We start from the raw sequence: 144179 nt of genomic DNA on the forward strand, positions 1-144179 counted from the left end.
TGAATTCCATTTATCAAATGCCTGGTGGAGGAGGTGACGTCTGTAATGGATGTCTGGGTCATCCTGCTTTGCATTCAGCTGTGATATTATTGGTACATAATATTCTGAAGACTTATTTTCTCAGTCAGTTTAATAATTGTTTATCACTTGGGCTGTCTTCATAAAATTGTCCACCATGCTTTCAGCACCAGCTACAGAGATTAGATGTGCTCCCTGCAGAAATTACTTTGCTTTTTTATTTCATATTTTGATGTGAGACCCTCTGCTGCCGTCTACTGTTTAACAGGTAAAACAGATCTTTAACAGATACTACAGTCTGACATGGACCTGTGATTTTACTTTGTCATAACAGTTTCTTGTCCTTTTGACAGATCCAGTTCTGTACATTTAGATTGTGGGCTAACACAAATGACAGTTTCCAGTAGAACTATAAAATCACTTTGGAAGTTACAACCTCTGGGGCAGCATTTCTTTAACAAAGCCATATGCTGGATCCACTTCAAGAGATATACACTTTTAATAACACCAAAGCTCCTCCAATGCAGGCTCCATTATTGTGAAATAAAAGCACAAATTATAAATTTCACTGCAGAGTGCAACAGGCCTGAGCAGGCAAGAAAATAGGAGAACCTCAGTGATGACTGCAATTATAGACGGATACACTTCAAAAAATAATGTAAAACAGATCTTGATAAATACAAATTCTGCATTTCACTTCATTTCATTTAAGTGTTTTTACATTACCTCTCAAAGTGGGCTGAGGTGGCAGTACAAACTACAAAAATCAGGAGTGGTCTCCCCTGGACTTTCTTGTATACTTAGATATGGGGATGGATATTTGAGGAGTAAGCCGCAAGGAAATTTTTTTTGTTCTTTATTTCACCTTACACAATTTCTTGTATTAGGAATTTGTTAGTTTTTGCATACCCCTTGGGGTCAGAGCACAGGGTCGGCCATTGTACAGCACCCCTGGAGTAATCGAAGGTTTAGGGCCTTGCTCAAGGGCCCAGCAGAGTGGGATCTCTTTTGGCAGTTAATTAATGTTGACTTATGTTTATTTTTTATTGTGTCTTCTATTTTTCTATTCATTTTGTAAAGCACTTTGAGCTACATTTTTTTTTGTATGAATATGTGCTATATAAATAAATATTGATTGATTGGCAGTGATGGGGATTCGAACCGGTAACCTTTGAGATACCAGCGCAGATCCTTAGCCTCAGAGCCACCACTCCTCCCCAGTAATGTACAATATTATGTACATTAAAGAACCATCAACAACAAATCAAATTAAAGTAATAATATATTAAACAATCATTATAAAAGTAAAGTTGAATAAATTGGATTCTGCAGCTGCATGAATTTCCGGTTAACATAAATAGCCCAAAAGTTGACAGAATTCTGTCTTGTACCTAATACTTGTATGCAAAATTTGGTTGTTCTAAGTGAAAGCAAACTCAAGTTATCGTGTTTACATACTGTATACTGTATACATATCGTATACTGTGTATACGATAAAATAAAAAGGTGATCGATATCATCATGGGGCAGTGAGCAGAAACTGGTCATTTTTGGGTTTGAAATGGGACCCATCAAGCGCCTCAACTTCAGCAAATAAACACCCTGAGGTAAAGTTAGCTTGACGGTCAACATGTGTTTGACATTGAGACTATGAGGCTTAAGGTTGTTTTTGTTATAATAACTATATATAGTCGTATTTGTGTTTTGTACAGTAAATAGTGGTAAGATCCTGCAGAGAATTGCTTCAGAAGATAATGGCTGGGCAGCTGCACGTGGAGGGTAGTGCAGGTCCAGTGTACAGAGCCACATAAGATCCGACTATAAATGTGCCAATATCAGCTTTGTTGTTGCAGGATGTGGAAGAATAATTTTAGGGTAACATAGCATTCATCTTAAATAAATAGCATAAAGGGCTAATAAATGTCAGAACTCTTTTCAGGCATATCAAGAAACCAGATAAAGGTCAAGTGAACAACAAAATGTACCAAAAGATAACTAAGAGATGACTTAGAAGTCAGCAGATGTCCTGTAAACAACCAGAATGGACAGTTGTTATATGCACAGAAATGTCAAGGGTGGTGGCTCAACTCATACGTATATAAAAAAAAAAAAACAACAAAAAAAGAATATAATATAATAGACTTTTATTTTATACAAATCATTTGGGTGTAAACCAACGAACCAACCAGAGTAAAATGTATGCATTAATTGACAATGTATGTTAATTCAATAGTTTATGAAATGAACTTCTATTCTTTGTTTCTCTGATTATTTCCAAAATGCTGCAACACACTGCTTTTGAAGAATGCTCCCTCCAAGGCATTTTGTTGAGGAGTAATTAAAAGATACCAGGAGATTTTCTCCTTCTTGACTACCGATTTGTCCTGTAGGAGGATAAGTCACTTTTTTAATTAAGATGTTAATTTCTACCACAAGACTAGAAGGACATCTGCTTAGTTATCAGCAAGGAGAGAGCGCATAGGCAGGCTATCAGATCCAGGTCAAGGAGGCCATTTAGCTGAGCTTAGCCAATTCCCCAAATATCATGTCAAGGACCCACAATTGACACCATTGGGCTGGAGTGAAGCGACAAGGCAATCACACCTTGGTAAAGGCGGCATTGCCATGTAACATTTTTTTTTAATATTCCGAAATAATAAAACACAAAAGTCAAGCGTAAACCCTAAGAATTACATACCCACCAAGCGTCTTATTTATTGATCTTTTAAAAATTGTGAGAAATACTGGAGCAGTTCCAGAGAAAAGTCAGAATGGTGACATGCAACTCTAATGAATGTGAAATGTACAACCATAAGTCATTGATGGTAGTAAATAACAGAGAATGTGATTTGTAGAGTTTCAACGCAAGGTTTAATGTAAGACCATTTGAAAGATGATTACACTTGAAACTAAATCTTTAGCAATATATTCATATTCTACTGTTGTATTCCTGTTGATGTGTTGTTTAATTTGACTTCGCCATGTCTGTGTAGTATTATTATTGTTATTGTTGTTGTTGCTGGTGTCATAAGAATGAGTCATAGACATCATAAAGGTTTGGGACAGCCACCCGTATATTGTTTCCTGGCTAGAAAAAGTTAATTTGAAATAAGCATGATGTGCATAGAACAGAGTCCAAAACAGAACTGACTGGCCTTGAGACAAAATGGCCGCTTTAAGCAAGAGTAGGAGAAATTACATCACAGGTGCCGGAACCCGGAAGTAATGTCATCATGACCGGATGTGACATCATCGTTATTGCCAGAACTGGAAATGATGTCATCAGTGATGTCAGAATCAAGCAGGATTTACCGGGGCTGGTCTGCAAGAGACTGAGAGAGAGAATCAGCACACTCTGCCACCACCTGGTCTGGCGTAGAATTACTATTATTTAGGCCCTTTAGCTGTTTCCCATGTGCATGTGTGTGACACTGGATTATTATCTATTGTGTAACCTGTAATTTCTAGTAGTAGACAACCCCCACCCCAAGAGAGAGAGCATGGCCATCGGAGTAAAAGTTAAAGCTTGTAAACATACATCTACTTCCTCAGTACTTTAAGAGCTGATTCTAAAATACTATTGATTAGATCCTGCCAGGTTTTGAAAAAGTTCTGCACAGATACTTTAACTGAGAATTAGATTTTTTCCAATTTCAAATAGTATAAAACATCAGTTACCCACTGACTTAAAAGGGGAGAGTTAGGATTCTTCCAGTTCATCAAAATAAGTCTACGTGCCAATAGTGTAGTGAAGGCAATCACAGTTTGTTTGTCCTTCTCCGCTTTAAATCCATCTGGAAGAACACCAAACACAGCTGTTGATGGGTTAGGAGGGATTGTGACCCCAAGGTTGTCTGAAAGGCACTTAAAATTTTTCGTCCAGAATGATGTTAATTTAGTGCAGGCCCAAAACATGTGACCCAGTGAGGCTGGGAATTGATTGCAACGTTCGCAGGTTGAATCTTGACCTGGAAACATTTTGGAGAGTTTTAGTCGAGACAGATGTGCTTGATATATAATTTTAAGTTGAATAATTGTATGCTTTGCACATATGGAGCGCGAGTGAATTCTCTGCATTGCTACTTTTCACTCCTTTTCTGATATGTTGAGTGAGAGATCTGTTTCCCATTTTCCTCTTGGATCTTTAAAAGGGATGGACTGTAAAATAATTTAATATATTGCAGAAATGCTGTCTGAGTCCTCCAAATTGAGCAGTATTTTTTCCAGCATGGAGGAAGGTGTGAGATGAGGAAAATCGGGCAGGTTCTGTTTGACAAAGTTTCTAGTAGATAGATAGATAGATAGATAGATAGATAGATAGATAGATAGATAGATAGATAGATAGATAGACTATAGTCTGAACACACACCAGAATGACAAAAAGGAAGTCAATTTAAAAGGAAAGAAAACTTATTTCCTTGGCAGTCCGACTTGGCAGTTGGAGTGAGACACAGTGAGGCATTACGCAATCATTATGCTTTTGGTATAAAGGAGGCCCCATAGCTTTACTTGACACAATTTTGCTAAAATATCTATTGGCTGAAAGTAGTCAGTGTTAGTGTGTCAGAAAGTGGATGTACAGCATTTGTCGAGACAGGTCAGTTTTTTCTTAAAATAACCTAATGAAAAGCATTGGCAAATTTGCAAATTCATTTAACTTAAAACTGACAATAATTCTGTGCAGCTACAACTCCGAATTATTTCACTTTTTCAATTTTACTTTGAGAGAGGTTACACCAGCTTGTATATTTTCCTTTTTTTCACCTAGACAGTACTAACTGTAAACAGGTCTCTAACACAAGTTAATGAAAAAGCTGCAGATTGTGTGCACAGGTAAAAAGCTATGTGTTAATTTGTGAAAGTGATTTTTTTTTCTTTTTTGCACCAGTACCCTGAACCATCACTGCTGAAGATGAGATAAAGCAGGCATTAAAGAAATGGTGATCAGGTTTATGAGTGAGCAAACACACAAGTGTCCTGGCTTGGAACTTTGAACGTCTGGTGCATCCAGCAAAGGGTGCATGCTCCATGGGAATATGTTTGATAGAGAGTTCAGCTGTAACTAAACATATATATATATACAGCGCATCTGGAAAGTATTCACAGCGCATCACTTTTTTCACATTTTGTTATGTTACAGCCTTATTCCAAAATGGATTAAATTCATTTTTTTCCTCAGAATTCTACATACAACACCACATAATGACAACGTGAAAAAAGTTTACTTGAGAGTTTTGCAAATTTATTTAAAATAAAAAAATTGAGAAAGCACATGTACATAAGTACTCACAGCCTTTGCTCAATATTTCCACTGTCCATGATTCCCTGCTGGCATTCGGGGCACTTCTATGCTGCAAGGAGGGCTCCATCTGGCGGCCTGGAGGTATTGGCCAGGATGAATGGCCGGCCATATCTCACAATATATATATATATATATATATATATATATATATATATATATATATATATATATATATATATATATATATATGTACACTCACCTAAAGGATTATTAGGAACACCATACAAATAAGGTGTTTGACCCCCTTTCGCCTTCAGAACTGCCTTAATTCTACGTGGCATTGATTCAACAAGGTGCTGAAAGCATTCTTTAGAAATGTTGGCCCATATTGATAGGATAGCATCTTGCAGTTGATGGAGATTTGTGGGATGCACATCCAGGGCATGAAGCTCTCGTTCCACCACATCCCAAAGATGCTCTATTGGGTTGAGATCTGGTGACTGTGGGGGCCATTTTAGTACAGTGAACTCATTGTCATGTTCAAGAAACCAATTTGAAATGATTTGAGCTTTGTGACATGGTGCATTATCCTGCTGGAAGTAGCCATCAGAGGATGGGTACATGGTGGTCATGAAGGGATGGACATGGTCAGAAACAATGCTCAGGTAGCCTGTGGCATTTAAACGATGCCCAATTGGCACTAAGGGGCCTAAAGTGTGCCAAGAAAACATCCCCCACACCATTACACCACCATCACCAGCCTGCACAGTGGTAACAAGGCATGATGAATCCATGTTCTCATTCTGTTTATGCCAAATTCTGACTCTACCATTTGAATGTCTCAACAGAAATTGAGACTCATCAGACCAGGCAACATTTTTCCAGTCTTCAACTGTCCAATTTTGGTGAACTCGTGCAAATTGTAGCCTCTTTTTCCTATTTGTAGTGGAGATGAGTGGTACCCGGTGGGGTCTTCTGCTGTTGTAGCCCATCCGCCTCAAGGTTGTGCGTGTTGTGGCTTCACAAATGCTTTGCTGCATACCTCGGTTGTAACGAGTGGTTATTTCAGTCAAAGTTGCCATGTGATTGGTTGATTAGATAATTGCATTAATGAGAAATTGAACAGGTGTTCCTAATAATCCTTTAGGTGAGTGTATATTTATATATATATATTTCCAGGGTGAGCCAAAAAGAAGTAGCACATTTCAAATGTTTATTCTAAGAAAACGCTACTAGATAAAATAAATTTCATTACGACGCAAGAAAGGGTATATAAAACAGATTTTTTCACTGTGTTTAAAAAATGATGTCTTCAAGGTGGTGGCCATCATTAGCGATACACTCTTCAAGACCATTTTTGAATGCTTGCATGACCCGTTTTGCTATTTCAAGGGGAATAGTGGTGATTTTGTGGCGAATAGCGTCCTTGAGGTTGGTGTGTGTATACCTTTGACCATAAGAAGAAATCACATGGAGCAAGATCAGGCAAACCTGAAGGCCACCAATTAAGGTCCAAAAACAAAATCCTCCTCAAAAACGGGTTGGAAAAGCATAAGGCAGAAGCATGTTTGTGTGCTGAATGTCAAGGAGACTAAAATTGATGCCCATACAGCTTGGATGTTCTCAGATGTTCTTACAGTCAGAGGATGGTCTGGAGATTTTCTATTCAATGTTGCACCAGTCTGTCTAATTTTAACCACCCACTGAAGAATTGTTGAAGGAAGGAATGTCGAAGTGCGTTCCGAAGGTACATTGCGTAATGATGATGAATTTGCTATTTTTGAAGAACACTTTGACAGCGAAAGCACAGTGCGCACCAGACCAAGGCATGTTGCTGACTGAAAATGGCAAGGGATCACCAATCAAAGGACCCCCCACCCCAGCCCATTTGGCTGCCTCTACCTCACGCAGTGACCTTGACAAATGTGGTACTTTATTTTGGTGTGTGTGCGTTTGTCTGTATATATACTGTATATCTATCTATATATATATCTATATTATAAAATATGTCCTTCTAAAGTTGTACAGTGGTGATTCTAAGATGAAGAAAGAAAAAATAGCACAAAAGAAAAAATACACTTAGCTTCTTTTCAGAATAATTACATTTTCCAAGGACAGCTAATGGTAAAAGCGTGATGCAGTTATGGGGTTCCTGTGGTCAGCCCAGGCCTGCTTCCAGAGTGTGGGAGGCATATTTCCTAGGTATGGGCAGGAATGATGTCTTCCATCTATCCATAGGTGAGCTCTAATGTTCAGTGCAGTTGCCAGAGCTTTAGATTTTTGTCAGGTTCCAGAATAAGAACATGTATTCATTCACAGGGATGCTCTAAATAGCAGACCATAGCCCCTTGGCCATATATTGATCATCACCAAACAGGGAGCACATCAGCACTTTGTAACATGTTCCTGTCAGATGGCTTGCGTGGCTTCATCAATTACCCATTTTAAATAAAATAATGTGTATAATATAAACCTCACAGACCACAGTGGCACACTTTAAACTTTTGGGTATATCTGGCCACCCTATATAAGAGGGGTACCCAATTCCAGTCCTGGAGGACCACAGTGGCTGCAGGGTTTCATTCCAACCCTTTTCTTAATTAGTGACCTGTTTTTGCTAATTAACTTCTATTGAATTAATTTTAATTGACTTGTTCTTTAAGACTCAGACCCGTTAAGTGTTTCTTTTTCCATAATTAGCAGCCAAATGGTAATGAGATACAAAATGAGGCAAAAAATCTGTGTCCATCAGATCTCAGGAATGTTGGTCTGCTCAGGTTCCCAAAACATTTTAACAGTGCTCTTAGAAAAGAGAAAATCAACAATTTCAGAAATGTCTGCTATTGCACAATGAGAGCAGCAACAAGCCATGGAATTAAAGAACGGGTTTAATTAACAACAAGAATCGATGCCTGATAAAGCAACTGGTTGGAGTGAAATTGCTTGGAGTTTGAGGCCCTGACTTAGTTGGGCTTCTGTTGGCTCATTCACTTCACATTTCACTTCTGTTTGGGTGCCATTTAAGGAAATAAACGAAGCAATTCAAGGGAACAAATCTTAAAAAAACAAGTCAACTAAAATTAATTCAAAAAAAGTTAATTAACAACAAAAACAGGTCACTAATTAAGCAAAGGGTTAGAATGAAAACCTGCAGCAACTGTGGCCCTCCAAGAGTGGAGTTGGAGACCACTGCTATTTAACATGAGAGTGCCACATTCACCTGATAATGGCCTCCCTTTCACTTTCCCTAACACTGGTAATTTCACAAGTCCCAATTCATGAAAATTACTCCAGCCATACATTCTCAAGCAAGTAGTCCTCAACTAAGTCATGATTTCATCAGCATGCTTCATGAAATATTCCCCAGGCTCATTTCCAGCCTTTTGCCCAATCCTTGTAAGGTAGCCGTTGGCCCCTGTAACCATGAAATGGACTGACAACACCTTCAAATTGTTAATCTTTGGTTTTGACTTTGGTTTTTGATGTAAGTTTTGGCTTGGAGTCCACAATCTTTTGATCACTACCTGTTTTTGGACAGTCCTTTTAGTGCAGTCCAGTGATGTCTGAGGATTGATCCAAATGTTAATGTGCCAACTTCTACAAAAAATTAACTAATCTTCAGAAAGGCCCTTAAAGAAAAATGTGTAAGCGTCTGTTACGTTTTCAATTCATTGAGTCAGGTATGACTTATAAAGTCCTCACTGGTCAAAAGCACTTTGACTTCATACGTTAGCCTCTGTGCAAGGTTGTCAGATAGACACAGACTGTTCTCAATCTTTAAAACTTTGTTTGCCTGCAGTGTCATTGATTTCTTGGCTGTTAGTTTAGTCCAGAAGTCAGTTATGAGTGGCAGCCCATAGGTCAGGGTCAGATGAGTTTTCTGCTCTTGCGTCTCATTGAGAAAATGTTTTTCTAGACAGACGATAGCAATGCCTTTAGGTGGAATGTGGTGCCCTGGTTAAAGAGATGTCTGACTGGTTACGTGTCTTGTTCTACTTTGCACACTCACTGTATGATTTCCTCTGCCAGACAGTCAATAGGTTTTCCCTTTTGCTTCAGGCAACTACTGTCTAGCTTGATCCTACGTAAAAGTAAAACTTATTTAATTGTCCTAAAATATACTTTAATATCAGAAAGTACATTTCTAGAACCGAATTGTATTTGTGTGCTAAAATTAAGTGCAAATTAACAGTACATTTCCACCTCAGTAGTATTTCAGTGAACGTAATCTAAATACACTAATTTGCACTAATACTTAAATTGATATTAAGTGTACTCAGACAAAGTATACTACGCCTATAATATATAGAAATGTGGTATTAGTGCTGGGCGGCATGGTGGTGCAGTGGTAGTGCTGCTGCCTCGCAGTTAGGAGACCCGGGTTCGCTTCCGGGGTCCTCCCTGCGTGGAGTTTGCATGTTCTCCCCGTGTCTGCGTGGGTTTCCTCCCACAATCCAAAGACATGCAGGTTAGGTGGATTGGCGATTCTAAATTGGCCTGTTTGTGTGTGTCCTGTGGTGGGTTGGCATCCTGCCCAGGATTGGTTCCTGCCTTGTGCCCTGTGTTGGCTGGGATTGGCTTCAGCAGACCCCTGTATTTGGATTCAAGGGGTTAGAAAATGGATGGATGGATGGTATTAGTGCATGACTGCGCTATGTAAGCTTTAAATATAAGTTCAATTTTGGTGTACTTTCATACACTATTATCAAGTTCATTTTTAGTGGATTGTCATGAAAATGCACTAGAAATGGACTAATTACAAATATATGAGGGACGTTCAAAACGTTTTGCATTTTTTAAACTAATTTCAAAAGCAAATGACATCACTTTTCTACATCGTTGCCTTCGTTTGCGATGTCATTTTCTCAGCGTCATACCAACTTTTTAATGCCCAATTACTACTCCTCCCGCCTTCACCGTTTCCAACGAAAATACAAAAGTGCTGAAACTTTTTAAATGTCCCTCGTATTTTTACCTGAGCAGTACTTTAGTTTACTTAAAGTAAGTGCACTAATACTGAAGTTGGTATTTATTGCATTCTGATATACCACCCAGAATATAAGCTATAAGCAGAAGTGTATTTGTATTAGTGTTACTTAATAGTGTGCTTCAAAAGCTTTAAATTGAAGTTCAATTTTAGTGTCTTTTCATATACTACTATCAACCATTGTTTGTTATTTTTTTAGTATTCAAAATGTAGCAATTACAAGTATATTTCCATCCATCCATCCATTATCCAACCCGCTATATCCTAACTGCAGGATCACGAGGGTCTGCTGGAGCCAATCCCAGCCAACACAGAGCGCAAGGCAGGAAACAAACCCCGGCAGGGCGCCAGCCCACCGCAGTTCAAGTATATTTCTACCTCCATAATACTTCAGTGTACTTAATATAAGCACACAAGGACTTTGGACACAAGTGTCAGTCGTAGTCTCTTTGAATGCATGAAATGTAATTCAAATCCCACAAAAGTGTTATGACAGAGCGACTCTTTTGATTGTTATTTGGCCCTTATGTACCCAGCATTAAATGCAGAGCACTTTGCTGCACGCACTTACACTTATTTGCAGAACCCTGGGAAAAAAGTACACTGAAGTACACTTAATTTAAATACACTTTAGTGTGAAATTTATGAGTCGTAAATACATTTGAAATAGATCACAGATATGTCATTGAAGTATAAATCTATTTCATATATAAATGTATTAATAAGTATCTAAAAGGTGGATTCAGATACTCCAAGTGGAAACAAAGTACATTTATGAAAGTACAGAAATTATAAAAAAAAAAAGTGTACTTAAACATATTTAAGCACATCTTAATGGTGTCTCAAAATAGCACATTCAAGTACACTTAGTTGTATTTAATCATACGTATATTTAGTTACACTAATGATATAACATTAACACACTAAGTACAAAATTAGTGCTTGAAAATAGCACACTTGTAATACAAGTGCACTTAGAATTAAGTGTATTTTAGTGGATTTGTTACCAATTTGTTCTTTGTACCTGGTAATACACCGTAGATGTGCTGATTTGGGATTTTACTGCAGCATTACACTATTTGCAGCAAACTTGGTCACTCCTTCCACTCAAAATGCTCCTCTACTGCCAACATTTAGCACATTTCACTTTTGCCAATGGCTTCGATTCTGCCTCTGCATGTAAAAATGATGTGATGAGTAGCGTCAACACTGCCCTTGTGCTTCTTCTAAATGAACAGCATGTCTCAAAGTAAATGAAACTGGTATTGCCATGCAAGAAGGCAATTTAATTCCCAAACGGCAATTTAGATTGGTATTGGTAAGATTGCTCTGCTTCAGCTCCTAACACTTGAACAGCAATGAAATGTTAACGTCTCTACTTGAAATACTTTGCGAGTGCTGATTTGTTTCTTCTTTTCTATTTTTCTTTTACTACTGTAATCAAATCTTTAAGACGTAAACAGTTTCTATTGCATTTGTTCTGACTAAAGTAGGTCTAAACAGACAGGGATTCTTTAGAGTTATTTTAGCGATAATCAAAAGGTTAATACATACAGTAGAAGTTCAGAGTGTCTGTATCAAAAACCATCATGAAAAACTAAAAGTCAAAGTCAATTAAATAGGGTTTGTCAATTCAGAAATACCTAAATAATTATTGGTATTCATTTTTTTGCTACAGTATAATGTTAGAACATTACGTGTCATTCTGAGCGTGCAGTCATTTTTTTATAACACCGGCATGATACTGCAATGTGCTGCACTGCTGTCAGCTCAAGTGACTATCTTGCAAGGCAGTGTCCATGAAAACAATGCATAAAAATGTTGTATGCACTGAAAAACTTTGCACAAAACAATGTCAAAAGATAACAATGCTAATATCAAAAACATAATCCTGGAAATTAAATTCAATTTTACAGGACAAAATACCATCAAGATTCTGAAAGTCTGTAAGTCATCCAAGATGGTGCTTACTCTAAAATGAGCCACGTTTGGTGGGAATTTTATAATAATCAAAGTTCAGATTGTTCAAATAAGCAACCTCTCATCTACTTTTCTTTTCACTACAACAGAATTATACTTTGTAATCTAAACATAAGCAGAAACACAAATTTTACTGTGTAGCAAAGTTGATATTTATGGAAAATGCTTAATGAAGTGCGATAAGCAAAAAGGAGCCGTTGGAGTTCTGCATACCCCAAACACTAGGGATGCTCCTATCGATCAGCTGGCGATTGAAATCGGACAATTTTCTCTAAAAGAAAGACTCAATCGGTGATCGATAAAATGACCGATCACAAAAACAATCTTTTCAGCTCCTGCTTTTCTAAGCTTTACGGTAATAAACCCAACCACAGGGGATGCACAAATCAGTGTTTCTTCATGCTGGTCCCAAGCCCGGATAAATGGGGAGGGTTAGGTCAGGAAGGGCATCCGGTGTAAAATTCTAATCAATATGTGGACAACAATACAAATTTCCATACGAGATCGGTTGAGCCCCGAGTTAACGACGACTGCCACCAGTACTGTTAGTTAACAGGGTGCTGGCGGAAATTGGGCTACTGTTGGCTGAAGAAGAAGGAGAAGAAGAAGAAGAGTGGGGAGACGTGTCCGGAGGCAGGAGGAGAGGAGGAAGGTAAAGAGAGTGGAACTGAGGGTAGGAACTTTCAATTTTGGCAGTATGACTGGTAAGGGGAGAGAGTTAGCAGATATGATGGAGAGAAGGAAGGTTGATATATTGTGCGTGCAAGAGGCTAAATGCAAGTGGAGTAAGGCCAGGTGGATCAGAGGTGGATTCAAATTGTTCTATCATGGTGTGGATAGGAGGAGAAATGGAGTAGGAGTTATTCTGAAGGAACAGTATGTCAAGAGCTGAAAAGAGTGTCAGACGGAGTGATGATTATGAAGCTGGAGAGGCTTATGACTGAAGAGAACGAGAGAGAGAAGAGGTTGGATGATGTGGAGATTGTGAATCAGGAAGTGCAATGGATTAGCAAGGACAGCTATGAAGAGGATGAAGAATGGAAAAGCCATTGGTCCAGATGACATACCTGTGGAAGCATGGAGGTGTTTAGGAGAGATGGCAGTGGAGTTTTTAACCGGATTGTTTAATGGAATCTTGGAAAGTGAGAAGATGCCTGAGGAGTGAAGAAGAAGTGTACTGGTGCTGATATTTAACAATAAGGGGGGGATGTGCAGGACTGTAGTAACTACAGGGGGATAAAATTGATGAGCCACAGCATGAAGTTATGGGAAAGAGTAGTGGAAGCTAGGTTAAGAAGTGAGGTGATGATTAGTGAGCAGCAGTATGGTTTCCTGCAAAGAAAGTGCACCACAGATGCAATGTTTGCTCTTTGGGTGTTGATGGAGAAGTTTAGAGAAGGCCAGAAGGAGTTGCATTGCATCTTTGTGGACCTGGAGAAAACATATGACAGGGTGCCTCAAGAGGAGCTGTGGTATTGTATGAGTAAGTCGGGAGAGACAGAGAAGTATGTAAGAGTTGTACAGGATATGTACGAGGGAAGTGTGACAGTGGTGAGGTCTGCGGTAGGAGTGACGGATGCATTCAAGTTGGAGGTGGGATTACATCAGGGATCGGCTCTGAGCCCTTTCTTATTTGCAATGGTGATGGATAGGATGACAGACGACCCCGTGGATTATGATGTTTGCTGCCAGGAAAGAGAAAAAGAGGAAGGCCTAAGAAAAGGTTTATGGATGTGGTGAGAGGGGACATGCAGGTGATGGGTGGAACAGAACAAGATGCAGAGGACAGAAAGATATGGAAGACTATGATCTGCTGTGGCAACTTCTAACAGGAGCAGCCGAAAGAAGAAGCAGCTTTTTTACGCAAGGCATTACAGATGTTGAGCCGGCACATGTCTTTTTGTTTTCTCTTTTGCAGCAAACTTCCTGCAATCTAAACAAAGAGCAGCAAGTGAAAGCTTGTTTGAACAGTGAACAAGAGGCGATTGATATATTAGCCTTTACATTAAAGGAAGTAGAGTAACAGACTGAAAAAAAAGTAATCAGAGAAGTAGTCTTGTGCAACTAGATAAATGGCAAGAAATGCTACTTTAAGAAATTGAGACCTTTATTTTGCCCTTTAAATTAAAATGGACAGCAAACTTGTTTTGAGTGCAGCAGCTTACACTTTTAATTGGAAAATGAAAAGATAAAGGTGAATTGAAATTGATTAGTAAAGAATATGCTTTTATAAAGATTTGTACTGCATTTATTATTTGTTGCTGTGTGTCATACAGCATATTGTTATGAAATAAGTATTGCATAATTAAAATGGTAATTCGTATTTTATAATTACACCTCAACAATTACAAATTTCTAGTTCATACACTAAAGGAAAAAAAAAAAGTAAAACTCTTGTATACATATGGTAAATGTGTATTTTAAGAGCAAAAAGCTGTAGTACAATTAATAATTTAAAATGATTAAAACATATAAGTGGATTTATATTTACATTTAATTAGTGTTTATTTGACAATATCGATTAATTGATTGTGTCAGAATATATATATATATATACACACTCACCTAAAGGATTATTAAGAACACCTGTTCAATTTCTCATTAATGCAATTATCTAATCAACCAATCACATGGCAGTTGCTTCAATGCATTTAGGGGTGTGGTCCTGGTCAAGACAATCTCCTGAACTCCAAACTGAATGTCAGAATGGGAAAGAAAGGTGATTTAAGCAATTTTGAGCGTGGCATGGTTGTTGGTGCCAGACGGGCCGGTCTGAGTATTTCACAATCTGCTCAGTTACTGGGATTTTCACGCACAACCATTTCTAGGGTTTACAAAGAATGGTATGAAAAGGGAAAAACATCCAGTATGCGGCAGTCCTGTGGGCGAAAATGCCTTGTTGATGCTAGAGGTGAGATGAGAATGGGCCGACTGATTCAAGCTGATAGAAGAGCAACTTTGACTGAAATAACCACTCGTTACAACCGAGGTATGCAGCAAAGCATTTGTGAAGCCACAACACGCACAACCTTGAGGCGGATGGGCTACAACAGCAGAAGACCCCACCGGGTACCACTCATCTCCACTACAAATAGGAAAAAGAGGCAACAATTTGCACGAGCTCACCAAAATTGGACAGTCGAAGACTGGAAAAATGTTGCCTGGTCTGAGGAGTCTCGATTTCTGTTGAGACATTCAAATGGTAGAGTCAGAATTTGGCGTAAACAGAATGAGAACATGGATCCATCATGCCTTGTTACGACTGTGCAGGCTGGTGGTGGTGGTGTAATGGTGCGGGGGATGTTTTGTTGGCACACTTTAGGCCCCTTAGTGCCAATTGGGCATCGTTTAAATGCCACGGGCTACCTGACCACTGTTTCTGACCATGTCCATCCCTTCATGACCACCATGTACCCATCCTCTGATGGCTACTTCCAGCAGGATAATGCACCATGTCACAAAGCTCGAATCATTTCAAATTGGTTTCTTGAACATGACAATGAGTTCACTGTACTAAAATGGCCCCCACAGTCACCAGATCTCAACCCAATAGAGCATCTTTGGGATGTGGTGGAACGGGAGCTTCATGCCCTGGATGTGCATCACACAAATCTCCATCAACTGCAAGATGCTATCCTATCAATATGGGCCAACATTTCTAAAGAATGCTTTCAGCACCTTGTTGAATCAATGCCACTTAGAATTAAGGCAGTTCTGAAGGCGAAAGGGGGTCAAACACCGTATTAGTATGGTGTTCCTAATAATCCTTTAGGTGAGTGTATATATTGTCAGAGAAATGATGAAAACTATTTTAAATTAAGCCTTGTTACAGAAAAAATGAAAACAATATGAGAACTTATAATTATGAGAAGCATTTCATTTTCTTTTATGTCATATGCGTTATGGATAAATGTTTTGCACATACAGTCATATGAAAGCCTGTATAATTATTTACTCTACTTTCAACAAAAAAAAAGATAACAGTGGTATGTCTTTCATTTCCTAGGAACACCAGAGTACTGGGGTGTTTTCCGAACAAAGATTTTTAGTGAAGCAGTATTTAGTTGTATGAAATGAAATCAAATGTGAAAAATTGGTTGTGCAAAAATTTGGGTACCTTTGTAACTTTGCTGATTTGAATGCATGTAACTGCTCAATACTGATTACTTGCAACACCAAATTGGTTGGATTAGCTCGTTAAGCCTTGATCTTCATAGACAGGTGTGTCCAATCATGAGAAAAGGTATTTAAGGTGGTCAATTGGAAGTTGTGCTTCCCTTTGACTCTCCTGTGAAGAGTGACAGCATGGGATCCTCAAAGCACCTCTCAAAAGATCTGAAAACAAAGATTGTTCAGTATCATGGTTTAGGGGAAGGCTACAAAAAGCTATCTCAGAGGTTTAAACTGTCAGTTTCAACTGTAAGGAATGTAATCAGGAAATGGAAGGCCACAGGCACAGTTGCTGTTAAACCCAGCAGGTCTGGCAAGCCAAGAAAAATACAGGAGCGGCATATGTACAGGATTGTGAGAATGGTTACAGACAACTCACAGATCACCTCCAAAGACCTGCAAGAACATCTTGCTGCAGATGGTGTATCTGTACATCGTTCTACAATTCAGCACAATTTGCACAAAGAACATCTGTATGGCAGAGTGATGAGAAAGAAGCCCTTTCTGCACTCACACCACATACAGAGTCCCTTGTTGTATGCAAATGCTCATTTAGACAAGCCAGATTTATTTTGGAACAAAGAGCTTTGGACTGATGAGACAAAAATGGAGTTATTTGGTCATAACAAAAAGCACTTTGCAAGAAAAACACCTGCTACCTACTGTCAAATTTAGTGGAGGTTCCATCATGCTGTGGGGCTGCTTGACTAGTTCAGGGACTGGGAGCCCTTGTTAAAGTCAAGGGTTGGATGAATTCAACCCAATATCAACAAATTCTTCAGGATAATGTTCAAGCATCAGTCACAAAGTTGAAGTTACGCAGGGTTGGATATTCCAACAAGACAATGACCCAAAACACAGTTCGAAATGCAGAGGGAGAAGTACAATGTTCTGGATGGTCGTCACAGTCCCCTGACTTGAATATCATCAAAAATCTATGGGATGATCTGAAGCAGGCTGTCCATGCTCAGCATCCATCAAATTTAACTGAACTGGAGAGATTTTGTACGGAAGAATGGTCAAAAATACCTCCATCCACAATCCAGACACTCATCAAAGGCTATAGGAGGCATTTAGAGGCTGTTATATTTGTAAAAGGAGACTCGACTAAGTATTGATGTAATATCTCTGTTGGGGTGCTCAAATTTATACACCTGTCTAATTTTGTGATGATGCAAATTGCATATTTTCTGTTAATCCAGTAAACTTAATTTCACTGCTGAAATACTACTGTTTCCATAAGGTACTGTATGTCATATATTAAAAGGAAGTTGCTACTTTGAAAGCTCAGCCAATGGTAAACAAAACGCCAAAGAATTAAGAGGGGCTCCCAAACGTTTTCATATGACTGGATTTTATTAAAGTATGTATTTTGAGGAAATTTTATTTATTTTAGCATTTTATGATCATTGAACAATAAGCCAACAGAATTTCATTTTGTTAATATAAAATGTTGAATTCACATCTGTGGTCTATAATTTAATTATTAAAATATACTTTAATATAGAACATAAAAGTTCTATTTGTCTGGTTATGCATGAAATTAGTGTAACAAGTTTTTTAAAGGAATAAAGAAACTGGAATTGGTTAGCAGAATTAGCCAATCAAGTAACATGAAATCATTGATCGCTATTGGCCTTAGGAAACTTGACCAGAGCATCCCTACCAAACACCTGGGGAATACGCTACAAGAGGCAGAAAGGTAAGTCTTTGCTGATTTTTCTTTCCATCTTCTGCAGTATATACTGAAAATGTATTTATCATTCATCAGACAAATTAACACAAAAGTTTTTCTCTGAAGTGTAAACGCATAATGATTTATTGAATTAAACAGATTTTAAATTAAAAAGATTTAAATGAACATTACCTTTTAAAAATGTAACAAAACATGTTTTCATGTTTTATACAAGTGTTCTTCTGTATTATAAATAAATATATCTTCTGCAGCATTTGCACAACCAAAAATTTTCTGTTATATTTAACCAACACTTAATTTCCACGCCTCCATTAGCGCTACATCCGGAAGGCAGAAATAGGCTCAAGTCACATTAAACTTCCCTTTGAGTGGAAATCTGCAGCTCAGATTGAGCTAAACAGAGACCTCCTGCTTGACTGAGCCTATTTACTTTAGGAATAATCTGACGAGATAAAGCATTAAATATATGGACAATCTGGGGGTAGACTATGTGCGATTAAGAGTCTGGAAGATCCTAGATATCTGCAACATTACAGGCCCCGTCTCAGGATCATTCATCCACTGCGTGCTGTTTAATGGATTCTCCAGCATGTCTTCAAATGCTACAAAGAAAACAAAATACATAAACAATACATAACATGGAATTAGAAAAGGTAATGTATTTAGAAAGTCTAAAACCAACATTTGAACAACTGTCAATATTGTTAAGAATTTACATTACATTACTAACTTTCCAAACTTTGTTAGTTTGTTTCTGTAAAATAAAACATTTAAAGCAGCAAAACCTTCTTTGATTTAGAAACACATGCAGTATTGAAAAAAAGAAACTAAAACATCCTGATAACTTAAATATCAACCCGCCTTACAGCTTAGTTTAAGCATTGTCTATGTAAAGCAGTCATTGCAGCTTTGTGTTTTTTTGGTTAAGGGTGAATGACATTTGCACATCTAGATTTCAAAACTTTTGTTCCCTCTTTCTTAGATGTTTGCTCAAGCCCTGTCAAATGAGACGTAGCACTCTGGATTTGGAAATGATTCACACCCAATGGGCGATTTGCAATCTCCAAGTCCTTCCAGTGTAATTCAACAGATGCTGAATCTTTGCCCATTTAGTGCTATTTTTCTTTTTCTTTTACTGGGTTCCACCAAATTACAAATGGCCACTTTGGAAATATTTGGGTATATGAAGAAGGGAATTTACTATATTTTTTCCCACCTTACACAGCTGAATTTTCACTGTTAGGATGGCAGACCCTGGGACAATTTTCCAAGCACACCTGGCTGAAGCTTACAGAACAGACTGGGGCTGGATACTGGCGACATACAATTACAATCACTCAGTCATTCTGATAGCCGATGCTGAGTTTATGAGCTATGGTTCGGTCAACTTGTCATGCCTTACTCACATGTCTTCTTCCATTATTGGGAGAATTAGGACTCTAACAAATATCATGAAATAGTCAGAAAAGTCCAAGAAAGATCATATAGCCTTTCCTCGGAGAGGTAAATCATACATAAAGAGTTTTTTAAACAGTATTTAATAAATGGAAAGTGTCTTACTAAAGATTATTTTGATCACTGAAGTTATTATTAAATTAATTCTATTAATTTCTGTGCATTCTTGGGCTATTTGAACAAAAATTGGGTTTGTGTTTAGGGTCAGGGAATACCGTTTACAGTGATCTCTCGCTATATCGCACTTCGAGTTTCGCGGCTTCACTCCATTGCAGATTTTAAATGTAAGCATATCTAAATATATATCACGGATTTTTGCTGGTTTGCAGATTTCTGCGAACAATGGGTCTTTTAATTTAGGTTACATGCTTCCTCAGTTTGTTTGCCCAGTTGATTTCATACAAGGGACGCTATTGGCAGGTTGGCTGAGAAGCTACCGAATCAGAGCATGTATTACATATTAAATTAAACTCGTCAATGATATACGATATGCTTCCCGCGCGGTGCTTCGCACACTTCAAAGCTCTAACAGCCCGTATTGATTTTTGATTGTTTGCTTTTCTCTGCCTCTCTCACTCTCTCTGACATTCTCTGCTCCTGACGGAAGGGGTGTGAGCAGAGGGGCTGTTTGCTTAGAAGATACGGAGGCTCCTCTAAAAAATGCTGAAAGACTAACTTCACATTGCTCCCTTCATTGCGGCCGTTTTATCGCGGGTGCTTCCACTTAAAAGCCCAACAGCCCTATTGATTTTTGATTGTTTACTTTTCTCTCTCTCTCTGACATTCTCTGCTCCTGACGCGCACAATTGTGAGAAAGAACTGTCATCTCTGTCTTGTCATGGAGCACAGTTTAAACTTTTGACTAAATGGTGTTATTTCATGTCTAGAGGGCTCTAATAATGTTAAAAAACATATTTAGAAGGTCATAAACAGGTTTTCTATGCTCTAACTGCGAAAATATTAGATTTATAAATAAAGAATCCTACTTCGTGGAAATTCATTTATCTGTCTGGAGCGGATTAACCGCTATAAACAAGGGTTTACTGTATAACTGTGTGGAGAATATTTATAAACAGTGTGGGAGAGTTTCTAAGGACTTAAAATATATAAAAATAACCATACAAACATATGGTTTCTACTTCGCGGATTTTATGAAGTTGTTTTTAGGAACTAGTTAGCTTTGCTAAGTAGCTTAGCCTGCATTTGGTTTCTTTCATTTCCCTCTATCATGAATCATTTCACACACCACACTATTAAAAAGTATCCCACATGATGCCACCAAATTCATATTAAAGACATCTGACAAGCTATGACAGTTCTACTCAAGCGCCGTGATTTTGAATTCAGCTTTTTTTTTTTACATGAGAACACAGAATATTTAATCACACTGCATGACAGTCTGATTTCAAGACAGGCTTTCATGTGGTCTTTTGTCAAGAATAAATTTCATATGGAAACTCTCTCATCTGGGAACTGCTCATGGGTGCCAACTCCTCAAACATTTTAGGGAAAAACAATTACAGAGGTCTGCAAAATTAAACTCATAAAATTGACTTAAATGTGAATAGTTGTTTTAACTTGTATACATAAACATAATAAAAATATAATATGAACATTTTATATCACATTTAAACACAAAATTGTAAAGAGATTTAATGAAAATTGAATAAATTGCACAATTTCCTCATATATACAATACTGTTGTAAATCAATTTAACATGAAAACTTCTGGCTTTGTAATATTTTAAATCATATATGGAAAGGAAGCAACAATACACATTCATTGAATTACATAAAACTTCTCTAGTTTTTGTCATTGCTTAGTTTTTTTGTTTCAAGTTTTGTTTCGTGGCCCATTGTTTGCACACTTTTTCAGGCATCCCATCATCCCAAGTACCTTCTTTCAACGTCCTTGATATCCTAATAAAATCTTTCACCGCTCCAACATTATCAAGGAAAAAATCCAAATGTAAATCCAAAAAAAGTTAACTTAGAGACTGTTGCAACCCAATTTCCTTAAACTTTAGTATTAATTTTTTCACAATCTGTAGATACAAAATTTAAAAAGTCCGGCATCTCTGCCTGGACGTAATGTCATCTGGCGTCTACAAAAGGGTGGCAATGTCCAATGAAAAAGGCAACAGAAAGCACAAAGAAAGAGGGATATATGGGGCAGAATAGGATGGACTTACCATTTAACTAAACTGGCATTTGTCTGTGCTAGTTTCTTTATAATTTGGATCTTTGCTCCCTAAAAACTCAGAAATGATGTCTTTGAATGATACCCAAGTATCTCATTCAAGGTTGTTCATCATGCCATTAGATTCTGTATCAAAAAACAGCTTTCTCATATGAGGTTCAGCAAAAATGCCCTCTTTCAGTTCAGCCTCAGACAAACCCAGACACCTCTGGCTCAAATACAGAGTGGTCCAGGTTTAATTTATGCAACTTATAATGCAATGCAGGAAAACAATATAAGACAAAAGAATTGTTCGAAATATCTTGTAATAAACGAAAATGGACTTACGTACATTGAATTAATTCTCTGATTTCGCTGCCATCTATCGGCAACAAAAATAATTTTTTGTGAATTCCCTATGTAATAAACTTAAGTTATACCATAATGAAAATTGTATACTTAGATCTGGACCACCCTATACATAAAACAGGCTCCATCTTTTGATAGGACTTTGACAAACTGCTTCATTATATAAAGCTTAATATGAAGCCATGGTAGAGGTGGGTCTGAAGATGTTTTTGGTACCAAGCTGTAGTTTTTTTTTTTTCTAGTTGGCCATTTCTTCTGAACCCAATGTACGTTTGTGGCTCTGCTCTCCCACTCACAGAGATAACATGAAAATTCTGCATACCTAACTGCTGACCACACAGCACTTTCAGGTTCCCAAGAGCCAACAGTGCTCAATGTATTAAATTTTCTCAGAAGATTTTCAAAGTTTTAAACAGATTTTAACATTAGAAAATATTAAATTCAAACAAACAGCCATTAAAATAAAATGCAGATATTTAATTGAAAACAGTGCAAAAACAATAATAAACCTCTAATTCGCAGCTAAAAAAGTGTTTAGTTTTTATATTTGAATTCAGCACTCAAAAATATATAAAAATCACATGACATAATCAAAACATTTGTACAATGTATACCTGTGTTATAGGAGACAACAAAAAATTAACAAAAACAACAAACTACTGTATAATGATAAAAAGAATACTTATTGTTTTTGTAATACTCAAATTGGTGTAGCCCAGAAAGTATTGCATTGCTAAAGGAGTAAACACCTCTCTCAAATGGGCAGGTTATCATTGACAGTCTTTTTTTTTCCTCCAATCGCATCTATGAATTTTTCAGGCTCTACCAATTCAAGCCAGGTATTGCTTATCATTGTAATACCTACCAGTTGCGTGATATTTAAAGAAAAACGGAATGTGCCCCCACAGATATAGATATAAAAATTCTAGGCAGGAACAGATAGATAAATGAGCATGTTCAGACATTTGTTGCACAGTTTTGAGTAGCATGGCATCTGCAAGAAAATAAAAGCCCATATTTTCTCATGGTGATAAAAACCAAGATAACATGCTTTTTGTTATATAGTGTAGGTGAGTTCTTTGCCAATGGGCACTGTGCTATGGCACAGTAGAATATACTTTTTCATATCGTGTAGGCGAGTTCTTTGTATATTCATCATCCTTTCTTCCATTGTGGTCTCCTGCCATGGAGCTTGTAGGAGTTGTAAAACTGATAAGCTTGCTAGCTGTGTTTCTTCTTGATAAATATCAGATGAACATTTGACATATTTTGGATTTTCTTAAAGAGCTGTACTGCATTTATTTTTTGTGCTTACCATACAAGTTTTGGTAAAAAAAAAAAAACAAAAAAACCCAAGTATTGCATTATTAAAATGGTAATTCATATTTATAATTACACATCAAGAATTCCACTGAAGAATAAAAAAAAAACACCTGAATAATTATAGTAAATACATATTTTAACAAAAAAAAAGTAGTGCAATTAATGATTAAAAATTATTAAAAACGTGTATATTAATGCAGTGTACCAAATACCAAATATTTAAATTTAAATTTATGCAGTGTTTAATTGCCAATATCAATTAATTGATTGTGTGGTTGTGTGCAAATCTATCTGTCTGTCTTTTATTTATTTTAGTATTTATTTGGTCGCTGAACAATAAGCCTACAGGAATTCATTTTGTTAATAAAAAAATGAATGGTATACACCTATGGTCTAGAGTTTAATTACAAAAATACAAAAGTAAACACTTTAATATTTGACATTGTAACCTTAGATCTTCAAATGAGTGTCTTCTTATAATTCCAAAAGCTAAACTTAAAAGAAGTGGTGAGGCGGGCGGCCTTCTGCTGTTATGCACCTAAAATCTGGAATAGCCTGCCAATAGGAATTTGCCAGGCAAATACAGTAGAGCACTTTAAAACACTGCTGAAAACACATTACTTTAACATGGCCTTCTCATAACTTCACTTTAACTTAATACTGATACTCTGTATGTTCAATTCTTCATAATAACTATTCATGGTGGCTCTAAAATCCGTACTGACCCCTACTCTCTCTTCTGTTTCTTTTTCCGGTTTCATTGTGGTGGCGGCCTGCGCCACCACCACCTACTCAAAGCATCATGATGCACCAACATTGATGGACTGAAAGCCAGAAGTCTACGTGACCATCATCATCAGGTCCTTCCATGAAAACGCTAAATACAAAGAGGACTGTTTGATTTATGTTAGGTAGACTGCCCAGAGGGGACTGGGCGGTCTCTTGGTCTGGAACCCCTACAGATTTTATTTTTTTCTCCAGCCTTTGGAGTTTTTTTTTTGTTTTTTCTCTCCACCCTGGCCATCGGACCTTACTTATTCTATGTTAATTAATGTTGACTTATGTTTATTTTTTATTGTGTCTTCTATTTTTCTATTCATTTTGTAAAGCACTTTGAGCTACATTTTTTGTATGAATATGTGCTATATAAATAAATGTTGATTGATTGATTGATAAGGCTTCTATGTGTCTGTACAAAGATTTTTAAAGGGATAAAGAAAAGATAAACATTAAAATCGGTGATTGGTATTGGCTTTAAAAAACCTTTAACACTATTTTTTTTTATTTTTCAACTAATCCACCATTTAATAATTTCACATTAAAATTTTTTTCAGTGTTTCCTACCAAAAATGAGGGTTCTACTGTACAATATGTATACAGAATATCATATATGCATTTGGTACGATAAAATTCATATTTCATTGTAATGCTTGTAATTGAAATTAATAATTGCAATTATAATATCAAAGGCAATAATTGTTAATTACAATTTTTGTTAAAATCATGCACCTCTACTTATTTGTTGACCATTTTTTAATAAAACATATACATGCTAGACTCGAACCCCAGCTTCCAGAGTACAAGGTAATCAGTTAAGCCATTATGCTATTTAAGCATTGTAGTGCAAAACGTTTTGTGAGAAGTAGCTATTGAATGAGTCAGATTCACAGTGATGTTTGTAAAACCTGTACTACAGTAATACTTTTAGTAGCAATGCTGTATACACATACACAATATTTATATACTTATACATATTAATTTTATGAGACTGGTCATTCCATGTTATAATTCCTATTAAGGGGTTTCAAGAAAAAGTGTTCACAGAATGTACAAAACATAACTTTTTATAAACTGTATAAACTCAATACTCAACATTTTTCAAAACAACTACATTAGATGATCTTGTAGTTGTAAAATTCCCTATTAAGTGGATTTAAACACATGCAGTGAGAGATTAAAAGAAGTGATCATGTCACAAATAAATGATGCATCATGAGCACTAGTTTGGTTATTTTTGCTAGCTAAACACATAACACAGTGAAATACTGCGATCATAGGCCGTACTGTGTACATTTTTCGTCGCTGCATCTGTACAAAAAGGGAACAAAAGCAATAACAAAAAAGTCTAGGAAGTCAAGTATATAAAGATATCAGTTTACACAGTATTAATACAGGAGAACGTAGGGTGAAATGACACCTTTTATTGACTAACTAAATAGATTACAAATGCAAGATTTCAAGGCAGCTAAGGCCCCTTCATCAGGCAAGGTGTAACCCTATTAATAACAGTATTAATAAACATTAAGGCTACACCCTAAATTTTAAATATACCCATTGTTTTAATTTTAAGATTTTTTTTTTTAGAAATAAGTATTTAAAAATGTTCTTACCTAAAAGTATTTTAGGATTAGTAAGGCCTAGCTGTACAACTGGATTTTCTAAAATGGCCTGAAAGAGGGGACTGTTGGGATCAATTCCAGTATCCAAATCTTCAGGAGAGGGTTTCCTGTCTCCAAGTAACCAATCGCACTAAACAAAAACAAAAAATATCATCTTATTTAGGGAATATATGGCAGAAATTGAAAGCAACAGACCAATACATTAAATCTAATATACATAGTCATTTTGTAAATCTCAATAACTTTTTATAAGAGATACATGGTCAAAATAAAATGCATAAGTTGAGAAAATTTGGTAAGAAACTTTCCAAGGTTATTATCTGTAAATTGAAAAAGGCATTGTGCTTAGTCATTCAGTGCTTAATTACTTTAAACATTAATGTACAATAATTGCAGTTTTTAAATTTATATAGTATAAAACACATCAAATAAAAATTTTAAACTAACAAACTTAGTTCCAACCTTACATATATGTTTTTGGAACATAAGTCTTGAAACTACTCTCTCTAACAGTGCTGACTACTTTTCTACATCAAAGAATCTTCCAAAGATTAGCACAAAGGACTTTATTTTTAAAATGTACTGCTATCTTGTATCCTTAAAGGATATCCTGAAATTCCACTTCATATCATTGATAGCCAAAAAGATTGCACACACATTTGATAGTTTATGTACAGTACAGAGTGAGTGTGTGATTGCATGCCCAACAATATACTTGTGCCCAATTTGTGGTTAAGACAGGTTTCCCATAACTCCAATCTGGATAGACAAATTAGAAATAGCTAAATGAAAGACTGATTGTATAAAAAGCTGTTGCATACTGTATCCTCTTTAATAAAACCCCTGTGTGCGTCCAGGTGTCCATGTGTGTGTGTCTTTTGGTGAAGTGCACATGCGGGAGGCTCGGTGCGACACACACGACCGGCATCGTGGACGCACACACACTGGAAGCTGAGCATACAGTGAATGGCGTAGTCGCGCATGATAAGCAAATAAAGGACAGCATTGCTGGGGAGACCGTGGACGCACACACACTGGAGGCTGGGCACACAGTGAATGGCGTAGCCGCGCATGATAAGCAAATAAAGGACAGCATTGCTGGGGAGAGTGCTGATTGGGTAGTCGTGGCTGCGCACATAAAATCCATTGCTTGGGAGACGCCACACATACTGCCCCGTGCATGTTTACTAACAACATGCCACCCAAAAACAAGGACACGTCAAGTAGGACAAAAGACACAGACACTCAAATTGTATATAAGCAACATCTCCTGGAAGAACGGTCAGCTCAGCAAGTAAACATCAACAAAAGAAACGCTGAAAGACAAAGAAAAAAACGAGCAAATAGATCGATTGTAAAAAAGAAAATGAGCGTCAGAATATTCCCCGTATTGATTTGGCTCTATCCTCTACTAATTTACCCTTTACCATAAGAAGGTGACAATTTCCAGTTACATTAGCCTTTGCCATAACAATTAATAAAGCTCAAGGGCAAACCTTAGAAAAAGTTGCCATTTACTTGCCAGAACCAGTATTCAGCCAGGATCAGTTATATGTTGCATTATCAAGAGTTAGAAGTTTTACAGATGTTGTTGTCAACGTTGTAGATGGTCCTGAACAAGAGTGTTGACAAAAATGTCTATAATGAAATTTTATTGAAACATTTCCTGAGGTAAAAAAATAAAAACGTTTTCCTAAATATCTTCTTCAGATATTGTGTATTACAGATTGTTATAAAGTTTTACACTAAGGCAATATTAATTATACTTACTGTATTGTCATATACGTTTCTATTTTATTTTTAATATTATTTTACTTTAGGCTTCTTGCAAAAATATTTTTAACAAAAAAATTAAGACAACAAACAGAATGAGGTCAAGATCCCTTGCCATTTAATATAGACTGTTCCTAATAATGTTTATGCAATACTGTTCTAGCGCCCGTTATTGTAACAGGCTTAATGTCGAGTAATCAAATAAAGCAGTTTTGTAAAGTGACATATACCATAAACTGCACAAAATGCTGCTGCTACTATCTATCATCTGATCGGGTTCATGTCATAGTATAAATGTGTCTAATGTCTGCAATTGACTGTCAGTTTCATTCACAATGCACTCTCCTATCTTGAGTTCTAGCAGCCCATGATGAGATGTGCAGACTATAATCTCTAAAAGTCAAACACATTTTAGTGAAAACTTGATCCAGGGCTACAACACTGGCTCCTAATAGGAATCCAAACACATCCTAAAACACAATCTAGAAACTGGAGTCCAAAAACAGAAGCTAAAACCCTCAAAAACCAATACCAAAAAAAAAAGCAAATACTTAAGAAGTCTAAGCAACACTCAATGACATCCTGAAGGAAACTGTCTTGTGCACCAGAATATAAAGGCGGAGGGCAGACCCTCAGATGTCATGTCATCGTGGACCCATGTCTTGTGGTTCCGTCCATAGAATATACAGAATGGTGGAACACTTAAGGCCACAGTACACGAATAACAAATAATAAGTAAACCTAGCAGAAATTACTTAAAGGCATGAAAAACAATAATCCCAAAATAACAAATGAATAAAATGGAAAATATATACAAGCCAGGATAAAACTTCCGGTTGCTGTCTCTATGAAGCTGAAATGTACCACCTATGATTACATGAGATTTGTTCCAAGTACTCTGGTGGTTTAAGATGCACCAATTGTGGGATGCTGCTGACATTATGAGTAACTAATTTGTTTCAAGTATCTACTATCACAGATGAGCCTAGGTGTACACAAAACCGTCTGGTTCTTGTAAAGATTGCTCACCATTGCCTTTAATTCCATATACATCTGAGGAAAGCTCAAGTATCTGTTCTCGTTAATTTCAACAAGTGCACAGAAGCACCCAGAAAATCAATAATCTCTCCATTTTTCAAGCGCAGTTATTCAAATAATATAAAAACTTAAATCAGCTCATTATTTTCACAGACCTCTACCATGTGGCAATTACTGCTACATTGCAACAAATGAATACTGGTTAACTGAAACTTGACCAAAGCTCAGTTTCAAGCAGACAGTATTTCATTAGCCATCCACTTTACCCATGTGAATGCTTCAGTGTATAGAAATATATTTGCATAAGTTGTGCAGTTCTACTCTGAAGTCATCACATTATTGCACTAGGAGACAACGGTTTCCACTTTTTAACTTTTATTCTAGTGACAGGATGAGAAAAATGAAAGCTTTCTCTCACATAAAACTTTGTGTGCCTGGTTGTAGTGACAGATCCACTTATACTGAAAATGTCAAGTACTTAAAAGAGAGAAATGGCACTGTAAAATTCAATAACATAAAGCTGATGGAGAAAATATTCTTGCAGCTGTCACTGACAGATAGACAGACAGACACTTTATTAATCCCAAGGGGAAATTCACATACTCCAGCAGGAGCATACTGAAAAAAAACAATATTAAATTAAAGAGTGATAAAAATGCAGGTAAAACCGACAATAACTTTGTATAATGTTAATGTTTACTAGGTGGAATTAAAGAGTCGCATAGTGTGGGGGAGGAACGATCTCAGTCTGTCATTGAAGCTGCTCCTCTGTCTGGAGATGATACTGTTCAGTGGATGCATTGGATTCTCCATGATTGACAGGAGCCCTGCTCAGCGCCCGTTGCTCTGCCACGGATGTCAAACTGTCCAGCTCCATGCCTACAATAGAGCCTGCCTTCCTCGCCAGTTTGTCCAGGCATGAGGTGTCCCTCTTCTTTATGCTGCCTCCCCAGCACACCACCGCGTAGAAGAGGGCACTCGCCACAACCGTCTGATAGAACATCTGCAGCATCTTATTGCAAATGTTGAAGGACGCCAGCCTTCTAAGGAAGTATAATCGGCTCTGTCCTCTCTTGCACAGAGCATCAGTACTGGCAATATTTGGTGATGGCTAAAGGCCTGAATCATGACTATTGGGGAAAATGCACTTGAAGCCCCTGCAGAGTCATCTTTATCAATGCTGTACTGACATACTGGGGAATTTACATAGTTTAGGGGTATGCAAAAGTACTGCTGAAATAAATAATGTAACATATGATTATTAAATTAATTAAAATTAATAGTGTCTTTCCAAGCAGTGAATATCTTGGGGTAACTGATAGAAATCATGACTGCCTGTCATGTAGGGCTGCAACTAATGATTATTTTGGATTTATTTTTCGAATAGTCCCGATTATTTAATGCCTGACTATTTTGATGCCTGCGACCTGTGGTTGCACATCCTGTTCTGGGCTCCAGTGCATGTCTTACCTCATCCGCTCACATCTGTCAACCCTGATGTCTCTGCATTAATACGATTAAAATTAATAATAATCAAATTAAAATAACAACCAGTGAAACATATAAACTTGAAAATAATCAGATGTTTTAATATTAGTGTGACCATTACAATAAAAAAGAAATGCATTACACAATACAAACTAAATTGCACGTGGTCTTTAAACAAAAAAGTGCATTTAACTTAACCAAAAAATACATCAGTAAAACTGAAACTTTTTCATATTTTAGTAATAAATGACAAAATTTAGACATAAACTATATAATGTGTAAAGCCTGAAGTGCAAAGATCAAATAAACACTTTCACGAAAGGTTCCAGAACGATACGATAGCTTCTGTGGTGCAGCGGTAGGAATTGCTGACTTATAATTAAGAGTCCCCCGGTTTGATCCTGACTGCCTTGTATATTTACCGTTTTGAGTAGTGAGTTACTCTTATTGTTAATATTATACAATAAACATATACATTTGATTTGCATCTGTAACAGCCAATGTAAATGTATAGTACTTGTAAAAGTTTTTTTTTTCCACTTTTATTCTCTCAGTCACGATCACGATACATACTACCCCCTCCCCCCAGGGATTTGATGCCATTACTTTTTATCTGAAACTGGGAATAACTGTAGATGTGAGTGGTGTTTTGAGACAGTTGAACTAGAAATTCTCTGATCTGGATGGATAAAAGCTGACACACAAACGATGGCGAATCTGCCTTATTCACATGTCTTTCTCACTTTTTTTTATTCAATTTTATTGAGTGTTCCTGCTTACACTGAATTAGTATGTGCCTTATGGTCCGTGATTTCACACACACTGACAAAAAAAAGAGACATAGGTATATATAATATTTGGGATTATTAATTTTATGACCTTATAGTACATTTCGGAAAACATTGTGGCACGGATGCAACATTATTCATATTCATTCGCGTACCTTCTTGCGATTGTAATCAGTTACCGCGTTTTTTTTCCTCCCTATCTTACCCAGTCTGCACAGGACACCAGGACATGCAGAGGAAAGAATGTTCGTCTGCAACATGAGCCATGAACGCTCTTCTATTCTCAGTGGACCCCTACATGCCTTGCACATTACATGTGCTTTGATCGCCGCCAGGTCAAGCTTATTATAGCACAAGCAACCGGCCACCTCCGTGCTCCTGCTAGCACTGAATAAGCTCACGCCTTCTGGTGTCAGCGCACAGCACCGGGGAAAAAAAAAAGGAAAGAGACAAATATATGTGAAATTTTGAAGAAATCATTGTATGACCTGAATAGTACCAATCAGAAAACACCGCATTAATGTAATATTATTTGAAAACGAACAGATCGGGTGTAAATTTGTTACCTGTAAAAGTTAGCTTTTTTTCACTTTTATTTTCTCAGTCTCGTTCACGCACTCCCTCCCCTCCTGATCTGACCCTAACTAACTAACAGCGCCAGCATAAATTCTCAAGAGGCGGCGGCATCACAGCTCCAGGATGCTTGCGTTTCAGATGCTCTTGCATTGTGGTGGTGCTACCGTGAAAAGAAAGCTCCGCTTTGCATAATCTGCCTTCAACTTTTTTTTCTTTTTCGGTGAAGTGCTCCCACATTTTTGAAAGATTCTGTCTCAATTTTTACTTCTCCCTCCTCTATCTGACTCGCCATTGCAACCATGTTTATTTTCTTCTACATTCTTCTTCTCCCCAGATGTTCTTCTTTGTTGGTAGGATTGTGTGCAGTCTTGACAATCAATAATAAACAATACTGCCCCCAGACATTCATGTAGTGCATTGCAGTTACAAAAAGCAATGTGGCTCTTTGTGACTGGAGTCGCTATTGAAGGTTCTATTTATGACACCTCGACAATAAAAAATCCGTGTCGACAATTTTTTGTAGTCGACTTCGTCGATTACGGCGACTAATCGTTGCAGCCCTACTGTCATGACTACGACACATCAGCAGATGCTAACACACTAAAACATTTACAGGAGATATATGGAGATGGAGCATTCAACCACCAGAATAAGCTTTGAATCTGAAAGTTAGAGCCCACATTTTTTAAAGTATAGCCAAAGAGACTGCCATAATATCACTTTGCTGTACGCAATCCTTAGACACACACAGTCCTACATCGGTTGGGCAGACTTTACTACATATTATCCTAGAGGGACGTTTTTTGAAAAAGAAGAGTATTAAAAACATTAAAGGCACTTTTAGGGTTTAATACTTCACGTGACGCAACATGTCTGCTTGTGGATGCTACTGCTTTATACTTGCGTTCATAATTTATGTAAATCTGGAGGATTCCACCAGGTGGCAGTACTAGATATCATTATGGGGAGAAAACAACATTCAGGTACACTGTGCTGTGAATTGCCCAAAACATTCAATAAATTCCCAGGACACCTTGGCACAATATTTCTGAAAAGGATGGATGTTAAATATTTATATTCATCAATCCTGGAATGCACCCATTCTAGCTAGCATCGAATGTAAAGGCAGAAACAACCCCTGGATGGGGCATGAACTCATAGCAAGGTGAATACAAGCACATACATATCCTAGCGTCATTTTAGCATCATCAAATCTCCAAACCTGCATGTCCTTGGTAGGAAACCAGAGCACACTGTGGAAACCCACCAGGAAAACATGCAAACTCTAGGCAGGGAACACCAGGGACATGACTCCCTGGAAAGCAGCAGCACTACTGCTCCACATTCGTGCTGGCCCCACATGTGTAAACAGTGTTCATTATTTAAATGAAGTTAACAATTTATCTGTAAAATGTACACACTTCACCATGAAATTGAAATCAAGTATAAATCTAAGGATTCTAAATATGCAGAGAACTGGAATACCACAAATTTAATGTGTTCTGATGACATTTATGACGTTCTACTTTAATGACAAAATAAACTATAAGATTAAAGTTGAAATTTCCACTTTAATCACAAAATAGTCCTTTTTTCTTCACTGTGTCCTTAATTTTTTTTCTGTGGCTCAAGTATGCTTCTGTACATTCTGATGCTCTAGCGAAGGTGCTTAAAAAAAAAAAAAGATGGCACAGAAGATGGTATGTGAGAACTTTAAAATGTATTGTGTCATTACGATGACTATTTTGCACCGCTTGTATTGTGAGAAATAGATAAAAAAAAAGTACCACAAATACATTTGTATGTCAGCACTTAAGTTTGATGATTTTTGCTTCACCATATCGAACCATTCATCAATCATCGAAGCACACACATTGATCCTGTAGGATTTGCAAAGAGGCTTGCTGACACATGTTGATAGTAAACAAAGACTATGAAGTCACGTTCCAACTTGAACACGATGTGCCCTCCGCTTTTTTGCTGGTACTGCAACTTGCGCATGTGTCGCATTCATTTCTGAGGACGTGCTCAGAGGACGCATCAAATCAACACTGGAAACGCATAGCAGCCATGATACGTGTGCATACATATTCTGAGCGTGAAATGTCAACAGGCCCTTACACAGATATAAGCCAAGTCATCATATCTGACAACCAGTGATATCATCAGCACAAACACACAATACTTTGACAAATAAGAGTAATTACCTTTAACAGTACACAATAGTAAGAAGTCAGAATTCAGCAGGATTCCTACAACTGACAGAATTCAAAATGCTTATAGCTCTTGGAAAAAAGTCCTTAAATCTGTTGATTTTTAGCCTTGGAAATCAAGCAGCCTGATGGCAGCAACTGAAATTTAGAAGAAACAAAAGAAAAAAAAGAAAAAGAGGATGGCTACTATCTGACAAAATCAAGCTGACCTTCATTCTATCTTGCTTGTAATACAGCTAAATGTCAACAGTCAGTTGCAAACCAATGTTACTGCTAATTTTTATAATGTTTTTTGGATAATTTACATTTTTAATGCTAAGGTTGCCAAACCAACATAAAAATGTGATAATAGATTCAATAAAAGGCTAATTAAAAAGTGGCATTATAGTTCTGCCCACTTGAAAACGTGTTCTAAGAAAGAATAATAATTTCTAACCCCCCTTTGCAAATTTTTTTTGTTAAGATCAAAGGTTAGCCCATTATTAATGATTGTCCCTAGATTTAAGTACTGTATGTATTGCTCCATAATGTTCAAAGTCTCCTCTTTTATTATTGCTGATAGAGTGGTAGGAGGGTAACACCTAAACTCTACAGCAATTTCCTTGGTCTCAGAATTATTTAGCTGTAAAACAGAATGTATCAATCAGTTTGCAAACTAAAACATGAGCCTGGATTGTATTTAAAGCAGACGAATAATCAATAAAGAATAGTTTTGCATGGGGTTCTGGTTCTTCCAAGTGCTCATACATAAGTGTTGCTGTGGTATCCTCCACTCCCCTTTTTGCTCTGGATGCAAACTGGTATAGGTCCAGAGATAGATACAGGTTTTGTTTTAGTAGCATTCTCTTAATCAACTTCTCAAAGGATTCCATGATATAAGAAGTTGAGGCCCCTGGTTGAAATCATTTAATACTTTTGGGGATGTACTTTTTGCTATTTGAGTAACATTTGCTGGTTTCCAGAGTCAAGTCACTTGCTGCAAATCCAGAGACATCTCGGGTATAGAGTGGAATATTGGAGAGTGCTGCTCTGCACAAGAGTGAAGCAGTCATCCATTGATGCTGTCTGGGCCAGAGCTTCTTTTGATCTTAGTTGCTGAAGGAATTTTCTTACATCGCTCTGGTCCTAAGTTTGGTGTTTTGGTGAATAATGTTAAACTGTCACACCTGGCACACTCTTACCTTCTAGTATGGATGTCATTCACACAATTCAATTCCTCCTACACCCATTTCTGTTTCAGCTAATCAGTTTGGTTCAATCAACATCTTATGCCATGGTCATTAGCACCTGTTTGTTGTCCATGCTTAATCAAGTTTTTATTTGAAAAATGGTCTTTACTGAAATACTATTTCTCTGAAACATTTAATTTTTTTTGCAAATTTAAAAATGCACAAGCATACACAAAATATCACATTTCCTTCCAACAGAAATGCACATGTGCAAGCTGTAGCAACAGCAGACTTAAAAACACAGAAGGAAAGAACAACCATCTGCTTTGCACCTACATGTAGATCTGTGCATGTTTCATGTTCAATGAAGTATGTGGGAGGCTTAAAATAAACCTCAGACCTAAAAATAAAACAACTACAGTGGAGAAGAAAGAAATGCTCCTAAGACATTTCTGGGACTGGAGTATGATTTGGAGTGTGTGGGCATTTCAAGCTGCCAACATATTCCTTGAAGCAAAAAGCTATTAAGTGTTTTCAAGAACAAGCTCTTAGTGGGGACACCTAACTAACATAACTAACACAACTAACAGTCAACACCAGAAATATTGGCATCCCTCAAAAAATAGAACAAAAACATTAACATAGATAATACATACAATGATTCTAATATTCCTGAAATGTTTGGAGAAATTGTTGACAATTGTTTTTATAAAAACAATTCCAGCAAAAGTGTTGTTTTATCTTCTAAATAATTTATCTTGTTAAAAATGTATGTTAGCACCCTTGAAGAATACTATAAATAAGACCAAATAAATTTGTATCTTTTGAGAAAAAATGTTTCTTGATGTTGTCTATTAACTGTTAATGGTTATCTCCTGTTTTAATGGGGTATAGATATGAGGTAACACACAGGTATAATCCTTTTGTCATTCAGCAACATTAATAAAACTGCATAAATTGGGGAATGGCTACATAAAAGTAGGAATTCAACTGAAATTATCAGTAAGCACAATCGAAGCCATTATAAATAAGTTTGAAAAGTATGGACCTATAGAAAATTTGCCAGGATGGGGACGTATCTGCATATTACTCGCACAAACAGTGAGAAGGATGCAAAGTTTAGTTGAATCTTGGTGACTGTCTGTTTCAAAGCCAACTGTAAGACAACTCCTCCATGACCAGAAGCTTTATGAACGAGTGGCATGAAAGAGGACTCTCCTGAGTCCAAGAAAAAATCCCAGCATGTCAACTTTGCCAAGCAACATTGGAGATACAACTGGAATCATATGCTGTGGTCAAATGAGACTAACATTGAGCTTTTTGACCACGACACCATCACGCTGTTTGGCGAAAAAAAGGAACTGCATACAAAGCAGGGCATCTCATACCCACAGTAATATATAGTGGTGGCTCTTTGATGCTTTGAGGCTGTTTTGCGGTCTGTAGTACAGGGCCTCTTAATAAGGTCAGAGGCATAATGAATTCCATTTAATACTAGAATATTTTAGCCGAAGATCTGGTTGCTTCTGCAAGAAGGCTGAAACTGGCTGGGTATTCCAACAAGATAATGATCCGAACCACACATCAAAATAAACAAAGAACTGGTTGTAGAAACACAGGATCAAGGTTTTGTAATGGCCCTCGCAGTCTCCAGATTGAACCCAATTGAAAATCTGTCATCTCAATTGAAGAAAGCAGTTCACAAAAGAAAACGCAAGAATCTCCATAAGTTGGAAATGTTTGGCATGGAAGAGTGGTCTAAGATCCCTCTACAAGTGTTCTCCAGCGTTGTTAAAACACTACAGAAAAAGGCTGAGGGCCGTCATTCTCACCAGGGGAGGCTCCACCAAATACTGATACCTGGGGGTGCCAATATTTTTGGAATCTGCCTTAGTATGAAAATTTATGTTACTAAAGAAAAACTTTATTTTGCTCTAAAAGTCTGACAATAAAAGCTAGAGGCTTACCCAGTTCTTTAAGCACAAAATCTCACTCACTGCATTGTTCCTTTTATATATTTATTTTTGTAATTTTTCATGAAGGGTGCCAATATTTCTGGAGTTGACTGCAGTGATAGTTAATGAATCACCATTAAACAGTATGAGGAGGAGGATCTGCGTTTATAAAACAGTGAAACATATAAACTCCCTTTGAAAATCCTTCTTATCCACCTTTACAGGTGACTAGAGATGAAGTTGTACTGAGGATGATTGTGGGATGTAGAGACCCATCTAAAGTTTGCCAGTAAACATCTGGGCCTGTACATGTGACTTCTTGAGCAGGGGAACCTTGTGGGCACTGCAAAATTTCAATCCATTACAGCATAGTGTTTTACCAATGCTGATCTTGGTGACAGTGGTTCCAACTGCCTTAAGATCATTAACATGTTCCTCCTGTGTAGTTTTGGGCTGATCCCTCACCTTTCTCACGATCATCCTCACCCCATGAGGCAAGATTTTTCATGGAGCTCCAGACCGAAGGTGATAGATGGTCATTTTATATTTCTTCCATTTCCGAATAATTGCACCAACAGTTTTCACCTTCTCACCAAGCTTCTTGCTGATGGTCTTGTAGTCCATTCTGGCCTTGTGCAGGTCTATAATCTTGTCCCTGACGTCCTCTGATAGTTTTTTGGTCTTGTCCATGGTGGTGGAGAGGTTGGAATGGAAGAAACTGATTCTGTGGACAGGTGTGCTTTATACACATGAGTTGAGATCAGGAGTACATGTAATTGATTGACTGATTGATTCATTGTAATCGCCAATCTGTGAGAACCAGAATTCTGGCTGGGTTGTAAGGGATCAAATACTTATTTCACTCAGTGATATGCAACTCAATTTATAACTTTTATGTAATGTGTTTTTTCTGTATTTTTGGTTGATATTCTGTCTCTCTTCATTAAAATAATAGCACCATAAAAATGAAAGACTTTTAATTTCTTTGTAAGTGAGCAAGCTTACAAATTCAGCAGGGGATCAAATACTTATTTCCCCCACTGTAAACCTTTACTACCATTTTTTTTTTAATATTGCTATTACTAACACTCAATACTCTAAAGCAGAAATAATCATAGAACGGCCAAGGTTTTGTATATTCCTGAAAATATTCCCACATCAAAATACAAAGAAACTCATCCTCATCGATTAATTGTCCAAAAACATTAAAAAGAGGGTTAAGAATAAAGAAAACTGAATAAAGCACAAATACAAACACCTACTGTGTATAGTATTTACAGTGAGTGGAGAATATCTGAAGTGTAAAAAAGTCAAAAGTTGGCAGAAAGATGGTTTAATTGAACTGGCAGTAAAAAGGTAAAATTATGCCAAATCAGGCTAAAGTGAGAAGGAATTAAAACCCTACTCCAATCCTAAGCCAGAGAACAACACTGCATGAATATTTATTATCATTTTTACATCTAAACACTGCTACATGACATCTATGTCTGGATGTGCACAACTATGCTGTAGACTTATTAAATAAGTACCAAGGAAACAAACGCAGCTCTACCAAATAAATCAACACTAGATCCTTGAGTGATCAGTAATGAAAAGACAAAGGCACAACACAATAAAAAAATTTAAAAAAATCACCAAGCAGGCCCTACCCTCCTAAAGGGATACATACCACCAACAGAGACACCAAACAAGGGCTATGTAAGAAAAATGGTTAAAAACTGCTGGGTTTATAAAAGAACAGCTTTATTCCAAGCAGTATTGCCTAACCAAACAAAATGGTAATACACAAACCAAATACTGACTTACTGCTGCGTCCTGCTGATTGTTATTAACACGTAAGGCATCAATCACTTCTTTTTCATCAAACCCCATCTCCATGAGTGCAATCACTGCCTAAAAAGATAAAGGATACAAGAAAAATGCATATTTCAAAAGCACAAGATAAAAATAGGATTTCATATAAACAGTTGGTTTCCAATTTTGAACTAAGAATAAACGTTTATAAGAATGATTTTCTTAATCAAGCTACATAGAAAGGCCAACCAGCTTTGTCCAATTCGAACAGTCTATTTCATGATAAACATCAAACCACAATCCACTCAATAAGTGGTAACAAATATTTTACATAAGTAAAGTGACACTGTAAACTAAGTTAAAAATGCTTCTGGATTTTGTAAAAAAAGTACTTAAAATCCCTGCATTTTACTTCTTACACTGTTTGCACTTAACATAAAACCTTTTCCTTACACATTAATTAAACAAACTCAAAAACTTTGCTGCATTACACCAGTATGTACTTAGCATGCTGTAATATAGTGGATAGTTTTGCTCACAGCCAAGCAACAACTGACCTGTATGTGGAAATCTGAACAAGACCTGTCCCCTCCTTCAGTGTAGCCTTGAAAAGGATCTCCTAACACAGCAAAGATGTCTTTTTGATTTAGAGGAGAAAAAAACAGCATTCCACTGGCATCTCAAACTCCTTAACAAACGGGGTTTTTCATCCTCCTAGAACCCCAGCCCTTTACAATTTTTAATCTTTTTTTTATTTATAATCTGTTGTAAGTAAACAATATTTAAGACACTGTAATAGTGTACTTCTAACACACACGTTAAACATATAAAACGTTCTGTACGATAAATAGTTTGCAGGACCTTAAATAATGATAAGGCTCAATTCAGATGAGTTAACGTATGTCCATTAAAGACCTACTCTGGAATCAGGCCTGAATTCACGTTTCCTCCGTATCCTTTTGAAGATATCTGTGAGCTCATCTTGCTTGGAGTCTTCTGCATTAGTGTCAGCATTTGCCCTTGAGGAGGATACTGTTGAAGATGATGGTGCTGCAGCTGCTGTTCCTCCAGCTGCACCCTGACCTGGAAGAGGTGTATCTGCTGTTGGATCCTCAGCATGTTCTATAAGCCACTCCATAGCCTGTGTTACTGACATTCTGTAACAAAACAAAAACATGGAATTGAGTTATAAGAAGTAGGATGTCTGACCATACTTTTCATCAGACCATAACAACATGAACTAAATACTCAACAATAAATATAAATATTTTCTGTAGCAGACAAAATCCACTGGTCACTAGTATTTCATTGCATTTGCATCATATATATGTTAAAAGTGTCATTGCAAACACAACTGATATAGACATTAGTGAGTTTTAAAACTTACCATGCCTATCTAAATCCAGCTGTTCATCTTTCCATAACTATGTTTCCATCAAATGAATGTGCATTATTAATGCATTAAAATAAAAACACATTAAATCAAATTATTAAACATGGCAGAAGAAAACAACTGCATACTGCAACTCTCAGCCACACTTTTAGCCACATAACACCAAAGTTATTCGTAAATGCATTATTTTTTCTGTTAAAACATTTCCACTACAGCTTTCACAAAATTGCAAGTATCAACAAACAACTGATAAGTGCTAAAACATAACTAAAAATGTATTGATTTTTGTAAATTTTAAAACATTATACATTTCAAAGCATTAAAACATTTTTACATAAAATCTTTTAGATGAAAATATGACCGTTTACACAGCTCCTCCCTTGGATTTTATGCTTCTCAATACTTTTTTTAAGTGAACTCTGGTATTGCAAATGCATGTGTGCTCCCTTTTGAGACTTTTTTCCTGCAGTAAAAAGCAATTTATGATCCAAATACTGTAATCAAATAAAATATTTTTATATTGTGCCTTTTCCAACATACACTATTCCCAAGTGTTTCAGTAAGAAAATAAAACAAATGTAATACAATGTAGTACAAGCAGAAAGCTAGTGAATTCATCACCCTTAATAAAATTACAAGCGTCTGTGTATCTGTGTGTCAGTCCTGTTGCTATGGTTAAAACAAGAAAAAAAAAAACCAGGAAAAGCATGTAGAAGGGGAGTCAAAAAATCAAAAATGATAATGAAAATACCAAAAAATGGTCTAAATTTTTTTAAAAAAACTGTTCTAATTGGCCTATTCTGTCGCCTGACATTATAGCCAAATCCTGGTACTGACTTTCTTGTAACCATTGGGCCATGTGAACAAGGTTTATAGCTGTAATGCTAATGACTAATAACTTTATGTGTTGGGCAATGGACAATTGAAAATAATGTTGTATCGCTGCATGCGCCAGGAAATCAAAGCCCTGACATAAACAAGCCAGAATCACTAAGACAGGCCAATGCATTAGGGAACACTGCCACATTTTATATGCAAAACACTTCGACTATAACAGTTGTCAGTTTGATGATCAGTGTCAACATGAAGCAGAAAACTTCTCTGTCCAAACAAAAAAAGGTCAATGCAGGGGAAAGAGATTTAGTGTTTTCACACACGTGCACATGGGAAGCAGCTAAAGGGCCTGAATGAGAGTAATTCCATGCCAGACCAGGGGGTGGCAGAGTGTACCAATGTTTTCTCTCACTTCTCTGCAGACTAGTTACAGGAAACCCTGCCTGGACCCCAATGACATCACTTCCGGTTCCAACATCAATGGCGCCATTTCCAGTCCCGGGTCCAATGATGCTACTTCCGGCTCTGGTACCACTGATGACGTCACTTCCTCTGCTCTCCTTTAAAGCCGGCATCTTTGTGCTATCGAGTCAGTTCTGTTTTGGAATCCAGGCTGTTCACAACTGTACATTATTAATATACATTTTTGCAGCCAGGAACAATATACGGGTGGCTGCCCCAAACCTTTTTGTGGCTCTTTTTGTCTTGTTTATGACAGCGTGCATTATTATACCAGACCAAATGGACAATCCATGACCCATGTATCAAATAAAAACATGAGGTCTATGTTAATTTTACTTAGATTTCAACCTATCTTGGACAGGTAGCACAGCTTATATCTATATCTATATCTACTGACTGACTCACTGACTGACTCATCACTAATTCTCCAAGTTCCCGTGTGGGTAAAAGGCTAAAAATTGGCAGGCTCATTCCTTACAGCTTACTTACAAAAGTTGGGCAGGTTTCATTTCGAAATTCTACGCGTAATGGTCATAACTGGAAGATATTTTTCTCCATTTACTGTAATGGAGTTGAGCTCGAAAGCCGTGGGGGGCGGAGTTTCGTGTGACATCATCACGCCTCCCACGTAATCACGTGAACTGACTGTCAACGCATGTAACGCATGTGCGTAGAAAACCAGGAAGACCTCCAAAAAGCGCTGAAGAAAACATGCATTATATAATTGAGAATGCAGCGAAACAATAAGAAGCAAGCGAGTGACATATACTACCATATTCATGAGTGCTGCTACTTCGGAAAGAAAGCAAGGTGTAAACCTAAACTTTAAATTAAGTTCATAGACAGTCTGTTGCTGGCGTTTCTCATGCCCACGGGTAATACAGGATACAAGTTTAATGAGAGGATGCAGGATATAAACGAGAGTTTTGATCACTTTGTAACTAAGTTAAAATTGTAGGTGAAGGGGTGTGCTTATGCAAATTCCGAGACTGTGTTTGTGGGGGATTGACAGTTAAGGCGGGTGGGGGAGTCACGTCATCATCTCCCCTCCCATTCATCCCATTTCACTCTGAGCTGAGCTCTGCAGCTAACGCCGTCTTTCGAAGCAACTTCGTCAGACTGCCACCAAATACTCACAGAAAAATCCACATGTTAATACACACACTGTCTCTAGAGTTTCTCCACACTGAATCCCTCAGGCACTACTTACAAAAGGTTACATTGACAATCGTGTTACGTTATTTTTAAAATCTTGCCTTTTCTTAGCACAAGTGAGAAGCTTCGATGCATGTGCTCCATAACGCGTTAAAAAATAATGCATTTAATCACACTTTACATTACAAGCAAAGGGGAACTTTTGTCAATGCATGATTTCCTGGTACACTGATTACTTTGATCAGCACATCCCTATTCATTTTACCCTCGCACCACCTTGGTTTGAGAAGAAGTATGAAAAAATATGAGGTTAACACAGAAAAACAGATCACCAATTCAAGCTTTATGAATAATCGATTCGCCATCAATAATTGTTTTGGTAAAGCCATACTCAGTGTAATCCTCCTTCCATTTAATAATTTTTACGCCACTAGCCATGATTAAATGAAGGGTAAAAAAGTAAGAGCAAGAGGGTGACTTATTTAGGCAGGCATATATATGACAGCAACACTCATGACAATGTCAATCATGTTACATTATTATTAAAATGTTTCCTTATCCTTTTCATTACTTCTTTAACACACTACTTCTCCGCGTATTTTGCTATATATATATATATATATATATATATATATATATATATATGAATGAATGACCTCCAAAGAGCGCTGAGACTTTTGATATCGTGAATGTGTCTGCAAAAACTGGGGTCTCCTGCCCAGCAAAAGTCGAGCAGCTGTGCCGGGATTTGAGACGCTGACTGCGCTTCTGCCTTAAGTCAAAGTGAGCACTTTTAATTTTTTTCCTCCTCCCCCTGAGCTATAGCCCAGACAAGTGCAAACGCAGGACCCCTTTTCTACACCGCGGCAAACTAATATTAAGGCGATTCACACTTTCTTTTGCACGTATATACGATTATGAGGTCGTCAGCTCGGATTATGAAGACACGCACACGAGTGGAGGACTGACAGTGCCATCACAGCCGATTAATGGCAGGGACGTCTCACCAGTCTACACAAGACCCATCGCGACTGTCCCCAAAAGGCGATCATAAGGTCAGCGAACACATCTCTTTATACTATATAAAAGAAAAAGGCAACTTTCCTTTCTTTACACCTTTTTTCCTTTTATCCCAAACCAAAGCCTTTCTCTCTTAACACTGCAGAGGACACAAAACAAATTTTTTTTAATTGCTGGTAATGCCGGGAAGGCACATTACCAGAGGCAGAAATTTGAACGTTCACATAGAAAATGTAATTTCTATACCAAAGCCGTTGTGTAGCGCCTTTCAAAAGGGATCTACTACCGAGAGATGATCCATATACATTTTAGCTGCTGTTAGTACTACTTACCTGTTGTGTTACACAGTCTTTAAAATGTAGTTTACATGCAACCACTCCAGTAGGGCTCAATGTACCTGTACTTCTTAAACAGTAAAACATTAACATTTTAATAACTTAGACTATATTTTATTATTTTACCTTGCACTCAGTGACCAAAGCTATACACACACATATAGACACATAGATATATATACACATATATATACCTGTGTGTATGTTTGTATGTATGTGTATATATATATATATATATATATATATATATATATATATATATATATATATATATATATATATATATATATATATATTGTGTCCCCGGCGGCCTTAGGAGGACGAGAGGAGGGCTTGTGCCTCCTCCACACCGCGAGGCGTCCGTCCCTGGTTTTGTTGGGAGCCACGGGTCGAGGGCATGGAAGCCCTACCCTGTAGGGGCCCGTGCTTACCGCCAGGCGGCGCCCCGATGCCGGTTTATCCCATGCAGTCGCCGGCCAGAGCTGGAGCCCGGCCGGGACGCCTTGGAGGACGTGAGGAGGGCTTGTGCCTCCTCCACACCGCGGGCGTCCGTCCCTGGTTCTGTTGGGGACCACGGGTCAAGGGCATGGAAGCCCAGCCCTGTAGGGGCCCGTGGTCACCGCCAGGCGGCGCTCCGATGCCGGTTTACCCGTGCGGTCCGTGGCTGGGGCTGGAGCCCGGCCGGGACGCCTTGGAGGACAAGAGGAGGGCAAGTGCCTCCTCCAGACGGAGTGGGGGCGTCCGTCCTGGTTAGGCAGGAGGCCTCGGGTACAGGGCATGGAAGCCCAGCCCTGCAGGGACCCGTGGCCACCGCCAGGCGGCGCCCCAGTGCCTAATTATCCCGGGAGCCCGGCACTTCCTGGGAAGACTTTATGTGGCGCCCGGAGAGCTGCCAGGAAGGCAGCCGACACTTCCGCCACGCTGGGGCGTGGCCAAGGAACAGATGGCGGAAGCACCTGGGGCTCATCCGGGGCATTATTTAAGGGGCCGCCTCCCTCCAGTCAGATGGTGGAAGTCGGGAGGAAGTGGACTGAGCGGAAGGAAGGACTGGAGGCGGCCAGGAAGGCACAAAGGACTGTGGGCCTGGACTTTGGGGAATTCGGTGCGAGAAGGCACTGGGGGTGCACGTGAGCACGAACTGTAAATACTGTATATAATAAATAGTGTGTGGTTTGAAAAATGATGTCCGTCTGTCTGTGCTGGGGGCAGCGTTTACAATATATATATATATATATATTATATATATACATACACACACACACATACATACACACACACATATATATAATTTATATATTATATTATATATATTATATTATATATTATTTAATAGATAGATAGATAGATAGATAGATAGATAGATAGATAGATAGATAGATAGATAGATAGAATATATATATATATATATATATATCTATATATATCTCCCAGGAAATTGTTGCAATTACAAATGTTTTGGTATACACATGTTTATTTCCTTTATGTGCATTGGAACAACACAAAAAAACAGAAAAAAAACCCAAATCTGACATCATTTCACACAAAACTCAAAAACCAGGCTGGACAAAATTATTGGTACCCTCAACATAATATTTGGTTGCACACCCTTTGGAAAAAATAACTGAAATCAAGCGCTTCCTATAACCGTCAACAAGCTTGTTACACCTCTCAACTGGAATTTCCGACCACTCTTCTTTTGCAAACTGCTCAAGGTCTCTCAGATTTGAAGGGCGCCTTCTCCCAACAGCAATTTTGAGATCTCTCCATAAGTGTTTAATCAGATTTAGATCCGGACTCATTGCTGGCCACTTCAGAACTCTCCAGCGCTTTGTCTTCAACCATTTGAAGAGGTATGTTTGGGGTCATTGTCCTGCTGGAACACCCATGACCTCTGACGCAGACCCAGATTTCTGACACTGGGCCCTACATTGTGCCCCAATATCTTCAGATTTCATGATGCCTTGCACACAGTCAAGGCATCCAGTGCCAGAGGCAGCAAAACATCCCCAAAACATCTTAGAACCTCCTCCATGTTTGACTGTAGGTACTGTGTTCTTTTCTTTATAGGCCTCATTCCATTTTCTATAAACAGTAGAATGATGAGCTTTGCCAAAAAGCTCTACCTTGGTCTCATCTGTCCACAAGAAATTTGCCCAGAAGGATTTTGGCTTCCTCAAGTACATTTTGTCAAACTCCAGTCTGGCTTTTTTTATATTTCTGTGTCAGCAGTGGGGTCCTCCTGGCTCTACTGCCATAACGTTTCATTTAGCTCAGATGTCGACGGATAGTTCGAACAGACACTGCTGCACCCTGAGTCTGCAGAACAGCTTGAATATGTTTTGAAGTTGTTTGGGGCCGTTTATCCACCATTCGGACTATCCTTCATTGCAGTCTTTTATAAATTTTTCTCTTCCGTCCATGTCCAGGGAGATTAGCTACAGTGCAATGTGTTGTAAACTTCTTGATTATGTTGCGCACAGTGGACAAAGGGACATAAAGATCTCTGGAGATGAACCTGTAGCCTTGAGATTGTTGATATTTTTCCACAATTTTTGTTCTCAAGTCCTCAGACAATTCTGTGCTCTTCTTTCTGTTCTCCATGCTTAGTGTGGCATACTCAAGACACATAAAAAGGTTGAGTCAACTTTTCTCCATTTTAACTGGCTTCAGGTATGATTGCTATATTGCCAGCACCTGTTTCTTGCCACAGGTGAGTTCAAACGAGCATCATATGCTTGAAATAAAACGATTTACCCACAGTTTTGAAAAGATGCCAATAATTTTGTCCAGCCCATTTTTGGAGTTCCAGCACCTACTTATTATTGTACTACAACAGCCGTGCAGTACATTGTGAACTGTGCACAATGGAACAACTCTCCTTTGCACTAGCGCGTAGTGTTTTTCCCAGCACCACAGTATCAGTTATATACCTTCAGTTTTAATAGCATTTTGTAGATTTTCTCCTTTGTTATAATTACTCTACTGTACATTTTTAGGGCTGATAAACATATACATGTGGTCTTGGAATTGTCACAAAAAATTTAAATTATTAAACAATTACGAAACGGCGAAAGTGCTTCAAGTATCGATTCAATTTACGGAGTAGGAAGAATAATAGTGAACGATATAAAGTGTGATAATGACAAAATTGAAAAATGTATCGAAAATGGAAACCACCAATGGTAATGTTCTTCTGCATTGTAATTTTCTTTTTAAATTTGGTTATATTAAGTTTTGTTAATATACTGTGATGTGCAGGCAGCTTGTGATGCACTATGCGGAGCAGAAAAGGTGGAATGAATGCTGTAAATGATGGAAATGGGTGAAGGGCTTCAGTTCTTTAAGGGTCTAACACGCCTCTTAGGAGAAGAGTGACAGGAGAAGTGGTGCGGTGGAAGAAAGTTTTAAGAAGGGAGTCAGGAGACAATAAGCAGCAGTGTTTGTGGTATACAGAAAAAAAGAATATATGTGGCAGGAGATGAGCCCATACATATCACCTTGTATACATACTGATTATGACACTTTGTAAAATTTTGTTAATTTGCAGAATCTCTTTAAGATGTCAGTCACAATGTCTACTAAAGTCTCTTAAGTTTGCACCATGTGTGTTTAAAATGGGCAGGCAAGCACTTTTTTTAGTTAGCAGGACATTTTTGAAACTGCCAAATATATTTAAAAACGCGTGTAGGATGAATGATACCTCTGAGATGTGTTTGTGCTAAGTTTCATATAACACATTCATATTATTTTAAAGCCTATTATGTATTTTAATGGTTTACAGATAATCAAAATAGATTTATTATTTTTTTGTCTGATATGCAGGGGGTTTATAGGATTAGAAATGAGATTGGGAGATAAAATCAGAGAGGTGAGGTTGCATTGGTTTGCACATATGCAGAGTGATGCTGGATACATTGGAAAAAGGATGCTAATGATGGAGCTACCAGGTAAGAAGAAAAGAGGAAGGCCTAACAGGAGGCATGTGGATGTGGTGAGAGAAGACATGCAGGTGGTGGGTGTAACAGAGCAAGATGCCAAGGACAAGATGATATAGCAAAAGATTATCCACTGTGACAACCCCTAATGGGAGCAGCTGAAATAAGAAGAAGAAGAAAGAAGAAGCAGCCTATCCAGAGGAGGTTAAACAGAATAATAAGGTAGAGGAGAAAAAGGATAAAGAGTAAGGCATAAAGAGATAATGGCATGCACCTACCTATTTAAGCGAAGAGCTTTTACTGCTCTGCTTTCAGGGAAGCCCATCTCTGTTAACTGATGTAAGGCCACATCATCCACTCTGTCCTCATCATCGTCATCTAGCATTGCTTAAAATATAAGAATACAAAATAATGTTTAATTCTTGCTGTGCTACAGTATTCTCAACAGTACAATTGCAGACTGCTATGCACATGTAAGCATTGTATATGATCACAGTGATTATTTTTATAGTAAGAAACTACACTAGTATAACTGTTAAAACACAGCCAACTAAAGAAACAATATACCATCTATGGCAAATGAATTTTCAGTGAATTCCTATTTTTACTCTCACCATTGGCTTTTTTAAACAATTCAACAGCATCTGGATTCAGTGCCAGGAGCTTCTGTGCCACTTCAATAAGAGACACCAGGATTTTCCTGAGTTCTGTCTGAAACTAAAAAATGAAAAACATGTTTACATGTCTGAAATACAGCCTTTAAGTACATTCACAATGGCGCTTTACTACAACAACAAATTATCTGTCAAATAAACAGTTAACTGATGTAAAATGAAATAATACAAAATGCGGCATATATATTTATAAAAATGTATTATCTTGGTAAAAATTTACAGCTAAAAAAGGGTAAAATAAATTAGCAAGGAAAAATACATTTATTTTTAAAAATTACATATCGCACCTATTTCACTCTTTACACAAATGTTATTTTTGGGAAAAGGGCATTACTAATTTCTAAGAGAATACTCTATCTTCTTCTTTCGGCTACTCTCATTAGGGGTAGCCACAGCAGATCATCTTCTTCCATATCTTTCTGTCCTCTGCATCTTGTTCTGTTACACCCATCACCTGCATGTCCTTTCTCACCACATTCATAAACCTTCTCTTTGGCCTTCCTTTTTCTCTTGCCTGGCAGCTCTATCCTTAGCATCATTCTCCCAATATACTCAGCATCTCTCCTCGGCACATGTCCAAACCAACACAATCTCGCCTCTCTGACTTTGTCTCCCAACCGTCCAACTTGAGCTGACCCTATAATGTACTCATTTCTAATCCTATCCATCCTTGTCACACCGATGCAAATCTTAGCATCTTTAACTCTGCCACCTCCAGCTCCGTCTCCTGCTTTCTGTTCAGCGCCACCGTCTCCAACTCATATAACATAGCTTGTCTCACTACCGTCCTGTAGACCTTCCCTTTCACTCTTGCTGATACCCGTCTGTCACAAATTACTCCTGACACTCTTCTCCACCCATTCCACCCTGCCTGCATTCTCTTTTTCACCTCTCTTCCACAATCCCCATTACTCTGTACTGTTGATCCCAAGTATTTAAACTCATCCACCTTCGCCAACTCTACTCCTTGCATCCTCGCCATTCCACTGACCTCCCTCTCATTTACACACATGTATTCTGTCTTGTTCCTACTGACCTACATTCCTCTCCTCTCTAGAGTATATCTCCACCTCTCCAGGGTCTCTACAACCTGCTCCCTACTATCGCTAAAGATCACAATGTCATCAGCAAACATCATAGTCCACAGGGACTCCTGTCTAATCTCTATACTATTGCAAAAAGTAAACTCCAACTACAATTTACCATGTGTGTGTAAATGGTATCTTAATTTGTTTTTGTATAGACTTTTTCACACAAGCACCACATTCAAATTTGTAATACAATTCATTTAAGCCCAATTTAGTACGATGCATTGTTTTTTATTTAATTACATATTTTATACTTGATGAGATTTTTTGAGTAAAGTACCTGCTGCTACTACTACACCTGTATCCTTACATTTCTCCATAGATGAAAGTATCAACCTTTAGAGTTATCAGTGGAATTCTACAAAACTGTTTACTGGTGTGAGATGATACTAAATATAAGATGGATGGACTATTTAAATTGATATACTGTCAGACAAAGGGTATGACTTTTAGTTATGTGTACAAGCTTTAGGTTCAGACAGAACTCAGCAAATTACTGATCAACACGACTCTATTTGCTGCTTTTACTGTAATACTCATATACAGGACAAGATATCTTACAATCGACAGGGAAAAAATGGTCTAATCAATTTAAATATTAACAGTTTTAACAAATTTAAGGGTTTTCACTACAAAAGTAGTGGTTATTGTCAGGATCTGGTAGTATTTCATTCTAATTCCATGCTATCTGTGCAATTTTTTACAATACATATTGTTAGGTCCTTACATATTTGTTGATATTTTGCATTTTGACTGATTCCACCTGAAGATAACACTGCATAAACCTGGCAATCTATACAGAGTAATATGTGTGCCAACATGCAGTATCACAGTGATGACTTTACAAGAAAGCACATACATCATAAGGCCTTCATATGAATATGGTAGGCAAGGTAAAACTCCTAGCAATTTAGTATGACTGTTACTTAAAGAAAAATGTATATTTTGACCATTATAAATGTATTGCCAAGACTTTGTCTGACCTTTTTGTTGTTACTTTTTACCTGGTGATGACTACTTTGATATAGACCCTTGCCGTTTTAAACAAAAATAAGACCTATAATCTTATTTACAGACACAGGTATCTGACATGAACCAATACAGTAGTTGTGCTGGCTATTCCACCAGTTAATTTCTATTAGCTTATTTTTTAAATAAGGTGGTGAAATGATACTAAGCTTTGTTCAGATCTATCATCTGATGGTCTAGAAGTGGTAATTTGTAAGCTCCCATACTTCTAATTTTAACAGGAAAAGAAACACAAAACATACTGTCTGTTTTATTACGTGTTTCATTTATCAAAACGAGTCCATTTTATTCCAAAATTATCAAGATAAATACATTAAATCCCTGGCAACTACTATGTGACACACACACGGATATAGGTATGCCACCACAAAGAATAACATAGAGATGAGAATAAAAAATGAAATGTGTGTGAAGATCTAACTCCATTTGTATTAAAAAAAAAAAGTACTGAGATAAAAATCTGTAAGGACTATACATTAAAATACTGGAGGATTCAAACAAGAATTTAACACTCTCATAAATAAATTACTCAATTACTGAGTATCATATTAACATACATCATTATTTTGATGCTTGAGGAAATGAAGCAACGCATAGTTGCAACCATGTCACCAACAGATGGTGATAGGGCTGGGCGATATATCAAAAATTTATCGTTACCGAAATTTATGACTCTCATCGACGTCATTTTGCCCATGTCGGTAAATTCGGTATTTTAAAAAAAGAAAAGGCATGTGCAGGTTGGCGATGTTCATGTCCCTTTAAGACGCTGTGCTACGTTACAGACTTGACGGGGTGGAGTCACATGACTCTACTACCTGTAACAAGACGAGACACGGGTGAACAAATGGAGGACGATTTAAATGTTGAAGCAGCAGCGACGAAGGTAGAGCTGGTGGAGGAGGAGGAAGAGGAGACGCTTGTTAACAAAAAAAATGCATCATCAATCGTTTGGCAACATTTTGGATTCAACAAGCATGATATTGATCAAAAAATTGTTAAATGTAAACTCTGCAAAAAGACTGTTGCGTCAAGTCAAGGTAACACAACCAACCTCTTCCACCACCTGCAGCACAACCATGTGATTCAATTCGAAGACATAAAAAAAGCTCAAAGCGAGAAGAGATTAGGAGGACCAGCAAAACGCGTCTTCCTCCACCAGGCAGCGTCAATAACCGAAGCATTTGCTAGTACTCAACTATATGAGCGAACTTCAAAAAGATGGCAAGAAATCACAAATGCTATAGGCTACCACATAGCAAAAGACATGGCTCCTATTGCTACAGTGGAACGCAACGGGTTCAGACACTTCATGAAAATAATTGACAAGAGATACGAACTCCCATCACGAAAATATTTTTCAAAACTATCATTCCCAGCATGTACAGCACAGAGAGGAAAAAGGTTGCTGCTGAATTGAGATACGTTAAACGCGTTGCAGCCACATCCGATCTCTAGTCCAGCCGCACAATGGAGCCGTATATTAGTCTCACAGTTCATTACATCGACAACAAATGGGAGCTGCGTCCAGAGTGCTCGAGGCGGCCTATTTTCCATCTGATCACACGGGGAGATGGTTGGACAGGGTTGAGAGCGATGCTGTCTGCATGGGACATCAGTGAAGAGGACCTTGTTGCTATAACAACTGACAACGGCCCAAATATTGTGAAAGCTGTCAAGCTCAATAAATGGACACGGGTGCAATGTTTTGGGCACAGGCTGCACCTGGCAGCCGGTAAGTGTGTACATCTTAATATATTTGGGTGGTGACATCTGGTGTGTTTTAAAGTGACTTTAATTCTGTGTGTCATATTCAAAATTGAAAGTATTAATGTTTAAATAATGTTTATATAGGCATAAAAATACTTAAGACTGCTGAGCAGCAGTATATCCAGAAAGTTTTTACAGAAGACTTATTGTGAGCCAGTGTTGATCATGTTGTGCTGTGAAATGTAGCAAAATACATGATTTTTAAAATGTTTTATTACTGTGCCAACCCTTTTTAATTTTGTAAATATGGTCTGAGAGGTCTTATTTAATTCTTACTTTATTTTGCTTGCTTTATTTGAGAATTAGACCATGAATTGGGGTGATGTTGGGTGTGAAGATTTGGATAGATATGCTACCTCAAGGCCTTAGCAGAGATAGGCCTTTGTCCATGATGGCATTACATTTGCACAATCATTGTTTACTTTGTGAATAGCCAATGTGAAACATATTTATTATTAAACTATTTTGTTTACAAGGGATACACATTTTTTAGAGAGCATGGTTACATATTGTATCCTACACTTTTTATTTTGTTCAGTTAATAAATCTTAACCACTAAAAGTACTACTATTGTCTTCATTTATTTTCAGTGACATTTTACAGTCCTTTAAAGTGGTAATAATATAATTGCAATGAATAGGTCTAGGGGGAATAATATTATCAAAATAACTGGAGGAACTATGCTGCCTGCCACAGCCCCATCAAATGAAAAAAAAAAAGTTTGTTTTTTTGGCACTTGGGGTGGTTATCGTCCATTTATCGTTATCGAGGTTAACTGCTCAATTTATCGTGATATTGATTTTAGGCCATATCGCCCATGTTTAGATGGTGACATGGTAAAAAGAGTCTGGGGTATATCAGACTATAAGATACAGTGATCCCTCGCTATATCGCGCTTTGACTTTCGCGGCTTCACTGGTTCGCGGATTTCTGCGGACAATGGGTCTTTTAATTTATGGTACATGCTTCCTCAGTTTGTTTGCCCAGTTGATTTCATACAAGGGACGCTATTGGCCGATGGCTGAGAAGCTACCCAATCAGAGCATGTGTTACGTATTAAATAAAACTCCTCAATGATATACGATATGCTTCCCGCACGTTGCTTCGCACACTTAAAAGCTCTAACAGCCCGTATTGATTTTTGATTGTTTGCTTTTCTCTGTCTCTCTCACTCTCTCTGACATTATCTGCTCCTGACGGAAGGGGTGTGAGCAGAGGGGCTGTTTGCTTAGAAGATACGGATGCTCCTCTAAAAAATGCTGAAAAGACTACCTTCACATTGAACACTTCATTGCGGCCGCTTTATCGCGGTGCTTCGCATACATAAAAGCCCAACAGCCCTATTGTTTTTTGATTGTTTACTTTTCTCTCTCTCTCTGACATTCTCTGCTCCTGACGCACACTCCTTTGAAGAGGAAGGTAAGTTTGCATTCTTTTAATTGTGAGAAAGAACTGTCATCTCTGTCTTGTCATGGAGCACAGTTTAAACTTTTGACTAAAAGGTGTTATTCATGTCTACAGGGCTCTAATAATGTTAAAAAACGTATTTAGAAGGCCGTAAACAGGTTTTCAATGCTCTAACTGCGAAAATATTAGATTTATAAATAAAGAATCTTACTTCGTGGAAATTCATTTATCTGTCTGGAGCGGATTAACCGCGATAAACAAGGGTTTACTGTATAACTGTGCGGAGAATATTTATAAACAGTGTGGGAAAGTTTCTAAGGGCATAAAATATAGAAAAATAACCATGCAACCATATGGTTTCTACTTCGCGGATTTTCATCTATCACGGGGGGTTCTGGAACGCAATCCCCGTGATCGAGGAGGGATTACTGTATAACTGCAGTGTATATATATATATATATATATATATATATATATATATATATATACAGTATATATATAGTTTAGGGGAGCATAGTAAGCATTTGTAAACATAACAATAAACTTTCTATACAAATTAGTTTAGTCTACACGTTCATATGATGCCTAAATACTAACGCATGATTGAAAAGTGTTAAATTCTTTTAAAATCATTTTGCATGAATTGACGAGATAAAACAAGGTGATATATTAAAGGAAAATTCTAGCATTTCATAGAGATACCTCTCTACTCATTTCCACTCTTTGTATTAACATATGAAATTAAGAACAACAGAATATTATGTGCTTTATGGATTATGTATGTGTTTCTAATTACATTCTTTGTCATTTCACTGCTGGCCTAAAAAAAATTGAACCTTTGATTAAGATATACCATATCTGAAATATTTCATGAAAATATCACAGTAACAATCTAAGCTACAACAATGAAAAAACAAGTAGCTTTTAGTCTAATTATTGCAAAATAAACACTTTCTAAAATGGGTTACATATACTGTATATGTTAATTTTAGTTTCAAAATGACTCGATCCTGTGTGTTTGGTATTTTTTGCAACTACCTCTAGCATTGATAATGGCACAATATCTTTTAACATTATTTTTAACAATGCTGGAGAGCAAATGTGGTGGAATCTACATAAAAATGTAGAAAGGTTCCAGATGTATGAAGTTTTGATCTGTGCTTATGGTCTATTCTTTTCATTTCAGAACACATTTTAAATGCATAATTCCCCCGCTTACCTACTTAATCTAATTCAAGGTCATGGCAGTCTGTAGTCTATACTAGTAGCATTGAGCACAAGGCAGGGAAAAACCTTAGATTCGGTGTTAATCTATCACAAGGTCTGCTCTTACACATACCAACATACAAAGAGGGTGAATTTTGCATTACCAATTAGCTTTATACGCACACCTTAGAGGATATGAGTGGAAAACCAGAACATGGGGCAGAAAAAAACATGGGAAAATGTATAAGCTAGATACTTAACACAAATAGGCATATGATTTGTACCCAGCAACTGGTACACCACAGAGTCACCCACCTCATATTTGCAATTTGAAAATTCTGAGACTGAAGTGACTAATGCAAAATATTGAATGTCTTTTCACTCAATAACTTGTTATTGAAGTTTTTGTTACAGTCACTGTCACACTGGAATATTCACCTGATACCAAGTTGCACCTTTTAAACAAAGAAAACCAGATTCATGGCCACAGTAACCAGATACCTAATGGGCTTAATGATGCTTAAGCTAGGGCCACAGGGCCAACAGTAATACTCCACTGCTATATTTCACATTGTGTATGAAGTTAATTTCTTTCCAGGAATCACTGACCTGACATCATATGTATGGATGATGTAAATGATGAAACAATTCAATTCTTGTCTCATCTGATCATAGCAACTAATATTTGTCAAAATCCTAATCAAATTTGGAAAACCTGGGTTGTTTCACTTTGTTTTGTGTCGGCAATGACTTCTGGTAACCTTTCTATATAACCTGTTGGTACTAATGTGTCACTTAGTTGTTAAATCAGAGACTTGGTGATCCTAAGATAAAACCAGACACTATATTTTTTTATTGAATTCATTACCTGAGTTGTGAAGATAAACCACCATGTCTCTTTTGGTTTTTCAGTTGTTTGTCTCCCCGTGGTGATGAATGACAAAAGGTTTTCTCAAGTGTGTTACCTCTTTTTTATACCCTGGCGAAACAGGAAGCCCAAGAAAACATTTCTTAGGACTGAAATGTAATTAAATAACAATAATTTTACTGCAGATTAAATTCTGTCCTTTTTCCTTAAAAAGGGCTCCAATAATTTAGTAAACTGTAATTCAGAAAATAAAAAGTGCTATTAACTTATAAATCACATTGTTATGCCTTCCTATTTTTGATAAGGAATAAAATATATCTCATCATACATGTGTTGATCCAGAAAAATGAGTTAAAAAACTGTATAGGAGATGGTAGTGTCTGGAGTGTCTTGTGCCTACAGTTCACATGTATTACCCAAGGTGCTTTGGCTTTCCCCACACTGTCCTAACACACACTGGAAGTTATCAATTGTCCCTATGTGGGTATTTGTGTGACTATACCCAAACCTTTCTGGGATGGTTCCTGCTTTGTGCAACGGTCTACCTTAGTATGCATATGTTCTGCAAAACCATATGCGTGGGTATTAGTTTTAAATTTGTAATTATTCTTCACTGCTTGCATTGAATTTTTCTTTTTGTTCTGGCCTCTGGGCAACTTGGCCAAAGGTTTCAAGTACTGTATATGCCTCTAGAAGGAAGAAATTGCAAAATAGCTCATTTTATTAATCATTTCAAATAACCATAATTAACTGTCACATCTATTGATGCACAATTAAACAATGCTATGAAATTGCTCTTTAATGACAATTGTTGTCTTGAGTGTGAGCAAGATGAAATTCTCACAGGCAACAGTACAAAAAGAGCCATCCATCCAATACTACTAAAAATCAGCAAAACACGAAAATTTGACTCTAGATAATTCCTTAGAGCATGATTCTGCTGCCTCTTGATGCCTGAGCAGCATTTCTGGTTGAAGTGCTTTCTGGTAAGTGCATTTCTGGTTGAGTGTGATTCACATTGTTTCCCTGTCAAATATGGCAAGACAGGTATGCATTTTCCGATGGACCAGTGTCTTTTCCAGAACTAACTCCTTCATTCTGTCTACTGCTGAGAGGACAGGCACTAGCCCTTAACAAATGAGTACTGGATAAGGTGTTCACATATGGAAGAATCAAAAATTCTGACAAAATTACTACAAGTTACAGTATAAGTATAAAGTGGTTCTACGAGGATTAACAGGAGCAAAACCAATTATCTTTAAGGAAAAAACAATTGAATATAACCAATAAGGACAGCTCTTATCCATCAAAATATAGTGAAACAACTGTGTGAAAGACATTTTTATTCTTCTCTGAGTTACACACTTTTTCAATATTGTTAAATACACTGTACTGCCCAGTTCTGATTAATTACAAAGAACTTCCCTTGGCGTGGCCAGCAGTGACCTTGCATGTTTGTGCTTTTTCGATCAGTAAAACACAGAGTGAAGATGCTTTCTCAGCATGGCTCATCATATGCTAGATGAGAAAACCAACCAACATAACTATTAAACAGACTAAAATAATCCTGTTTGTTAAGAATAAGAAATCCCATGTTAATGCACCAAAATTTTCTTTTAGCACTTTGTTGTATAATCACATTAAACAAATTTAACATTTTACTTTTAAATTCAATTAACATAACCATTAATTTAACCACTTTTGTTAAAGCAAGGGTTTGTATTATTTTGATGAATAATTTGGCTATCTAGTTTGAATCTTTCCTGTATTTTACAAATAACTGAAATGTTCATATTTAGGATTATTTTGCTTTAATATGGAGAGTTGCTAGCTTGCTAAGCTTGATGTTAAAAAATAATAAGTACATTGATATGTTGGTAGTTATTAAACTGATGTCATTCTTGGACATCAGATATATTTCTCTTTGGAAGTAAATGAAAACAAACAAATATAGAACATTTTCAATCAAGTGAATATGCACACAAAGCTTCCAATCAAAACCAAGCAGCATTACATATGTTACAAAATAGGTCATAAAATATTACAGCAGTTTATTTATTTGATTAAGCTGGATTTGATTGGTAAATAATCAAACACAAAAATATTCTAGGGTTAAAACTGCTTTAAAAGTGTGTATAAGTATTTTTTGCAAAACACTCTTCTCAAGAGCTAAAAAAATTAATTAATATGTATTCAATTTATCAGTGATCTTTACTTCAAATTCTTACCTAGGATGTTTGTTGTCTAGTTTAAGATTAAACACTGCCAGACTGCAGGCAAGAATTGCTAATATAAATGGTATGACAGAAGGCTATATGGAGAGGGTGGTGACTCATTTGGTGTTTTATAACTCTTATATACACTGATCTTTTAACCCAGCCATAGTGGAAGCATAAACCAGTGTGTTTCTTTGTGCCGGTCCCAAGGCCAGATAAATGGGGAGGGTTATGCCAAGAAGGGCACCCGGTGTAAAATTTTACCAGATCAATATGCGGACAACAATATAGATTTCCATACCGGATGGGTTGAGGTCTGGGTTAACAATGAACGCCACCAGTACTGTTAGCCAACAAGGTGCTGACGGAAATTGGGCTACTGTTGGCTGAAGAAGAAGAAGAAGAGGGGGAAGGCATGTCCAGAGGCAGGAGGACAGGAGGAAGGTTGATAAATTGTGTGGGCAAGAGACTAGATGGAAGGGAAGTAAAGTCAGGTGGATTGGAGATGGGTTTAAATTGTTCTATCATGGTTTGGATGGGAGGAGAAATGGAGTAGGGGTAATTCTGAAGAAACAGTATGTCAAGAGTGTTTTAGAGGTGAAAAGAGTATCAGACAGAGTGATGATTATGAAGCTGGAAATTGAAGGCGTAATAATGAATGTTGTTAGTGCACATGCCCCACAAGTTTGGTGTGCGATGGATGAGAAAGATGATTTCTGGAGTGAGTTGGATGAAGTCATGGACTGTGTACCCAAGGGACAGAAAGTGGTGATTGGAGCGGATTTCAATGGGATATGTTGGTGAATTAAACAAATGAGATGAGGAGGTGATGGGTAGGTATGGTGTCAAGGAGAGGAATGCAGAAGGTCAGATGTTAGGAGATTTTGCGAAAAGGATAGACAATAGTGGCATGGATCGTGGACTATCTTACAGACAGACCTCAGTATGTGCGTCTTGGGAACTGCAGGTCTGACATTGTGGTCAGCAACACAGGAGTGCCGCAGGGGACTGTACTTTCTCCGGTCCTGTTCAGCCTATATACATCAGACTTCCAATATGATTCGGAGTCCTGCCACATGCAAAAGTTCGCTGACAACACTGCTATTGTGGGCTGCATCAGGAGTGGGCAGGAGGAGGAGTATAGGAAGCTAATCAAAGACTTTGTTAAATGGTGCGACTCAAATCACTTACACCTGAACACCAGCAAGGCCCCTCATGGAACCCGTGATCATCAGAGGAGACTGTGTGCAGAGGGTACAGACCTATAAATACCTGGAAGTGCAGCTGGATGACAAATTGGACTGGTCTGCCAATACTGATGCTCTGTGTAAGAAAAGTCAGAGCCGACTATACTTCCTTAGAAGGTTGGTGTCCTTCAACATCTGCAATAAGATGCTGCAGATGTTCTACCACACGGTTGTGGCGAGTGCCCTCTTCTACGCGGTGGTGTGCTGGGGAGGCAGCATAAAGAAGAAGGACATCTCACGCCTGGACAAACTTGTTAGGAAGGCAGGCTGTATTGTAGGAGTAAAGTTGGACAGTTTAACATCTGTGGTAGAGCGACGGGCACTAAGCAAACTTCTGTCAATCATGAAGAATCCACTGCATCCACTGAACAGTGTCATCTCCAGGCAGAGGAGTAGCTTCAGTGACAGACTTTTGTCACTGTCTTGCTCCACTGACAGACTGAGGAGATCGTTCCTCCCCCACACTATACGACTCTTCAATTCCACCCGAGGGAGTAAATGCTAACATTATTCAAAGTTATTGTCTGCTTTTACATGCATTTTTATTTCTCTTTAATATTTTTTTTTTGTATCAGTATACTGCTGTTGCATTATGTGAATTTCCCCTTGGGATTAATAAGGTATCTATCTATCTATCTATCTATCTATCTATGGCTGTGGTGAATACGTATTTTAAGAGGGAGGAACATAGGGTGACGTACAAGTGTGGAGGAAGATGCACACAGACAGGTTATATACTATGTAGGAGGGTCAATCTGAAGGAGATTGAAGGCTGCAAAGTGTTGGCAGGGGAAAGAGTAGTTAGGCAGCATAGGATGACGTTGGAGATCAAGAAGAGCAGGAGAGTGAGGGCAGAGCCAATGATCAAATGGTGGAAGTTGAAAAAGGAAGACTGCAAGGTTGAGTTCAGGGAGGAGGTAAGAAATATGCACAGTGTGTCTCTCCCCCAATGTTTCTATACAATACGGAACAAAGATGAACAGTAACAATTACTAATAATAAACAAATCTAACATGTCATTTTAGTATTCATTAATATTAATCAATAGTGTACAATTTGTGTTTCAAACAGAGTAGATAATATTTGGTAAACTTAGTACTTCTTTAAAAAAAGAAATACAGGGATAGGATGAACCTAGAAGCAGAACTGCTCTGCCATGAAGCAGGCTCAGCCTTCACCTTGACTTTCAAGTTATTTTACAGTTTTTTTTTTATCTGAAGTTTTATGTAACCTGTGAATTATTTTTTTTACTTCTTTTGATCTGAATTCATATATAACTGTAAATTATATTTTTCAATATCAAACCAAACCTATGTTCTTACATTATAAAATAATAATTAATTTAAAAAGTATTAGGCTTAAATAAGAAAAATTATAAATACAGACCCACACAAGAAACTATTTAACCCCTTGTTAAAATCCCTGAATTAGGTATGTTTACAAGCCTTAAATTTAACGTTATTTGGCTTGCTCTCTCTCTCAGGGGTGGGGATCGATCTGTTCTTAACTCAATTTTTCTTTTTGTAAAATCTTGATTGCTTTGTATGGATTGTAATAAAATTAATAAAAATTAAAAAAAAAAAAATCCCTGAATGCAGTGTTGATGGTGGTTAAAAAAAAGCGCCACTAGGTGTGCCAAGTAAAAGTTCAATACTTAATATCCTAGAATTTAAAAAATGGTAGTACTTAAAAATATTTAAATTCTTAGAGATGGTCCTCCAAAAAAAAAGAATGAGAACCTCTGTCTTAGAACCATCACATAACATTCAATCACAGATGTATCAACAGTCTGCTTGAGTTAAGCATTTGCTTTGAATAAAAGCTCTACTATTATTTACCATTATGCTGGGCAACTACTATTAGCAGTAATCATGATCAAAGATCATGCTCTCCTTTACGGCAGTAGGTTTATATTAGAGGGAGGCTCTGACCAGGTGATATAAAATTTGGCATAGGGTCTTCTTGTTAAAAAATTTGGGGACCATCACCTTAGACACATATTATATAAATAAGCATTGAAATAATACTGTTGATTCAGTTCAGCCATAGAGAGCATTTTGTAACTTGGATTGATGTGATACCTACATAATATCTTCCATTTGTCTTATTTTCAAGAAGCTAAATTACAGAAAATCTTTCATTCTTTTTTGTGAAGTCAAATTAATAATGACCTTGTGTTTTTCCCAAAACTTTGATTGCAAAAAATGTGAAGAGAACGAACCAAGAAGGTCTGATGTCACAAAAGTTAACTCCAAAAATCCCCATAAAACCTAGATATAACAATACTGTTCAACCTAAAGTGAAGTAATCAGATCCTTACACAAATATGAACTGGGGAATCTGCAGGTTAGTCATCTCATGATTTACAGTTATTTTCTCATTTCTAAAAACAACAACTCACTTCAGTCTGCATAAACAATGATCTACAGGAACCCAAAGGCATTGACAGAAAAAGTAATCGATTTTTCACAATATCAAAAAAAAGATTTTGTGTGTGTGTGTTTGTCTTTTTATATCTTTTTCTAACATGGTTACAAAAGCTTTCTGAGGTAGACAACATAATGGTGCAGAGGATACTGCTGCCTTATAGCTCCAGGTTATAATCTCAGACTTATCAATATTCGTGTCAAGTTTATGTGTTCTTTCTCTCACTGTATGGGTTTATCTCTGGGAAACCTAGTCTTATTTCTGCAACCCAAAAATGTATGAGTGTGACCTCAGGGAGACTTCTGTCTTATCCAGAGGTGGTTAATCTCTAAGTACTCAATGAACCTGGGAAGGGTTCCTGCATCACACAATCACTCCCTGGAATAAGGATATTTTGGAAATGAATTGATGGGTTAGGAATTTCAGAGGTAATTCTACTGTTAAAGTTTTAGTAACAATACACTGCTTACATGAATTATACCTACGCATTGGCTGTATTCCACTTGTGTTATGCTGATGCAATGAAAGAAGGTACAAGATTATGTCATGTATTGTTAAAAGCATCCAGTATATATTCTCCAAATCCAAAAAAGTAGAGAGGATGTTCATAAATATCAGGTAGGTTAAACATCGCCTGCTGGTTTGCACAAAAACATGCAACTATCAAGGGATGCAACTTTGGTCGGAAACAGGCAATATTAAAATTTACCTTACATTGTATTTTTGTTCATCACACTTGCCAGAAAGGAATTAAATAAATAAAAAGTGGAGACAACCACAGTCACACATAAGTAACACAACTGTTTAATCTCACTACTTGAAAAAAATCATACCACTGTTCTGCATACATCCCCAATCCCTAAACAGAACTAAAGTAAAAATTCCCATCTATCTCTAACCCCAGTCACAGAACCCCTCAAAAACAACAGACATGGTAATGAGACAGTGAAAACTTGTTACAGTAGAGTCTCACTTATTCTACCTTCGCTTATCCAACATTCCATATTATCCGACGTCCCGCCGCAAAAAAAAAACAATATGCATCAATCAGCAACAAGAACTGCAAGTTGCGAGCGTGAGCGTAGTCTATTTTTTGTTGCTCCCAACTCTACCGCAGCTAATTACAGTGGAACCTCGTTTTGCGAGCATAATTCGTTCTGGAAATGTGCTTACAGTCCAAAGCACTCGTACAGTATATCAATGCGAATCTCCCCATAAGAAATAATAGAAACTCAGATGATTCGTTCCACAACCCAAAATTATTCATATAAAAATGATTAATACAAAATATAAAGTAAAAATACATAAAGCAAATTAACCTGCACCTTACTTTTGAAAAGAATCATGGCTGGTGTGAGTGAGCTTCTAAACTCTTGTAGGATTCCACCCAACGGGACGACACGCAGAAAAGTGTCCCAAAGCAATCGCAGTCTTCCAGCGGTGTAGCAGTTCGATGTAAAAGCCAATCCGAAAAGATTGCGGACATGCTATAAGCGCCTGCCGTTGATGGGTGATACAAGGAACAAGGGACATTATAAATGCGCTGGGCTTAGTATTACTTTCCCCCTGACCCTGCCTGACTGCTGTGTCTGTGTATAGGAGAATGAAAGATCCCACTACATTAAATAATCACGCTGTTGCTGTTTCAAGCTTAATAAAGCTGGTGTTGCTAAAAGTACTGAGTCTTAGCTTCGAGTTTTCAGGTGCAAGACGGGGACTCGCTCGTCACAGCACAAACACACACACGCAGTCACAATGCTGTAGTAAACAGTATACGCTCGTACAGAAGTTGACTTTATTAGTGACGGAGTTAAGGCTAGATACTGCAATTAATTACATTAAGCAACAAAAAGAAGCTACAGGAATCGACATAATGATGCTGCAAAGATGGCGAGACTTCACAGTGAAGAAACGACACACGTCAGGAAAGCAAACTACGATCAAAAATATCTTTAAATCATCACAGGACTGAACTTTTTAAGTACAGTACATACTGTATTTAACGTCAGACAATTCTGTAACTGTAAGTTCATTTTTTCAGTTAATTTATTGTTGTTTTGTTGTAAAACATGATTATTAGGTTCATAATGTGTAAAATTATAACATAGTTTGATGGTTAATAGGTTTTTTCCTAATACCTGCCATTATCCAACATTTTCGCTTATCCGACGTTCGACCGGCTCGTTTATGTCGGCTAAGCGAGACTCTACTGTATTTTAAAAACCTAGAGTATATAAAATGAAAAAGAAATTAAGTCATAAAAGAATTGTTCAAAAACAGCAACATAATGTTGCATCAATTGTTGATTGTAGTTTTGCCCTGTGCAACAAACTATAGAGGAGAAAGTGAAAAGAGGAAGCATTTTTCAGAATTGTTAAAATTGTGCATTTATAGAAGGACTTACATCTCGCATGCTGTGTTGTGTGACAGTCCGATCAGAATGCTGTATAGGTAGTGCAGATGTTGCCTTTAAGATTGCATCCTTATCAGGAGCTTTCTGCTCTTGCTTTTTCTGTATTAAAAAATAAGTAAGGAAATAATGAGTAAGAATGTCAAAATATATTACAAATCTATTAAATACATTTAAAAACTAACCTAAATTGGATGAAATAATAAAAACCACTCAAATGTATACACTGCCGCCTTACAGTCCTACAACAACAACATTACTGTACAGGTTGTGCACTTACATTTCTGCAATGCGTTCTGCAAATATCTCTCTTTCACAGCATAGAAGTTATAGATCTTCAATTAGGGTCAGATGAACCCCTGTATATTTTAACATGGAGTTGCACGCATGCAACTCTATCACTCTGACAATGCAACACACTTATTTGAAAAGGAGAGGAAGGACAGAGGCACCTTAATGAATTTTACCCCAATATAAGTATGTCACTTTAACTTAATCAATCAGGAATACTGTTTACTGGTTTTAGAAAATAACATAAAATGTCAGAGAAAAGCAACCTAAGCATTTAAAAGTGTGACTCTGTTTGATTTCACATCATTTTTTCATGACATCAAAGTTAAGAACCAACATAACACGATGAGGAAGAGATGATTACGTTAAATGAAAACCTAGCTGCTTTAACAACTCATTGTTATCTAATACAATGCTACAAGTTAACAAAACATTACATGTGTTCAAGTCAACAAAAAGAAGAAAGGATAATTGTTACCTTTTCATCAACAGACACATCAACCATTTTGGGAGGAGGAGGTGGAGCTCGTTTTTTTATTAAAAGCAGCACATCTGCAACAAAAATATCAATTATAAAAAATAACTCAAGTACATTTTTTATTTATGATTATTCAGCTTGTCAAGAGAATTCTAATAACTTGTTCCAATATTGCACTAAAGCCAAATGCAGTGGCAACAATCAGCCACTCTTTTCGATTTCTTACTAACGCTATAGAAAAGACAGATGCCTTATTGGAACAAATTTGTAAAATGCAATCAGAAGCATACTTTTAATATGGTTGCTTGAATATTACAATGTTCATACATTTTACTTTACATAAAATTAATGGCAAAAAAGACATGCAGGCAAAAAATGAATGCTTAGAGGTCTGGTCTGAGCTAATATTTTGAGTAACTTTGCTACTCAATTACTTTCTACTCAGCAAAGTCAATTTGTAGTTTCATTTGTGCTCAGTATAACAGATGTCACAGCTTCCTACATAAAATAGAAACACTGTTACAAATATTGTCTACTAGAAAAATACCCGCGCTTCTCAGCGGAGAAGTAGTGTGTTAAAGAAGTAATGAAAAAGAAAAGGAAAAATTTTGAAAATAACATAAAATGATTGTCAATGTAATTGTTTCATCACTGTTATGAGTGTTTCCTTCATATATATATATATATATATATATATATATATATATATACTGTATATACACACACACACACACACACACACACATAAACATATATATATATACATATCCATACATATATACATATAAACATATACACATATATATACACACACACATATATACATACATATATATATACTGTCACACACGTGCGCATGGGAGGCAGCTAAAGGGCTTGAGTGAAGGCAGTTCGAGGCATGCCGGGTGTGGCAGAGTGCACTGACTCTTTTCTCCCTTGCCTGTAGACCATCCCCGGGATTTCACCTGGATCTCCTGACATCACTTCCGGGACTGAGCCAATGGAAGTCGGCCACACCAGCTCCAGTCCCTCTGATGTCACCTCCGCTACGAGCCAATGGTGGAAGACCACGTGCCAGATCCATACGACCTCACTTCCTGTCTCCCCTTTAAAACCTGCCCCTTTTCCTTTGTTTCTTTAGTCTTGTTTTGGACTCGGTGTGCACTTCAGTGCTCTGTATTTTGTTAAAGAAAAACGACTTTTGCAGCCAGGATACCACAATATACGGGTGGCTGCCCCAACTCTTTATCTGTCAATGTCTCGTTCTTGTGACAGTGGCGTAGTCGGCAGGATGGAGAAGTCCCGGAGGAGAAGGGGACAGGACCTGCAATATACCCAGGTGGGAGCGCATCGGGCCGAGTATTCAGGCGGGAGGGTGCCCCGTGGTTCGGCGTGACCCGGTGCGGGCTCCGCTCCCGGCACTCATAACTAGCCCATCTGGAGTGGCCAGGGAGTGTGCGGGTGGGGCTCACAGAATTGGGCTGCCCTGGAGGGGGGAGGCAAAAGGGACTCAGTATGCTCTCTTGGGGGAGAGTGCCTGCCTCCCCGAAACCAAAGCCCCATTTACCACCTAGGGGTGCCCCAGACTGGCAGGTGAATAAAATAAAACATGGAGGTTGGACCCTGAACGCCAACCAACAAACAAGCCTGGTCCTTATGGGCAATGGTAGGGCATTGGCTACGCCATTTGAAAACACGCCCTACCAAATAATAGAGCAGGTAGCTTGCTATCTGCTCCTGGAAGCGCTTCCCGTGGCTTCACCCAGCCGGTTTGGGGCAGCGGTTCAAGAACATGCTGAGCTCATAGAGCTTATGGAGACGCAGAGGGCGGCCTCACACTCTAGGGGAGCAGAACCGCCCTCATGTCAAACTCAGCCGGGTATGCCAAGACCTAGCCCCACCCTGTACAATGGAGCTATGGCGCCGCGCCGCTGGGCGCAAAACCGCTTGGAGGCAAGGAGGAATGCAGGTGGAGGGTGAGGAGGGGTTGGTGTGTTCTGGCTAATCCGCTGGCGGTCCCACATACTGGCGTGGTGATCGCCAACGGACACAAGACCACAGGTTTGTTCGACCGCAGCAACATTTCATTGTTGCCCGCCGCTTTGTGCAACCGCAACAGTGGCTAAATTTAAGACCGGTATAACCTGTGTCCACGGAGACATCCGCTGGTACAGGTCCGCGCTGTGTCATCAGTTACGGAGGGTCAGTTCAGAAGCTCACCGTAGCCGTCCTACCTGATCCTCCACACCCGGTGATACTAGGGCGGACTGGTCTAAAATCAAAAGCGTGAGACACATACCACTCCGGGTTAATTTGGGCCTCGTTATGGACGGAGATAACCCGCCTGCTGCCTCCACGCCGTAATCAGCCGGCAGAGAGAGACGGCAGTCGCCTGACTGACGGGCAACTCCCGGCCGCCGCTGGCTAACACGCCATCCACCAACGCCGCGGAGCGGAGGAAACCACGCCCATTGAGGTCGCGCTGACCCTCTCTCCGTGTTGCGGTTCCAATTTAAAGAAACGCCGGCTTCTTTTAGAAGGGAGCAATGGAATGATGACTCCCTGAAGTTTGTAAAAAATGCAGTGGTCCTTGTCAATGGCCAGCGCACTAATCAGTCGATGCCACAGGGCCCCTACTTTGTGCTAGATAATGACCTCCTTTACCGTGTAGCAATGCATGACGGGCAGGAGGCGAGGCTGCTGCTAGTGCCGCGTACCTTCCGCGGCAGGTCTGTGAGCTAGCACACGCCCACCTCCTAGGTGGCCACCTGGGCACCGAAAAAACTCTGGAGCGGATCAAGCTCCGTTTCTACTGGCCAGGAATTAATGAGGAGGTTCGTCGCTTTTGCGCTTCCTGCCCGGAGTGTCAACTGCGACAAATTCCTAGGAGGGACCGTGCTCCTCTCATTCCTATTCCACTGATTGACGTTCCCTTCCACAGAATCGGGGTCGACCTGGTGGGACCCTGGAGCCCTCAGCCCGAGGACACAAGTACATTTTAGTCCTTGTGGATTACGCTACACGATCCCCCGAAGCTGTTCCGTTGCGCTCAGCTACCTCTAAAGCCATCGCGGGAATTACTAGGGTATTGCGCGGGGATCCCCAAAGAAGTCTTGACAGACCAGGGGACCCCTTCACCTCGGAAACGTTCAAGGAGACTGCCAGATTACTGAAAATAAAGCATTTAAAGACCTCGTGTATCATCCTCAAACCGACGGATTAGTAGAGAGGTTTAATCAAACTCTCAAGCAAATGCTGCGTAAGGTGGTCAGCGAGGATGGAAGGAACTGGGATCAGCTCCTCCCCCTCGTCCTTTTGCCTATCGGAAGTCCCACAAGCCTCCACGGGTTCTCCCCTTTGAACTACTATAGGGCGACAACCTCGGGCATATTAGATATTTTGAAAGAAGGCTGGGAAGAAGAGGCTCTTCCCTCCACAAACATACTGGAGTATATCGCGCAGTTCTGCGATAGATTTGGAAAAATTCGCCTGTCCTTAAAAGTCACATGGAGGAGGCTCAAGCAGCACAGGCCGGTACTACAACGCGCACGCCTCTTCGGAGTTCCGCCCGGAGATCGGGTCATGGTCCTAGTGCCTACCTCCCACTCTAAATTGCTTGCCCACTGGCAGGGCCCCTCGGTTAAGGAGAGGAAGGGACTGGTCGACTATTTGGTGAGTCAACCCAATCGCCGGCCAAAGGAGCGGGTTTATCATGTGAACCTGCTGAAACCGTGGAAGGACAGGGACCCCGATCCCTCCTCCGGCCAGCCCGCCACTCTTCGCCACACACACGACCTTAACCCGGCACGGACTTAAGTCCCAGACAGCGGCAGGAGCTGGAAACAGTTATCCGGACCGCTCGGGAGGTAGTCAGTGAGAACCCGGAAGGACCTCTCTGATTGAGCACAACATCGTGACAGAGCCGGGGTTGTTGTCCGAGAACGCCCGTATCGTCTTCCCGAGGCAAAAAAGGCTGAAGTGGAGCTTGAGATCAAGCGCATGCTGGAGCTAGGTGTGATTGAGGAAAGTTATAGTCCCTGGTCCAGCCCCATTGTGCTCGTCGGTAAGCCTGACGGAAGTTGGAGGTTCTGCAATGACTTCCGTCGGCAATCAAGTCTCCCAATTTGATGCTTATCCAATGCCACGCGTGGGCGACCTCCTCGAGAGGCTTGGACAGGCTCAATACCTGACCACACTTGACATGACGAAAGGGTACTGGCAGGTTCCTTTAACGGACTCCGAAGGTAAAAACGCGTTTAGTACCCCTAGCGGACACTGGCAGTATCGTGTCCTTCCATTTGGGTTACACGGGCTCCAGCAACCTTTCAGCGTCTGGTGGACAAAGTGCTTCGGCCTCATAACTCATACAGTGCTGCCTACCTGGATGACGTGGTCATCTATTCCAGCACATGGAAGGAACACCTACAGCATGTCCAAGCGGTATTACGGACACTTGGTGAGGCGGGCTCGGATTAATCCCAGAAATGCTTCTTGGATTAAGCGAGCCAAATATTTAGGCTACCTGGTGGGTGGGTACCGTAAGGCCACAGTGCTCCAAAATTGATGCCATTCTGAAATGGCCCGTCCATGAACCAAGCGGCAAGTCCAAGCCTTTCGGTTAGCGGGTACTACCGCCGGTTTGTACCCGGTTTTGGAGAGAGCGGCGCCTTGACTGATTTAACAAAGAAGAGGGCCCGAACATTGTGGTATGGACTGAAAAACAGGCGCTGCATTTGGTGACTTAAAGCAGGCCCTTACGCCCACACCTGTTTTGATGGCACCTAACTTTTCTTTGCCTTTCATCCTCCAGACGGACGCTTCGGACACAGGCCTGGGCGCCGTGCTGAGCCAAAGCGTCGATGGTGTGGAGCACCCCATCATGTTCCTGAGCCGAAACTGTTGGACCGGGAGACCAGGTATGCTGCGGTGGAGAGGGAGGCTCTGGCGATTAAATGGGCGATTACTCAGCTGAGGTACTACCTGTTGGGCCGGGAATTCACCCTTGTCACGGACCATGCACCCCTACAGTGGATGGCCCTCCACAAGGAGTCGAATCAGCGGGTCACCCGGTGGTTTCTTGACCTGCAGCCGTACAAGTTTTCGCTCGTTCATCGTCGGGGGGCGCTCCACGCCAACGCTGATGCTCTTTCTCGGGTTCATGACCTCTCGGTTAGGTCGCCCGACCCGCCGGGTCTGGGCTAAGGGGGCCTTGTCACACACGCGCATGGGAGGCAGCTAAAGGGCTTGAGTGAAGGCAGTTGGAGGCATGCCGGGTGTGGCAGAGTGCACTGACTCTTTTCTCCCTTGCCTGTAGACCATCCCCGGGGGATTTCACCTGGATCTCCTGACATCACTTCCGGGACTGAGCCAATGGAAGTCGGCCACACCAGCTCCAGTCCCTCTGATGTCACCTCCGGCTACGAGCCAATGGTGGAAGACCACGTGCCAGATCCATACGACCTCACTTCCTGTCTCCCCCTTTAAAACCTGCCCCTTTTCCTTTGTTTCTTTAGTCTTGTTTTGGACTCGGTTGTGTGCACTTCAGTGCTCTGTATTTTGTTAAAGAAAAACGACTTTTGCAGCCAGGATACCACAATATACGGGTGGCTGCCCCAACTCTTTATCTGTCAATGTCTCGTTCTTGTGACAATACATACATATATACACATACATCTACATATATATATATACATATATCTACATATACACACATACATATACATACACACACATATACACACAAATATATATATGTATATATATATATATATATATATATATATATATATATATATATATATATATATATATATATACACACACACACATATATACAGTATTTGGGGTGAGCAACTGTTGCTGGGGTGCCAGAATCCATGAAGGAAGAAAAAAAAACATTATTTGTACAAAATCTTAATTTATTTATCCATTCCTAAATAATTAAATGGGCAGGCTATTTCATTATCAGTGCAATACGCTGCTTGTTAAAACGGATGACTCCGCTCTTACGTGCAAGTCTTCGTGGATATTATGAACTATCGTTTCTGTTCAAGTTCTATTTAAAATTTAAATAGAAGGAATTTTTATTTAGTCGACAGAATATTATTCCGGAATAAATCAACTCAAACCTTAAATAACTTATATTTTGCAATCCATAAAAATATATCCTGTCTAAATTATACAAGTTAGAAATAAAGTAAACGTTAAAAGAACAAAGATTCAAATTTCTTTACTCTTATGTAATTTTACATAAAAAATAAACTTAAATTTGAAATATCCCAAAAGATTTTGCTCTCCATAAAAATATATCCTGTCAAAATTATACAAATTCAAATATGAACATGCTGCATAACAAAACCTGGAAATATAAATAAAATTTGTTCTTTTCAGCAATAACAAATCAAATCATTCAGTTGTCTTTGCTCATATGTCATGTTATTAGAGCTGGACGCCTGGTATCTTTTTTTGGCAACAAGTTCGTTTATGTTTGGTGTGAGGTTCTGTGTTGTGGAGATTGTCCGGATGGACAGCAGGTGCTCATCAGTGAGGCGACTCCTGTGTGCCGTTTTGTTAGTCGTCATCACTGAGAAGAGCTTCTCACACAGATATGTGCTACCAAACATGCACAAGGTTCGAGCCGCATGTAGACGAAGCTGGAGCATTTCTGCGGGAATGGAGTGAATAAACTGTGCGGGCACTGCAGTATCGTACTTTGCCTTCAGTGTGCCATTACACTGCAGCTCAATCACCTCCATCTGAATCTGCACAGGTGCAGTTTCCACATCGATGGCAAATGGGTTGCGAAACAACTCAAAATTATTTTTTTGTTCTTCAAAGTCACCAAAGCGCAGTGCGAACTCAGTGCGCAGTGCGCTCAGTTTATCAGCAAAGTGCGTATTTGAAAACACCGTTGTGCCGACTTGGTTCAACATTACTTGGCAACAGGGAAAGTGGGGCAAGTTGCACTTGGTGCATTTGTGTCTCCCATAAAAGCAGCTTCACTTGAAATCACTTTGTGATTTTGCACGGGTAAAAACATCTGCTGGATTTAGGGTTGCCACCCGTCCTTTAAAATACGGAATCGTCCCGTATTTGAGAATGAAATTGCGCGTCCCATTTTGAATCAATACGGGACGGGTTTTGTTCCGTATTTTTTTTATCATTTTTTTTAAAGCAGCGTCTCATGCAAATCATCCCACACGCATTTTAAGAAGATGCCTCCTTTCCTACTTTTGATTGGGTAATACTTGATGTCATCGTTAGTTTGATTGGTCTTTTTAACTGTCTAGTGAGGAGGGGGTCTTTTAAGTAGAGTCTGCAAAGTGTCGTCCCTTATTTTTGTATTAAAAGTGGTAACCCTAGCTGGATTCTTCTTTAACTCTTCTGCTTTCTATATCTTCTGCATTGCATTCAGGTCTTTCAAGTTATCGTGATGTTTTGTCTCATAGTGCCATCTTAGATTAAATTCTGTAATTACAGCCATATTAGCTCCACAAATGAGACACACGTGTTTACCGGCAATGTCAGTAAACATATACTCAGCCTCCCATCGGTTTTTAAGGGCTCTATTTTCAGAATCAACTTTTCTTTTCGGCATCGTGTGGGCTAGCTTCACAATAACTTGCAGCATCATAAGCTAGACTTGATTAACGCGGTAAGTGTTCGGCAAGGCAGCTAAAGCGCTGCATTATGGGATCTGTAGTTTATTGTGTTACCAGCGCTTCATATCCCCGGGCCATTAATAACAATAATATACATCTCTCGTTTATATCCTCGTCCTCTCATTAAACTTGTATCCCGTGATACGTGGGCATGCACGCCAGCGCAGCCTGTCTATGAACTTAATTTAAATTTTATGTTTACACCGTGCTTTGTTTCCGAAGTAGCAGCACTCATGAATATGGTTGTATATATGTCATTCGCTCGCTTCCTATTGTTTCGCTGCCTTCTCAATTATATAATGCATGTTTTCTTCAGCACGTTATGGAGCTCTTCCTGGTTTTCTACGTACTGCGTTAAAAGTCAGTTCACGTGATTACATGGGAGGCGTGATGATGTCACACGAAACTCCGCCCCCACGGCTTTCGCGCTCAACTCCATTATAGTAAATGGAGAAAAATCACTTCCAGTTATGACCATTACGCGTAGAATTTCGAAATGAAACCTGCCCAACTTTTGTACGGAAGCTGTAAGGAATGAGCCTGCCAAATTTCAGCCTTCTACCTACACAGGAAGTTGGAGAATTAGTGATGAGTCAGTGAGTGAGTGAGTGAGTGAGTGAGTGAGTCAGTGAGGGCTTTGCCTTTTATTAGTATAGATTCATCAATATATCTATCCATCCATCTTGGAACTTGCTTAATCCAAAAGTATAATGATTGCCCAAAATCTACACCTTTAGGATTTTGTCAAAGACAGGAACCAACCCTGGATGTAATATCAGTGTATCCCAGAGCACTTCCATACTTACACACACACACCACATATACACACACAGTGAAAACATGTATTGCAGTTGAATTAATCAATATTTCTGACCTTATTTGGAAGAAATGCATGTCATTTTCTCCGAACCAAAGAAGAAAATGATCATCCAGACTGTTATCAGCTACAAGTCCAGAAGCCAGCATCTGTGAAGGCATGGGATTCTGCAGTGCATTGAGCAAGAGTAATCTGTACTTCTGCAATGGGACCATTAACACTAAAAAGTATATACAGATTTTGAAGCAACATATGCTGCTTTCAAGATGACATCTCTTTCATGGACAGCCATACACATTCAGCAAGACAATGTAAAACCGCATTCTGTGTGAATTACAAAGGCAAGGCTGCATAGGAAGAGGGTACAGATGATTGACTGGCCCACCAGTAGTCTTGACTGGTCCCCAATTGAGAATTTGTGGTACATTTTGTAACTGTGTGGCATAAAATGCAACAACAAAGACTCCAAGCTTGTCCACACCTTAAGATCTTTTTACAAGAAGAATTGGAAGAAACTAAAACAGTAAATAAATTATTATAAAGTGTTGTGAGAAGGAAGTGCAAAGTTACAACATGGCAAATTTTTAACTTTCCAAATTGTTTTTGGAACATGTTGTAAAATCAAAATCAAAATATGTGTTTAGTTTTAAAAAGACAATATAATTAATTAACAGCAACATCACATGGGCTGTTATATTGTTTTCAGGTCAAAGTTCATTCATTATCATTTACTAATAACTGCTTTCTACTTTTATTTGCATTTTTCTGAGATGGTGTTGTATATAATTATCTGAGGCACAATGGTCAAAGTTTCAGCTGAAGGATGGTGGCATATGTGCAACAATAGATATGATCATGCATGGGTCAAACTTGAGAAGATCAACCCATTTCATTATTTCAAATAAAAACATGCATTATTTTGTACCAAAAAAATGTATACATGGCATGATGGCATAAGGAATAAACTCAGTGTGCCCTGTCAATTTGCTAGTCTCCTAATACTTGTTTACCAAGTTGCAGACCTTTTGACTAATCATTGTTGAACATATTCAACTAGGCCTCACAAAATCCTGTGAGGTTCAGCTTAAGTTCAAAAATATTGAGATGTGGTACAAAGACATGTTTTATTATTAGTCTCTGTAAAGTGTGGTGCAAAAAAAGGAATTTCTGCAGCTGCACATTCTCCATTACACATGTACTTTTGTTAAAGTCATTATTGCTACAGTAAGTAACTGAACTGTGGCGTTAACAAAAAAGAGCAAACATGTTGATTACTTCACTCCTATTGAACACAAAATAAATAACATAAAGTCTCATCTGTTTTCACTAAATTGCCATGTGTCTTTACAAAGCAGAAAAAAGAATCCTCACATTTACTCAATGCACCAATGAGAACTTACATGTTATCTGTAGTCCAGAAACACTGCGTACCTCAGCTAGTTATTTATATTTCACATTTGAGTGACACGTCTATACTTGGCAGGGCCAACAGACTCATTACATTAACCTGCTGTCCTTTAGAAGAGTGACTGTGCACCTGTTGAGCAGAGTTATTTTTAATTGCACCTCATATCAGCCCTCCTGTAAGGAATATCAATGTGCCCAAGGGACATGACCATTGAGTTTTACTTCTTTATTACTCTCTCAAAATTATGTTATTTATGTTTGTCAACAGAACACAGACGTCAAAAAGATTTCATACAGCAGAGGGCACAAGAAAACAAAAAAGACAGCTGCCATTACTGCAGCCATGCATTGATGTGAAATCATCATAAAGTTATAATGAAAACCATTGGTGCAGTAAACACAGAAAAAGGAGTTTTAATTGTTAAAGTTCACTTAAACTTCTTGTTAAAATTATAACATACACTATAGTTATTAGGAAAACACTTACTGGTCAGCTAAGGCTTCCTAGAGAAAAATTTAAAGAATTAATCCTACAATTTAAGAGCTAAAGGTTAGCACTGAACAAACATTCAGGATATTATTACAAAGAAAGAACAAAAACACCCTTAAATGAACGGAAAGGAAGAGACTTATGCAGTTAATGGCCTATGATAGGGAGTAATGTGTGCAATTCTGTACAAGGCTAGCAAAAATGAGGACAGCCTAGCTAAGGATTGCTAAAGATCTAAACCAACTTTAGCAAGGAAAACAAAGATTGAGGAAGAAGGAGTTAAGGATTTGATTATGCCTGCACCACCACCACCTGATCAAGGCACCATGCAGTCCTTACATTGATGGATCGAAGGCCAGATGTCCACATGACCATCATCATCTAATTCTTCCACGTGAAGCTTGAAAACCATGAGGACTGATTTAGATCATTTTTGTTAGGTAGAATGGTCTTGTGGCCTCGGAACCACTGCAGATTTTGTTTTTTGGTTCTTCTCCAGCCCTGTGGAGTTTGTTTTTGGTTTTTTTCCTGTCCTCCTGACCATTGGACCTTACTTTATTCTTTGTTACTTTGTATTGCCTAATCTTATTTTTATAATTCTCTGTTTTCTTTCTTCATCTTGTAAAGCACTTTGAGCTACATAATTTGTATGAAACATGCTATATAAATAAATGCTGTTGTTGTTGTTACTTTTAAAAAGTGCAATGTTGAAACATCCCTATAAAAAAAGACAATGGAGCCTATAGTTGTACCTTCCCGGAAACAGCTTGTTATGGGAGACTACCAGTTCATTTCCATATTTTATTTCTATGTCTTCATCAACATAAGTTACATTAGAGACTGCCTATATGTATGTATGTACAGTATGTAATGGTTAGCCAACAGAGATATAGCATTTCTAATAGTATGCAAAAGAGAGTGCTACTAATCAACAACTTGCTTCTTAAAATGTTGCCGGCCTCATGGATAATGTTCCAGGACTTACAATTATAAGTGAGACTTTTCAAAATGAAAATAAATTAAGCATATTGGCAGAGGTAACTACTCTTTAGCAGCAGGAAAGCAGTCGAAAAGAGACAGATGTTTGAATACAGAATGGAAAGAAGAGGAAATAAGAAACTTTAATTTGGTATTGTTTTTTCAACTCAGGCAAATTCTGCAATGTTTAAAATATAGTCCTTTATTGTAAATATTATGAAATGTGTACAACTGGCCTGATTGTGGCAAGGCTGAGTTATAACAAGTATGTCCATTACAGAAAGGTTCCGAGATTAAAAGAACTTGACAACAGAATTAGCTTACCTTTGTCTCGAATATTTTCTTCGGCTACAGTTTTAGTGTCCATTAGCACTCTTTCAGAAGCAGCATGGATTAGTTTGTGATGGGTCACAGTCTTTGGGTCTTCAAGACTTCCGTGTGCACACTAGAAATAACACAGAGTCATTACTTTATATTTAGTAAAATATCTCACCTTTTTTAATCAAAAGTCAAACTCTAACTATGGAGTAGCTAAAATATATTATTATAACATATACCTGATGATACAAATGCCAAACCATAAGAGAGTAAAAACCAACCTTTCAAAATAAACCACTATCTGATAAAACTGATTAAGAGTCTATTATATTGTGGGTACATATTTTAATAAACATTTTCTTTCATTAAAATATCTGTTCATCAGTTGCAAAGAACAAAACAAAATACTTTTAAATTATACTAGGGGTCCTTGCTTTGCTTGCCAACCCCCGGGCGGGCGCTACGCACTAGCCACTTTGCAGATCTGCTGCTCGCGAATACAGAAGCGGATGTAACAATTAAAACAGATTGTTATTTTCATGTGAACTGTTACATATACATAATAGAACTAACTATTTTACATTACAGCAAGTAATTAACCATAGTAAAAAATAGTAAAACGTAATAAATTAATTAAGAAAATGATGTTTCATGTTGCGTTAGAGGTATTTGTTGCATTATACGTTTTTGTTATGTTTGGCTTTGAAATTAACATGGAAATACTTTTTAAACTTATGTTTTTACTGTAAAACGTCAGTAGAAACAATTTTGATTCCATGTTTGGACTTACATTGTGACAACGCAAAATATGCCCGTGAGTGAATAGCGTTTCTTTCTCTCTAATAAATGAACCAACTTTTTCGAATGTTTGTCCCTGTGATTTATTGTCATAGCAAAAGCTATTCTAATGGGAAACTGCAAATATTTTAATACGAATGGCATATCAGGATCTCCTTTGGTGTCTAATGTTATCCACAGAAGATGTACTACATTACCTTTCTTGTCTCCGGTGAAAATTTTACATGTCAGAATTCTTCGACCAATTCTAAATACAACTAATCTTGTCCTATTGTATAGCCCATCACTCAGACATAAATTACGCAATAACATTACAATACATACTTCTTTAAACAGTAATTTGGCCGGTGGAAGACCGGACAGCGTTAACGGTTGTAGATATTCTACGGGATATTGTAAGTTGTTTTCATTTCCGCACCATCACCACCAACTGTTTCAGCATAGTCTATTGATATGCATTTAACCAATTTGCCATGTAACCGATAGACAATTTCTGCATTAATTCATTTGACTTCATCGTTTCTCAGTGCTAGCATTGCCCCTGTATTCATTTCTTCTGTTGATAAACCTTCGGGATGAAATTCTTCAATAAGATTTGGTCATAATAAGTCTTCTTTTATTGGGAACTTTAAGTGAGGAAAATGTAAAAATGTATAAGAACTGAGAGCACAGGAACTGTGTCTGACAAAAGCATTCACACAAATGAGAGGTGAGAGGGCTTGAAAAAATCTCTTCACAAAGGTTTGTCTAACGGGACTCAAAATTTTCTGTACTAATAGAGAGATGTTTTTGGATGTTGTGGTAAAGCTGAGTCACTGTTAAAAGGCTGGGATAGCATATGCCTTTTCTATATTAATTTACTGCTTAAGATATTGCCCAAACTACTATTAGGAGGGCAATGCTTCAGGACAACAAATATAATTTTAAAGAAACGATTCCATGTCCATGGTTTAAATCCTGTGCTTAGTAGAGTTTTTACTCAAGGTATTTTGGCATTCCTCCCATTTTTAAGACAACTGTGTTAGGGAAACAGCAGATTCTAAATATTAGCAACTTTGAGTAGGAGTATGTGAATGTATACTTAGATAAAATGCTTTAGAACCCCAAGAACCTGAATTAGGAAGGTTTAAATATTTCATGTAATAAAGGTTTCAGATTTATTCAGATTAAAAAGCTTTAAATTCACAAATTTGTGTATCACTACACATGGTATAACAAAGCAACTGGCTATGAGAGTAGTGCATGGAATAAGAGAAGGGAACCTCACAGCTTCATGAAATCTTACACTGCAGCCAGCAGATCCTGTCCTTGTGCAATCATGGGCAATTCAAGTACACAACATACAAACTATTTGTGGTTTATGTCTAAGCCAAATTTACTGACAAATGTGGTGGAAATTAAGTATCAAAGGAACCCAGAATAAGAAAATTGTTGTGGGCAAAATACATACTCAACTATTACAACTAGGAAGCACATAATTTGCCAAGGAAACTTCTGAACAAGTTTTCACTAGGATTAAAAAAAAAAAAAAAATTACCATCAATCCTATAGGACACTATTATGATTACAACAACAACATCACTTATTTCTACCACACAATTTCATACACAGGGTGTACATCAAAGTCTTTTACAAAACGTAAAAGAAAAAGGATACCAGTAATTGAGATTTAAATATTTTACATTACAATTAGCACATTGTCGGAATATATATAAATGACGGTTATAAATGCTCAGGTTTCGAGATAAGTTCCTGCATACTCCATATAAAAACACTAAACAGATCATTAATGTGTTGTTTTCTCAATAAATTATCTCTTAATCCTTCATTTAGTTATCAAAACTGCTTTTTTTTTAAATCAATTTTCAAATTTTACAGGCTATGCCTTAAATGAGGCACATTGGCAAACCCAGCCCCTGGATGAACATAATAAGCATCTACTAAAAACATATCTGAAAGCACCTTGAGACTGTTGGGATACCCTTTTATATTTCTCCAAGATCCACACTTGTACCGACCTTACCAACCATCAAACAGCCATAGTTTTATTGGACTAATAGCTTTCACATAGCCTTCTGGACTAACAGTAATGCTCGGCTTCTTGGGTTACATTTTTAAATTTTGTTCTCTGCAATTTGTTAGCTGTACTTTCCTGTTGATCACTCAGATTGTATTTTATTTTTTCTAGATAGAGGTATCTTCTAAATAATGGAGAACAGTAAACTAACCATCACAATAAGAAATTTAATACATTCAAATGTTCCATTTGTGAAACATGTAAAAAAAATCCACACTTGTCCGATTTAAATAAATGAGAGGCTGGCTGTGTCTTTTAAGTGTTACAGTCTTTGGCAGCTACTAGAAGGGACTGATGACCGTGTGTACTGTTTTTGACCTATCCAGGCCAATTTCACTTCAACACATCAATTTATATCACATATCAATTATGTGCATGTGAAGAATATTCATAATTCTGCATGAAGCAGCAATCAACTTTAAGATCAGTCCTGAAGTTTAGAGATTAGAAAGCCACACTATTCATCTAGTTAACGCTTCCATTTCAAAAATGGGTTACACAAAGCAGTTTATACTTAAAAGGGAAAACATTGCTCTTTCTAATTGGACACAATACTGTCCATTTCACTGATAGCAACAGAAGTCATCCACCAAAACTAAGAATGAGCTGTACCTAGAAATGATGTGCAAATAGTAATGAGATAAGGCTTAGAAGCATGCAGTATTTTTAATTCAATTTTGAAAATTCAATCCATAATTCACAGACGGATATGAACACCATGTAACAACGCAAGTCACACTTCTTATATATTCAATTTTCAGCTTTCTTTCCATAACCTTTTGTTACATTTCAATTCCATTTGACTTCCAGTCCAACTAGTATTCTTATTTATTACAGCAGAAGTGAATTGTAAATAATGATTAGAGGAATTGGTATGCAGCAGTACTATCTACAGCATAATCATCAATGAATGTAGCCCAGGTGAACTGATGTGCTTTCTTCAAAGCAACTTGAGTACTTTGATGGTATAAGTACAGAAACTAGTCGTGCATAGCGCTATAATAAAAAGGTAAATAGTGTAACAAATAAAATCATGTACCCAATTATAAAACATCATAACTACTATACTTAGTTGGCTTGAAAAAAAAAACTAGTGACCAAGAGAGTTCTCTTCATACTTACTCCCAACTTCTTACAAAAACAGGTTATTAATTTCTTTTAAAACGTCAGTGAACTAGTACACCTGGCTTAGTTGTTTCCCCTTTACGAACAGTAGCCAGGAACATTAAACAACAGCCTTTGAATAAAACAAAGTTTGACAATAAGAATAAATCTTTTTTTGTAAAAGGGAATACAATTTTTAAGAACAATTAATTTTGCTAGTCAAATATGATAAATACGACTCAGTTGTGTATCAGGGTGATATCATTCCTAACTTGGAACTGAAATGCAATCCCATAGATGGTGCTTTCAGGACTTTGTTCTTATTTAGGTGACTACACTTACCAGAGGAAAGCCTGCAGCACCACAAACGTCATACCAACGGATATTCTGCTTTCAGAAGGAGGAATTACACCCTGCATGTAGATAAGACTGAAACATGGGAATGATGAGCCAAAAAATGTTTTAAACCTCTACCTCTAACTTTTGCATAAAATGTAATTCATGATGACAGAATCTATTTCAGGGAACTTCACAGAATTCAATAATGCCATTCAGTTATGCCTTTAATTTTGATTCTCCCTAACTCCACCAGGCACTGGGTTTCGTGTACTAACTGTGAAAAACAAAATTCTTCAGATGCTGTTTCACTCAAACAATTTTTTTTTCATCTCCTAACACATTTTTTGATATACACTGAAAAAATACTGATAAAATCAGTAATATATCCAACATGATTTACATAACACCGTCTTACAAGGCTTTCGTAATTTTAATGTAATGATTTAATCGCTTTGATTTTATAATGTAAAGTGGCCAAACGACTGTTGGTTTGTCACGTTTAATTATACTACATAAAAAAATGAAAGGCATCTCGACTGACAAGTGTATCCAGCTCTTCCATTTGGGAAAATTCTCTGGCCGGCCCAGAGTATCGGTCTGGTCTTAAACACTACCGTCCTGAATATTTATTAGCAGACCCCATGTCTGGCGAACGTCTCAACCAGGATCAGGTATAAATAGCACCGGTCTATAAATATTCGCGTCAGGGGCCTGGTCTGATGTAACCAGTGTATTCCGTTTACTTTTTTACATTAAAAAATATGAAATACACATACGTGCTTCAAGCACTTTTCTTTGAGTTTTTCCACTGTAGTGTCGTCCGCAACCTCCTCCAGCCACTCGCATCCCTCCATGGTACAGATGTGGACTTTAAGTGTCTTCCCTGAGAAGATCTTCTCCTCCTGTACGAACATCGTGTCCCCCGATCCAGCAGCTTGGTAGAACTGCCGCCCGCCTGCCTTCTGCACTGTCCACGCCTGGCCTCGCTGGTCACTCTCTCATGTTTATTCGCCGTCGGCAGGATGTCCCCGCTCGCTTTCCTCAATGTTCATCAGGCCACTTATGCTCCTCGGTATAGGTTCGCTGTTTTCCTTACAATCCTTCCAAGACTGAACTGTCAACTTCGACCAGAGTGTGTGGGGATAAGCATTGTGGGAAATGAAGTCATCTCCACCTTCACGCAGTCAACGAGCAAGTGACATAGCATGGTCCGCCGAGTATATCATGGGAAATGTAGTATTGTTCTTCGCTAAGCGTGTAGGGAGCGACGTTCGGCTAAACGCCTGGTACGAAGGCTTTATTAGTCTATCCTAGAGCCTACATGTTTTCGCTAATGCACAATGTTTGACTACTTACAAATTAAATAGACTGAAACAAATTAGCTTCTTTATGTTTAGCTTTTTATTCATTAATCTGTACACACAAGTGAGGTTTCAGAAGGGTGAAATCCCTGTGCTCATAGAGCATTAGACGATCGTGATAAATTTACCTTTGAAATTTCAGATTGCAGTTTCTCACCCGATCGAGAGTGTGAAAACAGATACCAAATATGGTTCCTATAAAATATATTCAAATGGTTGTAAAATTGGAAGATTTTTCATGCGTGCACTTTTAACAAGAGTACATTCAACTTTAAATTAAAAGCGGAATTTGTGAGTCTATTAATCGAGTCAATTCTCACCATAAAATAGATGAAAAACAACAGTAAGTAGTGTCATGTTAAAGCGAATCTTTTTTCTTGTTTATGTGCATTCAAAGAGGGACCAGACAAATTAATTTCAAATTTCCCGCGATCATCTTGCTGCCAAAATAACTCAGTCGTAGCAGCCTCTGTAAATTCTGTAATTTGCGTTATAAATAAAGAATGTTTGAATTAGGGGCACCAATGGAAGGGGCTGGGGGCGCTACAGAGCTCCAAACCCAGGAATCATGCCCTTAACTCTTTCACTGCCACACTTGATTTTAGTCTCTTTTTTTGTAATTGTCCTTATCTCATGTACTGTATTCGACTTTGGCATGGTGTCTAAAGATTAAAAGTTTGGTTTGAAAATGTAGATTTCAATACTGTTCACATCTCATGGTGAAAACGTTTCACTCCCATTGATTGTGAACACAATCTAGCACCATCTAGATGGCTAGCTTTTAACTCATCAACTGACCCTTATGCCCTTTATTTTATTATTTATAAATTAAAATATACAATAAATGTTAACAAGATTTTAAATCTATCTATCTATCTTTCTATCTATCTATCTATCTTTCTGTCTGTCTGTCATTTATTTATTAGCATGAAATGACTCCTTTTAAGACAAACTGCTATGTTCATTCTTTGTGTATGTTTTTACCACGGAATGCCACATTGCTTTGTGTGTAATGTATTCAGTTTTGTGTGTAGTCATAAAACTACACATTTTTTGTTATTTGTTGTGACAAATTGCAATTTTTAAAGTAACTAGGGGGCTTTGCCTCCTGCTCGCTTCACTCGCCCACCCCCTACCCAACCAGGGCGCGATACGTGCAAGCCACTTCACGTACAGTATCTGCGTTCATGCGCTTCGAACATTTAAAAGCCTGTACAGCAGCTGTTCTTTTGTCTCATTGCCTTGTCTCACGGGACGTTAAAGTGTCTCTGAGAAAATCACGTCTCGTCTCCTTCCAAGCTTTCCAAGATTTTATTTTATAATAGAGAGATAATAGAGAGATATGAATTATCACATCTTGTTCATTTCAGGGTAATCAAGTTTATCATGCAGCCAGTGTTGTTTTACATCCTGAGACCCAGAACTGTATTAGCAGGTTAGTTTTGAATAACTTAAATGATGAGACTTCCTTTTCTGTTTTATCTATTTTTGTAACATTACTAATCTATCTATCTATCTATCTACAGTGCATCCAGAAAGTATTCACAGCGCATCACTTTTTCCACATTTTGTTATGTTACAGCCTTATTACAAAATTGATTAAATTCATTTTTTTTCCTCAGAATTCTACACACAACACCCCATAATGACAACATAAAAAAAGTTTACTTGAGCTTTTGCAAATTTATTAAAAATAAAAAAAAAAGAGAAATCACATGTACATAAGTATTCACAGCCTTTGCTCAATACTTTGTCGATGCACCTTTGGCAGCAATTACATCCTCAAGTCTTTTTGAATATGATGCCACAAGCTTGGCACACCTATCCTTGGCCAGTTTCACCCATTCCTCTTTGCAGCACCTCTCAAGCTCCATCAGGTTGGATGGGAAGCGTCGTTGCACAGTCATTTTAAGATCTCTCCAGAGATGTTCAATCGGATTCAAGTCTGGGCTCTGGCTGAGCCACTCAAGGACATTCACAGAGTTGTCCTGAAGCCACTCCTTTGATATCTTGGCTGTGTGGTTAGGGTCGTTGTCCTTCTGAAAGATGATCCGTCGCCCCAGTCTGAGGTCTAGAGCGCTCTGGAGCAGGTTTCATCCAGGATGTCTCTGTATATTGCTGCAGTCATCTTTCCCTTTATCCTGACTAGTCTCCCAGTTCCCTCCTGCTGAAAAACATCCCCACAGCATGATGCTGCCACCACCATGCTTCACTGTAGGGATGGTATTGGCCTGGTGATGAGTGGTGCCTGGTTTCCTCCAAACGTGATGCCTGGCATTCACAGCCAAGAGTTCAATCTTTGTCTCATCAGACCAGAGAATTTTGTTTCTCATGGTCTGAGAGTCCTTCAGGTGCCTTTTGGCAAGCTCCAGGCGGGCTGCCATGTGCCTTTTACTAAGAAGTGGCTTCCGTCTGGCCACTCTACCATACAGGCCTGATTGGTGGATTGCTGCAGAGATGGTCATCCTTCTGGAAGGTTCTCCTCTCTCCACAGAGGACCTCTGGAACTCTGACAGAGTGATCATCGGGTTCTTGGTCACCTCCCTGACTAAGGCCCTTCTCCCCCGATCGCTCAGTTTAGATGGCCGGTCAGCTCTAGGAAGATTCCTGGTGGTTTCAAACTTCTTCCACTTACGGATGATGGAGGCCACTGTGCTCATTGAGACATTCAAAGCAGCAGAAATTTTTCTGTAACCTTCCCCAGATTTGTGCCTCGAGACAATTCCTTTAACTTCATGCTTGGTTTGTGCTCTGACATGAACTGTCAACTGTGAGACCTTATATAGACAGGTGTGTGCCTTACCAAATCATGTCCAATCAACTGAATTTACCACAGGTGGACTCCAATTAAGCTGCAAAAACATCTCAAGGATGATCAGGGGAAACAGGATGCACCTGAGCTCAATTTTGAGCTTCATGACAAGGCTGTGAATACTTATGTACATGTGCTTTCTCAGTTTTTTGTATTTTTAATAAATTTGCAAAAACCTCAAGTAAACATTTTTCAGGTTGTCATTATGGGGTGTTGTGTGTAGAATTCTGAGGAAAAAATGAATTTAATCCATTTTGAAAGTGATGCGCTGTGAATACTTTCCGGATGTACTTTATCTATCTATCTATCTATCTATCTATCTATCTATCTATCTATCTATTTTCCAACCCCACTTATTCCAAATAGAGGTTATAGGAAGCCAGTTATACACTCAGGTTTGCAGACAACCACATTCATGCTAATACATCCTACTATCCCATATGTTTTTGGGGTTATAGAATAAACCAAAGAAAATTCACATAAATGTGCTTAAAATGTGTTAACTGCACACAGGAACTAATTTCACTAGGATTTAAATTCAGGACTTGGCCTGTGAGACAGAAGTATTAACCATCTAATCATAAATGAAATGAAAAAGAAAAAAGAAACTAAACATTACAAGTAGATTTGGTATGGAGGCAAGCAGGTAGAGACATATAAATACTTTAAAGGTTTAAAAATTAGGACTGGCACCAAAACCAATTTATCAGGAGAACGCTAGATTTTCATGGATGGGGATGTGGTATTGCAACACAAATAAAGCCCACAATATTTTCAGCTCATAACAGTGCAATACAAAACAGACTTAAGAAAACCTGTTTGATACAATGCCGCCTTGTAGCCTGTGACAATCAAAGCAAAGGTTTGGATTCACGCATGCAGAAAATGCAAAATACAACACTGAACATGCAGGTCAGTGCAGTGTAAGATCATAGAATGAAAACAAATTACATATAAAAATAATAAAATAAAGGTAAGCATTATAAACTGAAGAATGTCTTTTCTATATCTCAACCTAGCACTGCATGTAGCTAACTAAGGTCCTAAAATAATGCCGTTATTGACCTTTAGATATCAAAACCATTCACCGTACATAAATGGCACTAAAGCTGATGTGTGATGTTGCTAAGTTAAAACCACACATATACAAAACATATATTGAGTCTCTGAACTCACTATTGGAAGACTTGGACTTAATGAGTCTGAAAAACGAATCTCTGCTAATGTTATGCAATCTGAATTATACCTCACTGACAAAAGGACTCAGTACAACCTTGGTAGTAAAGTCTTCATTTCACGTACAGAATGAGTTGCATCTCTACCTTCAGGGCACATGTCATTGATCATTTTCCCCAGCAGATGGTGCTACTGCATAGAAATTACAATAAGCTCTCCTCAATAAGAACATTAGAAATAATGTGATGAGAATAGGCCATTCTGGTCAACCAGCTATTCCACGCTATTTACCTTGACTGCCCAAAATAAGAGCAAGTTGAGATCTGTTGGTTGCTAAAGTCTTGCTCTCCACCACACTAGTTGGTAATTAATTTAACGTGCTTATGGTTCTTTGGATGAAGAAAAACTTTCTAACATTTGTGTGAAATCTGCCCTTAACAAGTTTCCTACTATGTCCACATGTTCCTGTTCAAAGTAATACCACTGAACTAATTTGCTTCATAATTTTAAACACTTTATGTCCCCTTTTAAACTCAGTTTCCTTAACATGAAAGGGTTCATCTTCTCCTTCAATCTCTTCTCATAGCTCATATTTCATAGTTTCACAATCAGCCTAGTCATACTTCTCTGGACTTTCTCTAGCACTGATTTGTCATTATTGTGAAATGGAGGCCAACATTGAACAGAGTACTTCAAATGAGGCCTCATTAATGCGTTATGCAACTTATGCATGACCTCCCTTATCTTGTACTCCACCCTTCCTGAAATATAACCTAACTTCCTATCAGCTTTCTAAATCACTTCTGTGCACTGTCTGGATGTAGATAATGATGAATCATCTAGGCCCTTCTCATAAGGTGTACTATCAAGTTTCAGATCTTCCATTGTGTAGTCAAATCTAACACGTGTACTTCATACATGTAAAAGTTTGCATTTTCTTACATTAAATTTCATCTGCCACGATTCTGATCTTCTTCTCTGTTTGGTATCATCTGCAAATGTAACCAGTTAACTGATTATATTTATGTTCAGATCATTTATGTACATTAAAAATAGAAGCCCCAGCACTGATCCCTGTGAGACATCACTTTTAACATGACCTACTTCTAAAGAAGTTTCCCTCATGATTACCCTTTGCTTCCTTTGTTTGAGTCAATTTTGTACTCACCTACTGACCATGCCCTAAATTTCCACTTCTTTTAGTTTAATCACTTGCCTTTTATGTGGTATTTTATCAAAAGCCTTCTGAAAATCAAGATAAATAGTATTTTTATGTATCTCTCCTACTGTGTACATTTTTGGTTCGTCATAGATTTTCAGGGTATTGGTGAAACATGCTTTTCCTCGTTTAAACCCATACTGAGTATTTGTTAATACTCCTCTTCTAGAAATGTGCTGCTCAATGTTGTCCTTAATAATTTGTTCCATTTATCTGCATGTGAAGCACATTAAAATTACTGGCATTTAGTTACTTGGGTCATGTCGGCTCGGTATGGAAGTGAAAACAGCATGACTCAACAAAAAGTTTATGAATGGTTAGAAAGGCTTAAAGCAGGAATAACAGGTGGAACCAATAAAGCTTGATCTGGTCAATCATCAACATCGTGCTCACAAGCCCACATTGACATGGCAAATGCCTCCATTAGAGAAGACTGATGGATTGCGTTGTCCACTGTTGCTGCACATTTGGATATCAGATTGGCTGTGGATCTGCACATGCCATAGTGTCAGGTAAAGTTTGTACAAGATTGGTACCAAAACAACTTACTGATCTGCATGAGCCAACATCCTTCAGTGACTTTCAGCAGGTTTCACTCCCTCTGCCCAAAGAAATCTTAGTATGGTAGGTTTAACAATGGTGCAATCCCGCAATGAAGAATCCATGTTCATTTGATCTTTAATTAAACTAACAGCAGAGTGCTGCACTGTGAGTGTTTGAACTACCCATAAGCCACTGCAAACATGTTTATTTCATCAGATTTTGTCTGTTGCAATGTGTAATTTTCAAATTGCCTTTACTTTTTGATTTACCTTTTTATATTATAAAGAAAAAATGTACACAGTAGTGTTCAAAATGTTTATGTTTTTGTTAAAAATATATTCACAGTTACTCCAGTTTCCTCCCACAGTCCAAAGATATGCAGGTTAGGTGCATTGGCGATTCTAAATTGTACCTAGTGTGTGCTTGTTGTGTGGGTGTGTGTGTGTGTGTGCCCTGTGGTGGGCTGGCACCCTGCCTGGGTTTTGTTTCCTGCCTTGCGTCCTGTGTTGGCTGGGATTGGTTCCAGCAGACCCCTGTGTCCCTGTAGTTAGGATATAGCGGGTTGGATAATGGATGGATATATTCATAGTAGTGTTCAAAATGTTTTTTTTTTTTTAATTAAAAATATATTATTTTTATCAAACTACCATTAAATCAGGCCCGCACCTGGAGGGGGGGGAACAACCATGACACTTGTCAGGGGCCCAAGCTAGATAGGGGCCCGCCCTTTTAAAATATACACACATATTTGAAATACGAAAGGGGCCCGAACTCTGTCAGTTGCCTGGGGCCCAGAATTTCCTAGGTGCGGGCCTGATTAAATTGATTTTAAAATGTAGTCAAGACAACTCTAATGTTACAAATAGTTATTACTGCTTGAAATTAATGATTCATAATTTACTAGCATCAGCACCGACCATTTTAATGCAGAGTTACTGTATCTAACTTCTAGAAATGGAGTTTTTTAAGGTGTAGTCTCTCAGAGACAAATTCAATTAATTTATTACAGTGTTTAACATCCACAAAAAGGCACTTTCCTTAAAATTCACTGGACCAAAAAGGAACCCCCTTGCACCAGGTGATCCCTGGGTCACAATTTTAGGAACAAAGCAGTCTAATGTCTCATTTTGGCATAGTAGTGTTTCTCATTTAAACAATAGTGTTTTTGGCATTAATATTCTGGAGGGACTGTACAAACCTGAGAGAGAGGGAGAGGGGAGCTGTCAAAAGGAGTGACGTCATCCTAAGAAGCCATCCACAAGGTGTATATGTGTGAGTGACTGAGAGAGAGACAAATGATAATGTAATTAAAAAATCAAACCTCCAAGACCTGTTCATCTACTTACATCCATTTTCTTGGGAACATAGCTGCTGGTGATTTTGGGAAGGATCCAGGATTGGATTAGTTTACAGGGATGGTGAAAGTGAGAGCAGATGGTATTAATCTGTCCCCGAGTAAACAGAGTGAGATAGAGACAGTGGCATAAATATGGAGACAGAGAAAAGATCATTGGAGCCACATAGAAGGAGAACTGGGAGAGCAAAGCAGTGGTATTAGCATTTTAAGACAGATACGGAAGAAATCTCACATGAGCGGGATGAGGGAGGGATACTGCTTTTCAGAAATGTAGGCTACCAACCCCAGTGATGATAAAATGTCAGCAGAATAATGCTGTAACAAACCACACAAAATGAAGTTCTATCAGAATACTGTATCATCATACAGTACAACCATCAAAGGCCAGTATTAAAGATATCTCAACATCAACATTAAATACACAGTACCGAAAACAGAAACACAAATGGATATTAACAAATTTCCAACTTTTTGCTCAATAGGCAAAGTGTTAATTCAATTAATTGATAAGATATTTATGAAATTCACAACGGCAAATCAGAAAAAGTTGGGATAGTATGGAAAATGCGAATAAAAAATGCACTGATTTTTAAATTTACCTTGGCTTTTATTTCATTGCAGACAGTATTAACCCAAGATATTTCATGTTTTGTCTGGTCAACTTCATTTCATTTGTTAATTTACATCCATTCCTGCTTTTCAGGCCTGCAACACATTCTAAAAAAAGTTTGGACATTAAAACATTTACCACTTTGCAATGTGTGCATTCCTTTTCACAACACCTTAAAGACATTTTGGCACTGAGGTTACTGAGTGATGAAGTGTTATTTTGTCCCATTCTTCTGGCAAACATGTCTTATGTGCAACAGTATGGGGTCATTTCACAATTCACTACACATTCACTATTGGGGACGAGTCAGGACTGAACGCAGGCCAGTCCAGTACCCATACCACTTCTTCTTCCACGGCCATTCCTTTCCAATGTGTGCAGAATGTGGTTTTGCATTGTCTTGTTGAAAAATGTATGGATGTCCCAGGAAGAGAAATCATCTTGATGGCAGTATATGTTGCTCTAAAATCTCAGTGTACCTTTAGTGCATTAATGCTGCCATCACAGAAGTGTAAATTACCTTTCCCAAGGGCACTGACCTAACCCCATACCACGACAGACCCTGGCTTTTGGACTTGTTGCTGATAACAGTCTGGATGGTCTTTTTCGTCTTTGGTCTGGCACACATGGCGTCCATTTCTTCCAAAAAAGATCTGGAATACTGATTTGTCTGACCATAATACACATTTCCAGTGTGTGATTGCCCATCCCAGATGCCTCTGAGCCCAGAGAATTTAACATCACTTCTGGACATAGTTAACATGAGGCTTCTTCTATGCACAGTAAAGTTTTTAAGTGGCATTTGTGAATGTACCTTCATATTATAGTGCTTAATAAAGTTTTTCCAAAGTAATCTCTTGCCCATGTGGTTATATCAGATATTGATGAATGATAATTCTTGATACCCATCTGAGGAGATTATGAGTGTTCATTTTGGAGCTCATGAATATTCAGCTTAGGCTTGCACCCTTGCCCTTTACTCATTGAAATTCCTCCAGATTCCTTGAATCGTTTAATGATATTATGCATAGTAGAGGAAGAAATCCCTTCCAATCTTTCTTTGAGGAACTTTGTTTTTAAAGTTTTCAATAATTTTCTCATGTAAACAAATTGGAGATATTCTGCTCATCTTTGCTCCTCAGAGACTCAGCTTTTTGTGGATACTGCTTTTATACCCAATCATGATTACAATCACCTGTTAACATCACCTGTTTGAGATCACATCATTATTTAATTCTTTTACCTCATTACTGGCCATAATTTGCTCCATCCCAACTTTTTTTGGAATGTGTTGCTGGCCAGAAATGCAGGAATGGATGTATATTAACAAATAAAATGAAGTTGACCAGATAAAACATGAAATATCTTGGGTTCATACTGTTTACAAGAAAATAAAAGTCAAAGTAAATTTCAGAATCACTACACTACTTTTTTATTTGCATTTTCCGTACACTCCCAACTTTTTCTAATTTTGAGGTTGTATGATAATAACAAGATGCACATATTCATTCATCCTTGAAACTACAGCACAAAAAAAAAAACAACAAATGGGTCATTTATAAGGGCTTTAGACTATAAGCCAAATGTTCGGGCTGCTCCGCCTGCACACACATGAGCAAAGGTTATACTGCAGGTCATTAGGATGGAAACAGGCTATCAGTGCTATGCATAAACATAATTTCACATTCTGCAAAAATAAATATTTTTCGAGATAAGAAATTACATTATGGGAATTTGCTAAACTTTGGTTATGATGAGTAGTTGAGTTTGCTATAAACATTCTAACAATATGATAAAATAAATTAAGTACTTTTACTACTTTTCTAAATAGCAGTGCCATCTACTGGGAGGTGGTGGTAGTGCGCCACTAACCCTTACTGCAGGAACTCTTCTGATCCACTTCTCTAAAGGGAGAAGTATCCATTGCTCCTAGAATCACTGTAGGATAGTTACACGGGGTGGAGTCACTTTTTAACAGTACAGTACTGATGTTTCTTGCTGATGGTTACGTAATTATTCCATAAGAAGTAGTCAGTTATCTTATCATTCTGGTACTTGACAGTTTCAATTTTGCAGTAAAAGAATCATTAGAAAGAGCTTTGCAAAACAAACAAATGAATAAATAAAAGGCAGTACAAAGCTGCACAAGAGTGCAAGGTCAATTTTGAATGTAATAAAGCGGAAAACACAATGACACACAGACACAAGCAGCTACTAAATGGTCCTTGAGGTGTATTTTCATTATATCCTTGAGACAAAGAAGCCGGATTAACTCCCACTGTTAGCCTTGTAAGACACCTGGTAAAATCTGAAGCTTCCTTAGGGATTGGTGTCATCATGGGCTATCACACCACACCAGGCATCTTTTCAAGTCTGACCTGTCATGCTGTTTTTACACCTTCAATACATATGGTCACCTTATGGATCTCAAAGTGTTTCTGGCCACTGGAAGTGTTTGAGGCATTAAAGTATCTTGTTTGCAGCTAGACTCTGTTGGCCTCAACTACCTGTTCTCTCATGCTGAGCTCACAAGTTGTCACTAATAGAAAAATGCCATATCATGTTAGGCCCCCATCTTGAAAAAAAGCATCTTCATTAAACCCGATTGCCTCCTCACTGAAGTCAGAAACTATTCAAATAAGTGTAGGTTTTTTTTTTTTTTTTCACTCTTTACTTTTTATTTATTTACTAGCTGAAATACCCAGCGTTACCTGAGAGGATAATGGTTTTTTTTTAATTGTTTGAGAAAAATATCATTTAAAAAAATACAACTTTAGAAATAAAAATAAAGTAGCAAACAGTGAAGACTCACTAATGTGCTTGTCTTGCAGTCTTGTATGGATGTTATCATCCAAAATTTCAAAAGCAACAGGGGCGCAGTGGTGCTCAAACATAAAGAATGCTGGCAGTCACCTCCAGTTCACCCTCTGGTGGTCGTTCTGAGTGTCAACTGGATGATAACATGCATAGAAGACAGCAGGATCTCCCCCACCCTACCCAGAAGGGAGTGGGTTAGGGCTGATTTCACCCTACAGTATTTTTAGTCGACCAATGAAAAACATGTGTGCCTAAAAAATCCCTCCAGCCATTTGGAATTGATGCTGGAACATACATACATGCATACATACATACATACATACATACATACATACATACATACATACATACATACATACGAGGTGTGGCAGAAAAGTAATGAGACTGATTTTTTATTTACCAAAGTTTTTTTATTTTTTTCAATTATCAATGTTATCCCCTTCAAAGTAGTTCCCTTGGGCAGCTACACACCGATGGAGACGTTGTTCCCACTGTTGGTAGCAGCGCTGGAAGTCTTCAACTGGTATGGTCTTCAGCATGTCCGTTACACTCTTTTGGATGTTTTCTAAAGTCCCGAAATGACGTCCTTTGAGGACATTTTTCAGTTTAGGAAAAAGGAAAAAGTCACACGGACTGAGGTCAGGTGAATAAGGGGGCTGGGGAACCACAGGAATGCGTTTTTTCGATTGTCCTTCTGCTCAATTGTGAGGTTTTTCGGCACCATTTTGGCACAGAATTTTCGCATGTGCAAATGTTAGAATGTTCCCCATAGGCCTGTTTTAACTTTTCAAACGTCACACTTGCCGTTTAATGGCACAACGTTGCTCCAAATTCCGCTGTTCCATTTTGCATGACGCTGCTAAAACACAACTTCGCTAATAGCAGTCACAAAAATCACGTAGTTAACGGAAGGAGTTGAAATTCGCACTGAGCTATGGGAGGGTACTGATACACGTGCTCTATCAAGGACAACAGCGCAGCGTTGCCAGATCACTTGCAATGTTGCCAGTCTCGTTACTTTTCTGCCACACCTCGTACATACATACATACATACATACAACATACATACATACATACATACATGCATACTGTCACAGATTGCTGGGGACCTTACCCAGCCGGGATGTCTGGAAGGACCGGAAGGTGGCATTAATAGCTTCTGGGCCACGAGGGGGCAACCACCCTGGACTAGGAGAGGACCACGGGTGAGGATCAAAGAGGTTCTGGCCTGTTGGGACCCATGGCCACTGCTAGGGGGCGCCTCAAGCCTTGTGGGACCCGGGAAACTGTTACTTCCGCCACACCCGGCAAGATGGCGGATGAGACTTTCAGGGATACCAGGAGTGCTTCTGGTGCAAAGAGCAGCACTTCCGCCACACCAGGAAGTGCTGCTAGAAGCACGTCATCAGCCACCTGGAGCACATCTGGGCGGGAAATAAATGGCCGCCTTCTTACAGTCGAGGAGCTTGAGGCGGGAGTGGGAGCAGGACAAAGCTCTCAGGAGAAGAGGAAAGGTGGCCAAGGACTGAGAGAAAGAAACCCATATTGTGGTGATTATTGCTGTGTGCATTGTGTGTGGTGTTCGGGACTGTAAACCTGAGTTTATTGATGATAAATAAATGTGTGCATTTTATAAAGATGTGGTTTCCGACTGGTGGTGTCCCGGCAAGTCTCACAATACATACATACATACACACACACACACACACACACATTGACTTTTATAGATATAGATTATTGATTTTTGGAGACCAGACAGTGCCTGGCTAGTTTGTTGCAATTTGGGCTAAAACTACCATGGCATTAACCATAATCAAAATAAAACATTGTAAGACCCCATTGTTCTTATTTACTTATTTTTCTTGAAATACTACTAAATTGTTTTACCTGGGTTTGGGGTTCACAAGCTGCTTTCCATATTTCTATTTTTTGTGTATATATTTGTTACTTTATTTTCAAATACCAGGACATTACAACAGCATGCTACTCAATGTAACAAATAATAAAAACATAAGATACAACAGTTTACTTCAAAATCAATCTAGGGAAAACAAAGGAAAATTAAAATTACAAAGAAAAGAAACAAAATAAGATTCGTGCCCCACACAAAATAAAACGAAAAAGAAGAAAGACACAAGCAGAAAAACTGTATCTAACTATTTCAAATGTAATAGAACAACTAATAGCATAAGAGAGTTAGTCATGGACCTCAGCACATCTTTCTTTATAGGCTTGTGGTCAGGGTGCTAAATCCCGTGATATGACCCATTAGCCGAACACTGAAATCTTACTCTGGTACTACAGAATACACAATAAATTAGCTATGGAGAATGTGATCTGTTAGGATAGGTATAATTCAAGCAAACAAACTTACATTATATATGCAGTCTGCAAATAAAACCACGTCAGCATTACATGGAAAAGCTGCTTTTCGTGATGTATATAACTAAAACATTAGCTATCAAAGACAACTTTTGACAGCCCAGGTTAGCTATACGGTAGCTAGCATATTTACTTGAACTCAGGGCAATCAAAACTCATGTCTGAGGATTAGTCAGGCAAACAGAACACACAACAACAAAGGTAGGTGCAAACATGCAAATGGTGCTTTTATTAACAATACAATAAAGCGTCCAACATGCAGATCAAAACTTCTTTAAATAAATAAGTCAATAAATACTCCAATAAGAACAATTTCACTTGTAGAGGTTAAAATTCATTAAGTAAATAAATCCAAACCAGTTTAAAATCCACAGGTTAAAAGTCTGGGCCTTCTTTTTTTAAAACAGAGCTCGATGTCTCCTTTTTATTGATGTCTCTTCTACTCACCCTTCTCAGTTTTCTCAGCCACAGAGGAGATGTCCTCCGACAGGTGTAGTCAATCTTTCCAAATTGTCTCACATTTTTGCTTGGACACAAGCCCTGTTCCTTTCCCATGATGCCTTCTCTCACAGCCTTCAGGGAGAACACACTCAGAGTGGTTGGTTGCTCGTACTCACTTAACAGGAGTGACCTGTCCCCTTGAGCTCCATATGCTTGCTCATCTTGGGGCCACTTTCTTGACAACTGTCCTCCTCCCCGTACAAGCTCCAGCTGTTCCATGATCCTGACACTTCCTTCTCTTTAACCTCAGTCTTTTCTTTTTGGTTCTTTTCCATTTCCCTGTTCTATCCCCTCTGTTTGCTCAGGCTCATCTTTTTACTTCTGTGGGCACAGGTGCCTAATCACATGCCCCAGAGGGCTACTGAGGGAACTGGACAAACTGTATGCATTTGCACATGAAGTGTGCACTGCCATTCCCCCCCATCAACACCCCAGGGCCACAACCATATGTACCTCCTCCTGCCCCAAGCCTGAACGCATGGTTTTTAATTAAAAGTTAGCACACTGCCAAGGACCCTTACCACACTGCTGTGGCATTACCTGGACCATTGTTGTTTTGTTTGAACACCAAATTCTTTGAAAGTGCATGCCAATCTCCCATTGACCACTGTGCACTCCTGCTCATTGCTGGGAATTGAAGTCCTCTCAGTAGCACTGCCACAGGATCATCCCAATAACAGGCTTCTTTATTAATTAAATAACTAAATACTATAACACTGCAACACCTGCATGGGGCTCTGATTTATTAGTTTCCTAAGAACGTTTCTGCCCTTTTTCATGAACGCTCCTGATTTAAACAATGTGCACATCTTGCCCCAACCAGCCTGCTCCCAGACACTGTAGAAACTGTTAAGTGCTCTCAGACTACTGCTTTTCAGTCTTGCCCCTAATAGGCAATCACAAATCCCATAACAGGCACTAGATCATTTGTAACATCATTTGATACAACACACCATGAATATTTTTTTAGCCTTCTTTGGGCCTATAAGCCCTCTGTGGGGTTGCCTTCTATATGCAGTAAAGTGGAATGGATGTGACTACAACAACATCATAGTGAATTTATATTTGAAGCCAGATACAAATACTGTTGTATGGAAACTATGATGCTGACAAGTTACTTCAGCCTGGGGGTGAGTCACCAGCAGTATGTGGTGTCATTACATCATACAATAAAACAGCTTCAGAACCAGCTGTAGAAGAGCCTCTAAAAATGGCAGTCCTGCCAAAGTCGCATTAGAATTCCAACTTCCAACAACAACAGCAAACAATCCTTCTAAGAACCACAACCTACCAAAAAGAGCATTGAAAAGACATCATCGTTCTCGGTGTGGGTGAACTGTTTGGTGCTACATTGGTGTCAGCAACAGAACAAAAAAGACGCCTACAGTCCTTCTTAGCAAAGCACTGAATGTCACAGAGCCCTAAAATGGACAAGCTGATTTACTGGAGAGTCTCAAGATTTAAATCAGGGAGCAGAAATGGTCTTTGCAGTATCAGTTGTGGTCTAATTCCCTGGCAGCCAATACCCCCAGGCCGCCAGGGAATTATGGACAATGGAGTTTTCATCCACAGACTTGCTGGATACCACAGGGGCCACTAGAAGGAGCTGCAGGGAGGAGCAACGAGTATTTTTCCTGCAACCCAAAAGTGCGTCCTGGTCACATGGACAAAGGGAATGACGTGCTTCCGGGTTGAAGAAGAGGAGTTTTCATCTGACCCGGAAGTGCTAGGAAGTCACATGGACTGCGGGTTCAGAAGCACTTCCGGGTCACAGACTATTAAAGGACTGTGGGAGATCCCAGACGTTGAGCTGAGCTGGGTGGCAGGGTGGCAATGCGTCTGGGAGTGGAGGATTGTTTATTGATTAATGATTGTAGTGTTTAATTACTGTATATGAGTATTGTGGAGAGGTAGGTGCTTTGTGCACTGTGTAGTCTAAATAAATTCAATTATTGGACTTTTACCTGGTGTCTGGCGTCTAGTCTGAGGGTTCAAAGGTCGACAGCGCCCCTTATCTGTCACACAGTGCAGGATGTAAGACAGCTGAGACACCATTATCTCTACAGCTCCACCACCGTTTCTACATCCGTTAAAGCCCATCTTCCTGGGTGTGTGGTCACTAGTTGAGCTTTGGGCTCCGGGAGCTAGAGAAAAATGAAGAAGACTGAGTTGCTGCTGACAACAACGTTATTTATATAGCACTTTTTCATACAGGCAATATAGCTCAAAGTACTTTGCAAGATGACAAAAAGAAAGACATATGAAATGAAAAACATTAGGGATTATTAATATAAAAGAATAAGCAACAATGGTAAAAGGTAAGGTCAGATGGCCAGGAAGAGAGAAAAAAACAACAAAAAATACTCTAATTGGGCTGGAGAAAAAAATAAAATCTGCAGGGATTCCAAGGCCAAAAAGACCACACAGTCCCCACTGGGTATTCTACCTAAACTAAATATTTGTAAATCAGTCCTTTTTGTTTTCAAGCTTCACATGATAGCAGTTGATCATATCGGTCTTGTGGACAGCTGAGACACCCACCTTCAATCCATCAACACAGGGCACAGCATTGTGCCTTGATCAGGTGGTGGGACGCAGATCGCCATCATAGAAGAACCGGAAAAAACAGCAGAGAATAGTAGAGATTAGTACAGAGCATCAGGGGAGCTATGTGAAGCAGTAAAAGTTTCTAGGCAAAGGACAATTACAATCGTAGAGGCATTACAAAGAAGTTTTTAAAGTCTCAGCAATGACATCTGGAACCTGGAACTCCATCTGCAGCGTCAGATCAGTGAAAGAAGACAGCCAACAGATAGATCTGAAATTCCATACATGGAAATTCACCAGCCCAGATTTGATATACTGTACAGATCACTGCACAGAAGTGAAGTGTTTAACTCCCATGCCACAGCAAATGACTGTACAGCACTGAACAGCCCTGCGGTGCCGCCTGACAACAAAGTGCTCAAGACCCTTGGTAATGTGTCTTTGTCACTAGCTGCATGACCACTGCAAAAAAAAAAGACTACCCTGTTGTTTTAAAAAATTTAGAGGTGGTCCCTGGAGACAGTGACTTTGAAAGGAGGGCTATGTATTGGCACTGACAAGATGCATCAGCCCGGAGTGAGTCACCAGCACTATGAGCTGGCATTGTTGTGGAAAAAATTGTACTCTTTTTTCAAAGAAGTCATTCTCAGAGACCACATGAAAATGCAGAACGATTCTTTATTTGCACAGACATATGAACAAATGTATCAGTTCACGGAGTGAGCAATCAAGAAAACAGTGTATTTTCTTTTATACTTTCCTATTACCATTACATTATCTAGTATATCACATCATCTGACTCTTAATATGCGGAATTCTGCCATCTTAGCCAATCGAATACAAACACCAGTAGCTTCCTATACATGTTGATTCTATCATTATTAAAAACACCACTTTGTTAATAAAGATGTCCTACGGTTTTCCCCATTAATATTATTACCGCTTCATAACAGGAGTTTTTGGGCTTTTTCACTAGTTTGTTCTCACTTTTTAAGGGGATGTTTATTACTCATTTACTTCATTTTAACCTTATTAATTACCTTGATGGTTCTTCTTAAAATGAGGCAACCCTCACATCTCAAGCTTTTAGTTAACCCTTTAGTTACCTTCAGTCCTTTTCCTTATGCTTTTAAAAATCCATTGTTACAACTTAATTTAAGTATATGTTTGTATTGAATTGTAAAAACTATCATGTAATGAAAATAATATTTGATTAAAATCCTATAGCATTCAGTCAGGCAAATGAGCAGCTTCAGAGACAGCTGCAGGGGAGCCTATAAAAACAACAAGCCTGCCAAAGTCGCATAAGTGCTTTAGACATACATGACCAAAGCTTCAGAAACATTTTAGGATGATGTAGTAATAAAAGAATAATGTAGTTCTTACAGAAGCTCTTTAAATAAATAAATAAATGAAAGTGGTAGCAGAGTTAAAGATGCTAAGATTTGCACTGAGTGTGACGAGGATGGACAGGATTAGAAATGAGTACATTACAGGATCAGCTGAAGTTGGACAGTTGGGAGACAAAGTCAGAGAGAGATTGCATTGGTTTGGACATGTGCAGAGAAGAGATGCTGGGTATATTGGGAGAAGGATGCTAAGGATAGAGCTGCCAGGGAAGAGGAAAAAAGGAAGGCCTAAGCGAAGGTTTATGGATGTGGTGAGAAAGGACATGCAGGTGATGGGCGTAACAGAACAAGATGCAGAGGACAGAAAGATATGGAAGAAGATGATCTGCTGTGGCGACCCCTAATGGGAGCAGCCAAAAGAAGAAGACGTTGGAGAAATATGTTGGAGTCTGTAGAATTTTAAACTGTAAAGTGTTTCAACTTTAAAATCTAGCCACTTAATGTGTGATTATTAATATTCATTTATTTTTTAGATGCCCTCTTTCCATCACTCTTTAAGATTTTGAAAATAAAGGGGCAAAGCTTTATGTAATTTTCTGCCAGTTGCTTGTACATCCCAAATGTCTGTGTGCGGTTAACTGGCGTCTCTAAACTAATCCCATGATCTCTTAAAAATAAATGGTTCAAAATGGCACTTTACTGGGTTGTGTGCTTCCTCACTGAGCCATTGCTTGACAAAGAACCATTTCATTCTGCGAAGGTGTCTTTGCATACTAAACTGATTTTTTGTGTATTGAAAAGGCTCTTAATATATGGACAAATAAGAAATCTTTATTGAATAGTAGGCTACCTACAGTAGCAGGATACTGACAGATCAAGAAAACGTGACCTTAGCTTGTGTACTTATATACAGAGAGAGTCCTTTTAAAATCAGGAACCTATCAGTGTTTTGTAAATCAGTTATTATCTATTCATGGTTGTTTATGGAGAATTCTGCTGTAGATGGTTCTTAAGGGAACCAAAAATTGTTCCCCTATTGCATTTCTCTGAAGAACAACTCTGGCACCTTTATTTTTAAAAGTGTGCGATGGACACCTAGTTTAAGGTTGGTTCCTTCCTTGTGACAAATAGCATAACACAGAGATAGCTTCTCCTTCTTACAATCGTGAATTGAATTAAGGGGCATCAGTTCTGAGATCTGCGATCAAACGATACAAGTAATTCATATGGTCATTCATTCATGAGGGGCTTCATAGATTTGGGGTCAGGTGATAAGGGTGAGTATAAGTAAACTCTTTCATGTGCTGCTATTTGAACGCCTGTTCCGCAGTCATAATATCTCCTGTTGAAGTTAAACCTCTTTTGTTTATTTATCATCAAAGTATTCATTCTCTCAAGATTGTTGCAGGCTGAGGCCTTTCCTGGCAGTATCAGTGGTAAGAGAGGACCCGGTAATCCGGACTAGCTGGCCACTCCCTGGCTGGCTTCATTTACTCGTAACTGGTCCATTTGAACTATAGCATGCTTATTTTTGGAGTGAAAGCCATAGTACGTAGAGATAAACCACATGGGAACATGGGGAGAAAGTGCTAATGCCATACAGATCAAATTAATGCTCAAGTGTATATATGAGTAACCTTTTGGTACAAACACGTTTAAGAGTTACTTGGACACAATTTCAGTAAATACTTGTCATTTTGGTATGCTTGTTGTCATTGACCGGGCTGAGATTTGAAACTTGATTTCTGGAAATGTAGTGCTAACAACTGCCTTTCTGCCCCTTTAGGGAAAGGATTTTATTATTCATTTCTGAACTTTTTTCACAATGAAAATCATTTTAGGCTTATGTCTTGAAGAAACTAAACTGTTCGTTCCAGACTGTAATCCAGTTTACTTGTAACCTTTACAATTATATTCCCTCAGTCATTTCACCTTAGTGCACTGTAAATCTTCCACTGAAAGTGCTGACATGTTATGTTTCGATGTCAGCCTTGTCTTGTACACCAAAAATATAAAATGAAACTCTTTGTATAATAGGTGATGAATCATTTGGGTTAATGTTGAGGTCAGAGAGGGGAAAAGACGGCGAGCATTACAGAGCAGATAGAAGGTTATTTTGAAGACATGTCAGATATCTACACCCAGTCTTGTCTCGCTGTCCGTTGCCTATAATGACTCAGAAAGACAGAAACTTATATGTCATTGAAATACTTCCAGCTATGACTTGGGCAGCGTGAGAATATAAGAACAATCTTGACAAAAATAGACCATTCAGACCAATATAACCTGTCAATCCCAACTACAGATCATTAAATATATTATTTTTTGGATTTCAGTACTTGGTGTTTATAATTTGCTAATAATAAGAACACCCAATTTTATTCTCTCCTTCTACATGCATGCAGTGCTGGGATATTCAATGAAAGCACGACATGCGTGGAATCCTTTCAAGAGAAAATCTGTGCTTTCCGTTTTTCCACTGGGGGGCGACAACACACCAGCAGCGGTGAATCCTCCAGTTTGTTGTCGGGGCAAATCGACTTTTATCACAGCAGCCTTGGTTTGTCCAGTTTTCCGTTTTTGAACCAAGTTATTCCATTTCAGGTTAGCGAAAGGCCAGGAGCTATCGTGAAACTGCTAGATTCGCTTTTAGATATGGGTTTATGAACAAGGACACTTCCTAGTCTAACAATTTATACCAGAGAGCCCTCGGTCATTACTGCTCGCCGATTCACTTCCAGTCTGTGGCGCGTGGTGTTCTGGCAGTGTTGACCATTTCCATCGCAGGTCCGGCTTTAAAGTTTTCTTTAGCTGATTGATGCGAAGATTTGAAGATGGTCAGCAAATGCGGAACGAAACTTAGAAAAGCAGAGCTACACAACTCTGTACCGCGAACAAGAGCATTTATTCAAAACGAGGGGTACAGTACATTACCAATAAAAAGAGACAATTAATGGAGGTAAGCACCGCACACAACGTGAATATGCGACGTTTCAAAATGCAAAAAATTCACTTTGCATTGAATTGAAATACGTTGCAAATCGTGATGCGGTAATGGCGCAAGTCATTCTAAATCTGAAATTTTTTTCGGGTTTCGAATAAAACTGGAGGATAACCCAGAAGGACATACATACAAACGACGCTCGAACAACGCGCAGAGTTTTGAGTCCAGGCGATAGCGCTACCCACTGCGCCACCGTGCAGCCCTTAGGGGAGCATAATTCAGGACGAGGTTGTGTTAAAAAAGTGAAAATCTTTAAGCTTTTATTTTCAAATTCAAGATGCATAGAAACGTACAATGCACTAAAAAGGAACTGACGAAGGGCAAAGGTGTGGCAACACGTATGATAAAATATAAAACAAATCACATAATTTAATATAAAATAGCAATTGATAATAAGTAACTAAAATGCAGTGCTTAAGATTGCTTAAGTAAAATTAACGAGTTAACATTGGGGAGGTTTTACGTGTAGTTTAAACTAATGATATTTATTCAAAAGTAAAATGATCTAACCTGGTAATCCAATTCTGGGTCCCCCGGGGTGTTCTGCGACCAGAACAGCCTTGAGTGTAAACTAAACTTGAGTATCCTGAAATGGACAAGATGTGACTATTCATATAAAAAATGAAATTTATGCCATGTATCGCTTTATATATATTTTAAAAAGACAAAAAACGAATGCAGCATCTCACTGCAAAAACGTTCAATAAGAATGGGTGTAGCAATTCGTTTAAAAAAGGTTCATGCTAGTAGATAGATAGATAGATAGATAGATAGATAGATAGATAGATAGATAGATAGATAGATAGATAGATAGATAGATAGATATAACAGTTTCTGGAAAAATACAATAAAATGATGACCCCTTGATTTTGAAGTGGTGTAAACAGTGTTGACTGCGAGTTTACATTAATAACCTGGTTATTCACAGAAACCTGTTTTTTAAAATGCCATGCTGGTTCCGGTTAATACAAAACCGTATTGACAGGCGTAGATTTGCCCTGGTTATTTGGCCATGTACACTCTTTACCGGAATGCAGTTAAGGATGTTGTGGTCTGCGCATGTCTGTTGCAGTCGTTACTCTGCGCATGTGTTAGCTTCTCACAGGCGTCTTGCAGCAAGGGGATTTCCCGCCCATTTTACGCGGTTGTTACTCCCCTGGTCCACAAGGTAGATTTTCTGAGGCAAATGCCCTGGCAATCGGATCATTCCTTCTCCTGCGGTTGAAGTAAAATATTTTAGGATTTCAGAAATCACTAAATTTATGATGAGCTGAAAGTACTCTTAAAAACAACAGCTCTTTAATGCCACTTTATGGGTTGTGTAGTTCCTTGTAGAATCATTGCTTGACAAAGAACCATTTCATACTGCAATGTGTTCTTTGCATTTGACATTTGGTCTTTTGGCTCTGAAAAGGTTCTTAAAAATCTTGGTAGCTAACTAACATGATACTAACAGATCAAGAAACCTGAATTTAGCTTGTGTGATTGTATTAGAGTCCTTTTAAAATAACGGACCCAGTGATATTCCACAATACCGACATCATCTATTCACTGTTATGTATAGAGCATTTTACAGATCTAAATAAATAAAGGTTCTTTGGGGGACTGTCATATGGACGGTTCTTTTGGGAATCATAAGGTCCCCTTATATGGCATTGCTCTGAAGAACCACTTTGGCACCTTTGTTTTAAAGAGTGTACAGTGCACAGTTTCGCGAGCAGTGTTGAGGTAACCAGTTTAAGGCGACATGCTTTAGGTGGTCCGAATAACTTTTATATTAGCGAGTAACCTAACGCAGTTCTTATTTTATTGAATTAAGCATACAGTACCTGTATTATTATCGTACCAGTATCACTAAGTGTGAGGTAAAAAGAACACGTATCGCTATGCCGGTCATTTGTACGGCTCAGTCGCACAGCCAAGCAAAAAAGAGCGCGTTACGTGAAATCTGGTAACAGAAACGTATTAATAAAATGTCCCTTTAGTGTTAGTCCAGCCAGTTTACTATAGATAACGTTGAAGTGTGTCATCGGGTGACGCAGCGACCAATGTTCTCCATGGATCACCGACGGCTCAGGTCGATGTTATAAAAGAAGGATGGATGTTATTTACTTCACCGCATAAAGGATTCAAGTTAAAGCCGGTATTTATAAAACACAAGAAAATTATTACAGGCTTCCCTCCTTGCTTGTTTTCGGATTCGCAGAGGTCGATGATGTCGTTTAACTCTTTTTTGCCCAATTTGATGACGTCGGAGCGTTTTGTTAGAGAAGAAGTCAATGTGTGGACTTGATTGTGTAAGCGGAGGATTTTTAAGAAACTTCGTTTCATTTTTAACTGGGTTATTTACCTTATCCCAGTTTTGTGTGCATGTAAACGCACTAAATGCTAGGCTGTGTTATGAAGATGATGTGTCAGTTCAAAGAGAAATACAAACAAAAAGGAAATATGGCAAAATAACATGCACTGATTATATAATATACAGTGAAAAAGGAGAGAATCCGCACTCTTAATTATTCAAGGCATGTTTAGTCGATACATAAATAAATGTGCACGGTTGTAAGGTAAAAATCAAATTTAAGGATTTAAACTTTCTGAATTGTAAACGTTAACGATGACACGACATTTGTAATTATTTAAATTTGCTTTAATTTGAACTCCATTTCATTAATTCACTGATACCAAAAAAAGGGAAAAAATGTAGTTGGTTGGGTGTTGTAATTTGTCTGCACCGTCATTTGAAACAAGCCGACTACCGTCATCGAAACACACACACAGGCGGATGCAGTTTGTTATTAAAATAAATCTCCAATAAATCTTCCTCAGAAGTGTAATATTAATGTCGAATGTATTGATAATCAACGAATACGAAAAAAAAACACTTTACCTAAGCAGTTCTCACTTACACATCTTGTATCCTGAAAACATAAAAACAATCCGAACTCCATAAATTACGGAATGGTTTACTGTTTCAAATTTGGCTCGAGAGAGGTCACTTCAGCTTGTATATTTTGCTGTTTCCCATTTTTACACTTTTAATAGCTGTTGTTGTTGGCCAAACAGATTGTCAAGCGGCAATTTAAATAGCAGCAGAGTCTCCTGCGTGTCCGACTGTGCGCGTCTTATGTCTGAATGTGCCGTCTATCCAAGCAAAAGCGCAAACCTCAACCACGCGTCACACACGAAGCAGTGACAACATATTTAATTATCAAAAATACCATTTTGATTATGTAAATAAAACATTAAAAGTACTTCGTCTTTCCATGCCTACCTGTCCAGAACGGGGACGCAGGAAAGCTCATCCTGGTTCGTTAGTGGCGCTTTACCGGGAGGTTTGCATTCCGTTATCTGGCTACCTCCTCTTTCCAAGGCGACTTACAACATTTATGATACAATTGGTTACATTTGTTTTGATGTTTCAGTTGGCGCAAAGCACGGTGATGTGGCTTGCTCAGGGTTACACAGCGTGAATAGCGGGACTTGAACCCACAGTCTCAGGCTTTGAGGTCCAAAGCCTTAACCACTACATCGCAATACCTGCCTGGGTTCAGTGGTTCCTCGTAGAACTTTAGCTTGACAAAGCAACATTTTGTTATAGGAGGGGATCTTTACATGACGTTGCCTCTTTGAGAAACGTTCTAATATGTGGGGACAGAATCAAAATACAGAAATTAAGAGATTAAGAACCTGTGTTATTGTATGCAGCAAAAGCCCTTGTAATATCGTAACCCATTGTCATTTCACAAATCTGTTATCATCCATTTTCTAACCCGCTGAATCCGAACACAGGGTCACGGGGGTCTGCTGGAGCCAATCCCAGCCAACACCAATCCTGGGCAGGGTGCCAACCCTCCGCAGGACACACACAAACACACCCACAGCACACGCTAGGGCCAATTTAGAATTGCCAATCTACCTAACCTGCATGTCTTTGGACTGCGGGAGGAAACCGGAGCCACCGTGCCGCCCCAATCTGTTGCCATTTATTCATAATTGTTTACTGTATGCAGCCTGTTAAGGATCTGAATAAATAAAGGTTCTTTCTGGAACCTGCATGTGGGTGGGTTTTTTTTAGGAACCAAATTTGATTCCCCTATGGCATCACATTGAATAACCATTTATTTTTTTAAGAGTATGAGCAAGGCAGGAACAACACCTGGACAGAACGACAGGCCATCGCTGGGTAAAAAGACACATAAACACATAGGACTACACACACACACACACACGCACACACACACGCACGCACACATGCGCACACACACGCACACACCAACACACACGCACACTCACACATATCAATGGCCAATTTAGCACCGCCAGCCCACCTAACTTGCAAGTCTTTCAAAACAACTCCATAGTTCCAGAACACCCAATGTCATGCATACATTTTTAACTTAGTTTAAAAAATAAGAACGTATTTATTTTGCCTGATGTACAATAAGCAGACAAAAACGTTTCCTCTTATTTCAGTACATTTGTTTTTTTCAGTATATGACTTTTTTATCTTGCTATTAAACATACATTTTAAGATATACTGTAAGTTCATATTAAGAAAAATGTATGGTAGCTGATTTGGAATATGATATAAATATGTAGCATTACGGTTGTGACTCTATAGAAAAAAACGACTATTTGTATAGTTTTTCCCCCAGCCTAAAAGTGAAACTCTGCCAGTGAACCCCACCTTCAAATACCGAACCCCCCCCCTTATGTCTGCACAACCTGCTTAGATTCCCGATTACCGGTACGTATTTTATTTACAAAAACATTTTTGCCACTAATATCTGTATACAGACTATGGTTCATAATATATAATAGTTTTATGATGTTGTGACAAATTAACTTGACATTATGAGACTAAATTATCTGGAACAACTTAGATGTGTGAAATATCGGTTTATAAAAATTAAATTCCTACAGTAAGCAGGAGTTCATATCAGGAGCTTTTAATAAACTTCATTGATGGATTATTTAAGGGAGGAGAAATTTGGTGGGTGGAGTAGAAAAAAAAAGAAGTGTTCTTGAGTACTGCTGTATCTCCACCGTTATTATAAAAGAAATAAAATACAATTGGCAAATAGTCCACAAACTGGCGTGACCATCTCTGTGTGCCTTTCCACACATCGAGAACTCAGTCTGCTACGTTACCGAGGTCTCCCGCAACCCAAGAAGAACCGACGCCGAATTCTGGTAAGGAGAGTAGCGGACTCCCAACACCCACTCTTATACTACTTTCATCAAGAGGCGGCACAGTAACGTACTGCTCCCCCTCAGTAAGGAGACGGAGGTCTGCGTCTCGGGTGGGACAGACAATGCTCAAAATACCCTTACATGGGAGTTCTTTCAGGTCATGTCAAGTCAGGTTGGGGAGCATGCGCTGTTAAAATCGCCTTAACAGGTCGGGATACCGGTTGGCCACCCCCCCATGCAGACACGTGGCCCAGTCTCACCCTCCGGAAATGTCCATCTATCTGCCGCAGCCAGGTGTTACGTGGCCGTCCCCGTGGCCTGGTCCAGCCACTCGGGTCCCCAACAATGAGGATCTTACCAGCCGAATCACCCTCGGGTAGTGGCGGTAGGGCCGTAACTGACACTCCTTCACAATGCAGGTAATGGGCCTCGTTCGGGTCTCCATGAGCAACCACTCATTCAACACAAAAGTGAAAACAATGGTACCCAAGGATTCTCCGGAGAGACACAGTACCGAAGGAGACCAGTCTTCGTCTGTGGTCACTGGATAGCGTCCATGTCTCACAACCATACAGCAAGACAGGAAGCACCAGGACTCTAAGGACTTAAACCTTCGTTCTTTTTTTACTCACCCCTTTCCAGCGACCTCATAACCCTCCATGCTCTGCTCTTCCAATCCATCTGCTGACTTCACAGAAAAAAGTCACCAGGGACATGAATGTAACTGGCGAGTGCCGAGGTAGGTAAACCTCTCGACAAGGTGGACACTCTCTCCACAGACAGACATGCTGATTTCTGTTCCCAAGAGGTCATTAAAGGCCCGGATCTTGGTTTTTATCCAGGACACTCACAGGCTCAGACCCTCAGACTCCTCACTCAGTCTCTCGAGCGCCCCGATCAGAGTCTCCATTGACTCCGAGAAGATCACAGCATTGTCAGCAAAGTCAAGATCAGTGAATCTTTCTTCACCAACAGATGTCCCACAGCCGCTGGACCCCACTACTCTACCCAACACCCAGTCCAGGCAAGCATTGGACAGAGTAGGAGCAAGAACACACCACTGATGATCCCCCAAATTCAACTGGGAAAAAACGCAGTACTTCTGAACAACTTTATTATTATTATTATTATTATTATTATTATTATTATTATTATTATTATTATTATTATTATTATATGTAGCCAACTTAAAACGTTTAAACAAAAACCTTTATATGTAAAAGAAAGCTAATTCGCCTAATTCGTCAAGTGTTTTGGAAATGCTATAACAGAAGTTTACATAACTCAAAAAATTTTTTGCAAAATGTTGCGCTTTTTTTCTTTTATTGAATTTTATTTTGCTGACCTGAAACATTTGTTTTTTAAAGTGCATCTCGATTCAACCCCTTTTATCCAATCCGTTCGTATTCATCCTGGGCGCTTTGTTTGGCGTGCCCGCACTTTGTGAACATTCAAAACTGTCATTTCCAAGTAACATTTTTCGAAGCGAGACGAATCCGATTATTCTGAAAAAACACACTTCTCAAAGTACTTTACTTTAAAAAGCCTATTATGAATGGTGTGTAGTGATATATCATAATGAAAATGCACAGTTTATCACCAAAGGCAAACAACAAAATTCAACAATGACAGGATTACAAAGTCTTCATACAGAAGATGCAACATCAAATTAAAAAATAAAGTCCAGAAACGGAAATCGAAATAATGAATAGTTTAAAAAATACGGGTTGAAAAACATTGAAAATATTCGTTGCTTATTATGTTATGGTTAGATTTGAAATAAAGTAAAAAAAAAAAAAAAAAAAGAGCAATGCCGTGCACTTCGCTTTTGCTTTTGTCTTTCCATCCAGGCCTTTCTGGAGTCGGTCCAATGCCTTTTTCTTCCACTTGAGAGGCTTGGCACACTGAGAGTGCAGTCTGGGTGGTCAGTTTCACCAAATGTGCTGTTTCAATTGCAGTTTTCTTAAGACGTTGTGCTTTTCTAACTCTCAGCCGCGCTGATTTTACCAGTTCTGGCTGTTGGCGGCTCAGTTCCGTTAACTCGATAACCGTTATCAAATCCCAGTTTGCTAACTGTCGCAGATTCTTATGATATCAATGGCTCATATCCTCCATTAACGTTGAATCCATTGTACAAATGAAGAGATAAAATTCAAACAAAGTAATAAAGTAAAGCCCCTAAAGCGTCTTGTCAAGCGCACACAGGACTGTTGTCAAAGTTTAGATATTTGCTCAGTTCGTCTTTCCCACCTTGTTGCACGGCTGCCATTGTAATTCGATCAGATCTTTATAGCAGGAGGTGGATTTGGATGACAAGGCTAAGTGTAGGAAAGAAAATGCCAGGAATCAGCAACGTTTATTTTAAAGCACTAACACTGAAGAATCGGCGTTTAAAGAGTTATTTTCGTCTGTTCTAGCGCACCTCTTGATTATTAAAGATTTACTTAACCGTAAAGTGATTAAAAGATGCACCTCAAGAAGTCGCCTTTATTCTGAAGTGCCCTGCTGTTTCAGTGATCTTACTGCTAGTTTTTTGTTTTTTTACCTGGCACTAGCTGACTAAGAAGTCGATGCCACACAGCCCAGATCTAAAGTGATAACCTAAAAAGCAATTACTATATGAACATCAATAACAAGGGAATGCATTATAAGATCGTATATAACTAGCGACATTCGGACCACGGGTCCTTGAAATCAGTCACACGCTGAGGTTGCAGCAATGTTCTACACTGCCGGGGGCGTGTCCAAGTATGGGCAGGGCTAAATATTTAACTCCACCCATAATTCTTAGTAGTCATGCTTTAGTGTTCTACCGAGCTCCACGCTACACAAGAAAGACGTGACCTGCACACAGTCCTCATTATTAGATAACCATTCCATAACCAAGGGCGTATTTACCATCAGAGAATCCTGGGTGTGCTCCTAGGGGGCCTTTTTTTACTAAAGATATGCGGGCTAAAATGATCAAGGGGGACCTCCACGCACTTTATGAAACAATGAAGTATCTGCAAGTCAAAATGACCGAGAGGGATCCTACCCCCTCCGCATAATGAAACAATCGAGTCCCACGACAGAATCAAGAATTTGAAATATTGGTGTGGTGCATTGTTAAAAGTATGATCAACATGTCTGTAATGGAGTCAAGTCACCTCGTGGTGGTCTTAATAGGGCCTTACCTATAGCCCTAATCTTAACTATAATGTGAATGGGCATATCACCCTTACAGTTGCTGTAGCCTGAGAACTACCACTACCAGCACGCAGTCAAACATTTCAACATTTAACCCCGCCCACAATCTCCAAGCACCACTCCCTATTCTAAGCCGCAGGGAGGAGTACTTGGTCTCTCCTGACAGACATGTTGCAGGCTTGAGCTTCTATTCTTTTCTCCTGGTAACGTGTGTGGCAAAGGCACTATATAAGCGTCGACCCGACACAGACTGACAACGGAGGCACGTAAAAATGAAACAAAGGATTTATTTTTCTTCAGTCATGGGGCACGTCTTCCCCGTGTCCCACAGACCCTACACAGTCCCCAAAACACACACAAAAGAAAAAACACCCAAAAACACACTCTTCTTCCTCCACTCCTCCCAAGGAGCATTTCCAACACACTTGACGAATAAGGCGAATTAGCTTTTCTTTTACATATAAAGGTTTTTTCGTCGTCATCTTTCTCCCCCCAACTCTAGCACCTAGAGATGTGGCTGCCGGCTCCTCTTATAGCACCCCAAGAAGGGCTGCAGGTGCTCATTGACCTACTTCAGGCTGCACTTCCGGGTATGGCTGCATCACAGCCCACATGGGCTCAGGAAGCCGTGAAGATCGCCCTGGCGGTGGCCACGGAGCCCAACAGGACTGAGCTCCAGTGTTCCATGATTCTGGCCCTGATGCAACCCAGGGGGGGCTGTCACCAAGTATTCTGGGGGACGTAGTGTGCAGCCCATGGCTGTTCCCCGGATTCATGGGCGTCCTGGCCGAGCATGGGTCTCGGTCGTCTGTCACATGTGGTGGAGGAAGCCTACACTTTCAGTTCCTTGTTTGTGTATGACTTTCTCTTGCATTTGGTGTTTATGGTGAAAATAATCAGTCGGACTGTGCAATGTGCTTCACTGAGTGCAGATCTTGCTGCGGTTGTTCTCCTGTCAGCAATGAGGTGTGTGTGCACAGCTTTGCTTTTCATGTCAGTCTGGGACTTTGCCGTGAGAAGGCCCCAAAGTCGAGTTACGTGGGTGTGGTAGCCCACTTCTCTAATTCTTGGGTTGTGTGTCATATCATAAGCTTTTGATTAAGACCAAGATCAAGGCCCATGTTGTTTGCATGACAGGTAGACAACCCTTAGCATTTTACAAAAATAGGTAAGTAATAATTACAATATCTTTATACTTTAAAAGAAGGGATTTTATTTAAACATAACATTGACCAACCTGCTAATCCAGTTCTGGGTCCTGGGAGGCCATAGCCTATCCTGGCAGATTTGGGTGCAAAGCAGGAACTGGGTGTTTAGAGCACGGCAGTCGTTTGCAGGACCCAGTCATGTACGCACACACACACACACACACACAGAGCCAGTTTGACATCACCCATTAGCCTAACCTGCACATTTTTGGAAAACTGCAGCACTGGAGGATTTCCAGAATAGACACAGGGGGAACGTACAAACACTAGATGGACAACAACCCAAGATATTGTGTCTGTGACGTATCAGCACTGTCTAATGTGCTACCCTTTTGCTTAAAAATAGCAGGTTAATTTTCCTGCTTCCTTATTTAATATTTAATCAAAACTCAAACACAACGAGTTGTCTGTTGCTCATGTGGAATACTGTCCAGTACAACAAGCCCTCAGGACATAACCCAAGACACGTCCAAGATTGCTGGACGCTGACCATCTGTCTGTTCCAAACCTCCCTGGCAGGCTCTTTGTGGGAACACTGGTGGAGACTATCAGCTTTTCCTTATATCTTAAATTATTTATTTTGTGTTTATCGGGAGTCATCATGGCTACAGCTTTAAGCTACAAATCAAACACAAAGCTTTCAGTTCTATCTCCATCGCTCTTTCCAGGACTCTTTCCTACAATGTATATGAAGCTGCCAGGATAGGCTCCAGCAACACTGAAATTCCAGAATGCAGGTTCAGTAGACGGATGCCTGGATATAAACAGCTGAAGTTGTAAATTGTCTGGGGTGACGGCTTCTCATGACTCAGTGGTAGGGGACCTCATTTGGCCATCTTGCAGTCACAAGTTAAAATAATCTATATGTCTATGTCTATGGTGTTTTAAAGGAGGACTTGGTGAGTTGAGGGTGGCATGGTGGCACAGAGTTAACTCTGCTGCCTCTCATTAAGAAGACCAAGGTTCACGTCCGCCATTCTCCCGTGTGGAGTTTGCATGTTCTCCCCGTGTCTGTGTGGGTTTCCTCCGGATGCTCCGGTTTTCTCCCACTGTCTAAAGACTTGCAGGTTAGGTGAACTGGCAATGCCAAATTGACCCCAGAGTGTGTGTTTTGTGTGTGGGTGTTCGCCCTGCGATGGACTCCTGCCCTGTCCTTTGTTCCTGCCTTGCATCCTCTGTTAGCTGGGATAGGCTCCGGCCTCCAACCCCCGTGACCCTGGACTGGATTAAACAGGTTAGAAAATGACATGACATGATTCAGTGAGTCGAGTAATGACTGAATCCACACAACCACAGGGAGAACGTGTGAACTGCACAAGGATTCCCAGGGGTATTTGTCAAGTGTAAGACTGTAGAGCTATGAGGCAACAACTCCATCAATTTCAAAAATAAAAATAATAATTGGCAGCTTTGCCCTTTTGATGTATTGCCCTGCAGATTTTATTTTACTTAAATAAATAAACTTATTATTTGTATATTTTGCAATGGATGACGCTGCTGCCTCATAGCTGTACAGCCATACACTTGACTCCTGCCTCAACCCTACCTCTACCCATAGCTGCTGTCTTTCGTAAGTGCAATGCACATCACCTTAAGTTGTAATTTTTTATAGTTGCTTGTAAAAGCAGTTTTAGCATGAAATGCGCCATATAAAATAAATAACTGATGGTTTTGACTCAGTGCAGAAGCAAACACTGTCATGACTAAATTAAAGGCAGGAATCAGCCTTAAGAACCAAGAGATTCATTGGGATGGAGGATTCATCTGTCGAAAACTTGAAGACATCTTTGCTTCTTATTTTAAAAGTTGTTTTTAATTCATCCCAAGAGATTATTTTTATAATGTAAACAGATGCTTGCAATTTTATAGTCTCTTTAGGGGTTAGTTAAACTGCTTTACACGAAGATATGCAGGCAGATCTTGTAATAGGTGATAAGTCTTGGTATGTGTGCATCATTTTTGGCAGTATTGGATTTTTTGTTTTTTATCAGCCTGTTCTTGGGACTGATAGCATGTGGGAGGCCATCATTAATCAATTTCACACTTTGTTCATGTAATCTTAAAGTAAATCACAGAATGTCACAGACAGTCACAGCATGTGTCCGTTAATATCACACCTTTAATGACCGAGTCGCAGCACTGAGGCTTGCTATGACAGAACGACATTGATTTGGCTTTATCATGGTGACAGTGAAGAACATTGCTGGCTGCTAGGCGAGAAGGACAAGGCTGTTCATATGGAGAAAACGGCTGTTGAACCTTTGGGGCCGGCGCAGATGTTTGTTGTTCCAGGACAAACTAGTCTCATGCTGAACAGAGACACTGCTTTTGTTTCACACATGGTGACCTGACTTGTAAGTTTTTTCTATCACATTCTGTCATCTGAAGGAGGTGGAAAGTGTTGTGTGAGAGAGAACAATTCATAAAGGCCAGTTCACCCAGAAAAGGGTTACACTTTGTACCAAGACAGGCAGAGCATAGTCTTATGAGACAGGAAGGTCCACATTGGGAATGAAAAGTGCCAATATTCATACCAATATGAATAGGACATCATCACCAGGCGGCACGTAAGCCCTAAAACATGTAGCAGATATGCAAAGTGCAGTGAAAGCAAGGACAGCAGCGAGAACTGGTCTCAAGCTGAGAGGCTTGAAATCATGTTGTGGTTTTTAGAGTAAAGTTTAGGAGAACTTGAAGAAGATTACTCAACATAATGCTTTCTGTTTGGTAACAGCGTAGGGCATTTAACTGGAAACATCAGAATCATGTTGGCCTTTTAAGGTGCACGATGTCAAAGTTATCTGAATCTCAACTTAAGGGATGCAGAGACACTTAGGGTCTCCATGGGGAGGCATAGCCTCTTGCCCCAGTAGCTAAAAACAAAAAACAGGACCCTAAAAGTGTTTTTTTTTTTGGCATAAAGTGACTGGGAGTTGGGGAGGTGCCAAGCTGTTTTATGCAGGTGAACCTACTGCTACTGAAAGTGGGAAGACAGCAGGAGGAAAAGGCAGGGACTGAGAGGGAGAAAATGAGAAAGTGGTAGCAATAGTGGTGGAGTCCAACTTGAGAAATAACTCAGCTGTGCCATTTTGCTTAATTTGTATAACTAAACATATCCATTTTGATCAACTTATTATTTTGGGTGGGGACTTGGGAGGACATTTGCACCTTTTATTTTTTTTTTACATGTGCATTTGATTGATGCCTTGTTTAATGAAATAACTTAATATGGCAATGTGTTGCTTTTTTGTTTTGCATCTTTATATGAAAAATCAAATACCATTCTTTTGTTAATAGCCTCAGTTTTATTTTATATATAAGCATGCTTATTTTGCTTTGTAAAAAAGTAAAATAAAATAAAGAAATCGACAATTAAAAATAAAAAGCATGTGTCTTTTAGGTTTCTAGGATCATTATTGTCTTTATCAGGATTTTGCTTAGTCAAAGAAAATTTATTCTATGCATGCTTATCAAGACAGCGGAATTTTTGTTTCTTGCTCAGGGACAGACTGAACATTCATTTAGCCAGTAAACTAATTTAGCTTGTGGTGCAACCTAACATGATCATCCATCAATCCATTTTCTGATACTCATATGGGCTGAAATGCAGCCTTGAATGAATACGGGTTTACTGTAAGGCAAACACACACTCTCACACATTTACAAATGGCAATAAGCCTTAAACATTTATATTTAAAAAATAAGAGGTCACCAATGTAGCCAAGCAACAAAGAGAGTGACCAGGCCAGCAGTAAATTCAGATAGCAGCAGTAATAACTGCACCTTCGTGCCATCTGCAACATTATAATCTCCATTTCAACACCTTAAACACTGAGTAACGGTTAAAATGCAATTACCACAATGAGCTATTATTGAATTTTTGACTAAAATGTAATTGAGATTAAAATGGAGTGTCAATTTTCCCAAAAATTAAAAACAAGTGCCAACAACAACACACTTTCTCTCAATCCAGATCTGGACACATGGCTAATAAAGCTGATCATCTCCTTATGGGAGAAACATGACAACATTTAGTTAAAAGTATTTAAAAATTATAATAAAACATCGTATCTTGAATTTACTCACTTAGTTGAGATTTGTCAGCCAGCTATCTTTTTGTGCCCATCTACACTTTATTTGTTAGGTAAAAAAGATTGAAAAATAAACAAATCATATTGTAGTAAAGAACAAATGCTGAACAGCATCATTTATTATAGCAACAAATGTTTACAAATCAGTTAACAGAAAATAGTTTTTTTTTTTAAGTATTTTTTTTTTTTTTGCAAACTAGAACTTTGCAGGTAAGATCACTCTTTTTCCTTTGTAAACTACAGGCTAGTTTATAAAACAGAACAGTTAAGAGCCCATTCTGCTTATCAGCAGAAATAACAGGGGTGTCACAATATTGCAAGAGGATGTGGACAGTAATTAAGATAAAAAAATGTTCTAAAAACACTCATGAGATGCAGGTGAATCTATATCAAAATAAATAAGCTTATTTTCAACTTAAGACAATTTTACATAGAAGGTTAAAATAAAAATGTATATTTACATTCAAAGTCCCAACTAATTTTCTAGCTACGTATCACATCTAGAACAAAGACAGAAGCGCCCAAGAGCCGGTCACTGTACTTTAAAAATTACCTCGGTGAGGGCACAAACAAAATAAACTGCAGCCATTGAAAATTCGAATTAGCAGACTCCTATTGGTGGAAAAAATCTTGTAAAGTGTCTCGTTACCTTTTGAATTAATTTAATTGATACGGACAATTTTAGGAGGTAACATTTAAAAAATGGTTTTCTGAATCATATTGCCACAAAATAAATAAAAACACATATCAACATCAATAGAGCTGAAGACATGCTAGACACTAGCACACTCACAGGAGCACACTGGAGATGAACTAGTTAGCTAGGACATAAAAATAATTAAAGACACATTAAATTATAATATTGAGGACCAAGGAATTTGTCCTCACAAGGTAAGGGCAGATAGATAAACTTGTAAAACTTGTCAGATTCAAATTCCTTCATGGTTTACTACTTTTCAACAAAAAAAATTACATAGCACAATCTATGAGCACCCCTTAATGTTTAAAAATAATTAATATATATAGTTTTTTTTTTAAAATAAATATCACATATAAATCTGGCTGCTATAAAATATATACGCATAATGTCAACCACTTTCTCTTTGAAAATTGTGACACCTCCCATTAAAGATATGTTTAAGACTCTGTAATAAAAACAGATTTTTTAAACAAAATCCTGCTTATTTGTTATAAAAACTCATATGTACACACTGATATACCTGCCACTGTTGCTGTATTTTAAATATAAAGTATTGCTGTCTATTAGTAAGATGCAGTAGTAATAGATACAAATCCACCCCCTGGCTATTATGATCCGATGGCCTATTGCCTCTTCAGGTGGCATATAATAATGGGTGTAAGGCTTTCATGGAAGCATACAGAAAGTATAAACTACATTCACATATAGTAATTTTGTGGTATCCAAGTTTTTCATACATCATGGTAGCCAAGTTTCCACCTTCATTCTGTCCCAGCTGCTACAGTATATAAGACTACACTCCCATCTAGACTGGAGGGGATGCTGTGGAGGCAGTGAGCTTTACATTTCCTGGGAGTGACCATTACTGATCAAGTGAAGTGGGCACATCATATCTTGGTTCTTGTCAAAAGGGCGTGCCCATGCCTCTACTTTCTCAGACTTCTCCATTTGGTCTTCCTAACGTTTACAGATGTGTAGTAGATTGGTGCATCACATTCTGGTATGGCCCCTGCTTGGCTGAAGAATGTAAAACACTGTAGAGGGCGGTGAAGACAGCATAGAATATACCAAAAGCCTGCTTTCTGTTCAGGACATATACAATATTCATTGTATTAGAAAGGCAAACTGTATTAAACACATCAGCCATCCCACTAAGCCACTTTTCTCACTCCTTCCATCTGGTAAACAGTATGGGACCACTGGTACTTGGATCAGGAGATCCAGGGACAGTTTCTATCCATTTATCATACACGACAATAAACTTGAATATAAAATGAAGTGCCACAGGTGCCCAAACAATTTTGGAAACGTATATATGTACACACTCCTTTCTTGGCTTTAGGCCACTGAAACAGTCCAATAAGTGATAGGGGGCTGGCTCTTCTGGCCTAGAGCTGAACAACAGTAAAGATTTCAAAATCATCATACAATTTTGTCAAAAGCATTCACCAACCTTGGAACTTCAGCTTACACATCCTGATTTGATCAGGTAACAAAATACCTAATTTTTGTTAAGTTAAAGAAGCACAGAAATAATACTGACATGTTAAACAAGTATTTATGACAGGTGTCCTAAACTGTAGCTTATGAGTAAGACTTCTGCTGATAAAAAACGTGGCTTTCCCCCACACTTCCAAATAAGGGGCATTACTTGCATATTCAAAAAGAAACCAGTGATTAGATCATGAATCTTTGTTCACAACTCAGATGACAGTTTTAGCATCCATATTTACAAAAGCAATAGAAAATGAAAAGAAAAAAAGCCCCATCTGCTTTTCTTCTCCAAGGATATAAAAACTCTAGTCCAACTCTTGGAGTGTCATTATTCTTCTTATAAAAACAGACAACAAATAAAAGTATAAATAACAAGGCAGTGATCTTATGCCACATGGAAGCCCATAAATAAATACAAAAATGATCAGAACATTACTCTTCTTTTGATATATAAAAAATCCTTCAGTCTTTTAAGAGTGCTTCTATATAATATATAGAAATACAAAATCCCAGCAGCCCACTGTGGGCCACGGTGTTTTCAGGATAAGCAAAGCCAAGCTGCTTCACTTAAATTGATCTGGAATGTGGGAAATTTGAGACTGCATACTGGTTGGAGGGCTGGAGATGCCTTCTGACCAGTCTGACATATTGGAATGTGGAGAAGAGCTAGACCATTGGTCAGGTGATTCTGGGGATGGGGTCAGAAAGGGGTGATCTGGCACTTGGAGCTGGTGGTTTGGAGTATTGTCCAGTGGTGAAGAGTAGCTGTGCTGTGAAGGGGGAGTCAAAAACTGGGTGGTTGCAATTGGCTGGGTAATGGAGGAGGGCAAGATCTGGGGCTCTTGTGGCAGAATAGTGTGAATGGGCAAGGTGTTTCCTGAAAGCTGCAGATCAGGCTGGTTTAAGTCACCCCCAATGAAGCTCTGGCTCAGTGCATGACTGCTGGTAGCACTGTTAGAATTTTGGTGTTGCAGTTGCGGGTGCATGGTTTGTTGCTGCTGGAGCTGGAGGTTCTGCTGGTTTTGCACCTGCTGCATTTGCTGAGCCTGGATTAGGTGTGTTTGACTAGTGAGCCTTGTGTTTTGCATTCCCTGGTAGCTCATCATCTGAGAAAGGGTAGTTGTTGGTAATCCGTTATGCAAAGTGGTCATCATGCCATGCTGAAGAGCCTGGTTACTCTGATGAATGCTGCCCTGACTGGTATTTCTCATTGGATTAAACTGGTTTTGCCCCATAGTTGCCTGTATTCTGGATAGCCAGTCACACTGACCATTCACACCTGGAGCTCCACTCATGGTGAAGGACATAGAGCCATTGTGCTGTGGAACTGTGCTGTTTGGACTGGACACTGGTAAATGAGACAGACGAGGTGGTACTGACTCAAATGGCATTCTGTTGGCACCACCTATTGAAATATCTTGCTTTCCGGTCATACCCAGGTGGTTTACTCCAATGTGAGCATCTGATATACTCTGCATATGGTTGAGGGGTATTGAAGGGGACTGTTGAAAAGGAGATGTCATCATTGGAGGTGATGCCACATCTGACAAGTAGCCATGAGGAGATTCAAGGGAATCTACTGGAGAGAGCACAGCTGAACTGTCAAGCAGGTTTCCCTTCCCGTCTTGGGACTTCTTCCTCCGTGCTTTGACATCTTTGGCCTCTTTTCCATTGCAGCTCATTCCCTTGGCACTTGGCTTTCTGGCTTTCTTGCTCTGAACTGCAGGTTTCAAGTTCCCAAGGTAACTGTTCGGGGAGCAAAGAGGCGGTGAGAGCGTTGCCCCAATAGACCCATTGTGCAGTGGAGGGCTCCTGACTAAATTGTATTCATCCAGTAATCGCACAATATCATGGTGCATACGTTCCTGGGCAATGTCCCTTGGCAGACGGTCCATGTGGTCAGTAATTTCCCTGTTGGCAAAGTGATCTAACAAGACTTTTGCTGTCTCATAGCTGCCTTCTCTAGCTGCAAGGAACAATGGTGTTTCCTCCTTTAAACATTGAAGAGAAAGAAATCAATCAAACATTTGCTATACTGAATGACAAATAAGAAAAATAAAACATTTTTATGTAAAATTTGCCCTTTATGTTTGGTTATGAATAGATGTCAATGTTCAGTTCCTCTATAATAACATAGCATTGCATAATTCACAATTGAAACAGTTTATAAATACAGATTGTTAGCAATTCGTGTCTAATCCTCAAATTTTTACTCTGTGTGCTCCTACCTTATTGTTCTGCATATCCTTATTGGCCCCGTTCTTCAGCAGCACAACTGCAGCCTCCACATTGTTCACAGCTGCTGCCCAATGCAGAGCAGATTTGCCTAGAAAATAACAGATACATATTATTACTGAGGGAAAGCAACGCCATGGAATTAGCAAGCAACCTGCATTTTACATAGTACCTTTCTACTGGAAACACCATCCCAAGGATCTTGCAGATAGATAGCAGGACTATTCCCACATAAATATATATGGTTCAAGCATAGGCAGGTTAAGTAGTTATCTCCAGGTCATATGGTGAATGGCAGATGGGAAATGAACCAGTAACCTGGAATCTAATTCCTTGCCTGCTAGACTTCACTGCCTCCAACATAACATAAATAAGTCAGTCAATTCCAGTTAACTTACCAAAGTCATCAATCGCATTAACATCTGCGTGGCAGTTAATGAGCTCCTCCACCATGCCTTCCACTGCAAGGCGAGCTGCCAGAATCAGTGGAGTGGTCCCATCATGCATGCGAGCATCCAAGTCTGTGGCTCGGTTTCTTATTAGAATCTGTAAGGATTAAAATAATGTAGTGCAGCAAATGAAGGAAGATTGTATTGATATTAAATTGAAAAATTTTCAAAATAAAACAGATTCTTCAATGGAAAGATTGAAAAGATTCTTCAGTGGTAGACAAGTTCATTTAACTAAAAGATCATCAGCTTGTTCTAACAAACAATATTACCTGAAAAACTCCCTGAGCATCAGCTGCCACGGCAGCATGCAATGGTGTGCGCCCCATGTTATCCTGGATGTTTGCATCTGCACTGGCTTCCAGGAGGCGCTTGGCTGCATCAGAACGGGCATATCTTGCTGCCAGATGTAGTGCTGTCTCTCCTGTGCGATCTGTCTGGTTGTGAAGATTTGCGCCTTGGTAGATGAAATCTGAAATGACGTTGGCAGAGGCATCTTCTTCTTCCTCACTATTTCCAGTCTCCAGTCCTCCACCACTACATGATGCTATCATGAGTGGAGTAAAGCCATCTAAAGGGAAAGCATTCCCAAGAACATGATGGGAGAACAATTCAGTAATATTCCAAGTACAAAAGCTTCTTAGTGTGATATGCTACAATCCACAGTGAGTGATTTTTACTTGATCCACTTGCTTGTTAAAAAGGAAGGTCAATAGTGGTCAGACAAATGGCTAAAATTCACATCTGAAGAAAACATCGAGGAGCAGAAAACTGGAACATTTGTGAGTTTATTAGCTCCCTTAAGATTAAAACTCATCAAGATGCTATACTCTGCTATTAAGCATAACAGCCTAATAGAGAAATCTACATGTTGCATAGGATATATTAATTAGAAGTCACACATACCTGGTCCCCTAACATTCACATCCATACAGTCATTGTCAATTTCCCCCTGTGGTGGGGTAGGAGCCATGGACGGCACACGAAGATCAGCTGCGTCTAAGTGTTGTTGTGTCCATTGCCTGTGATCTGTTTGATCATCAAAGTCTAACATTGCTTGTTCTTCAAACTGGCAAAATTAAAAAAATGCCATGAACAAATTTGAAACAAATCTTCAGTTAAAACTGCCAGGCAAATATGAACACAATTACAAAATAAACAAGTCAAGCCATTAACATCAAAGCACATGAAAGGCTGCTTTAGGCAAGGATAGTTTTAATAACTGAATTTAATTTGAAAGTCTTTACCCGGAATCGTTTGGTGTCGGATGGCTCCTCATCACCCCATTCATTTTGATTATCATCCATTAAGGACATGTCCAGAGAGTTTTTCAACGGCCTGTTTAAACAATAAAAAAATAAGAATATGTGTAAGTAAACATTCTTTATCAGTATTTCCAAGGATAAAAATAATGTTAATTAAAAGGGTGAAACTTGAAATATTCAAGGTTGAATCTATGTTTAAAAGCAATTTAATTCTCATTAAAATGTAAAAAGCAGAAAGACAAGGTGTACTTACTTTAAGCCAACAGAGTCCTCCCCAACAGGCTCACGTCGCTGCTTCTTGCTTGGTTCTGTCACTTTGAAGCCCTCGGGAAACCACAGTTGTCCATGCTCTCTCCTGCGTTTTCGGGAGACTAAGACCCCAATGCCAATAAATGCTAATAGCACAAGTGCTGCCACCACCACATACATAGGGTACAGCTCAGGTGTCTTCGTCTTAAAATCTGTCTCACCTGCAGCAAGTGAAAAAAGGCACATTTCTTATTCGGAGTTGGGAATATCCACCACATGCATCACCTCTGGAGCAAGAGCCAAGAGGAATCTGCACTAGGCAATTATATTTGTATACTGAAAGCAGGGAGCAGGCTAATAATTTGTAAAACAAGGTTGTTTCATTCGCTAATAATCAGAATTGCTAACCATTTTGATGGGAGAGGGGGGAAAAAATCCCCAGTCTCTTTCAGTCAAGAGCACCGAGAGACAACTTCACAATTTTTTCTTTAAGAAAAAAGGGATTAATGAACTTCAAATTACTGCACATGCTTTAAGCTGTAAAGACGAAGGATTTATTAGGATTTTCAAGATAACAAAGACTCGCAACTTCTAGCACACTCCCGATCAATTTTTTTTTTTTTTGCTAACGATTTTGAAATGATAAACTCTCACAACCTAAACCCTTTGGGATATATTAAGTCCTGGTATTACATTCAACAAGGCTGAGGTAGCAACATCCCCTTTTACTGAAGGAGGGGTTAGGACTGAGCGCAATTAACCATTTTGTAGCCTGAACAATTTTAAACAACAAGACTAGTATATAAAGAAAGCCTCAAAAGGCTTTTTATATCTCAATGCTTATTTTCTTATTTTGTTTATGAATGTGCTTTATAAAACAAACTGGTGTCCTGTCCAGGTGTTCCTACTGCCTTGTGCCCTATGGTTGCTGGGATAGACTCCAGCTGTCCTCCGTCTTGGATAAGTGGGTTAGGAAGATGGACGGATAGAGGGATGGGCATAAAAAGGGTGAACGGACAATTAAAGGGAAAGCACATTGTGTTTGGTTATTGGTGCCACATTTAAATGCATACAGCCTTTTCCCATTTGTCTTTATGTAAAGACCATGTATCTACTGACATTACATCTGCTACATAAAATGTACCACATATTAGCAAAAAAAAAAAAACAGAAGAAATCCCACTCCTTTGTAAGAGCAGGGGGAAATGTCAAGATGTAACATAAATGACTAATTAATGATGGCCCACTACAACTTACAGCGAAGGACAACAACCTTTGACCTCACATTTATCTAATTTATTAAAAATGTCTTACTTGTGACAGATTTAACATAAGGCATATTCAAATTTCCACTGGAGGCAAGAGCACCAAGGAAAGCAGCCACATCTGTTGCACTCTGGAAACATTCTGTTGATTGTTGGTAACACTGTCGGTTGTCAATCTCCAAATGTACAACAGAGCTGAAAGATGAAACAAAGGGTTTTAAGTGTTGCATTACTAGATGTGACCTTCTTCTTTTAAATATAATTTATGAAAATTCCTTTTTCAACACTTTGTCTAAATGTTTGAAAATGTAAAAGTACTATTTATTATTTATATGCTGTATTTGTTTTTCATTTGGAACTAACCCTTTAATTTGCATGGCATCCAGCTCTCTACGTTTTCTGGAGTTTATAGCTGAGTACATAGATGTCTTCATCTTGGTAAAGACATTACTGGAGAAGTCACTCCAGCTGCCTGTTGATCTCTTGATATTATGTTTTTTGAGCTCCTGTTCACTGCCGTAGTATGGGTATATCATGTACTCGCTTTTCTCATCTTTGCGGAAGACAACATTGGTGTGAAGTACCCTACTGAGCTCTCTGAGGAAGCCAAACGAATTGTTCTTCAGCTGTTCAGGTAAGATGTGCACCACTAGCACTAGCCGGCCTTCTGCCAATTTTTCTGGCATATTGGCACAGTCAAGGCCATCCCATTCACACTCTGGATTATTGCAACCTTGATCACAGTGTCCATCAGCATAGTGATCTTTACAGTATTGATCGTATAAAGGGCTAAAGGGAGAAGAAAAGAGATGCAGTTATGAGGGAATATAACCCTTCAAGATGCATAAAATGCGGAGCTTATTTATGATTTAATATATGTTAACAAAGGTAGTTTTCAAGAGAAAACAAAAAACTAAGTTTAATCTTTGCTAAATTATCCAAGGACATGCATCTGTATATAGAAAGCAATGATACTTACTTGCACTGCCCATCCACATTTTGACAATCAAAGCCATCATAGAGACAGCCAGGGTTGTTGCATTGTGTGTCACATTTTCCATCATTGAAGTAGCGCCAGCACTGCAGGGACTGAGTGCAGTTCTTCCATGGATCATTGAAATTAAGGGAACAGTCACCCCCATCCCAGCCACATGCATGGTTGTTGCACAGGCTATCACAAATCTTGTTGTTCTTGCGGTTCTCACATTCTAGGTTCTCACATCGCTCTGTGATCTCAGGAGGTGGTGTGATATTTTGACCTATTCCACCTGTGAAAGTGTGGTCCAGTATGTGGCAAGAGATTCCATTGAATTTGGTGGGACACTCACACTGGTAGAAAGGAGATTCTGCAGAAGGCTTGCAAGTTCCTCCATTGTAACATGGGTTAGAGTTGCAGGGACTATTGACTGGATACTGGCATTCAGTGCCAGTAAAGGCTGCTGGGCACAAACACTTAGGACTTTTTGAAACCAACATACAGGTTCCTCCATTTCGACACTGAAGACTTCCACAGAATCGGGAATCATATTCACATGCAGACCCTTCAAAGCCCTGAAAGGGAAGAGTTGAGAATACATATAAATGCTTTTGTGATAACTGTACAACTTCACTCATCATTATATGGATGTTTTGCAACTGTAATCTATAGTGCCGTAGAACAAATGTAAAATCTGTGAGCCTGTTCTCAAGTCTGTCTCAACCCTTTTCACAAGATGATTATCCAGCTATACCTCCATGTTCAGCCACTTAACAGGATTTACGTGTTAGGTCTACTGTGTTTTTTCTAAATTCAACTTACTGGAAGGCATCTACAGATGAATCCATGAGGTGTGTTACTGGCCACTGCACATGTCCCTCCATTTTGGCACGGCTTTCCCTTGCAGCCATCAAAAACTGCATCACAACGCCTTCCTGTTAGATATAACATTGCTTTAGAAACACAAAATGTTTTCAACTCTATAACATACTGTAATGTTTGTATCTGTCACTCACCAGTATAACCAGTGCGGCACTCACACCGATAGCTGTTTATTAGCTGTATGCAGTTCTGAGTGCCTCTTGGGTCACATGGATTTGACAAGCATTCATTGACATCACCTTCACAGCGCTCTCCCACAAATCCAGCCTGACAGATACATTGGTATCCACCAACCTTGTCGACACATTTTCCACCATTAAAACACTTTGGTTCTTGCGTGATGGGATCCACAGAAGGATTGCAGTCATCAACATTAATTTCACAATGTACACCTAGTGAAAAGTAAACAAAATTCTTGGAAAAATGGCAACAAGAAACAGACAAAAAGATATCTTACTGTATGTACACCATACCATCTCATTACCTAAGCCTGCTTAATCCTGAGCAGGGACACAGAGGGCTGGAGCCTATCCCAGCAAGCAAAGGGCATAAGGTAAGAACAATCCCCTGGACAGGGTGCCAGTCCATTGTAGGGGTACACACTCACACACACCACACACCCACTAGGGCCAATTTAGCTCCATCAATCCATCTAATCTGCGCATAATTGGACTGTGGGAGAAACCCAGGGCACTCAAAGGAAACCTATGCAGAAACAAGGAGAACTTGCAAACTCTGTGCAGGGAGGACCTGGGATGCGAACCTAATCACAGTACTTCAAGGCAGCAGTGTTACCACTGTATTACCTCAATATATTTTTGTATGTGTAATTGGAAAACTAAAGGCTGTTGATCAATCAGTTGTTCAATGACTAAAAGCATACCTTGTGTTCCTCGAGGACATGAACACTTGTAAGTGTTGATCAGATCTATGCAAGTCCCACCATTCTGGCAAGGCTGTGAAAGGCACTCATTGATTTCATCTGAACAGTTCATTCCCTGATATCCTGGTACACACTGGAAAAAAAAAAAAAAACAGTATTTGTGAAAATCTGGTTTATTGCTGGAAAAATGGGCCTTTTATTTACTTTTACATATTTAACACTTCCAATTTTTGCAACACGAGGCTTTTGCCCCTTCACTGTCGTTAAAGAGGAAATATTTCTTTCAAAAAAAGGAACCTGAACATTCCATTTTATATAGTACACAGGCTTTAAAAAATAAAAAAAAAAATACTGTATGCTGTTGTTGCTAACAGTGCACTGAACGCTAAGGACATTTACCTTCCTTTAAACAGAAGTAGGAAAAAAAGTAAAACAATTTACAATGTTAAGTAGTGATATTCCAGGGCAGAAATTAAACACTTTTACAGCTCACATTAATCTTCATAAAAGGCAACCAACTTCTACTACTTAACTTATTTCACAATCGAAAATAAGTAGCACCATTAACTCTCCACAACAGAAGAAGACTCACCTCACAGGAGTAACCTCCCAAGTAGTCAGTACAGGTGGCACCATTCTGACAGGGATTGGGGATGCACTCATCTACTTGGGCCTCACAGTAACTGCCTGTATAACCAGCTTGACACTGGCAGTAATGAGTATTTCCTGCATTCACACAAAGGCCTGAATTTCTGCATAAGTGTGCCAAATCTGTGCCTAAAATGTAAACAAAAATACAATATTTATATCTTTTAATATATTTGTATTGGTTCAGTGCTTCATATTTGAAATATTAGCTTTCATGAATCCCAATTAAAAAAATGTACAAGTAAATAAAAAACAAGTAAAATTGTTGAATAAAATAAGATGTTTTGACACTGTCAAATATTTTAATGAAAAGACAAGCTGAAAGTAGCATTTACCAGGGCTCAAGCAGCTGATGATTGGTAAGGATTGTAAGTAAAAGAAACTAAATGAATGCCAACTGTATTACAAGAGTACAGTGAACTAGCTACACTATGCTACAATATATTAAACGCAAGTCAGGAAATTATATACACAAATGACAGGTAAATGAATATACAAATGTAATGTAAACAGATGTGAAAATACGAAGTGCTCCTGCTCTGGAGCTCACTGAATTAACTGGCTGAGAGTTAAACTTAGTTTCTCTTTCATGAATAAAGAAATATTGCAAAATGCTGCATCAAGAACATGACTGATGCAGTGAATTCTGATTTTTCCTTTAAAATACAGTTTACTAAGTACAACTAACTATTTATGTCACAAACTGAATGTATGGTAAAATGGTGACTACAGCAGAAGTGTATTATGAGGTAACATGATTTTAAAAATTGATATTTCAAGTATTTCAATTGAGGTGACAGCTTCAACACAGCATTTATAGTATATATACATAAATATAAATGTAAATGCATATTCTGCAGACCAATCGTGATAATCAAATTAAATGGTACAGATACCTTGTTGACGGGCTGCTACCTCACAGGAGACGCTTGGAACATCACAATAGAGTCCAGTCCAGCCACTTTTGCATTGGCAGCTATAGGAAGTGTTTGTCTGCCAACATGTGCCTCCGTTCTTGCATGGGGAGGAGTCACACCAACGTACAAGATTCTGAAATGAAATAAAAAGCCTTTTATGAAGAGGCTGTTCTGAAATGAGACTATTACTTAAACAAGAGTGGCCTCTGTCTAATAAATATACTGTATATTTGGGCATAACCACTGCAAATGCACAAATAAGCACCACCTAGAATGCTCTTAAATAAATACAAAAAGTTGGTTTACCCATTCTATTCTCATACTAAAATTCTTGTATGCTAAAATAGCCCTTTGCTTCTATTAATAGACTAAATATAAATGTGTTTTTAGCTCAAGTAAGGCATGCAGGCATATAAGCCACTTCAGACAGTTTTCAATTAGTATATTTAAGTGTTAACATTCAATATATGTTTATCTACAAAATTTTATTAGAATTCAGGAAGTGAATGTCAGCTCAGAGAATGCTGTAGTTACCTGGCAGTTTATTCCTGTGTATCCATGAGGGCAGGTACACTTGTATGTGCCATAACTGTCCTGACAGGTGCCACCATTTAGGCAAGGCTTTGAGTCACATTCATTGATATCATGTTGGCAGTAGCTTCCTGTGAAGCCAGGTGGGCATAAGCAGGTAAATGTATTGATGCCATCCAAACATGTGCCTCCATTGAAGCAAGAGCTGCAGATTGAAATGACAAAGAGTTAAAGATTTTGTTAAAAAAATATCACAGTATTTTTTCCCTGTTGCTATTAGTGATGGTTTGTAAACTAAAGACAAACAGAAATACTGAACTGTGGAAAGTTTTTACAAAGGAAACTTAGAAAAGGATTGTCTTACACTTGGAGAATTGTGTGAGCTTTCTGAAGACAATGGTTGCACTAACAGGGAGGTGACTGTATAAAGTAAGAAACCCCAACCACTAAAATCTTGTCAATATAAAACACAAATAATCAGCCTGACTGAAACACTCCTTCACCTTCCATTTCTGGCAGCACGTGATATTCTTCTTAAGGATTACCTTTCAGTGCAGTCTTGGGTGTTGTTCTCACAGTGTATTCCACTGAAGCCCGGTGGGCAAGTGCAAGTATAGCTGTTCACACAGTCAGTGCAGTTGGCTCCATTTTTGCAAGGATTGCTGTCACATTCATTGATATCCTCTTCACATTTCAATCCACGAAATCCCAGAAGGCAGGTACATACAAACGTGTTGATGCCATCTGAACATGAGCCACCATTACTGCAAGGATCTAAATGTAATAAAAATTTCTATAAATATAAATGTTTAAAATGGACTGAGTAACAAGAGATTATGAAATGACATAAATTAGTAAGTTACTATAGACAGTCAATTCAAAATGAACTAATAATATAAATAAATCTATTATATTTACAGGGGACTGTACAAGTGAGTTTAAAAACAAATGATCACTGCCATACATATCAGAAACCTAAATGTTAATTTTTTTGCTTTCTACCTCCCCCATGTTATTCACAACTCTACTAAAGGAGTTAAAATTCTGTGATCTGCCACTTGGGTACCCAAAGCTAGGCCTGAACAGCTGTTCTTGTGGTTTTGCTTACTTGGCTGGCAGTCATCAATATCCGTTTCACAGTTGCGGCCAGAGTAGCCTGTCTTACAGTTACACTTGTAGCTGCCAATGGTGTTCTGGCAGGAGGCTGAGTTTTGGCAGGGATTTTCAACACATTCATTGATGTCGATTTCACAAGTCTGCCCTAAAAATAAAATGTTAAGAAAAAAATATGAATACACATTTGTACAGCACTACAGACCGTGGTTTAAATATTTCCATTCTGCTTTGTGTAGTTTTGTTGCAAACTGAAATACACTGCCCTACAATAGAAAATAACAGTGTCTTTTTGTATAGATGTTCACAAAAATTATGCACTTTTGGTCAAAATATACTTTTCACTGAATCTTTAAGTAAAAAGAAGTTAACATAACCTAGGCTGGGTATAAATTTAAATATGGCATATTTTTTATATTTTAAAACAATTGTGTACATGTCAAATATTTACATCATATATATTTTAATAGAATATATTGATTTATTTCAGTCTAGTCTTTAAACGATGTTGAAAGTGCACACTGAATACTATTCCTAATGTAGAAATACCACTTTCTCCAATTAACGTGACAAAAAAAAAATTTCCAATTAATACTTCTGTCTAGGTATAGTAAAGTGCGAGTACTTACTAATTCACAAAGATTAATTCATATGCTTAGTAATATATTGCAGTTTTATCATAGAAATGTAAAAGTTACTAAAGTCTAAAGAGCAAATTACCTTGCCATCCTTCTGGACAATCACATGAGAAACTCTCATAATCCTCAGACTCCCTACATTTTCCATCGTTCTTGCAGGGGTTTGAAACACATGGAGCAAGCACTAGTTCACAGTTGTCTCCTGTAAATAAGAGGTACAGTTAATTCAGAAAGGAACAGTTTTAAAGAGTAAGAAACATATAAAGGAAAATCTGTCAATGCTTAGAAAAAATAGTCTAGGGTAGGCTATCGCCACCTAAATAGACAAAAATGTTTTTCATAAATTAAACTTAAATCTTTAGACAAATAGCCATGAAGTACTACATCTCTAAACAACAACATAGTGCTTTCTTTTTCACCTCTACAGAGCCATTTTCTACGGTTTCCACAATAATGAAAACAGGCAGGAAAAGCTGCCCTGCTTCCTTCCATTGTCTGCTAGATTCTACTGCCACAGGATGTTGAAAAGGGGGGCAGGAAACTGGTTGAGTAGCAGTTCCCACCCTTCACATCCAGTGCTAGACCTCTGCTTTTTTCCAATAAAGACGAGCCCAATAGGAAACAAAAACTGCAGACTTAAAACAAAGTGAAACAATGCATTGTAGTTTGTTTTCTAAAAAAAAAAAGCAGTTTCAGAGCAGAAAAATATGGCATAAAAATATTTACTTGCATTGTTCAGCATTGTAAAGGACCAATAAAACCTGCTTAAGAGATTTTTAAACATCTGCCCATTTTTTCTATTCTTTGAAAAATTAGTAGGCAACTGCCACCTGCTATTTTTTTTTTTTGTAAAAGAAAGAAATTGTATTTGTAATATGATGGTGCCAAATTCTGAAGTACGGTGTTTGGTCAGCATAATCATATTGTCTACATGGAGGGGACAGGGTAGTGGTAATTTGTGCCTGAGGAAAGCTCTGTAATGTGTTTAAACATGCTTTGTTATTGATATTATACCACCACAAAATGTAAAGGCTATAGGCGATCAGGTATACTTTTATAGTGATAAATGACATTTCAATGCATATCAAAACAAATATGAACCTCCAGTCTTGTTAATTACATCTATATATAATTACTATCCCATGTACAAAGCCAAGGATCCAGAGTAGTCAGAGCCTTTGACATAATGATAAATTGTAAAACATCCTGATGGGATACCTGTTGAAATTAGACCTAAAGCTAGTAAAAAAGTGCATCCACCACAATATAGAGGAAAACTGGAGCTTGTGGATACAAGTAATCTACATATAGAACAGTGTTCCAATTAGTCTTATATTATTATTATTTTTTACAAATTAAAATACTTAATTCAACACGTTTCCAATTGCTATTATGACTGAACATCCAAACGAAAAGTAGGAATGATGGAGGGCCACAGATGAGCCTGGTACAAAACCAAAAGGCAAATGGTTCCATAAGTTGACCCTTATTTTCCTAAAAATGTTTATAACATTAGGAAAAAATGTATTCCAGAAACTGTAACTGTGTCCATATTCTCAGAAAGATAAGGTTACTTTAAAAATATAAGTTAGGCATTTATATGTGCCTTTATAAACTTAAACATATGAGGAGAAAAATATTGATAAAGAAGAAGAGATAACAGACTGAATTTAAAATATGTTATATACATTATATGACATATAAATGACATACATATTTCAAAAAGACTTCTTACCAGTATATGGAAGCATGCAGTTGCATTTATATCCAGCTACATCATCAATGCAATTGCCTTTGTTAAGACAAGGATTTGAAGCACATTCATTAATGTTTGTCTGGCAATTGGGACCTGGAAAGAAGTGAAACACTTGTTTTAGCTTATAACTGATAGTTGCACTGACATTAATCACTTTTAGTTTTCCTTATATCTCATTTCTTTTGTGACATATATTGTAATTTCAGCATGTCTACTATTTAGCAGGGTTGAAAAAAAGCGTAAGCCTTTCAAGGTTTCCTATATGCATAACTAGACATTTTCAAGTACAACCTTTTCTGCGTCAACCCTAAAAGGCCAGTAGGAACTTGCTTCAGAAATAAACCGAGCAATGAGTACAGGGCAAATTACCAACAATGAACATCTAAAATGGATTACAAAATTGCTGCTTTTAGCAACTCACATTTTACATCCAAAACTGTGACATTTATCTTGCTCTGAGAAGCACCATGTTTGGTACACATTATGAAAGGTTTTCAATTGTAAATGTTTTTTATATAAAAAGAAATTTATTATCTATTCTCAATATAATACATAGTTTCTCGTGTCTTTTTTGCAACTTTTCCACAATCCCTTCAAAGCTTCACTGCCTTATCTTGATAATCATTTTTCATTGTGAGAAAGAACAAATTCTGCTTAAACAACATAATTATCTCAACCCAGCACAATAACTCTTACCACTGAAGCCTGCTCTACAGGCACAAATGTATCCACTTGTCATGTCTTTGCAGGTCCCTCCATTCATGCAAGGGTTTGAATCACATTCATTGTTATTAATGTCACAGTTAGTGCCACTCCAGCCTGGATCACAAACACATTTGTAACTGCCAAAGCAAAGAGGATAAAAAAATAACCTTAGTCTTGTAAAATAAAAAGTAAACTATATTTACAAAACTATATGCATAGCATTAAAAGAATAATATTTTAATCTATATAGAATTTGCAACCTAAGATTGGTAGGATGGATTCACTGAGACCTATAAAGTTAAAACGATCATCATCAACAAGTGCACAGCTCTATGAACATTAAAAGCACTTAACAATGGACTAATCCTTTACTCTTATATAAATTTACTTTTACGTTATTAGAAAATGGAAAATAGGAACTCTGGAGATCACCATAATTGGTTCACAAAAAAAACTAAACATTAATGAATAATGGAAAAAATGAAATGTATAATAATTTTGTTTGAGTTGTAGAAGAAATGCTTCATACCCATTGACTCCATCCTGGCAACTGCCATGAATGCAGGGGTTACTGTTGCATTCATTCACTTCTGAAAGACAAGTAGGGTCATGATACCCTTCTGGGCACACACAGGTGAAGCCATTGATGCCATCTTTGCAAGTACCACCATTGTGGCAGGGATTGGAAGCACACTCATTTATATTAAAGTTACACATAGACCCTGTGGATACAAATAAAATTGAATAAATTAGTAAACAAAACTATTTGATTTCAAAAGCAAACGATAATATCACAATCATAAATCACAAACTAATTAAAAATGCAAACAAGAGTAAGTCTTTAAATATAAGCTAAGAAAAAAATATTACAAATTCAAATCATATTTTTTAAATGAAGAGAGGCAACATGTTTGATATTTAAATACTTGTGTGCCAATGTCTGGCAGCCAGCACACACTACCATGGAAAAGCGGGACAATGTTTACAATAAAAAAAAAGAATCGCAAGTCTCTGAACTAAACAGCTACACTACAGGCTAGCCAGACTCTCTGGAGTTAACAGAAGCAGGAACATTCATGGCTCGTTTTACACATGACTAAGCAACAATTGTTATTCTGCTCCCTGCCTTCAGCCTCCTTTTTATTGTTGATTAAAAATGGTAATGAACTAGTTGTTCCTCAAATTACAAATTCTTTTTTTGTGATCTCTTTTCAGTGCTTGCAGATTTTATTCAGTAAAGAAATAAGAGGAGACTGGACCCCAGGCTGTAACTCTACCCAGCAGCATGTATCAACAGAAAAGAAAGGTTTCTTTCACCATTCTACATACGCAGAATGGTCAAAGCTGCATTACTTAGCTTTTTACAGGTAGATAGACAGTGCACGATGATGTGCAATTGTAAAGGCCTGCTCAAAATAATTTCTTTTAAAAAGTCACAATAAATAAAAAGGTTTCCTGCCTTTTTCATGATTTAAATGTTTGTTTGTTTTTTGCAAATATTGTTTTGAGATACCATTCTGTGGCTAACAAGGTGTGGCTGTTAATATAGGGTAACATGACTAAATGTCTCTTGCTTTTTCACATTATTGCTTTCCGTGCTACCTACTAGATCATCTTCTTATTCTTCTATAGGAATGTAATCTGTGAACATAAAACATTTTTTGTGCTTTTAATTGGATCTGGTGCTTTCATTACTACCACAATGATTTGCAATACCCTTGAATTTAGCAACTAAATGCTGACTCATTTAATTTATCAAGCATGCTACATGCAGTCTGTTGTGCAAAAGTATGTATGAAGCTGAAATAAATTAAATATAATTGACATTCTTTGAAAGGGTATATTTGAAAAAGCATAAGAAGTGTACAAGTCAGGTAGGCAGCTGTAAGTAAAATTTATTGAAGCTTTGGTAAAGGTTTTACAGGCATTGAAAGATGTTTTTACATTTAACTTTCTCTTCTTTTAATTAAAATAGTTAAAAATGGAAATTAGGTGGTCCAATAAGTTCTCTTAATTTCTCATCAAGGTGTATAGAGCCATTAGCAATTGACTATTACAGTAAGCACAGGGTATGGGCGTTCTCTGAGAATTATTTTTTGTATACAATGTTTTGATACACAGGAGTATTTGTCTAGAAGAAGAGATTGTTAAATGTATATTTCATATTTTCAACATTTTAGTGTTATATTCATGTTCATATTTTCTTATTTCCATATTGCATAACATTTTTAATAGACTCACTCTAGAATTTTTTAATTTAGTATTAGATAAGCTAAATACAAGGCCATCATATTGAAGCTTGACTTCTGGTATATACTATATAACAGAAGTAAATTCAGAAAAGGTATTGTCCCTTATAAAAGATGATCTGAGCACGCTTTCACTTTGGGAAATGTCTAAGGTAATCATGCACTATAAAATTCATGAAGGTGCAAAATTACAACCACTGTACCACACAGAGGTAATGTACTTAATTTAAAAAATGCCCTAAAACAAATAACTATCAGTTAACTGTTTATTTAATAATATTCACAAATCATAACGAGACACATATTCAGATACAAAGTGTATTTTTATTCTACAGCAGAAAATTTATTGTATTTACTGTAGTTTCTGTATAAGGTTTGTTTGAGTAATATTTTTAAATAGCCATAAACTAAAATCTGTGCTAGTTATAGTACTTGGGGGAAAAAAATAACACTAGGAAATAAAGGAAAAAATCTGACATAACCACCATGTAACTTTGCAGAGATACATTTCCTAGCATCTTTAATATACGTGTTACCCAATCTTCTGGAAAAAAAGGCAGATCAGCTGCCAGCTATGCTGTTAGCAAGACCAAGTACCACTGTTCAATAGTCTTAAATAGGTAACTTGAGACAGAAATGCTGGAAACAGTCTATGGAAGCCACCTGTCGACAAGGTATAAAACACAGAAAGGCATACCTGTATAACCCAGCTCACAGGCACATTCATAGCCATTAATTTTGTCTATACACTTTCCATAATCACAGGGATTGCTCTCACAATCATCCAGATTTATTTCACAGTTAGGTCCTATTAAAAAAGCAAATAAAACCATTGTAAAGGAGGGAGCCAAACTACATGAAACACTGACATTCACTGCGTACATCTGTAAATAAGAATATAAACTTACCTGCTGTACCCTTAGGACATATACAATAGTAGGCATTGACTCTGTCCTGACAGGTTCCTCCATTCTGACAAGGATGGCTTTGACACTCATTAATTTCAGTTTCACACCGGCGACCCCCATAACCAGGTTTGCAGAGGCAAGTGAAGGTTGCCACGCCATCCTTACATGTTCCATAATGGCAAGGATCTGGCTGGCACTCATCAATGTCAATTTCACAGTGGGGGCCTGTAAAACCTTCAATGGAAATTTAATGGAAACAATTACTTTAAGAAGCACTCACAACTTCTTTGAAAAGTTCAAGGAAAGCAAAAGGTCACTACTGCTCTTGGAACACACCAATACATACCCTCAGTGCACTGGCAAGTATACTTATTAGAACCATCAATGCATTTGGCACCATTTTTGCAAGGAGTACTAGCACATTCATCTATATCCACCTGGCACAACGTTCCTGTGAAGCCTAAAAGAATGGAAATAGATTAAGTAAAAATGCAAACTATGACAATAATAACAAATAAAATAACCTACATAATCAATTTCAGTAGTACAGAGGATGAAAGCCCATGCAAACTGCATTGGTGCGAAAGGCAGGAACCAGCTTGGGAAAAGCACTAATTCACTGCAAGGCCCATTCATTCATACACTCACATGGATCCAGTTTATAGTTGCTAATTCACGCAATGCACAAATGTTGGGGAATATGGAAAGAAAACACTCAAACTTCATATCAATGAAGACCAAGTTTGGGATTCAAGCCTAACACACTGAATAAATAAGAAAATTTAAGCACTGCACCATCCAATAGCACACATGATTAAAAAATACTGAAAATATTATACATGAATTTATGTGGATGAAAAAACAAGACAGTGAGAGGTACAGTGTCCCTGCCCAAGCTTTTCAAGTTATTACAAGTCAATATATATTATTGCTCACCATAATTTTCCTATGACCAGCAAATCTGAAAAGTTCAAACTGCAGTTTAAAAAGGTATATTTCAAATATACAGAACTTGGTTGTTTTAATATTTTATGGAGTAAAGATTTTCACAAAAATGCTTTAACTGTAACCTCTCTTAAATAAAGTGCTAAAATATGTTAAACTTACTGCAATAGAATTCTTTAATTGTATAATATATGTTTTTCAAAATACTACCAATAAACTGTAAAATTTACATGACTTAATCATTATTTTTTTTGCAATAATTTCAGAAACTTCCAGGTATTGGACAAATGTTTACTTCTCTGCATTAAACATATAATTGGAAATAACCAACTGAAACATCTAATTCACTCTTACCTACCATTAATTTATCACTAGATAAACTGTTATAAAATTTGTGTCAAGGTCTTTTTTTAGACAAGGTATTTAAAACATGTATTTCATTAAATGATCAAAGCTATTTGACAGAACTGGTGTAAAGTCTAAATTTCAATTGGATGGGTACACCTACAGAAAGCAATCACCCACAGCCAATTTAGAAAAACTAGACCTAAACAGATGCACTATGAAACACCTTGACTTTAATATTTAGGAGGTGTTCAGCAACTCATTATTATTTACAGATACTTATTTATTCAAGGTCAATAATGAGTTCATAACAACTATAACTATAATGTTATGGTTGAATGTTACAGTAACAAATAATGAACCAACATAACATAGCAGTCATTGGACCACAGCCTATTCTGGCAGCACTGGGCACAATTCATTAAAACAATCCTGGACATCCAACCATCACAGAGCCCATTCACACATGCACTCAATCTGGGCCAGCTTGTAACCACCAATTAATATACAATTGACAATCTTTTGGGATGTGGGTAGAAAAGTGGATTAACAGAGTGAAATCAAAGCAGACAGGGACTGTGCTAACTCCACAGAAACAATGTCCTGGGATGTGACTTAAACCTAGGTTACTTGATTTAAGAGGTGGCAGCTTTATTCACTGCACCACCATGAACAAAGTAGACATGCCTAACAGATGCCTCAATCAGAACCGTCCAATTTGAAAGTTTTGGAAACAAAAGCTTTTGGAAAGGGGAGAGAGAAAAGCAGACTTTAAGATGAACGTTTTGTCCATAACAAAAAGAAACAGGGCAAACAGGACTCTAACACTCCAACAAAAAATGATGAGAACATTCTAAAAACAAAACAACCAACCAGACAAACAAATAAATGCAAATCTTATATTGTTATCAAATCTTGATTGGCAAAACAATTTTTAAATCTGCTTTTGTCTAATTTATTTACAGAAATTGAGATCTTGTGCCCACTTTTTTCTCCATTATTTGCTCTTTTTTAGTCTTTTTATTTTTTGAAGATTCATCATCTTTAAAAGTTGAAAAGTGTAAAACTTTAAAGCTCCACACTTCCTCGATTTTAGGGCTTATATTAAACTATTACTTAAGCCTCTCTCATTGGATTTTCCTGCATTTTCGTGCCCTGCCTGCTAAGCCTGCCTACAGGCAAGGATTAATTTTTGTATCCATTTCCAGTTCAAAGGCCCTTCTAACAGAGTCTCCATCGACTCTCCTCTCTTACCTGTGGGGCACTCGCAGTGATGTGCGTTGATCTTGTCGATACAGTTTCCATTGTTCAAACATGGGCTGCTGGCACACTCATCTACATTGTTTTCACAAAACATTCCTGCATAACCTGTAGATCAGAGCATAAAAGTTACTGAATGCAACTATCTAGTCACACACATTCAAAAAGACTAAGAAACAACCTCACAGAATCTTCTCGCTGGTCTATGCCAAAGAACTTAACAGCAGATTTTAATATTTTAAATGCCAAGAAATAAACTTTACAGTTATAGTTCTTAGATTTTTTTTAAAAATTAAAAACAACTCTGCTAGTTTACATTTGTCACGTTTTTTGCCCCATCTCCACAGGCTACTCCAGACCTTTTCTTTATGTGTGAAAATGCTACTAATGCTACCACTCAAATCTCTCAGATAACATACCATACAACCTGTGCCTGAATTTCACACTGCGCCTTTTTCTATGATATTTTTAAGAAAGACTTTGTTACAATATAATATTAAATGTACTTTATCTCTTCATTAGTGTTTTGGAACTGTGCATAGATTTTCTCTACACATAGATAAAAATAAGTATACTAATTTAATGTAAAATGTGGTGACCCTAGTTTAGAAGGTGGTTTCTCATCTTTTTCAGTGATTTCATGTCTGTATTTGGAACCTCACCTGACATGCAAATACATTGGAATCCACCAATCTGATCCAAGCAGGTAGCATCATTCATGCAGGGATTTGACATACACTCATTAACATCCAGCTCACAGCGGGGACCAGTATAACCTGGAAGACACTGGCACTGAAAGGAACCCTTGGTGTTGATACATTTTCCTGAATGCTCACATGGATTGGCACCTAAAATGCAAAATTCAAATTGTAGCATACTGTGGTAGTTTTTCAGCTAAAATCTAAATTCTATGTAAAAAAAAAAAAAAAAAAAAAAACAAACAACAAAACCCTTAATAATTTAGGATGTGAAAAATGATTACCTAGAGCACATTCATCAACATCTACATTGCAGGCTGAGCCAGTATAGCCAGGTGGACATGTGCAAATTGCCTTGCCGTTAACTGGATTAGTATCACAATTGGAGCCCATTCGGCATGGATTGCTAATGCATGCGTCATTCAGGTGGCACAGCAAGCCTGAGAAAATTTGAAAAGAGTCAACAAACTAAGAGATACTAACATTTTTCCTCTAGCAGTAAGCACTTCATAAATATGTGATAACTATCAGTTGTTAAGATTTCCACCTAATACAAGTCAATAAATGTTTTAAAGAGTGTTACTCACCGGTGCGTCCATGTGGACACTGGCAAAAGAAAGAGGCAACACGGTCATGGCAAGTGGCTCCATTGTGGCAAGCAGCATTAGCACAATCATCAATATTTTCACTGCAGTCATCTCCTGTCCAGCCATTTACACAGACGCAGTTATAGCCACCATGAGTATTATGGCAAGTACCTCCATTCTGGCACGCATTTGGCATTAGCTGGCATTCATCAACATCCTCAGTGCAGTACTGGCCTACAGTTACAAAAAGAACCAAATTTCATTATAGTTCACTTGACATGTGGCTCTATTAGTTTTGCAACTACAAAGCTGCAGAGAGAGAGTATGTACCTGTCCATTCTGGTGGGCACTGGCAGTTGTAGGTGTGAATTCCATCCACACAGGTTCCTCCATTCTGGCACTTGTTATCTGGACAGTCATCTACATTAGTTTCACAGTTCTGACCTATAAATCCTAGTGAGGCACAAAAATCAAAACCATTACTTTACATATGAATTACTAAGTGAATTTTCATCTAGTTATCGCATTTCTGTGTTCACTGAATACAATTGCCTCAACCACAATATATGAAAAAAAAAAATGTTTTGCACTAAGAAATAATTGATCAGCCTGAATTACTTGACATTATTCTCCTCCTTTTAAATTCATATTTTGTTAGAATGTCTAATCTGTAAAAGAAATATTAGTATGACAGATAATGAGGGACGTTCAAAAAGTTTCCGCACTTTTATATTTTCGATGAAAACGGTGAAGGCATAAGGAGTAGTAATTCAGCATTAAAAAGTTGGTATGATGCTGGGAAAATTGCATCGCAAACGAAGGTAACTATGAGGAAAAGTGATGTAATCTGTTTTTGAAATTCTTAATAAATAGAGTTAAAAAAAATGCAAAAACGTTCTGAACAACCCTCTTATATAACTCTCAGAGATGCATCCTGAAAGATATATTTTGAAACCCTGGCATAATATAAATGGTTTAATGTTTAACCCAAAAACAATTCAGTTAATTACTGACTGACCAAACTATGAGGCACTACGCGTGAAGCATTATTCACAAGAAGATAAGAATCAGACACAATGTAAACTAAGAGCAATGCCATCCATCCATCCATTTTCTAACCCGCTGAATCCGAATACAGGGTCACGGGGGTCTGCCGGAGCCAATCCCAGCCAACACAGGGCACAAGGCAGGAACCAATCCAGGGCAGGGTGCCAACCCACCGCAGCTAAGAGCAATGTCCTTTTCTTTATAAACTCTGCTGTGAGCTACATTTTAAGAATACAATGTTTATGCAATCAAAATTTGAAATGACTTTTAACAAGGTATTGGCAAAACACAAGATAAGATAAATACAACAGGCAGATAAAAAATGGTTTGATCTTGATATAACTGGACTATTTTGTCCTTTTGTGTATTCTTTTGTATTTTACTGTTTTAATAAGCATTTGTGCACTTATATTTACAAATGTATTTTTTATCTTTTTAGTTTGTATTTGTTATATTCCTTGCCCTTTGTGTGTTGAGCCTTTGGGCATAGGTTTGATGCTACAACTGTGAGATTGCTCCCTGTCTTACTTATGCTGTTGGTTTACACAGTAATAGTACTGCAACATTAGTTAATAACTTCTGCTGTATGTATCTCTTGTGGGTTTCTGGATTTTTGATTCTGCAATTGCTTCCTTTTTTCCTTACCTTCTTGTTTAAGGACATGGGCTTGTTTAAGGACATGGGCTTGTTTAAGGACATGGGTTTGTTTAAGGATAGACATCTGGAATTCTGAGCTCGTTTACTTTCTTTGGCTCTTTAAATACAATGTATCATTGTTATTAATATGGGAAAGGTGATATATAAATAAAATGCATTATTATTATTGATCGGTTACACGTGTTCCCTCCTCCTTTCTGAGATTTTTAATATTTAAGCTTTTACTAATTTTTGAAAGTCTACTCTATTTTGGGGTAAGGCTTACCCTGTTTGCTTGGCCTCTCTGAAGCCCTAAAGCCTATATCTTGACATGAACCTGGATCTTGAGTTTGTGGAACACAGCAGATCATAATTAATTTGACCATTAATCTTTTTAAAAAAAAAAAACACTGCATACCATGAGGAGTGGAAGAAGCCCTAAGCTCATATCAGAAACAAAAAGCATAAAGTAGTAATTTGTACCATAAAATTAGTCCATTGCACAGTGCACACAACAGCTTGGTGACTCAGAACTGAACAACTGGATTATGGAATGGAATCTGCAAATGTAAATTCACAGACTTCTACATACATTGCTACATAACTTCATAATCCAAAATGTACATTAATGTAGTAGGATGATAAGGAAACTTTTAGTCTTGTGAACTTATAGTTACTATAATTTAGTAGCCTTTACACTTTTAAAAGAAACACACATGAATACTAGGAGAATAGGCAAGAGATCCCCAGGAAGAATCATTAGCAAGATGTGAAATGGCCTCTATCAAAGCTGTGTATTGAAGCTATAATGCCCATCATTTAACCATGCTGCCTGTAAAGAATGGCCAGTAACCAAGTTTTTTTTTTTCCATTCTTGCTATGGAATGAATGCTTTTCCAATGTAGTACACAGTAATATCCCTGCCTGTCAGTTTGCTACATGTCTTCATATGTTTCCTGTAGATAAGCTTGCTGACAATTTCCTTTTCTAGCAATTCACAAACGTAATCTGCTCTGGCCAAACAGGAAATATTCAAGACCTCCTAGTTTCTAGAAAAAAAAAGTTAAGTTTGTATTCATGTGCTATGTAAGGTAGTGACAACGTCTACATAATATTTAGTGAGATAAAATTTAAATCTGCAACTTTATAATTGTATTCTGTAGTAATATTTATGTACAGTTTGTATAGATGTGTTTAACCAAAAAAAAAAGTCCAAATACTTTTTAACAAACAAAGATGCCACCATGACTTCTTGCTCAATGTTGAACTTTTCAATAAGATAAATTAAAAAAAAAAAAATCAGCAAGCCCTTACCTGGCAGACATGTGCAGTCATAGGTAGTCTCCCCAGTCTGTCGACATGTGCCCCCATTAAGACAAGGAGAAGGACTGCATGGCACATAAAGGATTTCACAGTTTTTCCCGGTGAACTCCACTGGACATGAGCATTTATAAGAGCCAACCATATTATGACAGGTACCACCATTCTTACATTGCGGAGGATTTAACGCACATTCATTGACATCTTGTACGCATGACTGTCCATGAAAACCTGGTGGACACTTGCAACGGTAGTGAGCATCAAATGGGCTACACTGACCACCATTGGCACATGGATTAGAGGCACAGGGGTCAGGCTGATGGCAAACTTGACCTATTAAATAGACAGGAAAGTAAATTGCATGAATGTTTACAAGATGACCTATTTTTGTGCAGCTGTCTATAGATGTAGTTAAAGGTTGTGCAAGCACTCAGAGCAACATTTAGCAGTACAGTATCCTACTGTCATAATGCATAGTAACTATAAACACACTTTTAGTTTAAATTAATCATCTTTAATTATCTCATAATATAAATGGGTTGGTAAAAAATAAGCAGATATGCCTTCTTACCTGACCAACCTGGTGGGCAACGACATTTGTATTCATTGAGAGAGATGAGATCACAGGTCCCACCATTTTTGCAGGGATTGTTCAGGCACGCATGGCTGATTGGCGTGAGGCACAGCTGATCAGTAAATCCAAGTCTGCAGTTACATTTAAAGTCCATGCTGTTACCACGATCAATCAAGTTACAAGTTCCCCCATTGTTACATGGGGAGCTCATGCAGGGGTCTTTAAATTGGCACCTCCCTCCAGCATATCCAGAAATACACCTAAAAACAAATGGTATAGTAAATCCTTAAAGAATAAATATTAAACTATAGTAATTTTTTGTTCAGAAGAAAATAATGGGAAATAAAGTAGCAGCTTTGATATGATAACTTGCACACTCACAACTACATGTAAACTTTAATCTTTTGTGGTTAAGATCCATTGTAAATTGTAATTATATTGTTTGTATGAAAGATTAAGAAAGCGTTTTGAGGTCTGTATGAGGAAATAACTTGAAGCAAAATTTTTACTAAAGTTAACAGGCACAGTCATTAAAAATAAAGTGCACTTTACAAATTGGTCATATTCTCATCTGGCCACAAGATAAATACTACTATCAATTAAACAAATGTAAAAAGAATGATCTGGAAAACAAGTGATCTTTTAAAAGACCTCTGCTAAATTATGAATTTAACCACAAAAAATCAAAAAATACCTGAA

General features: G+C 38.3%; 2 protein-coding genes across 2 annotated transcripts in view; both read right to left on the bottom strand.

Annotated features, from left to right (window-relative positions):
* Positions 1-18193: 18193 nt before the first annotated feature.
* ubac1 (UBA domain containing 1) lies at positions 18194-82008 on the bottom strand. The gene is made up of 10 exons (XM_039763854.1): positions 81623-82008; positions 76535-76655; positions 64858-64931; positions 64083-64190; positions 48361-48463; positions 48025-48133; positions 39532-39769; positions 38625-38711; positions 25810-25948; positions 18194-18695 (listed from the first exon to the last, which is right to left on the bottom strand). Exons 1-10 carry the CDS (start codon positions 81758-81760, stop codon positions 18580-18582), a joined length of 1233 nt encoding a protein of 410 aa, XP_039619788.1. The 5' UTR covers positions 81761-82008; the 3' UTR covers positions 18194-18579.
* Positions 82009-115986: 33978 nt separating this feature from the next.
* Positions 115987-144179, bottom strand: part of LOC120535787 (neurogenic locus notch homolog protein 1-like) — a 45899-nt gene continuing 17706 nt past the window's right edge. Inside the window, exons 3-34 of the mRNA XM_039763855.1 lie at positions 143478-143740; positions 142901-143239; positions 140234-140356; positions 139904-140137; positions 139601-139756; positions 139281-139466; positions 138613-138726; positions 136415-136528; positions 136069-136302; positions 135858-135968; positions 133441-133633; positions 132903-133048; positions 132186-132299; positions 130533-130652; positions 129808-129960; positions 129245-129473; positions 128703-128904; positions 128148-128301; positions 127196-127380; positions 126604-126736; positions 125855-126112; positions 125661-125773; positions 124842-125413; positions 124226-124651; positions 123912-124057; positions 122602-122818; positions 122331-122421; positions 121990-122152; positions 121356-121654; positions 121033-121180; positions 120628-120725; positions 115987-120390 (exon numbers count right to left, since the gene is read on the bottom strand). Of these exons, the coding sequence (XP_039619789.1) occupies positions 118963-120390; positions 120628-120725; positions 121033-121180; positions 121356-121654; positions 121990-122152; positions 122331-122421; positions 122602-122818; positions 123912-124057; positions 124226-124651; positions 124842-125413; positions 125661-125773; positions 125855-126112; positions 126604-126736; positions 127196-127380; positions 128148-128301; positions 128703-128904; positions 129245-129473; positions 129808-129960; positions 130533-130652; positions 132186-132299; positions 132903-133048; positions 133441-133633; positions 135858-135968; positions 136069-136302; positions 136415-136528; positions 138613-138726; positions 139281-139466; positions 139601-139756; positions 139904-140137; positions 140234-140356; positions 142901-143239; positions 143478-143740 (7462 nt within the window). The 3' untranslated portion in view covers positions 115987-118962. The remainder of the gene's footprint in view (positions 120391-120627; positions 120726-121032; positions 121181-121355; positions 121655-121989; positions 122153-122330; positions 122422-122601; positions 122819-123911; positions 124058-124225; positions 124652-124841; positions 125414-125660; positions 125774-125854; positions 126113-126603; positions 126737-127195; positions 127381-128147; positions 128302-128702; positions 128905-129244; positions 129474-129807; positions 129961-130532; positions 130653-132185; positions 132300-132902; positions 133049-133440; positions 133634-135857; positions 135969-136068; positions 136303-136414; positions 136529-138612; positions 138727-139280; positions 139467-139600; positions 139757-139903; positions 140138-140233; positions 140357-142900; positions 143240-143477; positions 143741-144179) is intronic.

Source organism: Polypterus senegalus, chromosome 9 (genome assembly GCF_016835505.1).
Source record: "Polypterus senegalus isolate Bchr_013 chromosome 9, ASM1683550v1, whole genome shotgun sequence".
In the NCBI taxonomy this organism is placed as follows: domain Eukaryota; kingdom Metazoa; phylum Chordata; class Cladistia; order Polypteriformes; family Polypteridae; genus Polypterus; species Polypterus senegalus.

Bases quoted from the DNA above. Each gene is read 5' to 3' on its own strand.
- ubac1 (XM_039763854.1), bottom strand. From the start codon at position 81,760: ATGTTCGTACAGGAGGAGAAGATCTTCTCAGGGAAGACACTTAAAGTC. The intron at 48,464-64,082 runs GTAAGTCCTTCT...TTCATTTTTTAG, and splicing joins CACAACACAGCATGCGAGAT to TTTCAGACAGAACTCAGGAA. The intron at 39,770-48,024 runs GTAGGTGCATGC...GTTTTGTTACAG, and splicing joins AAAGCTCTTCGCTTAAATAG to AATGTCAGTAACACAGGCTA.